The 122,719-nt window shown below is 34.2% G+C and overlaps 7 protein-coding genes and 5 long non-coding RNA genes across 13 annotated transcripts; 10 read left to right on the top strand and 2 right to left on the bottom strand.

The window, feature by feature from the left end:
• Positions 1-10,358: 10,358 nt before the first annotated feature.
• Positions 10,359-38,998, bottom strand: LOC124457469 (mutS protein homolog 4-like). The gene is made up of 29 exons (XM_047007713.1): positions 38,939-38,998; positions 36,289-36,351; positions 35,353-35,476; positions 35,170-35,236; positions 34,738-34,762; positions 34,037-34,133; positions 33,366-33,470; positions 33,015-33,053; positions 32,332-32,387; positions 29,445-29,469; positions 28,673-28,863; positions 27,860-27,979; positions 27,223-27,235; positions 26,793-26,846; positions 26,279-26,463; positions 24,845-24,857; positions 24,582-24,627; positions 24,221-24,345; positions 21,928-22,022; positions 18,918-18,965; positions 17,594-17,761; positions 17,312-17,338; positions 16,847-16,892; positions 16,430-16,494; positions 14,492-14,562; positions 13,796-13,814; positions 13,541-13,625; positions 12,901-12,989; positions 10,359-10,928 (listed from the first exon to the last, which is right to left on the bottom strand). The coding sequence occupies exons 1-29, from the start codon at positions 38,981-38,983 to the stop codon at positions 10,758-10,760; spliced, it is 2,277 nt and encodes a 758-aa protein (XP_046863669.1). The 5' UTR covers positions 38,984-38,998; the 3' UTR covers positions 10,359-10,757.
• A 7,101-nt stretch (positions 38,999-46,099) lies between these two features.
• LOC124457468 (ruvB-like 2) lies at positions 46,100-57,776 on the bottom strand. The gene is made up of 15 exons (XM_047007711.1): positions 57,725-57,776; positions 57,437-57,491; positions 55,819-55,874; positions 55,239-55,307; positions 54,385-54,457; positions 52,985-53,114; positions 51,764-51,830; positions 51,220-51,326; positions 50,791-50,884; positions 50,253-50,376; positions 49,674-49,768; positions 48,816-48,934; positions 47,863-47,982; positions 47,079-47,208; positions 46,100-46,410 (listed from the first exon to the last, which is right to left on the bottom strand). The coding sequence occupies exons 1-15, from the start codon at positions 57,731-57,733 to the stop codon at positions 46,237-46,239; spliced, it is 1,422 nt and encodes a 473-aa protein (XP_046863667.1). The 5' UTR covers positions 57,734-57,776; the 3' UTR covers positions 46,100-46,236.
• Positions 57,776-72,005, top strand: LOC124457470 (COMM domain-containing protein 9-like). Its single transcript, XM_047007714.1, has 7 exons — positions 57,776-57,970; positions 58,636-58,699; positions 59,510-59,659; positions 65,847-65,901; positions 65,980-66,014; positions 69,591-69,694; positions 71,560-72,005. The coding sequence occupies exons 1-7, from the start codon at positions 57,920-57,922 to the stop codon at positions 71,707-71,709; spliced, it is 609 nt and encodes a 202-aa protein (XP_046863670.1). The 5' UTR covers positions 57,776-57,919; the 3' UTR covers positions 71,710-72,005.
• LOC124457471 lies at positions 62,873-63,737 on the top strand. The gene is made up of 2 exons (XR_006952613.1): positions 62,873-63,218; positions 63,256-63,737. It is a non-coding gene; the product is annotated as an uncharacterized LOC124457471 (long non-coding RNA).
• LOC124457472 lies at positions 67,290-67,780 on the top strand. The gene is made up of 2 exons (XR_006952614.1): positions 67,290-67,323; positions 67,452-67,780. It is a non-coding gene; the product is annotated as an uncharacterized LOC124457472 (long non-coding RNA).
• Positions 72,006-96,293: 24,288 nt separating the features above from the next.
• Positions 96,294-97,207, top strand: LOC124457402. The gene is made up of 3 exons (XR_006952561.1): positions 96,294-96,476; positions 96,852-96,879; positions 97,121-97,207. It is a non-coding gene; the product is annotated as an uncharacterized LOC124457402 (long non-coding RNA).
• A 695-nt stretch (positions 97,208-97,902) lies between these two features.
• Positions 97,903-98,568, top strand: LOC124457401. The gene is made up of 3 exons (XR_006952560.1): positions 97,903-97,928; positions 98,064-98,174; positions 98,479-98,568. It is a non-coding gene; the product is annotated as an uncharacterized LOC124457401 (long non-coding RNA).
• Positions 98,569-99,494: 926 nt separating this feature from the next.
• LOC124457400 lies at positions 99,495-100,088 on the top strand. The gene is made up of 3 exons (XR_006952559.1): positions 99,495-99,667; positions 99,872-99,965; positions 100,031-100,088. It is a non-coding gene; the product is annotated as an uncharacterized LOC124457400 (long non-coding RNA).
• A 1,226-nt stretch (positions 100,089-101,314) lies between these two features.
• Positions 101,315-104,277, top strand: LOC124457398. 2 transcript variants are annotated; one of them, XM_047007663.1, is made up of 6 exons: positions 101,315-101,456; positions 101,654-102,736; positions 102,865-103,117; positions 103,251-103,384; positions 103,470-103,747; positions 103,820-104,277. In XM_047007663.1, the coding sequence occupies exons 1-3, from the start codon at positions 101,372-101,374 to the stop codon at positions 102,933-102,935; spliced, it is 1,239 nt and encodes a 412-aa protein (XP_046863619.1). In that variant the 5' UTR covers positions 101,315-101,371; the 3' UTR covers positions 102,936-103,117; positions 103,251-103,384; positions 103,470-103,747; positions 103,820-104,277. The 2 variants fall into 2 exon arrangements, with proteins under 2 accessions (XP_046863619.1, XP_046863618.1); XM_047007662.1 differs by having other exon boundaries at positions 102,865-103,384.
• Positions 104,278-106,147: 1,870 nt separating this feature from the next.
• Positions 106,148-107,112, top strand: LOC124458397 (52 kDa repressor of the inhibitor of the protein kinase-like). Its single transcript, XM_047008421.1, has 2 exons — positions 106,148-106,504; positions 106,573-107,112. The coding sequence occupies exons 1-2, from the start codon at positions 106,148-106,150 to the stop codon at positions 107,110-107,112; spliced, it is 897 nt and encodes a 298-aa protein (XP_046864377.1).
• Positions 107,113-111,875: 4,763 nt separating this feature from the next.
• On the top strand, positions 111,876-113,050 carry LOC124458395. Its single transcript, XM_047008418.1, has 3 exons — positions 111,876-112,020; positions 112,289-112,654; positions 112,971-113,050. The coding sequence occupies exons 1-3, from the start codon at positions 111,876-111,878 to the stop codon at positions 113,048-113,050; spliced, it is 591 nt and encodes a 196-aa protein (XP_046864374.1).
• Positions 113,051-115,733: 2,683 nt separating this feature from the next.
• LOC124457399 lies at positions 115,734-117,498 on the top strand. The gene is made up of 2 exons (XM_047007664.1): positions 115,734-115,788; positions 116,746-117,498. Exons 1-2 carry the CDS (start codon positions 115,780-115,782, stop codon positions 117,229-117,231), a joined length of 495 nt encoding a protein of 164 aa, XP_046863620.1. The 5' UTR covers positions 115,734-115,779; the 3' UTR covers positions 117,232-117,498.
• The last annotated feature ends 5,221 nt before the right edge of the window (positions 117,499-122,719 follow it).

The raw sequence follows: 122,719 nt of genomic DNA, 5'->3' as shown, positions 1-122,719 counted from the left end.
CCAAACGCAACTTCATCAAACACATAAGGAGCTCCTGCTGTGGTGATAGTTTGCGAGCTGGACCAGACCTATAACCTCTACCAGCAAACAGTTGAAATGGTGTTTTTGGAGTCGCGGTTGTTTCATTTTGTGTCTGTGTGGGTCCACGCCAGTATTGCATATTACTAGCTTTTGGCAGCAAGTATTCAAATACACACTTAAAACTGTTAGTCGATGGCAGGCCGGTGTGAAACCTTACATCATACTCTCTCGTCAACTGTTCAAATTCTAAAGGGACAGGGAGTAAAGATGCCTCAGATTTTGCTGGATTTCCATCAAAACTTGAATGAGAATCCTCGGTTTTATAGGCTTGATGAGGACGCTTTGATGTCGTCCATGTTTCTCTTCCTTTACGTTTAAGCGGAGTCCTCGATTGCTCGTACTCTGATAGCGTAATAAAAACCGAAGGATAATCCGTTTCGCGGTTATTTGGGGTTCTTCTTCCCAAGGGAAAATGATTTGAGCAAACGAAAGTACCTTGTGCACCAGGCTTTGGGTTAAAGTCATCGGCTCAGCTGTTTTCAATTTGTTTTCGCCAAATTTCAGCAGGTGCTTGATCTTTGGGCCACTTATGAAAAACTAACTTTTCTACGTGAGACCTCTTAACTTGATAATCAGGCTAGCGTTTATCATTATCGCAATATCCAACTGCACAACGCGCATTTTTTACCATTTCCGCTATGACTGCTCATGGCTACTCGGCAAGTTTAGGGTTTAGTTCGTTTGACTTGGCTTATGAGTTCCGCACATTTGCGAACTCAAGAACATCGCTCAAACGATGGTCAAGTTGTTCAAAGAAAACAAATGTTTTCTTTAACTTTCCGCTTTTTGATTACCACAAAATTTGACTCACATGTATAAAAAATCGCAAATAATAATGCTACTATTAAAATGGACGAGTTTGAGAAATATTTTTGGAAGAAATGGCCAATATGTAAAAGGGTAATTTTTTGCGCATTTATTAGTAATTTATATGGACTCCATGCGTGACCGCGCGCTCGGCCCAATGTTTTTGCACCCCCTGCAATATGGCTACGATAACCTTGAAAAGGTCTATTACGTTTCGTCTTTAACTTAAGACATCTTCAGATTAATTGAAATAATATATATACACGAGGTTTTAAATACAAGCCTATAATATGGGGTGTTAAATTACATGTGAGAGGAGTAGGAAGTTTAGATGATGGAATAAGTGAGAATGGCGGTATATTAAAGAAGGTGAAGGGGGATTGAGTTGCCTTGGGTGTTAAGAGAGGGTTTAAGTTTGGATATAAGAAGGCTTTCATGAATCATAAGGTCATAATTGTCGGAGGAGGAAGAGAGAATTGAGAAATCATTAAAATCGGCAAGGTGAGATGTATTTCTTATATCAGAAAGAACTGCAAATGGTGGTGGACATAAGGAAGGCTTCCCTGTTAAGGGAGAGATTCCCAAGTGTTCTGATATTCTGGTGTGTAAATGACGCGTGGTTTGACCCACATACGATGCAGAGCAGCATCGACACTTAAATGAGTATACAACACCAGATCTCAGGAGCTTGGGAACCCTTTCCTTAAAAGGAAAGAAAGAGGAGAGACGCCTGGAAGAACGAAAAACAAAGCGAACGTTGATATGAGGAAAGGCAGCATTGCAGAGTCGAGTGATTTGAGTGCGAATCTGAAGACAGTGTAGGCCAGTGAAAGGGAGACAGAAGTACATGATTTTCTTAGGAGCAATCTGAATAAGATCTTTGGGTTCAAATGTATTGTTGAGGAAGCGGTGAACATGATTGTCAAATATGTATGAAGGGAAGTTGTTTAAGGTGAACAATTTTTCTAACGACTTCTAGTTCGGTATGAAAGTGTTCATAGCTGGAGCAGAGGTTGAAAATTCTGTGAAGTAAAGAGGAGATCAAGGAGCGTTTGTATTGAATGGGAATGAAACTATGGAAATTGGTGAAGAGACCAGTGAAAGTGGGTTTACGATACCCACTACACCTCCGTGTATGGAAATACATCTCACCTTGCCGATTTTAATGATTTCTCAATTCTCTCTTCCTCCTCCGACAATTATGACCTTATGATTCATGAAAGCCTTCTTATATCCAAACTTACACCCTCTCTTAACACCCAAGGCAACTCAATCCCCCTTCACCTTCTTTAATATACCGCCATTCTCACTTATTCCATCATCTAAACTTCCTACTCCTCTCACATGTAATTTAACACCCCATATTATATGCTTGTATTTAAAACCTCGTGTTTATATATTAATTCAATTAATCTGAAGATGTCTTAAGTTAAAGACGAAACGTAATTAATAAATCCTTCTCTATTTGATTATTGTGATGGCTTTTTTAAAAGTATTATGTTGGGCTATTATGTTCATATTGAAAAGTATTTATATTTATCTCAAGTTCAACCACCCGGTTAGATGACAAATAATTATACTTGGTGAGGAGAGGTTCTAGAGTTTCGTTTGTATAATTTTTTATTTGTTGCTGGGTTGCGTTAATATGTGTGAACTAAGAAGTATTTAATGTGCGACGTTTGAACAGTCGAAGTTAACAAAATACCGTCCAAATTACAATTTGCCTAACCTTTTGAAGTTAATAAAGATAAATTCTTTGATAAATATTTAGTCTTAAAATAATACCGGAAAGAACTGTCTAAATGAGCTTGAAAGGTTTGGAAAAATGTAAATAAACATTCTCATTAAACTGAGGTCATATTTATAAACATAATATTAACATTGAAAATATACCTAAATGTGCCTGTAACTTGGTTAGCAGTTAGATCATTTTAATGCAAAATTTTCAATATACAATGTTTGATTTTGAATTACCTGTATATTTTGCAATCATTTGCATGGGTAAAGGATGAATGTATATTAATGGTCATCTTTGCAAATTAAGTGTCAGTGTCACGAGTTATATATGTACGGTAGCACATTATAATGAATATTACTGAAATAAATTGAATGAGTACTTGCATGTAATTGCATTGATTATTCAGTTTGAAATGCAAATGGTTTTCCAGCTTTGCCATGTCATAAAAGGACCTAAGTGTTTTTACTATGGCCAATACCACTGATTATATGAATGTGAATACCAATAGCAGAGTCGTAACTAGAACGTTAATCGGGGGGGTGTATATTCATATATTCAGTTGTGCTATACTGATTTCTCTTGAAATTCAATTCACTTTCAACAAAAATCAGTAGGGCACAACGGAAAATATGAATATGCACCCCCCAATTAACGTTCTAGTTACGCCTCTGACCAGTAGGCGTAACTCATACTGTTGTATGAAGCTCGATATCAATAACAATATAAATGTCCATACCAATAACTATATTATGTCAATGCCAATTGCATTATACATAGTAAATGCAAATACCAATGCACAACTATACAAATTACAATATTATGACTATATGAGTGTCAAAGTCAAAGAATTACATGAATGTTACAATGACTGTATGAATGCCAATATCAATCACCATGAATGTCAATACCCAGTTATTACGTGAATGTGAAATTGCTTCATATTCAACCCAACAGCTAGAGACACTGTAAGCTAAAATTGATACACTATAATGACGGTGGCAAGACAAAGTTGCAACTAGTTTTCATATTTTTTGCAAGGAGAGTGTTAGCTGTTGCATGATATTATCTATAGAAAACAGTTTATTTCAAAAGAAGTTAACAGTGTAGAATATGTGTTTGTATCAATATCCCCCCAGGCATCCACTGGGCTATTGTCACAATATAGTGGAATACTGTATTTCATAACAAAGCTACAATTATCAATATGACTTGCAGATGTGCCTTTTGTATTTTCTGTAGCCTGTAAAGTAGGATAGCCAGCAATCTAGACACGAAATTGATACTGAGATATATGTACTCTGCTATATTTTCTCACACGATTTTGTACCCAGAGTTAACGATAGATCTGGCGTCTTGTTTTTTATTTTCTTTCGATGTCGTAAATTGACCACTGTAGCCCGCTCCTAGCACATAATTACAGCTCAAACGCGCGTGATTGTTAGAAGATGTCGTCATTATTTTTTGACAACCAATCATGCTGAAAATTTGGAAGTGCAAAATTCACAGTGCAAAATTAACTGTGAGTTATCGAAATTTTAACAATAATTCACTAAATTTTTTCAAAGTTTACGATTATTTTTCACCAGAATGATTATGAACTACTGTAATATCACAAAACAATGTATATTCTGTTATGCAGGCTGCACTGCACCACACTACTAATAAACTCGCCAGCTACAGTCAAAGCGCGAGGGTTATATTAATCCGAAAAAGAGTATGAGTATTTACTCAATTTCAACCACTTATTTAAGGTGACAAATAATTATATTTGGTAAAAAGAGGTTCTAGAGTTTCGTTTGTATAATTTTTGATATGATGTTGCGTCGCGTTAATGTGTAAGTTAAGAAATATTTAATACGCGACTTGTTGTTTATTATTTTAGCAACGAATCAACCTTAGTCACGGTTGTTGTGCGTCAACTTCACCTGACGACAGCCACTTGCTGAATAACATGGGATTTGTTTGCGCATTACAATGAGGCTATCACCTGTGCACGTGAATCACACTATGTGCATCTGATCAAAATGCAAATAATTGTAGCAAACAGCCTGTTCGCTCTTGCAGCGTCCGCAATTAACCTTGAACTTCATAACCTTAGCACGCGGACTGTTTTGAGTAAATAAACTAAATAGTAATAAACTTCCCCAGTGCTTTTGTATATGTTAAGAGTGTGTCCCACCCTCTCTTCGTTTCTCCCTGATTAACATATCTCCTATTTAGAATTTAAACTATAAAATAACGCGCGGAAGCAATAAATTATTATTCGCTTATGCAAATAACTCGTTTATCGCTTCCGCTTAATCATAGCAAAATCAAAATGTAAAGGAGGTTCTGAGGCTGATGAGCTCTGTTTTCTGTGCGCATGACATTAAAGAGTACTCTTTTGGATAAAAATTGGCAATGTGTGAAAGCACATGCCGGTTTAATAAAATAGAAATAACGAATATAAAATAATTTAAAGTAATTATTTTACACAATTTAAACAAAAATCTTTAGGAATAAAGTTTTTCTGTTTAGCACAGAAAAGGTGGGGTGATAAAAACGCCATAAGCCTCCTGAGCTAAGGAGGCCACCCCATCTCATCAGCCGTAGAAACGCCTGTGCAATATCCATGAACGTACCACAACTGTTAATATATGAGTGAGATAAAGATATATCAATTCCACATGCTTTACTGTCAATTGTGAACGTAGCCCCTGCATCCGAACACAGAATGAACACAATGCAAAAGGAAATCATACAGCCGCTAGCCAGCCGCTAGCCGGCTGCTGCATCAGTTAAATAACAGCAATTAAGATCATCTTGCCTAACCACAACTACAACAGAATTTGTACTACAGTCATTGGTCTTGCCAAACAAGAATGCAGCCACCGTAAGTCCCAAGCCATTACAAGGAAGAAACATTTAAACTTGTAGCTCTAATGTATTTGTGAAATGCATCCGATCGCCAACGACCCATCGCACGTATCTGGGCATCAGAAAAACCCCGCTCTGCTGCAAACGTAGCTGCTCCGATCCGAAAACTATGCCCTTTGTATTTGGATGGATCCAGGCCACACGCTCTAAGCACTGAAGCTGAGAAATTGGTAAATAAAGTGCGTGGAACAGGGTAGCCTGAACTTAGTTGAAACAACGTTCCATTAGAAAAATCTCGAATAGAAAAGAAATCCAGCAAGCTTTGAACTGGACAGATATCTGAGCGACGTGATAACGTCAGAACGGCAGGTCGTACGTTATACGCATGCTTGAAGTCATTTAATGTTATCTTACTTTCGATTGTTTTATTAGTTTCATCGACCACGTCAACTACCTGGTTAATATTGATAACTGAAGGTGATTTATGGCAAGTTGCAATCTCACCTATACGTAAAAAGGCAAAAAATGCAGTGGTGCACAATGCTTAAAAAAGCCTCTTGTCGTAGACAGTGGAAGTTATTGTTGCTATATTCTGCAGAATACTGCTAAGTAAGGGCAAAGTAATTGGCAACCGAGAATCAATTTGAGTTCCTATCTTTTTATGGCCTTTTAAAATTTGAACAATCCAAAAAGCTTTACTAGGGTCAGGGTAATCCTCCAGTCAATGACAGTACCCCAGGGCGTACACATATGCAGGCACCAAAGAAGGCGCATATTTACGTTGGAACAGGAAAGCAATAAATAAACTCAGATCCGTCGATGAAATGGGAAGTGAAACTAAAGCTCTTTGAAGAGCCTCGTGCGAAAATTGTTGGTATAACTTCCAAGCACGACGATAAGTGGGGACTGACGATGGCTGCAAACTAGATTGTTGTAAAATAGAAGTTACAGCTTCCAATTGTGTGGTAGTAGTTGTTCGGGAACAACCGACGGTAAAGTGTGAACGTTCACGGGAATTTTGAAACGTGTAAACGCGACAAGGCATCAGTTAGATGGTTATAAACATATAAAGATGTAAGTAGACACAACAACGCGCTACAAGCTAACCACAAAAGCGCAACCACAAAGCATGAAAGCACTAAAACGCGCTTAGAAGGAACAGAGTTATCCCACTATTACGGGCAGGACATGACCGCGAACACTCACTTTAGTTAGTATATAAATGCACGACAAAATATAGAATAGCCGACAGACAGATAAGATGAAAATATAGATGAACAAATAGAACATTATCGTAAGAATGTTGTAAACTCCCTATGCTTAAATATATATACTATAATAATAATACGCGGAATGTGTTTGATTTTGTTGCACTAGTGCATAAACTGAGGGACATGACGATCCGAATCTAACCATTCTGCAACCCAACGTTACATTATAAAATAGACTCAAAGTAATCAAAATACCGTCCGAATTACGTACAATTTGCCTAACCTTTTGAAGCTCGTACAGATAAACTCTTCGATTAAATATCGTGTCTTAAAATAACACAAGATAGAATTGTCCAAATGAGCTTTAAAGCACAAAATAGATATCTTAAGAGAAGGTCTACTGGTGTTGGAACATTTGATGTTAGTGTTCCCTACTTTTTTGAAGCAAATTCTAAAGAGACATGCCTTCCAGCAAGATACTTTCGCTAGATCGCAATAGAAAATATAAATGTTTTTACAAATAAATCGCTAAGCACGACAGAAGCTTGGAACCTTATCGTCTTCGCAAGATGACAACATTTTGTAAAAATTTTGGCAAACTTTTGCTTTAAACGTGAATTATTAGTAAAATAGCATTCTCGTGCAAAACTATTCCATATCGATTTTGTGAAAGTATCTTGCTGAGAAGTCGCGCATGCGTAGTGAAAAATACGCCGCGATTTTAGCCCAGATCGTGAACAAAGTTCACCGATTTGTGAACTTTTTGCTCTCTTCATGAACATTTCATGAATATTAAAAGTTTGTGGACTTTTTGCGAACTATTTAAAATTTTATGAATTTTGTATCCTTATCATATTCGTAAAGAAAGTATACATAAATTATGTTCAATGAAAGGATAATCTTCATAGCTCGACAATTCTTTCAAAACAACGACAATTTTCAAGATAATCTCATTTTTTCTGATAATTTCTGAATAATTCCGAGATTTTTTGACAGTTTCCGAGGTTTTCCTTGAATTTCAGATTTAAAATTAGATGTACTATGAATTTTTGCCATTTTTGTGAACTTTTGCGCAAGCGAACAAGAATATTTTAAAATTACATCTGGCAACACTGCGAGTGGGCTTTCTGTTAGATGTCTAATTCTGTGTTAAAGGTTCGAAAGATGTAAATAAACGTGTCATTAAACTAAGGTCAAATTTATAAGTATAATACTACCAAAGTTTATCTAAATGTACCTCAGTAAATCTTTCATTGCGTTGTATCGTATTAAAACACGAAGTATGTAAAACAACGAAGCAAAATGGTTGATTTTTGTGACCGAGTAACTATGTAGGCTTTATTCTTACTTGTTCGTTTGTTTCTATTGTAAATGTCATCATGGTATTTACAAAGTAAGAACAAAGGTTATATGCATGAAAAATATGAATATGAATGAGTCAAATATCTAAACACGAAGCTAGTATATTTAACGGTAAAATCAAAGTCCCATAACAATGTCCACTACTCTTATCGGATGTTTGTAAATAGCTAACAAAATTATATGATAGTGATTACCTTTGTCCATATCAATATACTTGACGGTTTTGTTTGTACATACATCATTGTGAATGTACCACTTGATTCAGATATCATTCCCTTTTTGAAATGATTTTGAATTTGAGCTATAGATTAGCAATCATTTAGGTGAAGAATGAATGTGTATTGATGTTCGCCTCTACAAATTAAGTGTCTTGTTACATACATATGGTAGCACATTACACTGAATATTACTAAAATAAATTGAATTAGTGCATGACTATGCATGTAACTGCATTGAATAATTAGTTTGAAATGCAAATGGTTCCCAGCTTTGCCATGTCGTCAATAAAACTAAGTGTTTTTACTCTGACCGATGCCAATGATTATATGAACACTTACCAATAGTCATATGAATGCGAATAGCAATGATTATACAAATGACAATACCAAAGACCGGATGAATGTCAATACCGATGTCTAAATGAATTTAATACCAATGACTGTATGAATGTTAATGTCAGTTATTACATAAATGCCAAATCGCTTCACATTCTACCCAATAGTTTGAGACACAGTTATATGAAATTGCTACACCACGATGACTGTGGCAAGACAGAGTTACAGCTAGTTTTGATCATTTTTGGGAGGGGCTTTTGTATGATAGTGCTAATATCTGTGGAAAACAATTTATTTTAAAGGAAGTTAATACTGTAGGATATGCACATAAATGAAAATCCCCCCTCGCCTTCCTACTTTTGCTACGCCACGGCAGCAAAAAATAATGGTTTACTTTATTTCAGAATTAAGGTACACTTGTCAAAATGACTTGCAGATGTGCCTTCAGTATTTGCTGTATCCCTTAAAGTAGGATAGCAATTTTGTCACGAAATTGATACTGGGATATATTTACTGTACTGGAATTTCTCAGTTAACGCTAGAGCTGGCGTCTTTTTAAGCTTTATTACTTCAGTAACTCTCGGAAGATTTATCTTAAATATTTCCGTTGTCTTTGTTTCATTCAATAAATCTTCGAGATTTTGGTCAATATGCAATTTTCTGCGAAATCCGATAAGGTGAAATTGTTCATTGTTGTCTCGTTCTAAAACGTATCAAATTAAAGTTTGAACCATGATGTTGCAGAAAAATTCATCCACACTATTTAGCTTTATGTGGCAAATGGCAAAGTTGTTCTATTTTTTGTCAATTTTTCTGCAGCATGTCTACAGAGCGCTATTTATTAGACTATTAGCTCTCTTGGACATAAAATTCAACATCTGGATTTTGCAATTATTGCTAATTATAAATATGATGTCGAATGCACTAATTAATGTAGTGCATTCGACATCATATTTATAATTAGCAATAATTCTCATAAATTTGAAGTCAGCATTTACATTCTAATAAAGAAATAGTACAATCGCTTATTCATTTACATATAATTACACTATTTTTGATATACGTTTTTTTCTATGTTGGGACACTGATTGTCTGAAAACTCAGTACTCCCTTCAAACAGTCTAGTTCACTTTGCATAACAACTGTTGTCAAACGCACACGTGGTATTTGTTTCACTCGATGATAAAAGCATAATCAAAGCATAATTTGAGGCCTGTTGTAGCTAAATACAAACCTCAACTCAAAACTACTTTTTACAATAAAATTACAAAAATTATAGTGGAAAAGTATATTCAAAAGTTCAACAAAGCAATTGACTCTTATGATTAAAGCTAACTATGCTTTGTATTAAAACGAACTAAAACTGCAACTGTGAAACGCCAAAATGTTAAGTTAAAAACATCAAGATAATTGCACAATAAGTCCAAAACATTTGCTCTTCCGTCAACTGTTTTCAAAGTGTTACGCATTTTAACAGTTTTAAACTTTAAAGTAAATGGTTTGAACCCGGGAGTATCGTTACATGTTTTTAAATGTAGATCGTCCAGGTTGGTATAGTCCTGAGAAGGACTGTTTTTGTCATTTGACTCTGAAGATGACTACCCCTAAGGTTGTCGAAACGTCAGTCAACACCAACAAAAACTGTCCTTCTCAGGACTATACCAACCTGGACGATCTACATTTGCAAAAAAATTTAGTTTTACACTTTCTTAGCTACACCACATTAGCGCGTTAAAGTCACATCAATAGTCGAATTCTAAACGTTTAATTATTTATTCAGTTTATCTTTACATTTAAAATGTATACTCTTTAAGAAAACACACGAACAAAATTCAGTAATACTTTATCATACAAGTGATCTACAATAAGTATTTATAAGAGATAGCCAATAATATAAGAGAAATCGCGAGGGTGACATCAATAAAAAGCATAAATTCTTTCTTCAATTATTTCTGCATTCCTCACAACTATAGCCTATTCGAAGTACAATTTTTGCAATTAAATAAGTAGATATATAATTATAGTTAGTTCCAAAAAGTTTGCAGAGTGGAGATATTGGCTATACAATAACGAGAATGTCTTTCAAATTTTAGCAAATGTTTACTATAAAAAACAATGCGTTCACCCTAAAACTAGTTCATCGAGAAGCTATTCCTCACTGGCATCAACGCCTCTATAATATTGTACTCCAAGACCTTTAAAATATGCATATAGCGTTTTTTTGTCTAAGCATGAATTCCTTGCAGCTTGTTTTAGCTTGCTGGCGAGGCGGAACACGGCTCTGTCTTTCTTTGCAGCTAATGAAGATTCCGACAGTGACTGAAAACATATTACATTTCTCTTATATGTCATATTACTCTTATATATATTCATCACATACATAATACACTTTATACTGAAGATGGCATCATGAGATGTTGAAACATGTTTATTTTAAAAAAACTTGTCGTTTTTATTAAATGCGCATTATCAATAGTGCTTTTACGCAGTTACGGAAACAAGAAATGGCTCATCAATTTTGTTGAAACTGTGTTATCTAAGACGAAGTACAAATCAACGTTTGAAAACCTTTTTTTTCTTTGTGCCCGAATATGTCAACTGCTTCAATTAGATATTCTTAATGTCTTCATTTCCCCATTCAGGGAAAAATTCAGGTAAATATTCAAATAACTTCGCCGTTCGTATGTAATTGAAAACAATATATTTCTGTTACATTAAATCGTTGCGTTTGTCCTCTTATAGATCATAGGTGTCGACTAATGAAATTGCTAAAATCTTATGATTAATTTTTAAACAGTTTTATTGATTAGACTAAGTTATACTTAATATCATTGTAACATACCTTTTTCAAAATTGTTTTAAAAAGAGCAAATACCATGGTAAATGGTCAAAATAATAACGTAATATTTAAAGAACTGTTTAAAATCAGAACAGTGACCCAACCATTCTAAAAGAGCTGTTCTTAAAGCTAAAGGACACTGCTCATTTCGGCAGACTACTCCTCAGATGTCAACGTGTGCTAATTGAGAACTTCAAAGTCATGCGATACTTTTAATGTTAAAAAAAGTTAACTTGAAAAAGAGTTAAATTAAACACGTAAGCGTTTTAACTAAGCTGATAGTCTGATTCATTAATGAAAGAGATAAACCTATTGGGCAGACCAGTGCCCTGCATTTCTCAAATTTCCCTGAAATGGGTTATGCCTCAAATGACATCGAGAGGGAAACTAAGAATATTACTGATAGTTTTCTTGCAAGTAACGTTGTCTTTATATTTTTGAAAAATTATTCTACCATCCACCCGAAAAAATCTATGCTAGGGCAAATGTCAAGCAATGTAGTCTAGGAGAAGGATGCCCGCAATGTGGATAAACCTTCTCGAAGGTTAAGCGATACAATAAAGCAACATGTACCAGCTTCTATCAGAAAAAAAACTGTTCCTTTACAACAACAACAACTGAAACGTGATTGTAAGGGTGAAAATTTCATTTCATGTGACTCAATGATTGGGAAACATCTCTGGAGTAACACTCACTGTAACAATACATATAACGACCATAATTTTAGAGTTTCCATAATTTCTTTAAAGCACTATATATATTAGGCATTCCATGTGTACGACAATTTTCTTTAAAGTAAACATGTTTTGGCATGCTAATGCCATCTTCAATAAACAAATACATCACATCAGCACGATATTCAACTTGTAAATAATTCCATCATCTAGTAATTCGATACACTCTTACTTAACTTTTATAAATATAACTGTATATAGAAATCATATTTATTGCTTGTACTGAAGATGGTATAAGCATGCCGAAACATGTTTACTTTAAAGAAAATTGTCGTACACTTGAAATGCCTAATTTTAGAGTTATTAAAAAATATCACTCGTCATTTCAGTTACGCGTCATTGAGTCAGTAATAATTAAGTTGACTAATTCCGTCCTCTTCAGATAAAAGGAAAACGTATTTAATTTATCTTTGTTTTAAGCTTCATCTCCCAAATTAGAGTTGACGTTGACTTTTTCTTACCATTGTAATTATTGCATGATTTTGACGTTCTCATTTAGCATACGTTGACACGTGATGAATGGTCTGCATTGTGTCTTTCAACTTTAAAAACTGTTCTCTTAGAATTGTTGAGTTAGTGTTCTTGTTTTAAACAGTTTTTTAAGAACTATTACGTTAGAATTTTGAACATTCACCATTGCATTTGCTCTTTTTAAAACAATTTTTAAGTGTGTTACCACAATAAAGTTTTTATTTTAATATTTAAGAGACTGTTATACCTTTTTCCTTGCTGAAAAGTGAATTGACAAAAATTCTGCATACTCCAATATCTCTGCAGGCAGTGACGACACTTTGGCCAATTCCAATCCTGTGTAAAAGGAAAATTAAAGGCAGTTGTGTTATTCGCACCAGTTTCAAGCAATTATGTTTTATTGCAGGTTTTTGTCGTTTTTATAAAAAGGATTAATTGTCCATATTCTTCGAAAGAAAAATAGAACAGAACAGCCTGTTCAGGTATGAACAAATAAACACATTCTATGAACTGAATTAAGTGTATGGAGTATAAAAAGTACAAGACGTCATTGAATATTGGTAAAGTATTTTTCCTTTTATTTTGTAAATAATATAAACACAAAATTTTCCTAGTTTTTATAGATAAACACGTGGGGAAGTTTGGGATAAACGAAAAATTATGTGGCAAACACGAGCACGAAATGCGAGTATTTCAACAAATGTTTCTATAACTCAATTGATCTTTAATGAATTAGCAAGGTAACGGATCTTTTGTTTCAGAAAAGCCCAAAAAAATTTTTTTACCATAAAATATATTGTGCGGGACACCATGCATTTAATAATTTTGCATAAGCTTTCACCAGTGATATGTTCAAGTTGATTGACTGTCTTGCGAAGTAATCTTACCGTAATGTTTTTCCATGGTGCTTCCTTTGTTTATACTGTGAGTATAGGATATTTTCTCGGCACCAGTCTTATTTTTCATCGCCCTCTACGAAAACAACAATTCGTTGTTAAATGTTTTTCATCACATGTAAAGTTTACTGAGCCAGATTTAATCAATATTCGGGCTACTAAAACTGCAAGTCGGCATGCTCGAAATAAATAAAACATTGTTTATTGTTATCATTTTATTCTAACAAGAAAAAAACTGATCAATACCTTTATTTCCATGTGATAGCTTAAAAAAAAGGGCACACAAAAAATATCAGTGCACGAGTAATTTAGCTACAAAATTAATTGAACCAGAATGATAACTGCATATTACTTTAAATCAATTATAAATTATTTTTTCAACAATATTTTCATTAATCGAAAAGAAGACAAAGACAATATGAGCAATATATTTTGGGGGTAACACAAATTGGGCAATTAATTAATCATTCTTTACAAACGATCCATTAAATCACAATGCATCCATCTAAAGGCGGTTCTAGCGAAAGGCAAAATAACTTACAATTACAAAATAATTTATAATTAAGTTAGACATTAGAAGCTATTGGATGCAATCATAGTATAAGTACTGAAAAATGACGAATTTCTTTTTTCTGGATGCCATCATTTTAGATTGCACATGTCGATGAAATGTCGATCAATGAAATTTTTTGATATTCATAAAAAAAGATTGATGTAACATCACAACCAACGACTGAACTCCAAAATCAACAGATTGCACGGGGGCAATTAAAAGTTTACAAAAGGTGAAATTTTTTGAAAAAACATAATTTGTAATGACAGACATTGAAAATTTTCTTGCTTAGTCAGTAAAGATTAAGTCAGATAATTGTATATGGTCACCCGCACTGTTTAAAGACATAAGGTATTAATGTATTATCTATGTATGAATGGTAGCCTTACTTTTCAATGTTTGGGTACATTCCATCCATTGTAGTCAATTCCAAGAAATGGGTTGCAAAAAATGTGAATGCCTGAAGAAAGAACGAGCAAGAATTTGTAAACATTCAATAAGAAGGAAAATACCTAACTGCTACATAAGTAAATATGAAAATAAATAGGAGAAGATTATTCAGAGAGTCTCGACAGTTGTTTATTTACATGATTATGGTACATACAATGCTTACAATAAATATTAAAATAACTGTAGAATCACATATATAATATATTATTACGTTCAGGCAAGCAGTGCAAGCAAGTAAAGTGGTGTAGAATTGCGTCCCCCCCCCCAAAAAAAAATATTAGCTAGCACTTTCACATGTATTGCTTGTTTTTCTAAATCGTGTGTCTCACACAATTATAATTGACACACAAAGTTATTGGCGTACCAGCTAGTTTTCTTTTAAGGGAGAAAGGCGATGTCGGCACATTTTCAATTATCCTAGCTAACTGACTTTCCAAGAAACATGACACTACTGATTTTGTCTGCCAGATACAGTTTCACCTACGACCACCCCTCTCCACCTTTCCCCCCCTCCACACACAAAAATGCATCCAAGCATGACAATAATGCATAATTTATATTTCGTGTGTATTTGATTTAAGTGACACCAATACAATGGTGCAATTTTAAGTTTCTTTTACTACTATTTACGCCGTTGGAGTATAATATTCACAATACAATCAATGTTGTGTTAAAATTGCACCAAATTCGACTGCATTTATTTTTTTAATTCGCTTCTTTACTCTTATTTAAAGTAAGTATTCACATTGCAAGAAATTCATGAACTTTTTGGTGTGCATGTAGCTAGTTCATGAACTTTTTGGTGTGCATGTAGCAGTTCAACTAAAAGATCAGGAATGTAAGTTGATTTTTTCAATCAGTGTAATAATGACAAAGTAGTAGTAAAAAATTGAAATTAGAAGCAGTATATAGCAGCAATTTTAGATTAAGATAAACCTGTTTAATGGCGTGAAGATTTTCATGTGTCAACTTTCAAATGAGTTGCACTTTTACAAAAACTAAACAAGATGTAATTATTCAATTAGTGATATTTTGACTCCATTTCAGAATTATTTTGATTCTATGGCGTAATCAACTAGAAAAAAACAAAATATATAGAGGGTGTTGCAGATGTTTGATATATATTAACTTGTATATATTTTAGCCTGGTTTTACAATAATGCTAAAATAGGGTAAAATTTGACCAATTAAATTATTGCATCGTGTTGCAAGAGTTACATGGAAGGTTTTTCAATTTTTTTACTTTTACTAAACTTGTTTTGCATGTTAAAATATCACTATAATGTACAAACATTGCTGTACATTTTATTTCTGGGCGCATTTTAGTTTAACAATTAATAAAATTATTATGTTTGATTTATATATATATAAAATCATGATTCAGAACAAATGACTATAGTCTATACAAATAGTTCAAGTGTGTTCAAATACATAGAAAGTTCCATACTTTATATTTTCATTACCTTTATATAAGCTGCATATATGAATTCAAATTTCAAGGTTGTAACGCTATCGAGATATTTGAAAGAAATCTTACACTTTCAACGAATTTAAGGTTTACATCGGCGTTTCAAGATCAGAGTTAAAAACATCAGGAGAAAATGAAGTTTGCTCGAATTAAGTGAGTTAGAGTGAACTTAACACGACTCTATGTTATTTTGACTGTTGCCAGTGGCGTATGTTGGTATCGCAAACAACGATTATTACAATTAAATTATTAAAATATTCCAATTTTATAACTATTGGGCTGTCTATTGTAATTATTCGAAATTCCTTTTCTGAAATGCTATGTTCTTGTGGAGAGTGTAAAATTTGAGGAAATGTAGAAAAAATTTAAATGGATACTTCCAGAGGTATAGAAAAGCACCAGGGTTTACCTTCTTGGTGAGAAGCTCTTCGCAAATGGCAAAGCATATGGCAAGTCCTTCTTCACTGCTCGTACCTTAAAATGATGCCAAATTTACGTTTCTTTTTAATAAATTACAATTCGACAAAATTTTCATAATACATAATTTTTTGAAGGATAATTTTTTCAACAGTTAAAATTGCCACAATAAGATAAGGATAACGATAACATAGCAATAATATATTGTATAATTCAAAGAATATACGTTTGGACAAGGTAAATAAATTTAATATATTTTTCTTTGGACTATAACTATTTTGATAACTATTCGTAGCAAATTTTTTCAAGTTTGATCTCCTGAAACATTCAAAGTACACTCTATCAAATTAAACGGAGTTAAATACAAAACACACTTGTTTCACTACCAAAAATACGGAGAAAATTTTACCTCTACCCAGTTCGTCAATTATGATTAATGAATCAGGTGTTACGTTCTGTGAGAAATAGTAAAAGGGAGAATATTAAATCTTTTTCAACCTGAAATTATTCAGTAAAATATGAGCACAAATTTGCCTGTTCGCAAGCTTGGCATAGTTTTTTTTGATAATTGCAAATGTCACTTATCATGATTTCATTATTTCAAATATTACCCATACGACAATGTAAACGATATCATTTTGTAAAAAAAGGTACAGTTTTCGTAATGTGCAGCCACTGTTCAAACAATGTCTGTATTTTTAAACCATTAATCTGCCTGCTATCAAAAGTCATAATAAACGTACTCTTTACAACAGGGTTATACCAACATTTTTTTATCAACCATGCTATTCTGAGCTGAAAAACTTTGTTGAAACTAGTTTCAAAGAAGAACATTAAATTTTATGAGAAACTTACCAAGCAATTTTTCACTTACTTGTAGAATATAATTAATTTCTTTCATCTGCAAAATTAAACAACATAAAAGATATAATGACGGCAAATGCATTCTATAGATGAATATTTGTATCTGTCTTTTTACTCGTGTCGAAAGAAATTCAATTAAATGAGGCTTTCCAACTCGAAGTTACGAAAAAATACAAAGTACGCAAGTCTGCACTTTGGGATTCACTAAGTTTTCCGTATTGGTCTTAGCTCAAGATACTACGTCAAAGGACCTCTATTTCCCCTTTTATTGTACGTATCAAATGTGCCCTACTTCCAACATAAATGTTGACGAGTTTGTTTCAATGTCATCATCACTTCCGATTCTTGTGAACAATTGATTAGTTATTCGGAATGATGCATATTCAGCAGGGACATAACAGCCAATCTGGGCCATAATTTGTAGTAGTGCAATTTGCTTCATATATGTTGATTTTCCACTCTAAAAAAGGGGCAAGTTTAATTCCATTATTACAATAACATAAAACACTTGTCGTTCAACTGAGTGAAAGTTAAAAATACTCCAAAAAACATCATCTTGTACGCACAAGACTTGATTTATTCTGACAAGAGACAAAATGTGCAAAGCTTAATCTTAAATCTTGTCTCTTGCAGTTGCGTAAAACAACCATTCACTCAATCAGCCAATGGTAGGCTCCCTTGCCTTTGCTCAACTAGAAATTAGTTGAATGATCGTATTTATTAATTTAGTTTTCCTGTTATTAAAATAACTTAGAACTTCTGTTTACAAAAAGTAATTTTCATTTACACGTTTGATTATATAATGTTCTAAACACCACACAAAAAGAAAATTTCCGTTTAGATAAATTTTTAGAAGTGCTAATTTGAGACTCAAATAAATGGATGTCAGCCAGTAGTTAAAATGCCAAGTTGCTCAGTTTTGATACGATGATCTGGGCATTCTTCAAACTGCTTAAAGGACTCAATTCTTTTGAAACGGTATTTAGCGAGTTACCAAAAGTTTAGTTAGTGCTTTGTTCACAATTAATTATCTGAGATTCATTCAATTACAATTCAAAACAATATGGGAAACATTGTTTCTCTTTGCTGCATGTATTAATTACTTAAGCCAGATAATACTTTTTAACACAGAAAATATTTCTGTTTTATGGACAATAACTAAAGTCGCAAAGTTTTATTATTAAAGTATTGATAATCTGTGGTTCGAAATTTGATTTCCCATAAATAAGTTTTAGTTATCATAAAATATTAATCATATAAGTTGTGCTGAGGCTTCTACAGTCCCCTTTGATACCCAGAGGCAAAACTAGAGCATGAGTGTTTGAGGGGTAAATATTCCTTTGACTTTAATTAACTTTTTCTTCAAATACAAATTCAAGTAAACAAACGTGTTTTGCTCCCACATACGAAGCAGCATCTCTCACCAATGTTGGCCCCAAAATATAGCATTTGAATAAATGAAATATTTTATTAGTACTATGATTGGAATATCTGAATTGCAAGTCAAAGACATGAATTTCAATGATCTCTTGAAATCAGATTTGTGTAAAATTTCTGAAATAAACCATGGATACTTTAATTAACAAACTGTCACTCGAGTTTTACTTCATGCTTACCATATTAGGACCAGTTATAATAAGAAAATTGTTGCCATCGGCGGCGTACTACAAATGTAAGATATATTGAGTCTAATAAAAATTCAAAGAAAACACATTTTAACTATTGCTATAAAAAATCAAGAGTAGAATCCATCATTAACACGTCTCAAATTGTAGAATTCGATCGAATGTTAGAAGATTTTGAAACAAAAAATGATATCTACTCAGCTTCGCAAATTTATTCAAATTTGCTAATTCCTTTTTGCATTTTGAATAATAAAATTAAATCGTGTAGCTAAACGTAAATATTTCAGACTATTTATTCAAATTTGCTCATACCCGTAATAACAGTGGTAGCGGAAGATGCTTTGCATTAGAAGGGGGGGCTGAATAAAAAAAATCTTTGTAATGGCGTGGCATTTTGACCTTTGTAGTTGTAGTTGTCGAACTCACAAATAATACCATTTTTTGCTTTTTTTAATTCAGTCCCAGACCAGTGAAAAAGCTATTTATTATTTTAGACTATGCCATATTTCTATTGCATTTACGCCATGTTCTAATGACAAATTTGACGTGATTTTCTTCCTATCATCAACTCCAAGTACTTAAAGTAAATGAAAGTCTATAGGATTTAAAAGTCCATCTATGCCAATAATTTCCCCTTGTCAAACATAAAAATATATGACGGGAAAAATATTGATGAATTTAGCTCATTAATTGGGGGGCTTAGCCTCCCATCTAAATTATTGAGGGGCTAGAGCCCCCTACCTGAATTATTGGCGGCTGTAGCCCCCTTAGCTCCCCCCTTCCGCCGCCAATGCATTAAAATAAGCAGTTTTTGTAAATGTAGAAATCTATCTATTTTAAGTGAAAATTTCGTGGACAAAAATTAAGTTCTTACTTGATCGACACTTTATGCTTGTGGTTCACATAAGTGAAATAAGCATAAGCGAAGACATCAAATAAACAACACAAACAACAAAACATATGGCACAATCATAGAGCTAAGGAAAGGAGACAAAAGAGCTGTTGAATTTTCTGTCTTCAAAAGTCGTTAAATCAAATTCTAAAGGCATTTCTTAGTAAAAGTTGGTAACGAGTAGTTTCTGTTGTGTTTTTATCGGCTAAACACGAAAATACTTGTTACCAAAGCCAATATTGTCATCTTCGCTTAAAAAATGACGTTATAAGAAATAAAGTCATCAAAATTAGGAATGCAAAAAAATACATAATTTTGCTAATGTTATACATCAAATTTTGAAGTTGTGACTATCGCTGATACGTATTTTGTCCACCAGTTTTAACAGCTTGGGTGCGATTGAACCTGTTATACATAAGTGAAACCACAATGATGTCATTGGTTGCTAAATTACCACAAGTGGAGAATTTTGTTAAAAATTACATAGTTTTGATTGTTTCATAGAACAATTAAAATTTTGGCAATACATTGCTGATAGTTTCAATTATTCATTATATCACTATCACAGAAACCGTTTTCTTATTGTTTTTTGTATTCATAGTACGTTGAATAACTGATGTTTTCAAACTTTTCTTTCCAAGATTAAACTTTTTGTACTTAAAGTTAAATATCAACATGTGGAAAAGATGTTTGTTATACAAGTCTTTCATGGTTTACCCTATACTTGATCAGTCGTTTTATTTACTGTTAGTGCTCGTGTTAGTTGTGTTTCTGTACCCACAAATACTGGTGCCGAAGAAGTTATACTTTTCACAACTACATCAAGAAATTTTTACAGCCAGTGCATGATCGAGAGATTATTTTATTGCAAGCTTTTGGGGTCAGATGCTGGGGCTTTAGCATTTTCATAGGAATATCAATACTTGGAGGGAGACTCATATTGATATGTCACATGTTGTAAGCCGTAGAATACAATGGGAACTTCACAATTAATAACATATCTATATTAATATGAGCAAAAAGAAGCTTGTATTTATGCAAGCGTTCTGTAGCCGCGGAGCTTGAATGTTGCAAAATAGTGAGTAATTGAGAGTGTCACAATGATCAACTCCCTGCACAGAACTGGGTAACATCTAAGATGTAGGACAGCATATTTGTACACATACAACAGGCAGATCTTGATAGCTGCAAGCAAATAAAGAAATCACGTCTCACTGCTTAACATATGGGGTGCAGCCAAAAGTTTGCAAAGATGGTGGAGAAGGCAATTTTAATGACAAGACACAGTGTGTTATTAAAAAATAAAGATGGAAGAGTTTATGTAAGGAGAATGACATTCACGACAATGGAAAAAGCGTAACATCTTACAAATGTTAAAGAATTTTGGGATGCATTAAATGTTGCTTGTCATGCTGTCCAAAAACATCTGAATAATTTCATAAACACATGTGCGATGATTTAACGACACGATAAATCTAAAGGAGACACACTAATTATCTATTTATTTCAATACAACTTTAAATAAACATACTATTTATTTAAATATAAAAACATGAAACTAACTGTGTTTGTAATGTTTTAGAGTGAAGCATAAACAAGATGCTATTTCGAATTCCCAGCTAATTTTGAGAATTCGAAATAATTTAGGGACATCATGATGAGGTCACTAACATAAGAAAAGATTAAGCTCACGTTCATTGCTGAAATTTTGTGACACAAACAATTAATAATGTTCATTGTTCAGGGATCAAAATTTGTTGCAAATCGTTAAGAAAAATATTTATTCTTCTGTATTGGGTTATTTTAATGACACTAATGTGACCTCATTTTCTCACCTAAAATCAAAGTTTCCGCTCTGGTAACAACCATTTTCATGTTCAACACAAAAAATTACTAAACAAAATGTTTTTTTATCAACTTTTACTAAAAAATGCCCCGGTATGGTTGATTTTCCCAAAAGTCGACTCGTTTAAAAGCAAAAGCTATAGAAGGACAACAGAAAATAAACTCCCGCTGTTTAAATCTGAGTAAAGGAGAACTACAAAAGAAACAAAAGTCTAGTGGCGTTAATGCTTATTTAGCTCACGTGAACCAAGCATTATAACTTACTGTGCTGTTTGAGACAGGAGGTTTCGACAAAATCTTTTCAAGAATAGGATGTCTCCCTTGAGAGATCGCAAGGGTGTCTGTGAATTCCGGTCGAACTAAATGAATATGTAGATAAATGTTAGGATGGAGATAAATTTTAAACGCTTTTTCATTCTAGGGGTGAGAAGTATATTCAGCACCACAATATAAATAACAGAAATTTTAATTAATGTTTTTTTCTTTCAAAGGGAAGACAACAAACGACGTGTGTATGCAGCAAATTATTTGAATTTATCGTACTGTACTTATGAAATAATCTTCCAGATCGATCAGTAAGGGAAAATCAATGAACTGACAATTGAAAAGAAAATTGAACCTTAACGAAGAAAACACATAATACACAGTATTTTTAAAACGTGTAACAGAGTGGGATTAAATATTCGTCGAAACTGTATGCCTGTAAGGTACTTAAACTGCCAAACTTATACATCATTGTTTAGAATAAAGTTTTTTGCATTTTGAGTACTCACAAAGAATTAACGTATTTATTTTTTAACTTTCAAAGCCTTTACGCGTAACCCTATCTATATACCCATTGTTAATTTGAGGGGTGAGAAAAACTTTCTTAAAATATTATCAAGTTTCTCATATACAGTGACACGCAAAAGTATTCAATACACTGGATAATTGTTAATATCTCACGTTCTAATCATTATTTTTTCATGCAAAGTTTATGAAATATTCATGTTAGTGTAAGAAACAAAATCCCTGAAGGATATTGAAAAGCAATCAGTATGTTATTGTTTACTCAAAAAAAACATCAAAATAAGTAACGCAAAAGTATTCAACACATTATGTTATCATAATGTTGTTAACATATTACTATAGTTTTTTATTGCGAACATCTCATCATGGTTCATTTCCATATTAATATGACAATATTTGACCAATCACCAGTGTCCCCGTCGTTATTTTGAAGTCAGTATGGCCGGTGATACCTCTGTAACCATTCGTGAACTCAGTTTCCCTTAGTGTTTTCTATTTAGCCATGGTTAAAGCAAAGGAATTGTGTAACGACATGCGTGAACGTATCGTAGAACTGTACCAAAAAGGGAATGAGTACAGGAAGATATCACAGGCTTTAAATGTGAATGTAAACACAGTGGGATGCATCATCAGAAAGTGGAGGAAGTGTGACTCTGTTTTAAATGGTCCCAGAACAGGCCGTCCAAGAAAGATTACTGGTGCAAGTGAAAGGTTGGTCATTTAAAAAGTGAAACAGAACCCATTTGTAACCCGTTCAGAGATACAAGAGCAGTTAAAAGGTGCTGAAGTAAATGTTAGCAAAGATACCATCAGTCGGACTATTTATTGAGCCGGTATTCACTCCAGGTCCCCCAGAAAAACGCCTCTTCTGAAGAAGAAACATGTTGTTGACCGATTGAAGTTTGCCAACGAATATCTAGTGAAGCCAGATACGTATTGGGACACTGTTGTATGGTCAGATGAGACAAAAATAGAACTTTTTGGTCATAATGGTGCTAACAAGGTTTGGAGAAAAAGCGGAGAATCTCATGCTCCAAAAAACACTATCCCAACAGTTAAATTCGGTGGGGGTAGTATGATGATTTGGGCTTGTTTTTGTTCGAATGGAGTCGGAGAGTGGAAGATCATAGAAGGAAGCATGAATGCCCTTATGTATCGAGACATTTTGACGGAAAAACTTAAGAAATCGGTTGATTCCTTCCAGTTTGAAAGTGGTTTTGTGTTTCAACAAGACAATGACCCAAAGCACACCTCGAAGCTAATGAAAAAATGGTTTACGGATAACAAAATTGATGTGATGAAATGGCCCAGCCAATCACCTGACCTAGACCCAATCGAAAATTTGTGGAGGATTCTCAAAATCAATGTCCACAAGCGGAATCCTAAAAATATGGAAGATTTGAAAACTTTCTGCTTCGAAGAATTGAATCGAATAACGCCTGAGACATGCAAGAAGTTCACTGAGAACTATGCTAAGAGACTTCTTGCTGTAAAACAGAATAAAGGATTTGCAACTAAATACTAAATTGACGTGTTGAATACTTTTGCGTTACTTATTTTGATGTTTTTTTGAATAAACAATAAAATACTGATTGCTTTTCAATATCCTTCAGAGATTTTGTTTCTTACACTAACATGAATATTTCATGCAATTTTCATCAAAAAATAATGATTAGAACGTGAGATATTAACAATCATCCAGTGTATTGAATACTTTTGCGTGTCACTGTATATAATATGCCTGCAAACAGTCACCCGATTCACTTACCATGCTCTGCAGCAGTACAAAGAAAACCAAACGAAACAAGTAGATCCAGAGTAGCAACGCAATCACTCAACTTGTAAATGCAACCAATTTTATCACGTATTTCTACCAAAAGTTCCGTCACCACTCTAAAATGTGACAACAATAATGTGACAACAATAATGTCATAGATCTAAAATCTATGCATGAAATGGAGACAATTTTCTAAAGAGACGAATAATTACTTTGCTCAAATATTTCGATTGTGGGAGAAAAAGATAGGGCTACTTTCGGTACTGCATAGAATAAAAAATTTAAATCAAATAACCACTAATACTATTAGTTAGTTTACACATAGAATTTTGAAGTGTTTTATAAGCCTCACATGTTTGTCATTAGATAGATTTCGTTCATGGACTCTTGAATACGATCTGAAATAATTGAAAGTGAATCTTCAAACCGTGAAAAATTTTTACCTTAAAATACTTTGACAAACTTCTGCAAAAATCGACTGTATATTTGGAGAAGGCCAGTCAATAGGGGTGGGTGGGTAGTAGATTAAAGTGCTCACCACAATTTTTTCTGAACTCAAACAATCCTAAACCAAATCTTTATTACTTAATTGAAATTTATTGAATATTGACTTACCGTTTAATTTAACCTACAGTAAATTAAAATGACACATTAGGAAGATATTGATAGTTTTCTTTCCTTACTATTTATTTCATTAATTAACACAAAAAATAATAGAACTAACACGAGCATTAAATTATTGCACCATTAATCCTAAGAATTTTAAATTAAAATTTCAAAGAAACTTTTTGACATGTTGTTTTGCAACAACACCATTTGATGATTTTGAATACATACGGAATGAATAATAAGGGTGGGCATGTTTGAGAAATTATGAGTACCACTCTACAACATGTTGCTAGGTAAACGCTATTTTGAAATTGAACAACGCCCGTCGCCTAATGGGGCATGCAATAAACTAACGAAATAAAAAGAATAGCAAAAGGTTCCAACGTGATTCTTTGCACTGTAGTACATAAGTTTTATAATCAAAACAGTGCTTCCGTTATAAGAAAAATGAGGGAGGCTTAGCTCCCTGCCTCCTCACTTCCGACGCCTTGAATACATATATGATACACAAAAGTTTTTCTTAAATACATATAGCAGCTAGACCAATTTATCTCATATATTACAATGTAAACAAGGCTAAATGACAACTATAGCAATGCAGAAATTGTAAGAATTTTTGTAACAAGAAACCGCAAAATTTTTGAAACTTTTCATGGCATTAAATTCATGCTTATGCATGTAAATAGTTCATAAATATATTAAATACATTTAGGTAGTAGATTTACTTCTATTATGGTCAGGCATTATAAAAATACAAAACAGATACATTGTCACGCACGCATTGACAATAGTAGTAATAAGTATAACTGGTTTAGAATTTATGATGAAGCTTGATCAAGCCAGATTATGGTAGCAATATGAAAGATAAGAAGCCATATAAAAGTCATGCCCTGGTTCATGATTGAACTGTGCAATACACAAAAATTTACAACATAGAACAAGATCCTTAATCACGATATCTGTATTACAACTTATAAATTTTCATGATCATGACAAGGACATTCCAAGACTATAGTACATAATAAAAGATAAAAGGTAATTAGGAAATACTACGATAGTTCTTCATCTTGAAGATGTTATTACGATTTTAACAGTATATTTTTACTTAGTAGAATCACACTGGTATTTTATTGTAATTACTTTAATTCGATTTTCTACTCTACTAGCTAATTTTCAATAGATAGCGACTAGGAAAGCAAAAGACAGCACGTATCTATAAACATAGCATGTCTGCTGACTCCGACGTTTTTCTCAGGTTTCTCATGACTAACTTGATTGTTTACTTTACACGATTGTTTACTGCAACATTCACAAATTTAAAGGTAAAATAAACAAAAACTCTATAAAAATAACAAAAAAGGCATTGACCATGACTAGATATGTTATGAAATAGAAATTATAAGCGTTCTTAATACTTACAGCGAATTCATTTCAACTCACCAAATCAACGGTGGTAAAGGCGACAATATTCTTTGTTTTTACGACTTTAATAAATTCACTTGATAAATCTTCAATGGCTACGCTATCTGGATGATTTAAACTCATCTGTGCATGAAAACCTCTAGTAGTGTTGAAAGCAGACTTCACAGGCAGGTCATATTCCTCACCCAGCTGCTGTACAAGTGCTGAAAAAAAAGGATAGTTAAATGCCTTAACAAAGACTGGCTATATTTTCTTTACCCAGGAACTAAAAAACTGTGATCTTCTACCCAAGTTAAGCAAAATAAGAAAACAGAGTTTCAAGAAAATATGTAGCAAGAACGAAGCAAAAATTCAATATTAGTGTTTATCATCAAAAACATGCACAAACATAAACAGGTAAAAGAAAACTAAAATAAAACTATGTGTAACTTACAGGAAAAGTATCAAAAAATATATTCAATAACAAAATTACCATCTTACGAGTTACTCCTACGATGCAATGCTAAGACACAAGAAACAATAAAAATTATACCCAGGGCATCGTCAACAATCTCTGTATATGTTCTTCTGGCTACGTCAAGCAATCCTGAAAGTATAGGGTTTGCAGCATGTTGATTGCAATTATAGATGAGTGATTATAAAAACAGTGTATTAATAATAACAGTGCACTCGTCTAAAAAAGTCTAATTTACATTGCTCATGAGATTTGTTAAAGCGCATTAAAGAGACCAAAGCTTAAAAAACTAAAAATTAACTGGCACCTATCGAGTGTCTTTGATGTAAACGACGCTAATTTGCTATATAGCATTTGAACTGTTGTTTTTTGTTTACAAGACAAACAATGCTCATGTTCACGTGTAGAATATTCAAGAGAAACCACTTAGAAATGTGACGTTCCAGACGCTTCACATTTAATTCATTTTTTTGACAATGAACTTGCTTACCCCGTGAACTGTACTTACCGTTAATGTGTGGCTGAAAAAAAAACAAAATAAAAGTTAAAGGTTTGCTATGGTGTGCAGAAAAGGAAAATATAATGAAAACACTTTTCTCTTTCGATTGTAAAGAATGTGACAATGTAAAGAGTGAATATTATTGCCTGCTTCTCATATAATCGTTCGTCTAGTTAACTTCGTTTTGATTGAGTCGTTACAGTGGTTTTGAATAGAGTTCTGTCCAATCGGCCTAAGTTCTAGAGACGACGGAAACAACTCTGCTAACAAACGTTTCATTTATTTTAACACGGCTAATACCTGCTAAACAACACCTTAAACAGAAGACCTAACTCTAATCTAAACTTTTTGTTAAAAGGAATTTTCACGTATTTTGATAAATTAGAATAAAATAAAAAAAAATTGCAAATTGGTTACTTTCTATTTGAAAAGTTCAATGTATTTATAGAATTCCTTTGTCGAAAACAAGGCACCAAAGTTTTTCTAACAGCAACTCAGATGTTTTGGTACTTTCAGTGTTTTGCTAATTTTGTGTTTGTGAAAACTTACACAATTCAAACTTACATAATTTAATCTTAACTTGGATTTAATGTATAAAAATTTCATCAACTGCAATACAGCTGTTAAAGTACAAAGCTGTACATACCTTTATAGCGAAGCATTTTTGTGTCCTCATGTTCATAGCACCCTTTTGATAGTGAGTGTCTTCGTGAATTACTTTTTCAATTGCTTCCATGACTTGTGTATAACGTGAATCGCTTAACATCTAAACAGTTACAGTATTATGGTAATGATTAGTTACTTTTTGCTGCTGAGAAATACGCTATCTTAATTTTTAATTTCTGAGAAATACGCTATCTTAATTAATAATCCTATTCTTAATTTTTAAAAATCAAAGGTCTCTCTCTTATATGCATCTGAAATGTTTTTAATATTTTATCTATGGCAAAAAGCCAACACAGATTTAACTCAGCAAAATGGATTTTTATTTGAATACATCCCTTTTTTAGCTACATAAGGTAGAATATGAACACAAATCATCTTTTCCCTGAAAACGAACATTATAGTAATTATGGAGATAGTTAAAGAGAGTAGTGCATAATGAGGCCAATCAAGAGCTTTTTGCGAAAGACAATTTTCTTGTGTACACATGTATATCTTTAATCATTAAAAGATTTCCTGTTTTTGCATACGTAAGTTTGAGAAAAAAAATTCAGCACTCGTATACTACATGGCCAACACAAACAGTTTGTTGCAAAGATGTGAAACGAATGGGTGTGCTCTTTCATTAGAAATCACCAGCTATATTTATCATCACGTAAAATTTTCATCATTTTACGTAGCATTAGTTTCTTTCACTTTGAAAACTTAAACATTATGAAATAAAAGCGAAAAAGCATTCTGAATATGCACAAAAAACTAAATAAAATTAAAAACACAGAATCAATAGAATTCTTACCTCATAATAAGTTTTAAAGAGAGGGTGTTTGAAATTCTTCAAGCACGCCTTAAGAGGATTGATAAGCTCCAGGGTATGTTTGAGATAGATAATGTTGGTAATATTTGACTCGGCGTTTCTTATATTTTCTGTCTTTGATACTTGAACACACATTGACGTTACATGGTCAATATCAATAAATCGTCCTAGAACTAAAAAGTTGCATGTGAAATACAGCTATTGCCCTCAAAAAGAGAAATTATTGCCATTTTAAGTGATGGACAATCACGACAAAGCCAACAACATTTGAAATTTTTTGGTGTGAATTCCGGCAAATGGAAATTGTTACCCATAACAACGAATTATCAACAATTTTTTGTCGCCATTATGAATTTTTTCCGCAGTATTTATTTACTGTTATCATAAACACAGAATGCTGCTAAGAACTATTCATTCTAATCTTTATAAAAAAATACGAGTAAATACTTTACTGACATGTAATATTAAAGGCAGGAAAAACTGCCACAAAACTCCCCCAAATTAGAAATATCTACGGCAAAATTTTGCCTACAAGAATTCATCACGATAGAGAGGGCTGAGTCAAGTATTTTTTTAAATCCAAAAATTTCAATCCTTGCATATTTGTGGCAGGTGAAAACAAATGTACACAGAAATTGACAAGCTCGTTCTCATGCACTAACTGGAATTGGTTGACATGATTTGATAGAGAGTAGCGTGTATATTAAGTTAATGGATAGTAAAGTTTTAGTAGATGTGAATTTCAACCACGTACCTGACTGCATTTGATAAAAATTTTCCTACAAAAAAAGAGGGCGTAATCATAAATTTGAATAATTGCACACAAAGTAATTTAAACGAAAATTGGCATGAGTTAGCTACGATAATTATAAAGTTCACTCATGCCATATAATTAGAAAATACGCATTTTTTGGTGAAGACAAAAATTCCTTTTGGTCCAAAGTTACTCCAATTGCTGTTTCTCAAGTGGTTCGCCAAAATTGTAAAATGCCCATTGTTTTACTAGATTTAACTTATCAATTATCACTAAAATACCACTCCAACGCGAGTATACAACAGCATTGCCAATCTAATTTCAATTATCACCATGTTTTTCAAGTCAAAGTGACTATATTTTGACGCTAGTCCGCTTGATTCCTTCTTCAATATTTTTGCATTTCTCAGTTCTGGTGTGAATGACGTGAATTTCGCAGGTACAACAAGCCCAACTTCTCTCCTTCTTTTTCCTGTTTCTCTTACAACTAGCGTATTTTCCGTGTTTGCTGGTAAGAAGTAGCTAAACAACTGCAATAGTTCTATATAGGTACATGGGCTATGGCCTGAGATAATATTTTCACCGCACTCTAAAAATGAATAGATTTGGGGGTCCACGTAGACTTATAAACATGATGTCCTCTGATAACTGTTTCAAAGCTTACTCTGTAATACATCTTGTATTCAATTTGTGAAGTTCTTGCAATGGTAGTTGGTATTCTGCTAGAATTGATAAAAGTTTTAAAGACTGCTGTCAATTTAGACACGCTGCGTCACTGCTTCTGCCAAGAAACTTGACACCGAAGATGGGGCATGAATATATGACTTACTGTTGTCAATGCTCTCAAATTGATAAAAATAGCGTGCCTTTTTTAAGAATGGCAGATTTGAACAAAGACCCATTTCTCACAAGGGAAAGTTCCGTCTTTTGTTCATGAAACAAGTGATTTCCTATATTGAAATTAGAAAGAATGGACCCGCTTCCAGGAAATTCTCAGATGCAAAATGGTTTGCCATTGAGACGTAAGACATCCATCGCTCAAAACAGTCCTAAAAGAACGGTGGAAAAACTTGTATCGTACGTGATAAAGGCGAGGAGAGGAGACAACAGGAGAAACACAAATACACATCTTCTGATATAATTGCCATGGATGAATTGAAACACCAGTTTGGTTCGACATGATATCAGAAAGAACTGTTGACAAAACTGAAAAGAAAATTATTACATTGAAATCTACCGGACACAAAGTATCAGTCTGTCTTGCTGTCAAGGCCAATGGAACTAAGCTGAAACCCATAGTGGAATTAAAGGTGCAAAGCAAGAAGTTGCTAAGTTGCATCAAGAATTCCATCATCGAGAAATTATTGCAACTTCTGCGAACGAATGGATGATAATTGAGTTAACCAAGGTCTGGGTTGATTCTGTCGTTGGAGCATTTGCATTTAATCGAAGGTTATTGGCCTGTGATTCATACGAGTGTCTTATAAAGGATACCATCACCGAGTCACTGAAGTTTAAGAACATTGATTCCATAATTGTACCTTGCGGGTGCATGAAGTACATTCAGGAACAAGATGTCAAGTGGAATAAGCCGTTCAAGGTCTCTTGCACTGAAAAATGCGATGAATGGCTGGCAGCAGTCAGAATTCACGAAGAAATTGCTGCTGGAGATTAGAAAACTCCCCCAAGGAGAGATATTCTGCAGTGAATTTTGAATGCATGGGCCAACCTACTAAAAGACGTTTTAAAAATTCTTTCCGAAGTTGCGCTTTGAACTTTACCGCAGATGGTTCTAAGGACGAGATTATTCATTTTTTTAAAGAATTCCAGGCATGAAGCACAGAGAAATGCTTCGTATGCAGTTATAAATTTTGAGGGAATCTGAAATAGCCAATCCTTTTGACTGCAGACTCCAATATAGAAGTCGCATACTCTCACGTGATGGTGCTTGTAGACACAGAAAAAGAGAGGGACAGTGATATTGAAATAGATTGAAGAATACTGTAGCAGTGGGCAATAACTTTATTCTATAGATCTGGGAGCCGTTTGAAATAGATCTGTTTGCTTTGTCAAGGGAACCGCATTTGAAAAATAAAACTTAATGTGAAAAATTTAAAAATATTTTAAAAAAATGAAAAACTTAATGTTATAGTAAAAAGTTGCAGACAGAAAAAAAAAGCACTTGAATGGAATATGTGACAATTATGTCTCTTTTCAACAAACGCCGCCCCCGAAGAAACGCCTTGATCGTTTAAGCACCGCACGTGGTGAAAAAGTAAATTAGCGCCGCGGCGCTTGTTCGAAAAAGTATGCTACGTTGTATTTACTGTTCTAATAAAAGCAGAACCTCTTGTGCCATGTATAGACATGCTTTCTAAGAAAGTTTAATTAAAGCCACCTGATAAATGCTATATTAATATTAAATGTGGCCAGACGAATATTTTATTTTGTATCATTACTTTCAACATCACATGTTTGTAAATGTAGATCGTCCAGGTTGGTTTAGTCCTGAGAAGAACTGTTTTTGTTGTTGTTGACTGACGTTTCGACAGCCTTAGCGGTAGTCATCTTCAAAGTCAAATGAGGAGTAAACGCCAGGTTAGCCGTATTTTTTATCTGGTTCTTACGTCATTGTATTGTGTGTACAGGAAATGTGTATTGTCATTGTGAATTAGTGTGAAGTGAAATGTTTTTGGTTGTGAAGTGTGATTTAGGTGTGATGTTTTTAGTTGTAATTTGTAGGTGTCAATTATTTAAAGTAGCGTTTTAATTACCCTAATATCTTTCAAGGCTACGGAAAAGAGTAATACAGAGACATGATATAGCTATGATTCATTCTTCTAAAAAATCATACATGTGAACATCTTTTTTCAGCTTATACACTAACCTCCTTCTCAAGTAATTCTCCGACACAATCAAGTCTTGTTTTAATTGTTCCAATATCTGCCAATATCATTGAATAAATCTTATATACTAGTGTCATTATGAAGTAAGAATTTAATGAAATTTAAATAAACAAAAAGTCGTAAGAATAATTTTATGGCAAACACAATAAATGGTTGATCTTATAATAATTCTCAGCATGCAGTAATATAAGAAGCATAATAGCAAGAAACGTATTTATTTAGGGTTGAAAATGATTAAAAAATGAGGAATTTTTCACAAAATCCAACTGAATGAACCTTAATTGAATCTGAAAAATTTCTCATATGATATTAGCACAGCAACAAAAAGCTGTTTTTTGTTTGAACTATGTTCCCACAAGTGTACATTCTATACAATTTAGCAATGGTAATGAGAGAATAATCTAAAATTTCCCTTCTACACCAAATAAAACAGGACTATTACCAAATAGGTAAATGCAGTGAAGAATGAAGAATAGATCACTTTTTCTAAAATGCCAGGTCCATAAAAATAAAATTGTAACCACTATTGAACAATGTCTTGAAAATTACACGAACAAGGAAAAACAAAAAAAAGGAAAATTACGATTATTACACAACTCTAGACGTTGTTCAACTGCTAGGAAAACCTCTTGCGGTGGCTATTAAAGATTAATATAAGACTTACCAGATGATGGTTGAAGTATATTGGATCTCAACAAACGAGCTAAAAAAACAAACAGAAAAATTATACCAATCATGTTTTTTTCATGAGAACATTTTAATTTTGAATACTTTCATGTTTATAAAAGTTTCTTTACTACATGCAGGATGCTTTCAAATGCTTAAAAAACTTGCTATTGTTGCTTTGAAAGATTTTTATGACAGTAAAGCAAGAATAAATCGAAAGTTTCAAGACATTCTGAAAAATCTTACGAGACACATAGATCAAACGTAACATAATAAGGAGCTCTATTTAAAACCCATTCCATTGATTATGAGTAAATTTGATTTAAGTAGCCTCATATCAACGTCATACCTCCTAGTGGTGTCTTGGTGTGGTTTATTGCACCATAAAGACAGTGATCACTACCAGGATTACGAGCATTCAATACCAGTTCCAAATGTTTTGCAGTTGCAGCGTCTAAAAATCAATAAGTTTCCATAGAAATAAGTTTGAAAGAAACTAAAAATTATAAAAGGCTATACAAAAATCACGAAGTACGTAAGTACACAGTTATTCAGAACTTCGAATTATCATGCAGCAGTCTACCCATTCGACTTTAAAATTGTTGCACAGCAGTAGCAACTATTTAGATACAAAAAAATAGGCAAATAAGTCAATTTTGCTTTTAGAAATTTTTTTGCTATTCTTGCAATGCCCCACCCGTCCAATTAACCTTCCACTCCTCTTCCTAGCTGATTAATCAACTGATTAATCAACTGATTAATCTACCTTTCACCTTTTAACTCTGCTATACCGGTCACAAGCCCGGGACTTGTAGCGTACAAGGCTCTCTGCTTTTGAGTAGACTTGTATCGTTTACAAGGAAGAGGAGTGGAAGATTAATTTCTCAAATGTTGTTAGATAAGGTCGTTATTGTTTGTAGTTGTTGGTTATAGCGTTGTGCTATCATTCTTTTTGTTTAATAACATTCCAACTATTTAACCTTGTGTTATACACATATATATTGCATTAAAAGTACCAACCTATCATCATTGTCTGTTCACTTCCTTTAAATACGATTTTTAAAGAAGCAGGAGCATAAATTATGTTTTGCATGAATTCCACATATTTTAAAAGAGCCTAGAAACACAAAATATTTTATAATTAAAGCATTAAGTAGGTCATAGAAAGTTTCTTTCTTAATGCTGTGGAAATCTGTTTTTGTGACTCTAACATTTTCAATAGGCATAATGTAAACACTAAAACATTTGCATGGTGTTCAAATTCAAAAGTCTTAATCCGATTTTTAAGTAATATTGTTGTCAGCCCACAATATTCATACTACATTATTATGGTAAATAATTCTTTAGAAATCTATATAGTTAGCATGGCATAAACTGCATGTTCACATAAATCATCGCTACATATAATAATTTAGTTACATCAGATTTTAGAAGTTTCTATGAATATGGCCACTAAATTTATTGGATAAATCGTTTTCTGTAAGTTTTATATAAATGAAATTTGAACAGTTCAGGATGAACGCTGCTGTTCCATATGCATATGTCAAGAACCTTAAAATTTTGGAGTTTTTGTCAACCGATGGTCATCACATTTTATGACATGGAACAACAGTTCTGCGAAATTTTAAGAAAAAGTGTACAAAACAAGTGATATGTGCTTAAAATAAATTAAGTATTGTACCATAATGAAATATATTCAGCATACAAAGCGTTCAACTTACCGACGCAGTAGCGAGGCAGTAATACCTAAAGGAAACATGAAATGAGCAGAATACAAATGGTTGACACTTTAAGAATTTGTAATACACTTCGGGAGCATTTACTACAACGAGGAATTTCGGGGTAGTCAGGAAAGACCTACGTAGCTTTTTCATAGCAAAAATCTCAGTAAAAAAGACGAAATTTTAGAAAGAATTTTTTCTCATGTCCAATATATATAAATACAAATAAAAACAGACATAGAGAAGTCAGCTAGGGCTTTCATTTTATCACAAAGAGCCAATGATCGAATGAAATAATATGCAATATGTTTAGTTCAATAAGAGTTGGATGAAATAATGAGGTTTTCATGGCTGGAACTTATGTAAGCATGTGTTTTAAAGCAGAAACACACCAAACATATCTTTGCAAACTGTTATTTTAACATTTCCTACTTTGAGGCTACTTCCATTTGAACAGCACTGAATTCAGGGACACATAGTTGTTTGATGTATTGAACACCTACAATGAAAATTTTCGAATTACCAATCGCCTATTTCTATTTATCAATCTAACGTTGTACGTTTGGTGTGTTCATAGAAATACTCAATCGATATTCCGTACGTACGCTGGCATACCTTGAGATTCATTGAAATACTTTCTCTGAACAGTTGTGAGACTGACGTTGGAAAATTGATCTGCTATTACTTCACAAAGTTTGGTCATATTACCCGCGTCATATGCAGTACTTGGAATGATTATCTATTCATAAAATAGTATCCAATGTAGATTTTCCATCACTAATAAATATCTTCAAGTTCTCTTTCATGTAAAACATTTTCATGGCGATATCGAGTCTTTGAAAAACTGCGTGCGCTAATTTTTGATAACTGTGTAAAGTTTTTTAAGATTTTAAAATAAGCTTGGACGTAATTTTAGATAGTTAGTAAATAAGTACTGCATGAATGGTAAACACTTCTGTGAAATACTAAAGCACAAATACTAAGGTCAAAAAAAAGAACAGAACTTAAGCCACAACAAGCAAAACCAGGTCAATTGAAGCGCACGTTTTGTATAATGTAGCTAAAGCGAAACTGATCTTGAACAGAACATTTAATGATTTGTTATTTATGTTGAAACTAATGTGAAATGCTTTATGCAAATTAAAATGTTGCAATATTAAATAACTATGAAGTTTAGATATAGTGATTTTATCATCAATTATTCAACCTCGTTTCTTCTTTTCTATTGTTATTAAATTTGTGCAGTACATGTCAGTTGTACGTATTTTACATGTAAATACGTCAGATGCCGAATCTCTCTGAATCTATCGTGTAACTGTAAATGTGATAATTGAAAGAATCATAATGAAATTGCAAGAAAGCCAATAGCTAATGCAGACAGTGACAAGAATGACTAAAATTTCTCAAATGACAGCAAGAGCAAATCTTATCTGTAATTATTGCAACGTACGTTCGCTCAGCACAATACTAACAAATCAGTGATGCTCTTAAACTCAAAGTTTATCATTTTGAGAAGATGTAAGGAGTGTCACTTATCAGCTAATCATATACCTCAACTGGCTGCACAACTTGAAGTTTCGTCAATACCTTCACATATGTTTGACTGTCCGAAAACTAAGTATAGAAAAATCAAGCAAACCAATTTGAGAGTTAGTCACTACAATCACTAGATATACCCTTCATGATGGAAATCAAAAATTGTAACGTTGTTCATGGTCAGCTGTGGCTACCTTAAAGTCGCAATTTCTAACTGCAAGTGTTGCCAACTGGTATAGACAAAGTCAGTTATTTTTTTGTAATTAAAATCAATTTGACAATATACAGCGCCTTAATTTTGAGAAAAGCATGACGATGGTTCTTCTTTTTTTAACTATTCTGGAATTCTATGACCATGTTCATGTTTTTCACTTCAGCTAACATGTTGCATGTCTGATACAAAAGAATATTTTATCAATTTATGGACTTCAGCTGGCGTAGGCAAATTTTAATGTTTGTGGAATCCCAAAAGATTTGTTGCAAATCAAGAATTAATGATCAAGGATTATAGTTTACGAGTTTAAATGAGAGCGTGGTGCTCCCTCCTAAAAGTTTCAGTGATAGGATAAAGCAGCAAAAACCAGCTTCTATTACGAAATAAACTATTGCTTTAAAACAGCAACCAAAGCGTGATTGTATAGCAGTGAAAATTTGATTTCATGTGACTCAGCAATTGAAAAACATCTTTTAAGTAACACTCACTGTGCCGATTCCTATTGCGACAAAATTTTAGAATTATTAAAAAATGTCGCTCGAATTTCAGTTACGTATTTCAGCCTGTATTAATTAAGTTTACTAATCCCATCCTCTTTCGACTAATGGATTACGCCTCTAATATTTTTGTTTTAAGCCCCCTCTTCCCTCGTCATAGGGATGACGCTAACCTTTCTTACTATTATAAATATTGAATTAAGTTAAAATTTAAGATAAAAACTTTAAGTTCTCATTTGCTAGTCTGCTGAAATGCAGAGTGTCGTTTAGTTTTTGAAGTAGCTTTTTAAAAATATTGGGCTGCTATTTTTGGTTCTTAAACTAATTTTTAGAACTCTTAGGTTATATGGTAATCCACAACGGCAATTGCTATCTTCAAAACAATTTTTAGAATTGTCATAAAGTCTCTATTTTACTATTTAACAATTTCATTCTTTTCTTAAGATTTCGAAGAAGCATCAATGTTTTTTACCAATGAATAACTATTTGTGGAATATACAGCATGTGAATATGCGACATACAATGATATAGGTATGCATGGTTGCAATGATTCTACTTCAAATTGTATGTAATAAAAACCGACAGTTGGCGATTGTTTTACTTGAAGTAAGCCAACTACTTCATAAATCTGGCGTTTATAGCTACTTTGAAAAAGTCAATGCAAACAAAATGCAAGCAATATTTGAAAAAACTGTGATTAAAATTACGATTAATTTATCTCAAAAAATAATACTAAGCTTTCAGACAAAAGCAGGTCTTAACACCTGTTGAAAAAATACATAAACACATATTCAGACACTTACACTCGTCACCACAATGCAAGACCAATTACACACAATCCTGCTTTCGTATCCTAGACACCGCTCACACTCTTTTCGCCCTTAAACTTAAAGAAGCTGTCTATATCAAGAAACGCAAACATGACCTAAACAAGCAAATACAACATCTTAACGGGTTGGGGGAAAAGCAGAAACGGAATGGCGGAATGACGGAAGCAGAATGGCAGAAATGGAATGGCGGAAGCGGAATGGCAAAAGCGGATAGAGAGTAAAACCCGGAATAAAAAAATGCTGTATAAAAGCTGTATATGATAAAGTAATTATAAGTATTTGCCCTAATAAACATGTGGATTGTTCAACTTTAGACAATGAGCGCATGTGAAAGTTAACAAAAATGAAAATTAACTATTTATACTTATTAAATCGTGCGTATTTGCTAATTGCAATTGACTCGCGAATCATCGGAGTCATAGTCTTCACAAAACCCTGCAATTATATCATGAAAATAGTCGTAACTAAACAGTTTAGGATATTAGACAAATTCAGGCTTGATTTGCAGGCGATCCCCAATATCTATTATATCTCGTTCATGCGTTTGGTACGAAAAACTTTGTTTTAGTAGGAGCAGTATACTTGTATTTAACAAGTTTAGTGCATTTACTGTAGGTTATTTATTGCTTGGTTCATTTCGCTCGCAGTACGTTTTGGAGAGTTTAATGAAAGGCATAAAGCAAATGAACATATTCCGCTCTCTAGTCTTTCACAATTTACAAATATTTTTTGTGCGAATTTACATGATCTCAAATGACAGCAAATATTTGTTAAATAAATAAAAGTTAATGTGGAGGTGTTTGTAAATGTGTTTGTTTTTGTCAGGATGTTTCTGAATCAAAGAGCACACACATTCTGACAAAAACTCACACATTTACAAACATCTTCACAATTCAGTTCACCAGACTCAGTGCTTCGAGCCTTCACGGACTCGAAAGCTCAATAAAATAATTTTTTACATTCCGGAGTAACTTTCATTTTTATACATTATTTCTATCCATGTAAATTTCCTATTCACTTCGCACTAAAGTTGGCATAAATTATACGTAAACATGTTTGCTTTGAAAAAATTTGTCTTGTATTTTAAAGGTTATCTTTTCTAAGAAAACAATAAATTGTTATACCTGTGACAACATTAGCTCTGCTCTCTTTAAATCCAAGCTTGCCATGCCGATTTCCCCTTTGGCTAAACCACGACCTTCTACAATAGCTATGAAAATAACAAGACCTCGAACAATGAAATTTAACGAAACAATCAAATAATTATTGCCAGATGTATCTTAAAATATACCAAGGACAAAGGGTTTTAAATACTTGAATTGCAAAGATTAATTATTGTATAAAAACTGTAAATGTATACAATTTTAAGGAACGTTAAATTTTAAGGCGTAACTGGAAGGTTAGTTAATTATGGAAAGGGGGTGTATTTTAATATATTCAATTGTGCCCACTGATTTCTTTTGATGGCGATAACCACGTTATTACAAAACAAATCAGAGCTGAAGATATAAGTATCCCCATACACCCCGCCAAATATCGTTCTACATTCCCCTACGGTGATGTGAACATTTAAAAATGTTAAAGACTTTTTAAAACACATCCTAACCCAAAGCTCGTATTTTCATACTTTGCTGTGTAAACGTGCAATTAGAAGATCTGTGTGTAAATACAAGGTCGAATAATACATGTGTTAGTGAATAAAGGTTCTTCAAATCAAGCTAGTCTATTTAGCATGCCAGATTTTTACCTTTTTATAAATGTTGCAGGGTGGAATTTGACAAGTGCATGAGTATTTGGCAAATTTTAATCTCAACTTTTCGCCATCTATTTTTATTTACTACACATTAAACAAAAAGGTTGGCACTTATACTGGTCACAACATTCCCTACAATAACGTCATGACTCACCAACAATAACAGATGATCTAGTAGGACCTGGTGTAGTACTACTGGTGTAACTAGAAGACTTTCGAGATACTGCAGGTTTAATAGGAGTACGAGACATTAATTTCTTAATTGTGGCAGCACTTAGCATCGAGCCAGAACTTGTCAATACGGCTGAGCTTGTGGAACTGAGAAAGAAAATGTCGAGAAATTTCAGATACGTAAAAAGAGGGATAGGTTTTGCAGAGTGATTGAATCACAGATCGCCTTGTGATTTTCTATGTTACGAGTTACGAACCAGATTCCATGCAGTTGACAATGCATGACAGGGATAGATTTAGTAGAAGATGGGAGGGAGTTCCTTGCCAAATATACTACAACAAAAGGCTTAAGCAAAAGCAATTGTACTATCTTCCAATAATTCTTTCCAAATCATAGTATAAAAGTAACTAAAAATAGTAATTTATTGCCAAAAATAGTAGCCTCCCCAAAGTAGCCACTAAAGTCTTATCATCACTAAAGCACCCATTTTACAAAATCATCATGAATTCTTAATGCTTAATAATGTCAGAAGCAAAACCATTATAGCATAAAGAAGGGAGAAAAAGCCCCTGTTTCCAGTGTGGCCATAAATACAAATTGTTTTTAAAAGATTTGGTCTGAGAATAAAATCTCTCACCTTTTTTATATAGTTCAAAAGTTCTCAAACAGGGAGTGTTTGAGTTCATCAAACCAAATCTGGTAAAAAACTGCATATATTGCTACACTGCTTGTTTTTCTACCCACAAATAAAGTAAATTAATCCCAATTTCAACAATCAAAATCTGTCTTAACTATGTCCTCACCAAGGAGTTTGGTACATTTGGTATTAAGAATGAAAGAAATTTGATACTACACAAAGGAATTTGAGGAGAAAGAAACTCTTTCGACAAAAGCAGTACCTAAATCTTGCAACCAACTGTGAAGACAAACTTGCCAATCTTCGCTGTTTCCATGGAGGATAATTCGACATCCTAGTCATACTTAAAAATGAACTGGACGTAGTAGAAAATCCTGGAATATTTCTTAGTCCAATTGGAGTATTGTAATTATATCCTGCGAAAGAAAAAACATTTTAGACTGATTTAAAAAGATATGCTATTGAACTTTCGTTCACAGTGTTAGGTCTGCATAAACAGTAATCATATACTTCACTAACAGAAATAAAATATAACTACAAACATAAGGAAAAAATGATATAGCCACAAAAGCCCATGACCATACGTGTAAATTCATTTTACTTATAGCAACACTGGATTTCTCATTCCTATTGTAATTATTGTTTTTGACACGCTAGCTCATGCCATTTGCAGAAAAAAAAACGAAAAAGCAACTACTTACTCTTTCGAGATCGTTGTAAAGAAAACATTTCTCACTTTCTTTGCTAAATTTTTTTCAAAACTTAGAGTTATTTCTGAACATCATTTTCTTCAATACTTTTCTTTCAAACTTCCTGAGAAAAGACACAAATTTATTAAAACAGTTTACTTGGTAATAAACAAAAACATTTTCTTACTTGTTTACAAACATATATCTTTTTTGATTTTATGTTTTCAACTTTTTATTTTCTTTTTTATGTTAATGTTTTGGCGGGAAAACTCAAACTTCGACTGTTGAGCTCTATAAGACCTGGACAAGTCAATGAATTCCACCTGCATTAAACATAAATTGGTCTGGAACCAAAAGTCAAGGGGGGATTTGAAGCACGTTTCTTCTTATATTTGCTGGTGGACTTAGACTCACTTAGTCCTTTTATAAAATAGTGAAAAATAACGTTTTATAATTTATTCATTTTTACAATGTTAACCTACTGGCCTTCGTTTGTGGCTCTAGTCCACATTAATGACCTCAATTTTTCTACGGTTCACTGAAACAGAATTTTCATGAAAAACAGTTTGATGAAACATCATATTTAATGAAACTATGATATAAAATAGAGCTCTCTGTTAAAAAAGACCTGACAACCAAGCGAGCAGTATCGTAGCCTTTTTACTTTTGCTATGCAAATATTTTTAGGTTCACTGACCGTGACAATAACAGTTTTTTGCATAAAGTGAACAATTACATAAAATGGCTACACTATTGCAAACTAGATATAGAATTTTTGCAAAGTAGGTTGACCTACCATCCAATACACCACTGGTCAACAAAAATAATTTGTACAAAGAGACTAAAACTATACTGCTGCCTCAGGCTGGGCCATCTTGAAATTAATGTTATCTCTATTTTCTGCAGTTAAAAACTACTATCTGTTGATGACTTCAAATTTAAGGAGCAAAACCATTCATCGTGGTCATTTTCTTCAATCTTGACCATCATCGGTAGAACTAGAGGCTGATGTTACATATCAGAAAAATTACATGCCTCACAAACGAACAAATACAAGTGATTAAATCTAAATCATCCGCAATTTTTTTCTCTTCTTCAACAGAACATGCAGTGACGTATATAACATACGTATAATATTTTGTCGAGAATAATGTATTGAAATCAAAGGAAATAGCCTATCCTAGTTTTACACATAATGTAAACTTACGCACTTGACCTTTTAACTGCGTAAAACTACTCAAATTTCAAGTACTTTATCCGTCTCGTATTAACTGCACCTAGTTAAAGAAAACTATAAAAGCCTGTAAATAAATTGTACATAACAGAATACTCACAAATGGTGTAAATAACTTCTTCGCTAATGAATAAAATAATCACAGAAACTTAATAGCGTTCTAGTACATTGGCTCACGCTCGAAGCTCGTACGAAAGACTTATATAACGCTAACTTGGTGACCCCCGTAAATATTCATAACTGTCGAAATGGCTACACCCGACGAACAAAGCACTTCATCAACGAAAGCTTTTGATGTGTCGCACCAATCGCTTCAACAATCAGCATAAAACTACCACCATACTGTCCCAATGATCCAGAACTGTGGTTTTCCCAAATTGAGGCTCAATTTTCGACGTGCAATATCACCTCACAGAAGACCAAATACGCATACGTGGTTGGTTTCCTTCAGCCAGACATTGCTCAGAAGGTTCGCGATATCGCCCATAATCCATCTGCTCTTGATCGCTATGATTCCCTGCGACGCGAATTAATTCTTCGTACCTTAACGTCCGATCAAAAGCGACTTCATCAGCTGATCGATGGCGAAGAACTTGGTGATCGCAAATTTTCTCAACTCTTTCGCAAGATGGAGCAGCTACTAGGTTTACAGCAATTACCATTATCCATAATTAAACAACTATTCTTTCAACGATTTCCACCACTGTTCAGGCAATCCTGGCACCTACTCAGAAGACTCTTGATATCCGAAATCTGGCCAAGTTGGCAGATAAAATAATAGAAGTCAACCCCATTCTACCAACCACATGTATTCTTTCCACTGTTGTAAAAGAAAATGCTGTTGACACTTCTGCCAAGTCCAGTGAGCTGCACCAACTTCGCCAGACCGTTTCTGATCTTACTGCAACGGTACAGGCTCTAAATTTGCGTTTTCCTTTATCTTCTCACATCAATAACCGTCCACATCGCTCTCATGATCGGCAACCGAATGATCCCAATCACAGACTTTCCAACAATGGCCATTGCTGGTATCACCAATTCGATGCCGCTGCACGAAAATGTGTTGAACCTTGCACTTTCTTTGCGTCACAAAAACAATGTCAGACAATAGACGCAGCAACATCGTCTGGCGCTTCAACACAAACCCGCTTATTCTACATCACTGATCAGACTACCAAAAGGCGATTTCTTATCGATGCGGGTGCCGAAGTAAGCGTCATCTCACCACTTCCAGCAGATCGACGACAGCGCCAAGATTATAACTTCCATGTAGCCAATTCCTCAAAAATTGCTACCTACGGGAAGAGGTCTGTCACCCTCAACCCTGGACTCCGCTGACGCCATTTTCAATGGATCTTCACCATTGCTGACGTCCTCCAGGCAATCATTGGAGCTGACTTATTACGCCATTTCAACCTCCTCGTCGACCTTCGCTCAGGAAGTCTCTTTGATGCAGAAACACACATTCGAGTCAATGGAATCCCTACATCAATTCCCTTTCTCTCGTTCATGCTACACAATCCTCCACACCTTTTGCATCAGTATTACACGACTTTCCGGAGATCACTCGACCCACCAAAGAAACACCAGTGAAAGATCAAGTGGTAAATCACATCATTACCAAAGGTCCACCATGCTCTGCACGTCCACGCCGTCTCCCACCTGATCGTTTAAAAATTACCAAAAAGGAATTCCAACAAATGCTTGATCTTGGAATCATCCGCCCTTCCAGCAGTCAGTATGCCTCTCCTCTTCACATGGTTCCCGAGCCACAATCCGGTGACTGGCTCGGACCGCCCTGTAGTGACTACCGTGCGCTTAATCGAATGACTGTACCGGATCAGTATCCAGTTCCACATCGTCAGGATTTCTCTCCAAATCTCTATGGTACTACTCTTTTCTCAAAGATTCATTTGGTCCGTGCTTACCACCAAATTCCGGTCGCAAAGGAAGACATCTGCAAAACAGTTGTGACGACACCATTTGATCTTTTCGAATATATCCATATGCCTTTTGGTCTCCGTAATGCAGCTCAAATATTTCAACGTTTCATGGACGAAGTCACTCGTGGCCTTGAATTTGTATTTGTTTACATTGATGTAAACAAATACAAAACACGAGCAACATCTCCGCCTTCTCTTCACTCGTCTTCGTCAGTATGGTGTTATCATCAATCCCCAAAAATCCGATTTTGGAGCCACATCTCTCGACTCTCTTGTTCACATGGTTAGTGCTAACGGCATCCAACCTCTTCCCTCAAAAGTCGAAGCTATCCGCAATTATCCTCAACCGGACTCTCTCCGCAAGCTCCGCGAATTTCTAGGTCTCGTAAATTTCTACCGACGTTTTATTCCGAACTGCTCTGGTATTGTTCAGCCTCTCACCTACATGCTGGGCATATCGGATTCTCCTAAGAAATCCCAACCTTCTAAGCTTGACTGGTCTGATTCTGCTACATCAGCATTCAAGAAGATCAAAACAGCATTGGCAGATACGGCACTCTTGGCTCATCCACAACCCAGCGTCACACTTTGCCTTATGACGGATGCTTCAGACGTCGCTGAAGGAGCTGTTTTACAACAAAAAGTGAACAACATGTGGCAACCACTCGGTTTCTTTTCTAAACGTTTACAACCAGCAGAAACTCGCTACAGTGCTTTTGGTCGAGAGCTTCTTGTCATCTATCTTCCCATGCGCCATTTTTGTCACCACCTTGAAGGACGACCTTTTTATGTTCTCACTGACCACAAACCTCTGTGCTATGCCTTGCATAACATTACCAAACGCCACTCTTCCAGAGAAATTCGTCAGCTCGATTTCATCTCCCAATTTATCGCAGACCTCCGCAGTGTCCAAGGTGAGCAGAATTCGGTGGCCGATGCCCTTTCCCGCGTCTCCTCTGTCCCTCTTCCTGAACAGATCAAAATAGAAGATATCGCCGTGGTTGAACAAGACAATGCTGAGCTTACACAGTATCGAAGCAAAACTTCTTTGTTGGTATTCGAAAGTTGTCCGACAAAACTATCATTTGCGAAGTTTCCACCTGCAGGCTACGCCCTTTTACTCGTTCGCCGTTTCGACAATATTAAAATTTTAAATGAGTGAACCATTGAGAGGTGAACGAATCGGATTTACGATTCAATTTATGAGCCCGCGCTTGTGCTTTTTGACATGGCAAGCAATATTTGCCATATATGGTGTGATTTGATTAACAGCAGACGCTAGCCATGTTTTGGGCAACAAACTGCGTTAATGGTATAATGTAATTTGGATGACCTGTCACTGTGGTTTCGTTCCAGGTCTAATTTATTTCTTAGGGCTCGCATGTTGCTTTCTGCTAACCTACATATTACAACAACATTAAACTTCTTCTTAGTTCATTGTAAAGCCAAAAATAGTATGTTGTAAACTGATCTAATTGTCAACACTTGAATATAAATTGTCAACACTAATGATATCATAAATTGTATTGTTGAAATTACTTTTGTGGAGAAAGAGGACACCTCAATAAACCATAAGATTGAGGCGATCCTTGCTTGAATAAATAATCAAACCAAATTCTTTTTGCAATTCTCTAATCGTTTGCTTTATTCTATAGGTAGCCATTTTAACATTTCTTACACTACTTCAAAAATGACCCGCTCACATTGCTGTGGAAGGGTTTCCAGAGCGTTGTCACTTGACAGCTAATTGAGCAAACGATGTAGAGAATGTATGTTGATCTTCGAAAAGCTGACAAAAAACTCGACCAAAAAAGACACTAGGTCTTTCGTCTGTCGCCAGTAAACGTCTACTCGTTGTATAAAAACCACTTTCTATTTCTATTTCGTTGTATAAAAACCAAGATCTATTTCTTAACAAGAAAAAATCAACCATGAAAAAACTCGACATGAAGATAATAATCGTTAAGTTACTATGGTAAAGACATAACACTTGATCATGCTGCAGTCTCTGTTTCCATCGAGTCATTAGGAGTTTGCTCTTCAGGTGGCGGGGCTTCTTCACTAAATAAGAACTCCTGTTGATACTCTTTGAGGAATTGGGACGAGCGACACTCATCAAGAAATAAAGAGTATACACGCTTGATGTCGTCTACTTGAACTTCGGTACCCTGAAAATTTCAAAGTAGTTGATGAACTGCCACCTTACGTAGGTGTACCTGATACCTATTATAAAACAATCAGAAAAAATTTACTTTATTTACACAGAACAGGCAGACACATTCAATCAAATCTGACATCAAACAAAATTCAAATCTTAAGTTAAGGAGAAACAAGAAATTTAGAGTCAAGCACGAAGTGCGAGTGTTTCCAAGCATTTTCGAGTTCCTCCAAAACTTTCACAAGTGTTTCTAACTTTATATTTGCGTTATCTTTATAGAATAGCCTTGTAAAACAATATTCAAAAGATAATATCATTAATTCTATATTATTACTTATTGTATATATTTTTGCCTTAACCAGGCAACCTGCAAGACTGAAATTCGCTTGTTTATGTAGAGTTATAATAACACAGATTTATCGAGCATTTGACCAATCAGCGCCCGCTCTTAAGAGGCTATAAATAAATAATAATGGTTGGTAAAATCTATTCACAAGAAATTTCAGAAGCACAATGCAATCAAAACTCATGTCGTACTTTATTTGAGGAAGACAGGTGAAACGAAAAAAAACCGGTTTCAACAAATCTCGAAATTTTGAATCGAAGCCATCCAAATTTTCAAATATAAATAATAATGGATATGTAATCAACAAGGGAAAATTTTATGAGACCAAATACCTTACGTTTCCGACAAACAAGACTGGAGGCAGTAATAAGCTGAATAGCATATCTTAAAGATGTTTCTTGTCCAATTTTCGTTAATACGCCCATTGCATCATCAGACATCTCAACATCTTCTTCTTCGCATCTATTAACAAGTTCAGACCATGATCTCAATATTGTGAACTGGCTGGTATAAGGCTCGATCGTGTTGCCGCTTTTTAATTCGATATTCCGTTTTCTTACCAATTTTGCCACTTACATAATCATCCATGCATGGTTATGTGTGACAGAAGTTAAACTAACATTTTAAAAACCACCAACTTTGAGTGTGAACTCTAAAACACCATCATTAACGTTACACAAGGTTTAGAACAGTTATTTAAATTAGAGGAAGGACAATCTTGTAATCAAGGCCTTGCAAATTACCTGATACAACAATGGAATTTTTGATTCAAATCAAGTTTAAAGGAAAATTTTGACACTAAAATTACACACACTTTATTTGAAAAGAATTGACTTTTAAAGTCACTGTAAACAGTTTATGCAGTTATTGTATTATTCAGATATTGAACTTTTTAATGTACGATGCAAACGGTCGTCACTGGTTATTGACAATAATACGAGAATGAAAAGAGATGTGACTATATTGTACATATATAAACTGTTTCAATAGAATCTGTTCTGAGAGTAAAAGTTCTTTTCAACAAAAGTAATCAATTTTCGTGTTTCATAAGCACTCGTGTTAGCCGTAAAATACAGCACGAACTGCCGCTCCACAAGGATAATATTAAAAAAATACCTGATGGCTAAGATTTGTTTTAACTCCCTTTCATCATATGGTGTAGTTGTTATGATGAGAAGACGATCGAGAAGATCAAGAGGAATGCCGTGGGGACTGTTGTAGTTGGTACCACGAATTCTGCAAAAGAATCAACAAATTACATACTTAAAGCGAATGGGGGAAATTAATAAGCATTTAGTCCTTCAGGCAGCAAATGAGGAATAAGATAGATTTAACGATTGCAAAAATACAAAGTTACTAAGGCCATAAAACATTGTTGTAAAGTTCACGACGGCTTTGAAAAGATACAAATATCTTTGATGACATGGCGTAGAAAAGATTCAATCTTAAACTTGCATGTTGTTCATTTGAAATAATCTAATAGAACTTGGTTTGAAATGCATAAGCGAAAAATATATATGTTTTCAGGATCTTGCATTTACAACACAGTCCATATTTTGACTCAGGGCGCTTAAATTGTTTTTGAGCGCAAGGCCTGTTTGAAGGACCTATAACACCTCTCAATGGTCAAAAATCTATTTTTTCAAAAAATACATTGGCAGATGAGAGAAAAGTACTTGGAATCAGCGAAAGTTTTTGCTTATTCCTCGCGCGTCTTGTTTCCAAGAGTCAACTTTTTCAATAAACCTTGAACAATTTTTTAAGAAAATTTCGTTCGTTTTTCTCAAGCAAATGAACAGAAATATATCTGCACCCCGCGTATTCACTCATTTGTTTCGACGTAATTTTCGTGACAAAAGTCTCATTTACACAATAACTACGTTGACAATTATTTTCGTTAGAGCTATATGTTTGTTTTCGATTAGATCACAACTTCAGCAGCAAAAAATTAACGTAAATAGGATAAAAAATTCATTGCATTAAAATATAAAAAAAAGTAAAGCCAAAACGATCAAAAGGTAGCGTTCCAGTTATACTTATTTTGGTAAATGCAGTGAAACACTCCTTACTTTGTAATTCCTCTATTGGTAGCCATGATAAGAATAGGAGACATGTCACTTTCAAGAGCTCGATTGAGAAATGAGAAACATTCAATATCCAACATGTGAACTTCATCAACGAACAAAACCTGTCACACAATAAATTTTGTAAAGTATTATATGAAAAATAAAAGATGTTTACTGTGTTTGCACAGGCTTATGCAAACCGAGGGAGAACTCGAGAGCAAATCAGTTTAAACCCGAGACCGAAGGTCAAGGGTTGCACATGCTCGAGAGTTCTCGCAAACGTCTCCGAGATTTGCATAAGCCAGTGCAAACACGAGAAACATTTTGTACTTTTGTTACAAAATAACAGTAATGCGAAACAGATGAACTTAAAACAAACGCTTAAATTTTTCGTCTAACATGTATTCATGAATGACTCGCAAATTCTCTTTGATTGATTTAATTGAGTGGGCTCGGATGGATTTGCAAAATGAGCTACGTGTAGACCAATCAGCGCATGTGTTGTATTATTGACATAAACAGTCATCACCAGTAGTTTTTGGGATAGTGCTATACGTCAGAGATTCAACACTTAGCCAAGTCAAGAAACAGGAGGTAATCGCTCCTCCCCCCGGATACTTTTGAACCTGTGGCGAATCTACAGCATATAGCGCTAAAACGATATCAACTTCTACATGATAGTGTTAGGAAATATAAATTAATAATATACAGTGACAACAGTCGTTCAGGGCCGATAGCTCAAAGGTAGATAATGTTAATAATTGGTTGGCAATTGGCATATCTTCCAAACTCTAAAAGAATTAGCCAATCATAAACCAGTAACGTGCATCAGCGAATCGAAGTAACAGATATGGAACATACCCCTGGAACTATTTCAGCTTTTCCTTCCTCCCTCCATTCAGCGACTTTGGCATTTATCTGTTCCCGTACTTCCCCTTTAATCTCGCCAGTATCACCTCAAAACAAGAAATAAATAAAGAAACCACAATCGCGGTGTTAATCGTTGGAACCAAATAAAACCTGGCCTTCGTTTGCAAAATAAAAAACAAAAAAGTGACCATTTTACAAATGGAACAACGACTTCTGACGAAGAAGACAAGCACGCAACAATCCTTATGGATGTGAAACAAATGCCAGTGAACTCTCAAAAAAGACTGAAATGATAATTCCTGTACTAAAGTCATGTAATTAAAACAGAAATAAAGCAAAAATGGCGGATATAGAGCGATTTTCTGTAGATAAAGAACCACCCATGTTGTGCACAGACTGTCACAAAAAGAGAAAACCTAGCCTGTATGTCACATATCCTTCATTCCCCATCGTTTCGTCATTATTACTAGTATAATGTACAAATAAATTATTTAAGCTCAATTGTGATTGGTAATTCTATGTTGTCATAACTTTTCGCCAAAGAATACCAGAGAAACGTTTCCTACAAACCTGAAAAAAGCGCAAGAAATCCCTGGGTTCTACTATTGATGACGTCAATCTCGTGCAGCGTCACAGTGTGGACAACTTCTTTTCTTTTCTGCAGTTCGCCTTCAGGACACTGGACGAATTTGGTCTGATAAAAAGAAAGACACATAACTAGCAAGCGTTTGAAAAAGACGTCTTTGGTAAATGGCATCCGTACTCAGTCTTTGATAAGTTTGAAAAAGTATTTGAACGGTTCAAGTAAGGTCAAGGATTAAAACTAAAAAAAATATAAGAAATCTAAACGAGTCACAGCTAAATCCACTGCAGGCTGAATTTTTTAAAGTCGCACCTTCATGCTTACTATTTAATAATTAAGGTCGGTTTGCACTTGCATCGCACAACACTACTGTACAAAAGATAATTTCCAGTGATTTTTGTGCAACTGGGAGTTGGGTGTCTGTTTGCTGCACTTGCTAAGTATGTGGGAACTAATGAGAAAGCCTTTAAAATAAAATCAATGATGATGATTTTCTGTATTAAAGTACTTTTGTATTTTAACTACCTCTGCTCCCATAGCGTCGTAATCGCGGGCTCGAGTGAACGATCGTCCTAGTTTGGCAATCTTGCCTGTAGCCTTGTCGATGGTAATTATATCTCTAAAAATAAAGATGTGATTAGCATTTCTTTTTAAATAAAACATGAAGGAGATTATGGATACTTTTAGATGTATATGGTAACTTTTATAAACAGAAGACAACCCATTTGTCTATTACTCTACTATACCGGGGCAATTAACATTCATGCGAATAAAATTCGAATATCTAAATTATATAAATTATCATTTTGACATAAATTCAATTTGAATGTACAATTTTGTCAAACAAAGGAAAGATATTGTATATGACAGAACCTAACACTCAAAGATTTTCAGAAATCCTTTTCGTGCAACAACATTGACTATTCACATTATTTCTCAAAAATAATGTCTTACCCCGCTTGCACTTTTTCCTTCGTAATGGACTCAATCATTTTCGTTCCAAGATCATAAATCGTTTCCATTTCGGTCGTTTTTAATGTAAGTTTACCAAGTTTCGCACCCTGTCAATACGCAAATAGTAAAACATAAGCCGTATATAAAAAATTATCATCGACACAAGTAAAGACAGAAGATAAGTGGCCAATGATACACCGCCATTATGTGACTATATATATGCGTAGTTTGAGGAATAATTTCCACCCGTCCAACCTTTCATGTAAAAGCCTTCAACCCTTTACTGCCTACTTAAGCAAATCTGCAACAACCACTGAACCAAAGGAACTGCTATTGAAAAAAGATGTGGTCGATGAAGAGTTAGTCAGTGTCCGAACCCAATTTCTATCGCTCGTCACAATTTTTAATTAAGCAATCATTGTCTCATTTTTAAAGAAACTATCGTTTAGTATTTGTCGACAAAATTTCAATTTTTATTTTGACAGCCAACATTGTTAAAACTATTTGTCATGTGCAATCTCATATGAAATGCTCATATACGTACCGTTCCTGTTGCTGGTCTGTCAATCTGTATTTCTACTACCTCTCCTTCGATAATTTCCGTCTCCTCTCTAATAGAAAAAGAAACACTCACACACAACTTGGAGATGCTGCTGCCAATCTGCCGCAGAAACAAAATGTGCTCGAATAACCTACGTACATCACGTGCCACACTAATTGAATCGGGATCATAGGAGAGTGCTGGAGAAATTTTTTGCCTTTTTCAGTCGGCGGAAAATAAGACAAAGTCAAGTTGAAAGAAAATACCTTTACTAATTACATTTTTTTCAGTTTTTGGCTATATTCTTTGGCAAATGTCAAAATTTCTGGATATTTAATCGAATCAGAATAATTCACGTCAATACAAACTGCACGTATTCAATGCAAACAGCGACAGCCGTTTTTTGGCATTGCGTTTAGACTAGATGTTTGTAGTTTGCAGCTAGATGTAGATCGTACTGAGATGGAATGTTCATGTTGTAATAGAGAAAAATATGTCCATCAATGGTATGAAGTACAGTCAAACCTGTATTAAACGACTCTGCACTTAGCGGACACCTTGCATTAAACAGACGCTTTGTAAAGTCTCGAATTAAATCTCGTATAATTTGTAGAAATGAAACCTCTATCAAGCGGGCACCTCTATTAAGCAGACACGGACACCAAAATGTCGAATAATAACACAAAAACCTATGCTTCACAGACAAATTCTTCAAAATATTTCATGTTATTTACAGACATAATATTTGTCACAAACAAATTGTCACAACATTTATGAAGATATTTGTCATAATGCAAGTGCGTTGAAGATAAAATGCTTATACCAAACATGAAATTGTTTACAAATTATTAATAAACATCACTTGTCAATGTCAAATCTAGCATGTCGTTGTCTAAAAGACTTACACGAGACCACATTACCCCAACATCTTCATTGAACAACATATTACTTACTATATGTTACCATATCAAACTAAAAATATTTTTCAGTTTTGTTGTTTTTCATTAAAGTCATTTCTAAATACATCTGTACCGTTTAGTAGTTGATTTTATTTTTTTAACCGATAGGGCCTGGTGATGAAAACCTCGGTTAAACGAATACCTCCATTAAGTGTGTACGCTTAATACAGATTTGACTGCAGTTTCAAACTATTTAAGTCTCTCATAACAACCGAGACTAAAGCGGAGGTTGCATCAATCAATACAGATATAATCAAAGACTTACTTTATCCTTACGCCAATGGATCGCCTAAAGGCTTGCGTTAGAGCTTCAGTTTTACTCATTTCCAAGGAAAATATTTCACTACCAGCAATACTAGTGAATGGTGTATCAGGACCGAGTGATTGAGCCATTCCTATAAAACAAACACGACACATTTCACAACAACCAAAACTTGTGACGAGACAATTTATCGACACATCAGAAAAATAGTCACGACAAGTTTATACTTTCGGATAAAGATTCGTATGTCTTCGGGCGATTGTTTAGAATGACAACAGTGCTTTGTTAAGAAATTTTTTCATCATGCAAATTTCACTTTACTGCAAGACAGGGCAGTTCAATTCTTAGTAAGGCCCGTTCACACGACTTTTTTCATCCCACTCTTTCGGTTCGGACGACTTTTGGTTGCTTGTTCAGACGGTCGAATATTTTTGTTGACATTTCTATTCGTTTAGATATTTATAGTCTTGAAAGCAGCCATTTGTGTTATCCAATACATTTAACGATATATTTGCGTATTTTTATACTTGTTTTCAAGTCTTTTTCAAATCTAATTTCTCGCTTTAGCTCAAATTTGGGAAGTATTGAGAATGAAAACTTAAGCCTAGTCGGCTTTCTTTGATGTAGTCGGATGAAAATGGAGCAAGATCTATTTCCATCAGATTTTTGAGACTTACGGACCGACCGTCGGATGCTCATTCATGTGTTCACACGACCCGTTTTTTGAGAAACGACAAAATCGGCCTTTAGACAGGAAGGGTGCAGATTTTACAAGGGGGTGCATCGTTATCCTAGCTCAAGTCGCAAGGGCCTCGGGCTGTTGTTAAGTAAACCTTCATCAAAGTGTTACTAGCTTTTCAAACAAATTTATATGCTTTTTGTTAATAAATACGTGTTTAATAATGTATTTCAATTTTAATGCTTCGATGAAAACGCGTATGGTAATATTCAATTGCAAATGGTGGTGCTATAAAATATGTAATACCTTTGAAATGAGAAACTCTACTTTTACTTAGTCTTACTGTACAATTTCATAGCCTGTAATACTTTTATATTTATCGTCAATAATAGATAATACCATTTTAGAATTTTTCTCGAGGGGTGCCAAAGAATTTTGGGGGCTGGGTTGTTAGTACACCATACACACCCAAGAAAATCCGCCCCTGCTGAAAGAATGAAGACTAGCGCAAATATTTAGTTTTCTTCTCTGCCTCTACAACAGCCAGTAGCGTAGCCAGCCCGCGAATTTGGTAGTGATATGTAAGGTACTCATCACTTGCATTATTTACGTATTTTTTTAGAAATCTTTTGCCATTCCATTTGACCAGACTTGCGGGTTGCTTACGCTACACAAAGCGAACGAGAATTTTCTAAGAAAAGTTCTCTAATTGTAAACGTCTTACCCATAGCTAATGCCGTTTTTCCAGTGCCAGGTTGACCAGCAATAAGAACAGCTCTTCCAGCAATTTTTCCCTCCTAAATAAGTGATAAAGTTAACACACACCACTCTCAATTTTTATGTTCTGATGGTTTTTGGTCATGCTTTTCTTCCATCATCACTTCTTGAAAATTTACACCTTGTATAATATTTATCAAAAATAATCAGAGTCGGCAAAATATACTCCAATATTGTTTTATTTAAAATTTCTCAGAATTCATAAAAATTAATGGTGAACTGTATAGTGAAAACCCAGTTTTATTCTTATTAATAGATATATTATAAATTGAAATTATTCAAACTACTGTAGTACAAAGTGAAATTTGAAGTGAAGTGTCATTGAAATAATTCTATAACAATCCAAATTTACCAAGTAAATCTTTCCCCTCCCTATAAAATATATGTTTACTCCTAATAATGATTAATGTGTTATTATTGAGTAAATAAAGGTTGTCATTTCCTGCTCAATTGGGGCTGGTTGCACAACCCTAGGATAACGCTATCCATTAGATGCGTGGAGAGTCATTTATTTAAACTTGTGAAAAAAGTGATGATACATATTTTTTTTGCGATAATGAAACTTTTTCATTCTGGAAACAATGTTTTATTTCATTTATTGCCCAGTTGCAATAGTTGATTTTTCATATTAAGAATTTTTGAAGCGTTTAAAAATATTGCTATCCAGTGAATAGCGCTATTTCGCCTTCGTACAACTGGCCCATGATGGAGATTGGATAATAATGTTGTAAAATTATTCCAAACCATGAAAGGCGTTTGCTTCTACAAAACTGTCAAACTACATATTTCTTTCATAAAAACCTTGATCATTTCCAAGATCACTCCAGCAGCTCTTCGAGCAGATACCTGACCAACCATTCCTTGAGACACCTGGAAACAAAAAATGTCAAACAAAGCTGATGAAGTTGATGATTACAAAAACAGCCATTGAAGTTTCAAATTACAGTAAATCCCAGTATTTGCAAGCATGCAACAATGAATTGACGGTCTCTCAGTGAGAGAATGACTTGCTAAATGCATATCTTTTGAAATTTTATATTCTACCATCAAAAGAATTAGAATCAGATACGATTTCCATAATCATAAAATAAAATATTCACTTATTCAAACATCAAGCAACAGAAAAAATGCAGATTTCTGATGTCTGTCACATATTGTGAAGAAAAGTACATAAAATGAATATATACAAAATACAGGTAGATGTATAGTCACACCAATTGTTCAGACAAAAATCTTTGCTCTTAAATGCATACTGGTACCAGCATCAAAAACTGGATGTATTAACATGCAGAAAATTCTAAAATACATGTGTTCATGTATTCAACTTAACTCAAGAAAAATGATTTCAAGTTTACACAATATAATTAAAAGTAAGTGATACCTTCCTGGCTTCCAAAACATCATCTAAACCAAGACCACGAATGTGGGAATGAGCTCCTAAAAAATGTTTCAATATTTAATATAATATCCACTAAATAATAACTGCAACAATTGAGCTAAATTATCATATCATACTTTCAAAGAATGCTTTATAACACATCTCTTTAAATAAATGTCATATTTTTTGGCATGTCAAGAATGCTTTATTTCAAGAATTAATAAAAACTAAATTGAAAATAAATCTCTTCACCCTCATTTTCTTAATGATTGTCAACAATTAAACTCCATCATTAAATGTAATCATGTATTAATAAACTAAGATTGATACAAAATACATTTCAGATCATGAACATTTTGTAGGTAGAGGATAACATACATAGTTATTTTAACTGATACGTTGTTGATGTAAATATGATAGTACAATGAGTAATACAGATTGTACAAAAAGACAGAGGTCCGATGTTTCTCAGTGAAGACCAAGAAAACGAGGTTATTAAAAGGTTTATTATATGGCATTATTTGACTTGAAACGAATTGAAAAATGCTCCATTTAAAGTACTGTACAATCTGGAACATTAGGATAGTTCTTGTCTTTTATACTGCTTATCATGTGTTTAATGTTGGAAGCAAGCTCAAACTTAAACTTGGCTGGAAAATTTATTTAAATCAGTTAGAGATGAGCTCTGGAGGTTGAAATTGAATAGTGCAAGGAAGCTACTCAAGTGCACACATCCATACTGCTTACTTTACGATTGAATTTGCTTAATTTTCTCTGTAATTACCAGCACACACCATCAAAAGCAAAACAATGAGCAATCATGAACAATGAAGAAGAGAAAAGTGTTGTATTCTGTGATGTTGGCAGCCAAGCAAGTTTGGCACATTTAGAATTTTTTTTTTCACATTGAGAAAAAGAGAAAGATTAGCACATAAAACAGTGACATAACCATCCAAATTTTTTCTGAGTTTGTCTGTTGTGAGAAGAATACTTTTCAAAGAATTGAATAGCCATGTTTCAAAACTTGAATAGTGGAACTAACAAAATATGGAGTAATATGCCTCTATGCTCAAATAATACAGCACTTCTTAAGCTACATTCAACATCTTAAGCTCTTCAAGACCCAATAGTAATAGCATTTTCATCAAAACTTATCTGTCAATACACTTAAGTTATTCTACTAAATAAAATTTTTATGATCAACATGTATTTCATACAATCAACCAATTAACGTAATCACGTCTTTAAGAGAGAAATGAGGGGGAATGGAGCAGATTGGAAAGTTTGTGTTGTGTCAAGATCTTGGGTGCGCAACTTGAGAAAAATTATTCCACTCAATAACACCATGAGAAAATTTAAGTAAATTTCCCAAATTGTTACCAAAATCAATAAGAAAATTATCATTGTGGTAAAACATATGAAAAGACATCGCAAACTACATTCATGAGGGAAAGAGTGTCTTTTTCAATTGTAGTCTAACCCTAATAGTATTAATAAGATGTTCTTTTGTGTCAGTCCATCAACATGATTTACTAGCAAATGAAGATTACAGGAACACCTTAACCTTAAACATCTTTGACTATTTAATGATGTGAAAAACTAAGTAGTATTCATTACTAACCAATTCGCTCTATTCGTGTAATGTCTCGAACCTCCTGGACTTTTGCTGCTGCGACCTACACAAGCACAACATTAACAAAATTAAAAGTTAAAGCTTCACCTGAGTAAGCTTATAAACCATAAACAGATATAAATTTGAGAGGAGTTAGAAGACACAAAGTTCGAGCGTTTAGAGGCATTGTAAAGCAAATTTCGGAAAAATAAAATACTCTGCACTACTAAAATTTAGGCTCTTTTAAAATAAGTTGTGAAGAACAGTAAGCACGTGGTTTAATAAATATTCACTCACCGTCGCCATTTTGAAATCTTCCCGGGAAACAAAACAATCAAACCGTGAATGTTGATAGTAAACAGTAAACCCACCACTGTCAACCACCCGTGAGCGAAAGTCACGTGGTGTGTTCTACTACACATTGGTTCTGCTGCAATCATTACGAACTTTAGTTTTCCTCGTACCGTGAAATCAGAAAATAAATATTTTATCATGGTAGTTCTTGGTCAAATAGATTTCGACGCTCTAAATTTGTTGTTAAAGGTAAATGAATGTCTTTTTTACTGTACATTGTACTGCTTTGTTTTGCATTTCTTGTCTGTGATCTGTTTCAATCTTTCTCAGAATATTAATTAAATGAAAAGATTGAAAACTACTGACCTTCATTGAGATTGTAGTAATGACTGTCTAGTGAAATACCTTTTTATATAACTATTAAATTTGATATCATTTTTGGTTGTTTGCTAAGCATTGATAATGCAAACACTAATTGGACACCATTATCTTTACATCAAAATATATAACAATTGAACAATCTTAAGCTAGACATCAAGAGGAAGGAATTGACTCCTAGTCTCTTACTCTTTATTTACTGCTTTTTCTCAACAAAATGTTATATCTAACCTTTGATAAGTTTAATTTACGATTTACTTTCAAAAAAATTGGTTTCTTCATGGATTTAGTTTAGTGCAAGTTTTGATTGGTTCAGCTGCTACTCACTTGCCAGTTTGAGAATAATGAAATGATTTTTTTACGAACTTGGGCAATCATTTTATTCACCTACTCTTCACATGGTTATGTTTTACATTTTCCTTTGTGTTATATCATATATGTATAGTTCATCTTTGACCCTCAAAATACAGCATAAAATGTGTCCATTACTTTAAACATCATAAGATTCATTTACTTACTTACATCTATTTCTTTAGGCAAAATCGAAAGATGTTGTTGCAAAACTTGTCTCTGATGCCTTTGACAAAAGAAATAGAAAAGGTTCGTTGTTATTCATTCTAATATATGTCATGTAAAGTATATCTTATTATTTTGCATGTCATTACTATTGTGGCAGCCAGTTAGGTGCATTTTCTAAATACTATAAATTGTGATGTGTTAAATGACAGCCAGTTATTTTACTAAAATATACAGATCATGTTGCACAGTGCTTAAATGATCTTACTGTTTGTTTATGCTGTGATAGTTAAGTGTCGATATACTTGTCATGTAATTTATACAGCTTAAGTATATCCAGAGTAAGGTCTTTAGCCAAAGAACTTTTTAACTTTCATTTCTTTAATTTCCAGTTAAATACTTACATAAGGACATTATATTACATTTTCAGTAATTTTAAAAATTGCCTTAATGATAAGTACAAGTTGTACTTTACAACTTTATAAATGTTATGTAAAACTTGGATTTATGTATTAAAACTATAATTTCAAATCGAAGAACACCAAAACAACTCAAGCATGTACAAGATGTTAAAGTGTCTGTGAATTTATAGCCTTATGGGTCAATCATTGACACTTGTTTGATTTGTCTATAGTTTTTAGGGCAGACGGATGGTGACATGTATTGAAGTATAATTCTAAAAAAGTCTTTAAGAGCAACCAAATTTTGTTGGCCATGCATTACTAATATTAGCGATAATTTTCTGGAAATTGCAAAGCTTCTTGCTAATTCTATTCATGACCCTAAAATTTTTCTTATTGCAAAATAATTTCCTCAAATGTGGGAAAAAAGTGAATTTACCTGTTATTAAATAAAGTCATGGGTTTATACAATTTTCATTTTCTTATGTTTTAGTCAATGCTGAAACTTTTATTTCAATCACGGATGTACTAGATTGTGATTCAACAGAGGCTGGTCAGTTGTTTTCAAGCTTGATAATGCTAGTCAAGAATTGTTTATATGAAGGCCTAGGTGATCGACAATCTATCGCTTCAATATTTCCAGGTGATTTTTTTTTGCTCAAATTTAGTAGCACTGAATCTTAAAATTGTTGAACACACACGTTGACAAATGCCATATAATGGAGCTTTTTGTCATTGGTTAATTTTTCGCGGATCTAGGGGACGTCAAATCAGTCATGCGACTAACGCACAAAATGCAGATGTGCTTTAAATTTTGGTACTTAAATACTGTCCAATCATTTATTCATACTGAGACAATTTCTACCGTTCATTTCTACAGTGAACACTAGCTGCGATAAAAATGTTCAAAAACAAAACGCAACTGCGCAAAGTTTAAATTTTTTTTGTCTCTTGTACACAATTTTGGAATCATTAAATATGTTTTATCATAGGTCTTCACTTGTTTTCAACCACTAACATGACGTCATTTCTTACGTTCAAATATTCACTGCTTTCCGTTGGCTTCACTTCATTATTTTTCCGAAAAACTCAATTACTTTATCTTTGAATGAAGATGAATAATTAATTGTTGTTGAGATACAAAACATTACAGTTATTTACATTACATTACAGAACATACAGAATATTACTAGATAGGATTATGCTTAGAGCTTAAAAGTTAAAGATTACACTACCTGGTATCAAGTATTTGAATAGTCTATAATTTCCGGTTATCTATGGGCGTAGATCTAAACAATGGGTCAACTGTCATCAATGTCAGCGTAAAACGTTTTACCTTGGAAGCCTAACCCTAACACTATTTTGTAGTAATGTTGAGTCAAGATACAGTATATTCTATCTAGAGTTTATTAATGCAAAACCACAAATTATTTTAAGTGTTTGTAGGATGTATGATGAAGTGAATCCGATAAAAAGCGAGGGTATGGCGTCATTAATGCGTGAACCATACAGCTGAAATTAGAAAACCATATTGGGAAAATCAGGCGCGGATCTAGGGAACGTCAAATCAGTCATGCGACTAACGTACAAAATGCAGATGTGCTTTAAATTTTGGTACTTAAATACTGTCCAATCATTTATTCGTACTGAGACAATGTCTACCGTTCATTTCTATAGTCCATTCATTGTCACGTATTTTACTTTGGCTAAGTCAAGCGAAACGAAACAAACTGAATCCATGAGCCTGAGAGCTAAGCCAGTTTTTAAGGTCGGCTATGTTTACCTCAAAAATGGCCAGCCTACAGATCCATCAAAAAATCAATTCATAGCATTCTGATTGGTCAATTCCTAAATTGCCAAGGAAACTTTAAGTTCTGATGGATCTTTGGGGAGGCCTGATGGATTGACGATTTAGTCAGGGGACCTGCAGTCATATTATTGCATTCAGGGTTGCCAGATGAGCATAAATATGGCCAAAAAACACAAAAAGTGGCGTAAAATTTTTTAGTGGCGAAATTTTTTTCACCAATCGACCATGGCTGAAAATTGGCTTTTTACATTGTTTTCTCAAACATGCTAAACACATTTCACAATGGCTTATGCATTGGCTTACTATAGCTCCTTTCAAAAAATAGTTGTTTTTTCTGAATTTAAGTATAAATAATTAAGTTTTGTTGACTTGGTGCTCTTCATGGCTTACAGTGCCATTTATTTTGTTTGTTATATTAAAACATTGCCATTTGTTGTCTATGTCAACAGCAATGGCCAGGTTTCTGTTTTTGTGGGTTTTTGTACCTTATGAGTTTTTGAGATGAAATGTTGCTTTGTTTTGTTGTAATATGTACGAAGCTAAAAATTGTTTCTTTGGTTTGGTACGTCTGACAATAGTTTAGCAAATGCTTGATTTTTTGAATGGATAACCAATATAATTATGATGGAACATGGTTCATGTCAGTTATTAAGTGACGTCCAGATTACTTTGGTATAACCATTAACAAACCATGTTCATGTGGAATGTTTACATTCTGTTGCAGCATTGCTGCTGAGGACAATTAAATAAAGTCGTATGATATATCAAAATGTAATGACAATAGTTGGGCAGTTTTTTTGGTATTTTTTCTTTAATTTCAAATATGAAAGTCAATTCAAATTTGATTTGATGATTACTTAATTGTATGGTCAAAAATGGTTAATTTTGGTGGGTAATTGAAAATTAATACTACATGTACATGTTCTGTCCTGCTGTGATGGTAATATTCTTAAATGCTGTTAAATCATTTTTCAACTAAAGTAAAAATAATAGCTTGTTGTTTAATGTTTTTCTCTGTTTAATGGGGCTTAACTTTTTTTTAAATGAGGACAATTTTATTACTGAAGAATCTGTGTGAGAATTATAACACCATAACAAGATTGAAAATTCTTTTTATGGAATGTGTAAATTGGGTTATGTTTTATCATATTTTTAATATATTTGATAAATTAAAGACTTAAAATACTGCTGAACCTTAAATGTAAACAAAAACAGTCTATTTTTGTTATCTGTTATCCCCTAAAACTGCAAATTGCCACCTTGATGTACTTACAAGTTTTAATGAGTACATTTTGACGTATGACGTCATATTATATTTTGTATGACGTCATAATTTTTTGACATACGCATGAAAAATCCTGGATCCTCCTCTGAGGAAAATCAAATCCAAAATTCGTTTTTCGTTTTTCATTCAAATCAAAAAACGATTTCAAATTTTCTTTTTCTTTTTTGGTGTTTGATGAAACTCGAAAATTTAATTCAATTTTCGTTTTTTGTTTCTCAAGTTATAGTTCATAAACAGACGCTGAAATGTAACACCACAATTGTTTTTACTTTGAACAAAACAATCGGGGGGAGTAAGCGTAAAATTAAGGTTTGTATAAAGAAATAACTAATCAGGAGAAAATCAAATTATTGTATTATGAAGGATATTGTATTAAGGAATTTCTTTCAAATGGAAACAACACAGTGCGTGACCTCTTATATTTTCTGAAAGAGCATTATCCTGATGTAGGAGAATTTAGTGCTCGCACTATCGAGCGTTTCTGCCGACAGAAAGCATAGCATAAAAGATGGATCATTCACAACGCGTAATGGTTGAACAAGCAGTGCATAAGGTATGAAATTTTGATTTTAAAGTTTTGTCCACGAAAAAAATTGGAAATCTTACTCAAATGTTATTTCTCAAATGGACCTACATTTGTTGATGATTGTCTGTCGTGGTATGATACCCGGAGAAAACCTGCTGTTTCATTTGCTTTCGTTTGAAATGACGGTGAAAATCTTTTGATATGCTGTACAAAGAAAAACATGCCTCTTTTTTGCTAAAAATCCCCCACATTTCATTTAGATTTCCAACACTTTTCGTGAATGAAACTTTTAAGATCTAAATTTCATGCCTTATGCACTGCTTATTGAACCATTACGTTTAGAGATGCGTCTTTCGTGCCATATTTTCGGTCGGCTGTAACGCTTGATACAAATAATAATTTAATTTGCTGCTGATTTGTTATTTAATTTTGATGACAGTGTTTACACAAGAATCGCAATCTAAGGTCTCTGTGATTTACTAATCATCTTTCGACTTAGTTCTTGAAAGAAGGTTGAGGGAAGTTGTTCGGATGGGGGAAGAGCAGTATGGATTCATACCGGGGAGAGGAACGACGGATGCGTGTTTTGTGTTGAGGCAGCTGCAGGAGAAATTTTAGAGAAAGACAGAGAATTGTATATGGTGTTTGTAGATTTGGAGAAGGCGTTTGATAGAGTTCCGAGAAAGGTGATCGAGTACGCGCTGCGTAAGAAAGGTGTGACAGAGAATATAGTTCGGGCAGTTATGGAGACTTATGAAGGTGTAGAGGCGGTGGTTACGGAGGAAGGTGTTAGATCTGGTGTTTTTGAGGTAAAAGTTGGTGTTCATCAAGGTTGAGTCTTGTCGCCGTTACTGTTTGCTTGTGTGATGGATGTACTGACAGAGGAAGTGAGAAGAAAAGAAGGATGCTGGTGTTTGTTGTATGCAGATGACATTGTCTTGGTGGCGGAGTCGAAGCACAAAGTCATGGAATGGTACCGAGAATGGAAAACGGCAATAGAAGTCAAGGGACTGAAAGTGAATGAGGCAAAGACGAAGGGCATGAGATGCTCGAGGCAGGTGGAGGTGAAGGACAGTGATAAATGGCCATGTGGTGTGTGTGGAAAAGAGTTGGAGTGAATTCGATAATGTGGGAAATGCAGTAAGTGGGTTCATGGAAGATGTTCAGGTGTCCGTGGTGCATTGACAAGAGTAACTGATTTTGAGTGCGGGACGTGTCGAAGTGGTGGGCGAGTCGCGATTGAACGGTTTGAACTGGGTGACGTGAGTTTGGAAGGTGTATCGGAGTTTAAATATCTGGGCGATGTGTTAAATGATGGTGGAGGGTGCGAGCAAGCGGTGAGGAACAGAGTTCAAGCAGCGTGGTGGAGTTTTAGAGAGTTGTCGGGAATGTTGTGCGGAAAGTCGACTTCGTTGAAGCAGAAGGGAGAATTGTACAAGGCATGTGTTAGAAGTGTTTTGGGATGTGGAGCAGAGTGTTTGGCGCCGAAAGCAGAGGACCTGAGAAGATTGGCGTCGACGGAAAGGAGAATGCTTAGGATGATGTGTGGTGTAACGTTGATGGATAGGATTCGAAGTGAAGAGATTAGAGAGAGAGTTGGTGTTGAGTGTATCGAGAATTGGGTAAGGCGCCAGTGTTTGAGGTGGTTTGGGCATGTGGAAAGGAGGGAAGAAAGTGCTGAAATTCGTAGAACGTTGCATATGAATGTTGATGGAGTCCGCAAACGAGGTAGACCGAGAAAGAGATGGATGGATGCTGTGAACAGTGATATGAAGGCGATGGGTATAACGAGTGATATGGCGAGAGATAGAGACGCTTGGCGTAGAAAAGTTCATGGACCGGTCAACCCCCCTGGCGGGGATTAATACTGGCCGGTATACAAATGTTGTTTGTTTGTTTTGTTTGTTTCGACTTAGTTCTTCATGTTAAACTAAAAAGCTTTCTAGATATATCTACATCGCTTAATTATTGAACTTTCATAATTAGTAAAGCAGAGACTTTGCAAAATTTTGTTTCGAATGAATATCTGGCAAAATTTCTAGACAAACTTTTCTTATCAACTTTGAATGAACGAGATAAACCTTTTGAACCGGCCAAGTGCCCTGTATTACTTTAAACTTTCCTGGATGAGTAAGGCCTCAAATGACATGGTGGGGGAAACTAAAATTATTACTGAGAGTTGTTTTTCGCCTGCAGCGTTGTCTTCATATTTTCGAAAAAACTATTCTGCCCCCTTTAGAAGTCTCTGCCTTGTCAAGCAATGTAGTGTATAAGTTTAAATGTAAGTGTGATGCTCGCTATTTAGGAAGAACTTCTCAAAGTTTGAGTGATAAAATAAAACAACATGTACAGCTTCTATTAGGAATGAAACTGTTCCTGTATGAACAAAACGCGACTGTAAGAGTAAAAATTTGATTTTATGTGATTCAGCGATTGGAAAACATCTTTTGAACAATACTCACTGTGCCAATTCATATTCTGATCATAACTTTAGAGTTATTTAAAAATGTCGCTCATTATTTCAGTTAAGCGTCATGGAAAGAGTCTTAATTAAGTTGACTAATCCCGTCCTCAGCCGAAGAAAGATTACGTGTTTCATTTATCTCTGTTTTAAGTGTCAACTCTCAATTAAGAGATGACGTTGATTTTTTGTAATATCATAAATATCGCATGATGCTGATGCTCTCATTTACCTGACGTTGACACCTGACGAGTAGTCTGACGAAATGCATAGTGTCTTTTTAGCTTAAAAAACCGTTCGTTTAGAATTGTTGGTTTAGTATTCTGGCTAAAACAGTTCTTTTAAGAACTATTTCGTTAGAATTTGACCATTCACCATTGTACAAGGTATTTGTTTTTTTTAAGACACTTTCATAATTCTCTATTTACTAAGTGGGGCCTAGTGACGAGATAATGTGTCAAACCGACACCTCTAAAAACGGCATAAAATATTCTAGTGAAAATTTAAAATTTAATTTTGTAGTGTTTTGGTCGGTTATTTACAACAATGGAGAAAATTACTGCAATGAAATTTCATAGATTTTTTTAATAATTATCATTTACTGTTATGTTTTTGTTTGATTAGTGCCGTTTGTGTCGCCAGTAAAACGTATTCGCTTCTTTTTATTATTGTTCGAAATCATGAAATGCTTATTGTGGATTTATGATGCGAAATGTTTCATTTTGATCTTACAAATGATTTTTTTCAGGAACTTTTCACAAAAATTTAAAAGATCTCCTTTCCAAAATCATTGTTGAGAACCTGTAAGTAGACTCGTGCGTAATCACATAAAAATTCCTCTTTGCGTACTTGTTTAAATATTTCTGTGTTTTATTTTCTAGGACTGGGTGGAAAGAGCAAGCAATGACCACTCAAGGTGAACATTTATATTTACGACTAAACGGACAATGCAATAGAATGTGTGTACCATTCCGCCATTCGTTTTCCGCTCTCATTAAAAACCATTTTGGGAAAATTCAAATCGAAAAACGAATTCAAATTTTGTTTTTCTTTTTTTGGTTTTTGATAAAACTCGAAATTTGAATCCACCTTTTTGTTTTTTGTTTCTCAAGTTATAGTTCATAAACAGACGCTGAAATATAACACCAAAGTTGTCTTTACTTTGAACAAAACAATCAGGGGGGGGAGTACTATGAAATTTTTATCTTAAAAGTTTCATCTACGAAAAGTGTTGGAAAGATCAAATGTGAGGGATTTTTAGCAAAAAGAAGCATGTTTTTCTTTGTACAGCGTGTCAAAAGAAAGTCTATTGAACTTTAGTATGCTCTCGTGCATTTGATATTGTGTTTTATGTTTATCAATTTTGTATAGCAAGAAATTTTTGAATGGTCAAACGCATTGCAGATTGGCCAAAGTTTTTTTATTGTTTTCACAAAAATTCAGCCAATCTGCAATGCGTTTGAGCATTGAAAAATATTACGAATGTTCAGATAAGTGTCCCCAGCATAGGTTTTGATGAATATTTGTTAAAAACCATAAAAACATTCGCATTTTTCAAACGCAAGGAAATACATTTCAATGTTAAAAAACCTGCAAAAATACAGTAAAATTGTTCGTGATTAGAGAGATTTGTTTGTTTTTTTTCTGTTTTTCCATGTAGTTATAAGATATTTACGGTTTTGTAAAAGTGTTTGTGTTAACGGTCGTTAATTTACTGTTGAGAGTTGCCAACCTTGTCAAAATATAAGACCTATAAGACCATACATACCTGTAACTCACTACATAACTACATAAATCCATAACTACATAACATACATAACTACATAACATACATAACTACATAACTACATGTACTACATAAATCGATTGCATCAAAAACCTAAACAGATTTCTGCGCCGCCTATGATCATACACTTGAAAAGCCATAATATCCGTAATGAAGTCTGAAGATCGTATTTTTTAAAACTGACTTGAACGCCAAATATACAGATGTGTTCCTGTTTTTGTTTAAAAAACTCAGTATACTTTTCTGTTATTTGTTAAATGTACGAAATGGTGAATTTGCCAATCTATTTGCAAAAAGTTTCCCTGACGCAAAAAGAGACTCTGCACATATTTTGCTCTGTGGGCAAATATCAAAAAGAAATGATCAACTCAAACAGTAACCATGATTTGGAGCAGAGCTTGTTATGTTCTATTTGCTGACAACATGCAGTGAAGATCAGGTAGCAAAGATGACTGGAAGATGTTAATGACCAGAGTCTTACAAAAAAATAATAAGACTGAAAAGATAAATGATTTATTGCCTTTACTAACCAGAATTATTTAATGTGATCATGGTCAAATTCTATAGATGTAAACGATTGATTCACTAAGGATGCTTTGAATGTCTTGAAATTAAGATTCAAGAACCAAAGAAAGACAGCAAGAAGGTTGTGTGTGTTTTGATGCTTGATGAAATGTCAATTCACAAACATGTGAAATGGGATGGCCATAAAGTGTGTGTTTATGTAAACATTGGCATTGAGATTTTTGATGACTCAATGCAGATGTGAAGCTACAAATTGTATAATCAATTGGGTTTTATGTAACTTAATGATCAAATCATGTCATGATCCTATCATTTAGTAGAGTTTTGTTTGAATGCTACTAATATTTATTACATGTGATAAAACCTTTGAAGTTACTGTGGTATATTTTTCTTCCTTATTTCAGTTTTTGCTTTAAGAAACAGTATGACCTGATTTACCAATTAGAGTACAGAATGAAGATTTGCCATTTGCCTTATTTGCTGCTTTTTAAAGAAAATTTTTTTAACTTTCAAAGTTTTTCTTCAATTTTTTGCTTCTTGATTCTTTTTATGAGATGGATGGTATAGAGGTAGATTAATTTATGAAATTTATAATTTCTGAAAAGCTTTGAAGCTTCTAGCATTTAAGTACACAAAAGTTAATTCATTTGGTTTTATTCCCTTTTCTATAACATATCTACTTGCACTTCATCATTCTTGGATGAACACAACACCAGATGTGGATACTCAGAGAACAAAATCCACTAGCAACTGCTTGTAAAATTTATTATTGAGGTGAAAACTTTATTAATCATTCAAATTGTGCACTTACATTGCAGGTATAGGAAAGACAAAACAAAGAGAAAAAGAAGGGTAGAGGTACTAAAAACACAATTGAATTACAAACACCATTGCAGACAGACGTTTTTTAATGATTATTTGCATTTTGCCCATATCAATACAACAAAATCAAATTGTGCTACAACTTTACAAGTATTTAATGCAGTTGCACTTTAGAACACCGCAAAAAGCTTACTGAGGGATTTCTGTACAATATTGTTTGTTTTCATTTATCAAACTTATGCAAACTTGAGTCTTTGAAATTTAGGATGAAATTCAATAGCAGAAAATCTTATAAATATTAATCTTTACAAAGCAACAAGTACAAATCCTACAATTGTGGCGAAAAAAGCCATTGTCCATTGCACGAAAAGAAAAAAAAAGTAATGATAACTAATAAGCTAACTTTTCTCTCGTAAACCTTGGAGATAGTTGTTTATACACACATAGTTCTTCCTCGCTCTTTCTTCTAGGGGAGTGAAAAATTGTGAAATTTTTGGAAAGGCAGTCATTTTCGGTAAATCTTAGCGGAAATATGTCCATTCCGCTATTTTTTACATAGTAGAAACGTTCGATAGTGCAAGGCATCAGGATAAAATTCTTACAAAAAATCTGAGAGGTCACGCACAGTGTTGTTTCCATTTGACAGGAATTCCTTTATAAAATATCCTTTAAAGTGGCCATAATAGTAATTTGATTTGCTGCGGATGCATTATGTTGATCAGTGGTTATTTCTTTACACAAAACCTTAATTTTACGCTTACTCCCCCCTGATTGTTTTGTTAAAAGTAAAGACAACTATTGTGTTATATTTCAAACAAAAAACGAAAATTAGATTCAACTTTAAAGTTTCGTCAAACACAAAAAAAATGAAAAACAAAATTTGAATTCGATTTTTGATTTGAATGAAAAACTAATTTTGGATTTGATTTTCCCAAAATGGTTTTTAATGTGAGCGGAAAACGAATGGCGGAATGGTACACACATTCAATAGACTTGACAATCTTTCTACACTACAAATAGTACATTTAATAATCTTAATTTCAACTGAAACCATCATTAACATTATATAACACATCATACAGATAGCTTTTTGCTAAATGTTTTAAGCAGCTTTTAATTTCGGAAATTGCTCCTCAGATGTATCTTCTAAACACATAAACGTCTCCTTTTCTTTCTACGTACTTAGATATTACGACCTCTGTGTATAAATATTTCTTACCTTTGCTAAACTGTTGATTAAACATATAAACCAGGCAATTCACATGATCTTTGACCATCCGACCCTTCATATAATGTATGTATGTTATAATGCGTGGCTTTGTGGGATTTATATAAACTAAAGAATATCTTGTATTTTAGTTTCATTGCCCAAACTTGCTGATTTTGACTGGAGAGTCGATGTGAAAACATCTTCAGATGCCATAACAAGAATGTCAGTACCAACATGTCTACTGCAGCTCAAGGTAATTTCTATTGAAACATTTGTATTAATGATTAATGCAGTGTTAAACAAGTTCATAACGATTCACACGAGAACGATCGTTTTGTTCTCAGAGACTGGGCATAGTTAAAGATTATATTACGTTCACACAATACTGCCTGGTTGGAGTCATTTATGCATGGACGTTGGAAAATTGATGATCGAAGGGCTATATTCATACTTGCATGTTCTTCCTTATTTTTTGTTGAAATCAAATTTTACGTATTACCGATTACGTATAACATGAATGTGTGAATACAAGCCCTCCCTCGTTTTGCTCCGAATAATTCCTGATATCATGCTCAGTCTCATGTGACAATTGTTTTATTATTCACTTTAACTAACAGAAATTGTAAAACATTTCCGTGTAAAATGTTTTCAAAACCTCAGCTGATTTGTTCTATTCAGACGGTTATGCAATTTTTTTCACATTTGAATATGTTGTAAATATATTCAATGCCTTTGTCGCTTTTTTAGTGTTGTCCGCACAAATATTAATTAATATGGACATAGTTTTATTCATTACGTGGAAGACTGCGAGTAAACGAGTTCCGTATTTTAGACCTTCAAACAAAGTCGTCAGAATTTTGTTTCCTTTTGGTGTTGTCTCACCATGTTTATCCCACTGATCTCGAAATAAGACTGCATCCACTGGATCAAGCAACTCTATATTTGCAGTAAGCAAATTTTGAAGCCACTGCTACGTAAAACAACAGTTGTGGCAATAGTATATGGAGTCAGGAATAGAAATCGACCGTCAACGACAGCTCGCATGTACTTTTCACTCGTAAGAAAAGTTTGTAAGTTCAAATGTCGTCGGTTTATTTTATTTCATTAGCTAGAACTTCTTTAACGACAGGTCATGCGATTTAAGATATTTCCATGCAGTTGTGGGTCGTTTACCATAGTTTCACTTTACCACATTTGAGTTATTAAGAACAAAATTGCGGATTTTTGATCATATTTCATCATATTTTATAAACTGATTAGTTCCTTAGTTATGTTTATGTAGTTAAATGTTGGAAATTCAGGATATTCTCTTATATGTTAATCCACAATACATTTGTCGTGTATTCATAATTCTGTGCATTCATAATTTGGCTTCGACTTTTTTCATAGATGCTCAGTCCAGTTTTGTTTCGAGATCAGCGTGTTTATCGATTTTTTTTTACCTAGGCATTTTTGGCGGAGACGAACGTTAGCGTTCTTACGGTTAGGCTTTCATACGTACTGCAGCAGAAACATTATAAATTTGTTGCGTTTTTAAACGTTGAACATAGCGTTTCGGTTTTACACTTTTTCATAGCGCCATCTTATGTCAACACGACTTCAGACAGTTTTTCTTTTGCATTGTTTTCTAAGTGTCAGATGAAGACGTAATGTTTGCTTGATTTCTATAATATCCATGCTTTTGCTGCATAATATGTATTGAACAAATGTTTTTTTCATGCTCGTTATAACAGTTATTAGCCACTACGTTATTTTGCTAATGAGATTTATCACAGTATTTTCTCGGCAACATCATTGTAGTGCCCAGAGTTTTTGTTTGCATCAGACTTGAACTCAAACACATTAATTTCAGTTTTCATTTCGCTTGTAACTAGGACCATTCTTGTCATGTATCTCAACTGGCCCTAAGTCTGTAGAGAAAACATTATTAGCAAAGATTTGGATTGTCTCGTCAATAGTCAATACGTTTCACAAGGAGACTTATCAGCTAGTTTTTTTGTTACAACGGACACATTTTGAACCCCTGTGCTACAGTATGGAAAGAAAATGCAGCTTTGCCTTTGAAGTTTATGTTCTATTTTTTATAATTCTAACATTTATATTATCAACTTTAAACAGATCCAAGAAAATGCTTGTAAAGACAACTTGTTGCCTGAATTAAAATGTCTGAATGTGGAACTGAGCAAAAAGACATTAGACACCATGTTGGATGGTTTAGGAAGAATTCGTGATCAACTCTCCTCGGTTGCAAGAAGTTCAGCTTCCTGATTTTTTTTCTCTCAGTTTGATTTGGGCTTTTCATATAAATTCATAATTTCTATTCGACCAATGATTCCAGCTAACTTGAACTTGCTTATAGACAAGAGAAATTAGTCTGGATACTGCAACGTATAATCGTTTAACTTTTGATTAAAAGTTGTCATGATTTGAAACATTGACGTAGCCATTCCCCTTATTTAGTCGTGCTCTATGTAACAATTGCAGTGTTCACGCAATGCAAAAAAAATAGATTTATAAAGAAATGAATAATTATAATGTCCGAAATTTACACTGCAGAATTAAAACACCGCTTCTTTGAAACCGAGGAAAACTTGTGCGCATTAACATTGTACGGTTTTGCAGCTTTACTGTATTCTTCGAGAGAATTGGGGTTTTCTTTTCTTTTCCTCTGAGCACTGAAAACAATATGGAAACACGACAGTGTCGTGCAACATGCATTCTTATTAATAAGAAAGTATGGTGAACTAGACAAAATCTTTTTAGTCTCTTTGTACAAATGTTTGCTAAACTTCATTTGTATGACACATTACACAAAGCCGGATTTTTACATTTAATGAACAATAATATTTATATAACTTGCCAAATGTTTTATCTGACAATACTGTCTAAATTTTTCGTTCATACAGCAATAAACACTATTTAGTCAGAGAAACCTATACACTTTAATTTCAAACATGGTAATTTCAATAAAATATAATTTAGTGCCGTTCAGAAGTTTCTCCAGAGTAGCAATTTCATACTTTCTCCCGGTACTTCAAAGGTTCAACCAAGGTTCGAATGACCGTAAAAATTATCTTCAAAAAAGGATGAACAAAGTTTTCTATTTGAGAGAGCATTTCGGAGGACGGATTATTTTGGTTGATGTTGCTCCTATGTGGTGACATTTTGAATTATCTAAGCATAAGTCTTTATTCCGAAGCCATCATCAGAGAATACATATAATATATTAATCCTAACACGGTTTTAATATGCACATGAAAAACATGTGATTTGGACGAGATTTGAACTCGCACCTTCGGGATTCTAGTCCGCCGCTCTACCTGTTGAGCTACCGAGCCCACAGGGATTGGAGACGAGTCAAATCTATTAAATCTGCGTATCGACGAGAGATTCTCTAGCTCAACAGATAGAGCGGCGGACTAGTATCCCGAAGGTGCAAGTTCAAATCTCGTCCAAGTCACATGTTTTTCATGTGCATATTAAAACTGTGTTAGGATTAATATATTATAATCATGAGTCTATAAACAAAACAAAGTAAATCTAAAATATATCAAATCGGTTGTCTACGACTGATTCAATTACACGTCTTTACCCTATTACAATAAGTTATTGCAGCGTTGCTGTCATGGCGTCAAGCCAGGTGCATTATTCCAGACAAAATTTGTACAATAACCAACAAGAAAAACCAAGGAGTGGGGTCTAAGCTTAGCTGGCCTGGCAAGGCCTGGCCACTATGCCACACAATAAATCTCATCCAACATGGCGAGACACACACACAAAAAAGGGAAGTTGTGGTACAGTTTGTAGTGCAATATGATTTCAAAACAAACAATTTATTAAAATTGAAGCATGGAAAAGGGAGATATTCTTGTATAGAAGACAAAGAAAAAGCAAGCAGTTGGAGGGTGAACCGGGTGACTTGATAGCTCACTGAGCTGAGCTTATAGATGACTTTAATACTCAGATTAAGCTTGTTTACAATTTTCTGGCAGACAGATTTATCCCAGAAAAGGTTAACCATTGTTTCCAGTGTTGTCTAAAGGCACTCGATTAGACCTGCCTCCTAGCAAAACGTAAACAAGTCACGTGATCAATCAAATAATGTTAGTATCATTTACACACAGATATATCTGTTTCTATGACCCTGATTTGCTAGAAATTTATTTATAATGGCCAGTAGAAAAGGATGTTTTTCCACAGCACTGTCATTGTTATACTAAAATATGTTAAATCTTGTGTCTCTTGTCTATTTTAAATTTTTGCTTTCACCCTGTTGCAGTTTCAAAAAAGTGATTATCTCAGTTTTGATAAAGGATAAGTTGCATAGTTAAAGTAGTTAATGTAATAATACATCTGTCCTGGTAATGAAATTGATTATTCAGCAGAATCAAGAGTTTTTCAAACTTGACTATCACTTTCTTACAAGCATAGCTCTGTTGCAGGTTGGCTTCACCAGCCAACCCACTTGAAGTTAATTAAAACTTTTTACATAGAAGACAGATCTACTCCATGACTCCTCCCCCACACACACACGTATAAAAAAATAGTAATGTTATTAACTCTTATGTTTCTGGCAAATACTCTTAAGTTGAAAAGTGATCACTCATCAGATTGGTTTAAAGTGCTTAACCTGCAGCAGAACATGATACTCATGTGATGAGAACACTTGGAAAAGATGACGAGTCTTATTCTAATGCAAACTCTCTAATGACAGACAAGTTTCTTTGTGGATAACTAAATTTTGTACATATTTAACCAGCACTTATTTTAATCGAAAAAACATGGTAGAAATTGTACATGATACATGTTTTTGCATGTTAAACTCAGTTTTTCTGGACAAAAAAACATGTGCCAATTTCCATGATTACTTTGAAATAAATAACAAAAATTTGTCATACAAGAAACATGGGATCTCTCATAAGAATTCCAAAAGTCAAATTAGATTTTGCTAGACAATCTTTTTACTTTCAAGGTACAAAACTTTATAACAATATGCCCTTTGAAATAAGTAATGAGAAAAACTATAATAAATTTCTCAATCTATTAAATGAATTTTATAAATGATAACTTTCATATTCTTTTTATTTTATATTCTCTTATTATCTATATTTACTTTTATATGTATGTACTTTAATAATCTTTTTATATATTTTATTGTTTATATTCATGTAAGTAGAGGTCACATTTTGACAACAGTGTTCTTGACACTGAAATGTTTTTAACCTCTGTAAAGATTGATAATAATAATAATAATTATAATAGTAGTCATCTTTAGAGTCAAATGAGGAGTAAACGTCAGGTTAGCCGTATTTGTTATCTGGTTCTTACGTCATTTTATTGTGTGTACAGGAAATGTGTGGGTGTCAATTGTGTATTGTCATTGTGAATTAGTGTGAGGTGTAATGTTTTTATTGATCGTTTGTTTGTATTGTGAATAAGTCGTTTGCAAGATGCCGGTAATTGCTGTGATCTGTTCAGGGGGGTTTGTTCCAAGTTGGTATACCAACTTTCTAATGTAAGTCGCTGTCTATAGTCAGTACTGCAAGTAATGCATTTTCCGAGTCCCAGTCAATGTTGTGCTCTGTGATTCGGTGATTTTCGGCAATGTGATTAGTTTTGTCTTGTTTCTTTGTAGCTCGTTTGTATTGAGTAAGTCTTATATTTAAGTTCCTGCCAGTTTCCAATATAGGAGGCGTGGCAGTCGGAGCAGTTTATTTTGTAAACTGCACCTTGTCGTTCGTTGGGTTGTTCTTAGTCGTTTATGTTCGTTAGTACTTGTCGTAACGTTGTGATTGGTTTATGTGCGACACGTTTGTTATATGGTCGTAAGATACGCGAGATAATCTCAGACGTACCTTTGATGTAAGGTATCGTTGCTGTTGTCACTGAGTTGTTCGTTTCGTTGGGTTCGTTGGGTTTGTAAGTGTTGCGTTTGATAAAGTCAGAGTCTCTTTAATTACAAAACAACGCAAAAATATTGCATGATACATGTTTTTGCATGTTAAACTCAGTTTTTTTTTCACTAAAAGGGCGTTGCTTAAAATAAGACAAATTTTTGTACATATTTAACCAACTTTCTTTTTAATCGCAAAAACAACGCAAAAATGGTGCATGATACATGTTTTTGCTATCGAAGACGAAGTAAAAATCAACGTTCGAAAACCGGGTTTTTTCTTTTCTTTTTGCCCAAATATGTCAACTGATTCAACTCTGTCTTTTTAAAGTCTTCATTTTCCCATTCAGAGAAAAATTCGGATATATATTCTCATAATTTTGCCGTTTGTCGAAAAGAAATTTCTGTGACGTTAATTCCTGCGTGTCCTCTAATACATCACAAATCTCGACCAATGAAATTGCTTCATTTCTTCTGTTTATTACACACTTTTATTTTTTCGTTTTTTCTTCAATTAAGAAATAAAAGATGTTGACTGTGTTTGCCTATGCAAACCGAGGAGACCTTTGGGAGAACTCGTGAACAAATCAGTGCAATCCCGAGACCGAATGTCGAGGGTTGCACATGCTCGAGAGTTCTCACAAACGTCTCCGATGTTTGCATAAGCCAGTGCAAACACGAAAAACATCCTTTATTTCTTTTATAAAATAACAATAATGCGAAAAGGAAAAAACATTTCAATTTTTCCAGCTGAATTTTAGAAGAATTTTACAGGCTGTACTACTAGTAGATGCTACCAATGCTTTTTAACACTATCAATCGGCAAGCAGCACTACATAACATTGCAATAATTTGTCCCTCAATATCAACTGTACTAAATAATACCTATCAAGTGCCAGTTAGGCTGTTTGTTACTGGAGGAGGAGAAATTCAGTCAGCAGAAGGGATTACACAAGGGGATCCGCTTGCAATGGGAATGCATGCACTTGCAGTTACACCTTTCATTCGTAGGCTTAGATCAGAAGAACCAACAGTCAAGCAAGTGTGGTTTGCTGATGATGCTACATGTGGTGGGAAAATAAAGTCTTTAAGAAGACGGTGGCAAAACATATCTGACATTGGGCCAATGATGGGTTATTTTCCAAAGGGAAGTAAAACGTATCTTGTGGTTAAGTCACAGCACTTGGAAGAAGCGATAAACCATTTTGGAGGAACAGAAATTAATATAACAACTGAAGGCCATGGAATGTTGGGATCAGCAATTGGCTCCAATTTGTTCGTCCATGAGTATATGGCAAGAAAGATTAGGGTATTTGTGGAAGAAATGGAAAGTCTTTCAAAGATTGCAGAACGTTATCCCCAATCAGCGTTTGCGCCATTTTCTCATTGTATAATGGGAAAGTGGCGCTATATAATGCGAACAGTTGAGAACATCAGTGAGTTATTTCAACCTCTGGAAGATGCAATTTCGCAGACATTTATACCATCACTCACTGGAAGAAACCAATGCAATCCAGATGATCGAACACTCCTTTCACTTCCTATACGATTTGGTGGTCTAAATATTATCAATCCAGTTAAAAGTGCAAATGAAGAATATCTTGCTTCCAAAAAGATCAGCCAATGCCTGAAAGAGATGATTGTTCAACAGAAAGAGATACTTCATAAACCTCAGTTACAGTCAATCAAAATGACTTTACGAGAGAAAAGAAGAAGAAAGTGGATGATATGATCCAGGAAATAAGAGATAGTTCTACGCCAACAATGCAAAGGAAGCTAGATATACTGAGCGAAAAAGGATCGTCATCATGGTTAAGTGTACTTCCATTACAAGATCAAGGCTTTAATTTTAGCAAAGGGGAATTTCGAGATGCATTAAGTTTACGTTATGGATGGCAATTGGAAAATACCCCTCTGCACTGCATTTGTGGAAAGGCTTTTGCAACCGATCACGCGATGATATGTACTCATGGTGGTTTACCAATAGTGAGACATAATGAAGTTCGAGACATAACAGCACAGTGGATGGCAGAAGTTTGCTCGACAGTTGTGAAAGAGCCACAATTACAACCTCTTTCTGGGGAAGTGATATTACCTCGTACAGCCAATAGACAAGAAGAAGAGAGACTAGATATTCGTGCTAAAGGTTTTTGGTCTAGACAGCAAGATGCATTTTTTGATGTAAGGGTATTTCACCCAAACGCGTCGAGCTACCAAAACACCAATCTACCTGCACTCTATCGTCAGCATGAGATGGCTTAGAAAAGGGAATATGGTGATCGAGTAAGAGAGATTGAATATGCTGCTTTTACACCACTGGTCTTTTCAACATCAGGTGGTATGGGGAAAGAGACGGCAATTGCTTATAAACGGCTAGCTGATCTGCTGGCACGAAAGAGAAAGCTGCAATATGCCATCACGCTAGCGTGGATGCGTTGTAAACTGCTTTCCCACTGACTAGGTCAGCAATTACTGCGATACGAGGAAGTCGATCTGCCTCAACTCGCGAACATACTTTAAATATTGACCTAGGTTATTGGGAAAGTTGTCTTTACATTTGACTGTCCCTTTATCATGGATATTTTTAAACACTGATTTAGTCATATTTGATTTAGTTTTTTAACATTTATATTTGTAATAGATAATAATGATCATAATAAAATACGTTTTCATACAACATTTTTCCTCTAAAATGTATTCGTGATTAATTTGCAAATTCTCTTTGACTGTTTGATTGTTTTGATTGATTTGATTGGTTAAGCTCATATGTGTTTTGCTTAGGCTGATGCAATTATGCAAACACGGCTCTAGACCAATCAGCGCACGCATTTCTTTGTGTTCATTTTATAAATGTAAATAGCATCCTGACATGTACCAAGAAAGAACAAAGATTTAGGATGTCTGGAAATATTTAATTTAATGAGTGAACAATCTACACATGAAGCTAGTACATTGAAATCAAAGTCCCATAACAATGCTAACAGCTAATAAAATTATCTGATTGTGACTACCTTAGTCCATATCAATAAACCTATTGGTACATAATTGTTCTATGAATGTCCAACCTATTCCGGATTATCATTTTTTTAGTATGTCTCTGTTCCCAGGTAAACTATTCTGCTTACCCATTTCCTAAAATCTTCTTGTATCTAGGTTAGAAGTTAGCTCATTTTAATGTAGACTTTTTAACATAAATGTTTAAATTATATATTTAATCATTTGGGTGAATGATGGACTTCTATAAATGCTTATCTCTGCAAATTAAGTGTTTAGATACATACGTATAGTTACATATGGTGTGTATTGGAGGGAGGTGTCTATTTTGGAATCAAGTTCACAAGCAAGGCTTGACATGTAAAAACAAGGCGAATTCAAAATCATTTTAAGCACAGGAACACGTTCAATGACATTTAGGGCTTTCAAAGTACGAAATTCCAGTACTGTATAGAGATATATACAACACATGAAAGATAACACATGAAAGATAACGAAAGATAACGAAAATACACACAATACAATGACGTAAGAACCAGATAACAAATACGACTAACCTGACGTTTACTCCTCATTTGACTCTGATGATGGCTACCGCTAAGTTTGTCGAAACGTCAGTCAACAACAACAAAAACAGTCCTTTTCAGGACTATACCAACATGGACGATCGACATTTACAAACATGTAACGATACTCCCGGGCTCAAACCATTTACTTTAAAAAGGAAATAAGATAAATTAATGGAGAGCGTACGAGCGTATTATAAACTAAATATTGTATTAAATTTAAAAACTTAAACATTGAGGTCAGGGTTAGTTTTGTTAATGTGAAGTGCCTCTTTGATTTTAAGGGAGAATGAGGTGTCGGCAGTGTCGATGATTTTGAAGCAAGAGGGTGAATATTTGGTTTTACATGAGTGAGATTTAAGGTGTCGTTAGATATGAGAGTTTTTGTCTGTTGTGGTATGTTCTCTGATTCTGGTGGGTAAATGGCGCAAAGTTTCGCCAATGTATCGGGAATTACATCCCGCGCAATTGAATTCATATACCAACATAGATTTAATTGAATCAGGGATTGGGTCTTTGAAGGAGAAAATGTTTTTGATTTTGAATGATGTGGAAATTAGTCGAATGTCAACATCTGTACAGAGCGTTACATAATGTTTGTAATTCTGCGTTGTGTGTGTCGTGAGTAATGTCCGATGTATGATAGTTTGAAATATAGAGTTGTTATTTTGGAATTTTCATTTGTGTTGGTTGTGATCGTCGTGTCAGGAGTTTCGGTGTCTAGTTTGAGGTCGTTGCTTTGTTTGTTGTCGAGATATCGTTTTACGGTTCTATTAATAAAGTGTAGTGGAAAAGAGTTTCGTAAAAGAGTGGATGTGATGTTTTTTATGTCTCGTTGAAAGCCATTGTTCGTATTGTTAATTTGTGTGCTCTGTCGATTAGTGTGCGTATAAGTCCGGCTTTGTATGAAAGTGGTTTGAAACTAAAATAGTTCGTCAGAAGTCCTGTGTATGTTGGTTTGTGGTATGTAGATGTTGTACAGCTGTCGTGAGATTTTGTTAGTAAAATGTGAAGAAATGGCAGTTGATCTTGTTGTTCAGTTGTGCGTCTGTGCTGTTGCTATTAAAAACAGTTGTGTGAGGTCTGTCCTGTTTATATTGAACCTGGAGATGTGAGTGAATATTAAGTCGATTGCTAGGTTGATGGTTTCAATAAGTAGTATATTGGTAAATAGGCTTTCAACGTCGTAGGAGATGAAGAATTTGTGACAAGAAGTTGATGAGTTGAAAGATGAGAAGTCGTCGAGGAAAGTGAAAGAATCTTTAGTGGAGTGGTCATCTGGTATGAGTGGTGTCAGTAGAGAACTAAGATACTTAGCTAAATTATAATTGTATGCGTTGATTGATGAAACTATCGGTCGTAGTGGAGGCGATTGTTCTGGTTCTCGTTTCTTGTGAAGTTTCGGTAAGCCATAGAAGACATAGAATGCCATTTCTTGACATTTTACTAACAAAATCACACGACAGCTGTACAACATCTACATACCACAAACCAACATACACAGGACTTCTGACGAACTATTTTAGTTTCACACCACTTTCATACAAAACCGGACTTATACGCACACTAATCGACAGAGCATACAAACTTAACAATACGAACAATGCCTTTCAACGAGACATAAAAAACATCACATCCACTCTTTTACGAAACTCTTTCCCACTACACTTTATTAACAGAGCCGCAAAACGATATCTCGACAACAAACATAGCAACGACCTCAAACTAGACACCGAAACTCCTGACACGACGATCACAACCAACACAAATGAAAATTCCAAAATAACAATTCTATACTTCAAACTACCGTACATCGGACATTACTCACGACACACACAACGCAGAATTACAAACATTATGTAACGCTTCTGTACAGATAATGACATTCGACTAATTTTCACATCATTCAAAATCAAAAACCTTTTCTCCTTCAAAGACCCAATCCTTGATTCAATTAAATCTATGGTGGTATATGAATTCAATTGCGCGGGATGTAATTCCCGATACATTGGCGAAACTTCGCGCCATTTATCCACCAGAATCAGAGAACATACCACAACAGACAAAAACTCTCATATCTACCGACACCTTCTTAAATCTCCCTCATGTAAAACCAACTATTCACCCTCTTGCTTCAAAATCATCGACACTGCCGACACCTCATTCACCCTTAAAATCAAAGAAACACTCCAGATTAACAAAACTAACCCTGACCTCAATGTTCAAGTTTTTAAATTCAATACAACATTTAGTTTATAATACGTTCGGACGCTCCCCATTAATTTATCTTATTTCCTTTTTATTGTTGTAATTTATGTATCATATTACTTTTATATAAACCTTGTATCACCAATTATTTCACTCATACTGAAGATGGCATCATGGGATGTCGAAACATGTCTACTTTCAAAAAAGTTGTCTTTTATATTAAATGTAAATTGAATTTTGTTCAATACAATGATTGATTACTTTTCCAATTTAATTTGGACTAAATAAGTCATTACATGTGTTGGTGTTTATTTAAAGTAACATTCTTAATAAATATATTAGCCGCTGGCAATGAATAAAACACAAACATTGAGACAAACATTGCGCAACTTGGTATGGAGACCTACCAAGAGTATCAAACTTAGTTTGTAAGAGACGTGCTCAGTTCGCAGGCCATTGTGCACGTGCAACTGATGAACTAGTGTCATCATTTGTACTTTGGAGACACCCATCATCTGAGAATAGATCACGCAAGTTAACCTTTCCAGATAGGATAAGACGAGACACAACAATTCCTAAGGAAAATCTGTTAGCAGCTATGAAAGATAGAGAATACTGGAAAGATGTGGTGAGTTCAATCTCGGCTGAGGCCGCAAGATAATGATGATGATTAGCCGCTGACCATATACCAAATATGGTGATATGAAGAAAAAAACGTTCGTTATACGTATTTCTAGTAAGGCTAAATTTCTTGAGCTATCTTATGTAAAACTCGTATTTTCTTAAATAAAATAAATCATTCTGAACTATTCGTGATCCGTCGACATATTCAACAGGTTATGGGCCCAGGCAGCGTTAGCGAAGTTTGTTAAATAAAGAATAAGTTGGTATAATTTCTTCGATTAACAAAATGGCGGGCGAATGGAAAACGGCAACAATAGTTCCTTTGAATGGATCAAATTATATAACCTGGAAAGTTCAGTGTCGAATGGCTTTCATAAAGGATGGGCTTTGGAGTATTGTCTCCGATGAAGAAACGTTTCCTGATGACGAAGAATCAGAAGCATATGCGAAATTTAGGAGTCGAAGAGACAAAGCTCTTGCGATCATTGTTCTCTCGGTTGACCCATCACTTTTATATCTGCTAAGAGATCCAAATGATCCTGTGGCTGTTTAGAAGAAACTATCTGATTAATTTTAAAAACGTACTAGGGCGAACAAGCTAGCGTTGAGGCGACGATTGAATAATCTGACGCTGAACGACGGAAATTTGTTGTCATATCATATTAAAGAAATGACGGAGATATTCAATGAGTTAGCAGTAATTGGAGCGCCGATGGACGATGAAGACAAAGTTGTTACATTACTTGCAAGTCTTTCAGAGAGCTACAATATGCTAGTAACAGCACTAGAAGCAAGCAATGAAGTACCTGCAATAGAAGTTGTTCTTGAACGATTGCTGCACGAAGAGAGAAAGAAAAATGATAAAAATAAGCAGTCTAACACTTCCGAGAAAGTTATGATGATGTCAAAGGAGGACAACAAACCACTAGAAAAGAAGAAAGCGCCAAAATGTTATCACTGTGGAAAGATTGGGCACATTCGACGTCTTCGTAAGGATTATTCCAAGGAAAAGGAAAAGGAAAGAAAGCATGACAAACAAGGCAATCAGAGAACTTGGAAAGGTAAATCTCGTCAAACTGAGAGTTTGGGTCTTGTTGTGCAAAGTCTTGTAGTTAGGAAGGGGAGTTTTCCTGGTGGGACATGGATAGTCGACTCAGGGCCTACCAGTCAAATGTGCAACACCAAACGTCTATTAGAAGACTTTCAAAGTATGGAAGATCATGTGCATGTAATGCTCGGAGATGGAAAACTGGAATCGGAATTGGTACTGTAATTTTAAACACAAATGTTCAAAATGGAAAGGTACAAGAATGTAAGTTGTATAATGTACCGTATGTACTACAACTCAGCTATAACTTGATAAGTGTTGCAAAAGTCACTGATGCGTAATTTTAATCATACAACATGTAAGATTTTTCTCAAATATGGAACAGTGATTGGTATTGCAAAGAAAGCTGAAAGTTTGTATGTATTGGATTGCAAGTGCACGTTTGAACACGTAAAAGTCATGAATGAAGAAATTGGAACATCTGATGAGATGCTGTGGCAACGACGTCTGGATCATCTTGAAAATTGCAGTTGCATCAAATGGATATCACAGCAGCATTCCTGAAGGAAAGTTAAATGAAGACAAGTATATGAAGCAACCGCAAGGTTTTGAAGACAATAATAGAAAGGTGTACAAGCTAAAGAAGAGCTTGTATGGGCTCAAACAATCGTCTAGATGCTGGAATTCTGTTCTGCATGAACACTTGAAGTCTATGGGATTTTGTCAAACGGCTGGTGATCCTTGTATCTACATCAGAGATGACAATGGAGACATTTATTATTGCAGTTCATGTTGATGATTTAATTATGGCTGGCTCGACCAAGGAAAGATTGCAGAGGTCAAAAATAAGATCGCATCTAAGTTTAAAGCAAAAGACATGGGTCCACTAAGCTATATCCTTGGATTGCAAGTCATCCAGAAGAATGGAAGCGTTTGGTTGGGACAAACTACCAACACTAAAACCATTTTAAACAAGTTTGGAATGGAGAATTGCAAACAAGTAGGAACACCTGTTGAATCGTGTTCGAAGCTTATGAAATGCACAGAGGACAGTGAAATGTTTGATAAACACAAATATTAGTCAGCAATTGGTAGTTTACTCTATTTACCTTCGGCTACACGTCCTGATATAACGTTAGCAGTAAACAACGTCGCAAAATTCAGTTCCAATCCTACACAAAAGCATTGGACAGCAGTAAAGAGAATTTTCCGATATCTGAAAGGAACATTCGATTATGTCTTACATTACACACGCGAAACAAGTTTGGACTGCGTTGGATTTTCTGATGCAGATTGGGGTGGAGATATTAACGATAGAAAATCAACGTTCGCATATATTTTTCTAATGAACGGTGCTGCAGTCAGTTGGAAAAGCAAGAAACAAAGCTGTGTAGCATTGTCGACTACAGAAGCTGAATATATAGCGTTGGGATCAGCTGTTCAAGAAGTAATTTGGATTCGTCAATTACTTAAAGATCTCGATACTGATAAGAAAGATCCTTTGAAAATCTACGGAGATAATCAATCAGCCATCTCCATGGGAAAGAATCCTCAATTTCATGGAAGATCAAAACATATAGAAATAAAGTATCATTTTCTTCGAGACCATATAGAAAAGAAATCCGTGAACATTCAATATTGTGCTTCAAACGAGATGTTAGCAGATTTGTTGACAAAAGGGATAAGTAACAGTTTGGTAACAGATAGGGAACAGTTTGAAAAACTACGGCAAAAGATTGGGGTCGTATCAGAAAAACGATTAGATATTTAACTGCGAATGAGAAGGAGTGTTGGTGTTTATTTAAAGTAACATTCTTGTTAAATATATTAGCCGCTGACCATATACCAAATATGGTGACATGAACAAAAAACGTTCGTTATAAGTATTTCTATTGAGGTTAATTTTGTTGAGCTATCTTACGTAAAACTCGTATTTTCTTAAATAAAATAAATTGTTCTGAACTATTCGCGACATATTCGACAACATGCATGTAAAGAATACAAGGTTTCTTAAAGAGACACTATATATTTCCTTTATGTTAACTCTTAACTGCAGTTTGCATACATAGAATTTCATAATTAAGTACAGTGAGATGATTTCTATTGTGTCAGATAAAAGCAGGTGTTAGTTTACTTCTTCATTCAACACTTTTTTGGTAATAATAATTAAGATCACGCATATAAACATGGGAGGTGGTATACAGGCAGTTTTATATGAGTTTGGTGCATCTTGCAAACTTTTAAAAAAATGTGAACAGTTGCTGTTATCCAATTCATGCCCTAATCCTGTTGTTAAAATCTAATTCATGCCTGATGTTCCATTCTTGTTGAAGAATCGTTAACCCGCGAATAAGTTAGTTGCCCCACAGATTATGTGGTTTGTGATGACAACTTACCCAGGGATGTTGCTAAAATGTGCAATGTATAAAGCGCTGTTAGATAATGATGCAATTCATGACCTGACAGTAAAACAACACTTGGATTGTAAAGTAATAGAAATCCAGAGTGAATTTTAATAAAATAAAAGAAAGTTTAGCCAGGAATCTATTGTCATGAAAACCATGAGCAGCAATCCAATGTCTGATTCATGAGATAATCATCGGTGAAGAAGCATCAGCAACAGTTTGGTTTTTTATTAAACTAGTTTTTGGTATGACTTGATATCTACATCTGCTGGTTTCATTCAACTGGTCAATCATTACGTTCACAAAATAAAAGTAATGCTGCCAAGTGAACCAAATTTCATCAGGTGCACAAAGGGGTTCAGGTTACGTATAAGTTGCCATAAGACATTAGTGAAATGGTTGATTAGATTAAATGTAATATTTACTATGGCAAAGCCACGCACTCGACCATATGCACAGGAAAGTGAGGAGACAGTTGACGATGAGATTTATCTCTTTGTACATTACGGCAATCCACTAAATGAATGCTTTTGCATCATTTTGTTATTCATAATAGTATAAGCAACTAAAATCCAAAAGTAGCAATCTTTGTTTGTTCCTAAAAAAGCAAAAAAGCCAAAAATTTGTCTTGTCTCCATATCACGCCATATTTAATTTGCGGGCTTTTGGAACAAAACTGACGGACGCTAGGCAATTTTACTTCCGGTGTTTCAACTCTTACAAATAGAAGGCTCTGTCTGTGCCTTGTAAAACTTGTAAATTGTAAACATATGTAACGTTTAATGAATTATTAATTGCTTGCATAAATATCCTGCCATACAATTGTGCAGTGGTTAATTGTGGCCATACCTCTAAACGCGATAAAAATCAGTTTAGTTTTTATCGTATTCGTGCCGTAATTAAACATCAAGGCGAGCAGACGCTTCGTTTAAGGGAAGAAAGGCGACAAAAATGGCTGAACAAAATTAATAGAGATCCCAAAGACCTCACAAGTAAAAAAATTGAATACACTCGTGTTTTCAGAGACCATTTTATTCAGGCAAGTAAATAATCAAGTGATATTTTAATTTTCTTTGCACTCCAATTGGGTAATGAAGTCACACAGTGGTGAGCAGGTCAATTTTGTTGGGTTCATGTTTTCTCGTGAAAGGAATGTCATACGAAGGAATGTTTTATGCAGTGCGGTGTTTATACATTCCTTATCAACCCAAAAATTACGCCAGTAATGAATGTAACTTTGGCCCATAATATTGCAAAAGAAAGGGTACATATAATCATCCAGTTGACAATCCCTACAAATACCAACTGCACAACACATGATTATTTTGTAATATAATTTTATTTTATTGTTTTAATTGTTTTTTTATTTTCAAAATGTTTTCTTTTAACAAACTTTCTTCATTAAAATTCATTTCATTTTCACTTCATCTTAAAAATGGTAGGTATGATTTGTACTCTATATTCTTAAAAATTAATGTAAAAAAATCTTATTTTATGTCTTTCTTAATTTTTAAACCTTTTTCTATTTTTTCATACATTTCTTTTACATTAAACACAAATTCCATTCTCAATTTTATAAATTCCTCAATTTTCTCTGCATTTTCCTTTTCCATTTTTTTTATTTTTCCATTTATTAATGGTATTATTTTGTTAAAATCATTAAAAACTCTTGATTCTACAGAATATTCAATTTTACAATAGATACATTTTGTACACGATAATTGTTTACATTTTTTAGAGGAGAAAGACCATGTAAATTTAATCCAACAAAAGGCACCTTTCCAAATAATCCACCTTTATCTTTGGAAAGACCATGCACATCGTTCATATAATATTTTTCTAATTTAAATATTTGATTTTCCATGTTTCTTTATTCAATGCCAATATGCTTATCTTCCTCTAAAAGAATATTAAGGATTTATATATTACATTTTAGTAAATAAATAGAAAAAATTCACATTTCTTATCTTTTTTATTTCTTTAAAAAAATTCATCTGGATGTAAAATTTTGAAAAATTGAAAGGCTTCAACTTCTTTTTAATTTTTCTTTCTTTTTCATTATCTTTATCTGTTGGCAGTATGCCTTCCCAAGGATTAGAAGAAACAAGTGGTCTTTTTTCCATTGAAAATGCTGAGATCTTCAATGAATGATTTAGATGTGCTTTGGATGTCTTGGTGTCTAATTGATGATGGGAAAATCTTCAAATCAATGTATTACTTTCATCTTTGAGTGCAACAATGAAAAAGATTTAAGTAAAATTATTATGAAATCAGAGTATATATCTTATTTCAATCATAATGGTGGGATGATTATTTTCAATAATAAAATTAAAGATAAAAGAGAGTTTAATTTAAAATTATGGGATGAAGGGATGATAATCAGGAAAAAGATATAATATACATTTACACAATTGGATTTAATACACACAATTTATAAAAATATTATTGAAAAAATTGTAATAGTAACCATATGATATGTATATAAGAATAAAGATTTACTACGTATTATGTATCAACTTTGAAGTCTGGGTGATATTTGAGTGTTAATTGCACACTATCATTTCTTGCTGGTAATAATGGCAGATTGCTGCAGTAGAATTATTGTATTCATAGCTGAAATTTTGGGAAAACTGTTGCAGTCTTCATATGTAATTTTAGGATGGAAAACGTATTGTAGAGTTTTTGAAAATAAACAAGGAAATAAAAATAAAATATATTAAAATCTCATATTGAAGCACGCATTGAAATATTAAAAAAATATTTGGATGAAAATGATGATAAACATAAACATTTTGAACTAATGAAATTCCTTGTGAACAGTAGGGTTGAAAAAATAATTTTTTATGTACCTGAATAAGTTGAACATGTATATATATATGTATATATATATATATAGCTTACCTTTTTCATGTAAAAATAGATTGATGGAAAAAATGTCTAGGATACAGAAGTATCAATGTACGTTTAAAAAATGTATACACTATAAAAATATTGTGCTTTATATTTTAAATGTTGTGAAAAGTATTATCCGTGTCATTTTTGTTAAAATAAAAATCATTTTTGCACTAAAAAAGTCAATCCAAAAGATATTTCCTGGATAATATGTAATTTTTGTGGATTTTAGCAAGGAATTCATCAATATTGTATCAAGTGTAAGAAAAGCTGGCTGACTATGTTTGTGTGGATTTTGTTTAGATCATTTCGTTGTCATATTTGTGGTTTGTGTATCGAACAGAATGTCATTATCATATATGCAAAAACGATAGTGCCCACGATGATTGTATGATATGTTTGGAAGTTACATTTAACGCACATTTATTGTTTAAATGTGGACATAAAATACATCATGCTTGCTTGAAACAATTTTAAAAGGATTTTTTTATTGTCAGATATGTAAAGCTGATTTATTTCCAAATATTAAAATATATATTTCGGAAAAGTAAGGAAAAGATTTAAGTGATGCCTGTGTTGCTTTATGCTAGTGTTAATGAGGACGATGGTACAATAACGAAAGCATTTTTAATAGAAATTCCAGACAATATTACTGAAAAGACAAGTTTTTTCAAAAAATATATCAAAGAAAACGCTATAGAGATATAATCATAAAGAAAGATGTTGAAAAGAGTTATTCTAAAAAAAACTAGAGGAACATGAATATAAACAAGGATATTTGAATGAGGATGATGGGAAAAACCATTTTATTACTATCTCTTATATGAAAGACGTTGAAAGACATATTAAGTATTTATAAATAGTTATATAAACGTATGTTCACTTTTTTCTAAAATACTCCATTTTGTTGTTTAAATTAATTTCTTCATTGAGTTGTTTCATATGAAAGATATATTAAGTATTTACAAATGGTTACATAAACATATGTTCACTTTTTTTCTGAAATAATACTCCATTTTGTTGTTTAAATTAATTTCTTTGTTGAGTTGCTTTATTGATCAAGTAAATTTTTTCTTTTTTCAAACAGTTCTGTTAAAAAATTTACTTAATCCTCATTATTACACATAATATTTCCTTTTACAAGTGAATAAAACCGCCTACTAACACAATTTTCTTCGCTGTAAAAATATAACATATTGCAAGAGAATTCAGGATTTGTATTGATTTCTCTGTTGTATTCTTCAAGTTTTTGTTCTTTCTTAGGTCGTCCTCTCTTTTTTTATACTATCAGTAACATCCATCACTTTCCTTTTTTTCCTATCCAATCAGTATTATTCTTAGGAAGACTTGTAAATACTTGATCTTGAACCAATTGTTCAGGCTGATTAAATTCACCGCTTTCTAATTCTCTTATAATAGTACCTGGTGTGGGTACATCGCTAAAATATAAGAGAGTTATACGTGCTTGGTGACATAATACTTCTGTTTGTAATTGGAGACATAATATTCATAAGGTTCATAGACGTATGGTTTTTATGAGAAATTTTGGATAAATATACATTCTGAATTATGCTTACAGGGGTTGATTTTTGTATATTATGATGATAAGTATTCAAAGGAGAATGATTTTGAATAAACTTTAGTAATTTGCGATCGTTCAGAATTTATTTTACTATCGCTTTCCTATAATAAATCTTGATCTATAGGCTGTGGAGACTTTAGTGATGGTGATGTACGACTTTGGTTTTCATAGTAATTTGTCTCAGTATTATTTTGCCACTTCGATAATGGTGTTTGTAGAGATACTTGCGCGTTTCCTCTTTCTTCTTCTTGAATTTCATTTTCTTTCCAATTTGATGATTCAATTTGTAGTGATAGTTGTGAATATTTTTTTCCTTTTTGAATTTTTTTTATTTTTCCTATAAATATTTCAAAACTTTTTTGTTTCTTACATCTTTCAAAAATATAATAAAAGATTTTTGTATAATTCGGCTGATCCATTTTCTTGATAATAAGGAAATTTTTAACAAGTATGCTCTTATATACTACTCGAATTTAATGTAAAAAATTGCATATTTTTTCATTTTTCCCATTTATGGTATGATTGCCTTTGGTTGTATTTGGTACAAGCTAATACTAATTTTTGGTTAAGTTAAGAACACAACATTGACTTTTCAATTTGTTTGACTTTAGTGACTGTCGAGAAGTTACTAATTAGGATGCTTTGCATTTTTTGACGTCAATGAAGAACTACTACATGTTTTTATTACCACATATGGCTACTATTTGCCTAATAACCTTTGAACGTTTTATATTTGAATGGTTAAATGTTTTTGGTTTTTTTTACATTTTTGTATAATGGAATCAGAAGAATCAACTCCAAACACATCAGAAAAAAAAATCAAGTCCAAACACAAGTCCAAATCAAATTGGCGGAAAAGAAATTTTTTATGTGTGAAGATAATGTAAGCGCTGAACTTGAAAAAAATCAAACAGAAATTCAGGAGTTAAAAAGAAACTATTTGATTTGCAAAATAAACATGAAGAATTTAAAGAGAAAGTATTCCAAAATGAAATAAATCGGGTTGCCGAAATAAAAGATGAATGCTATGAATTAATTTATAAGTTAAAAAAAAGATGTATGATTTGCAAAATGAATATAAAGAATTTAAAGTGATAGCAGCCCAAAATGAATCAAAACAAACTGCAGCTTTGAAAAATTTTCAAGCTTTGGAAGATGAGTGCAATGAATTAAGACATTCATTAATAGATTATGAAAAAACAAAAGAAAAACCCCTAGTGAAATTAATATTAGCACAAGCTAATTTGGATGAACTCCAAAATTATTATTCAAGTCAGAGTGTGATATCAGAGAGTATCAGAGTGTGATATCAAGACGATGACAGACTAATTAAACGCTGCTGAAGAGAAAGTAAAATATTTTCTAAATACAATGTCTAATACATCTAACTATTTTACTAAAACGTTCAATATGTAACCTTTCTCATCTTCGTTAATATTATATGATAAAACAAAATCAAAATATCTATTACATTGCTTGATTAAATTCTTCTTTTCCTTCCTTCTTTTTGCTCTCGTTTTTTTTTGCCGAATCCTTTCTAATTCTTTGCTTCTTGTTGTCTTTGTTTAGCTTCTTTTTCCAGTTCAATTGTTGCACGATCAATCCTTTCTAACATATAGTCTCTTACATCTTTGGAAATTTGTTGGTAAATTTTTACTTCTTTCTTACTTTGTTTATTTTTGCTGCCCGCTTTTTGTATCGCAATATTCGATTCTTTTGGCATTTATCCATTTTCTCTGATTGAACAATCCTTTTGCGATAAATGTCTGCTTAAAATTGGTTGAAATGAAATAAATGCTTGAATTTGTAGACCAAATTTTGCACAAATATAACCTTGTGACCCTACAAGCATACTGTTTTGTCGTTTACTTGTTTCAGATACTTTAATACATGTATTTTTTGTCGTAACACAAACCGCATCCTGTATTATATACATCAAAACGATGAAAAAAATTTTATAGCTAAGTTTTGACAAAAAATTCATGTTTTTGTATTTTGTTGAAGACAGTATCAGATTGTACCAACCACGGGTATTGAAGATAATTGTTTAATAGATGTGATGACAGAAAGTGGATTTTGTTTGAGTTATTATTAATGTGCAAATATAATCTCTCAAAATTACACAATTTCGGTTTGACTTTAGCTGTGATTATATACCTTAAAAACTCGCGATTTTTGTCCTAACACAAACCACATCAAGTATTTAATACATTAAAGTGGTGAAAAATTTTTTTACAGTTACGTTTTTACACAAAATTCATATTTTAGATTTTGTTTAAGTCAGTGTCCCATTGTATCCAGACACGTATATTTAAGGTAGAAATCTGGATTTAATCAAATTAGTATTAAAATGTGTCAAGCTCAAATGTTCAAGGGCAAGGAGCAAACAAAGTACACTGTATTAGGATGTAGATACGAATGTTCAAAGTGAATGGGAAACAAAGGTATTTTGTTGTAACAAGAGTTTAAAGAACGTGTAAATATAACAATTGCATCAAAATATCTTAAGCTGCATTAAAGTTTTTTTGTTGGAAAAATTCGTTGGATACATCAATGTTTTGGATAAAATCAGTAGCAATTTCTGTTTGCAAATACCGTTAAGAAAAAACGCATACAGGTAAGAATTTAATACTGTTTGTATTTCATTTACGAAGTAAATTTCAAATATGACAGAAAGTCGTTTGCCTCAAAACTATTAATCCCTCAGTATATTGAATTTTTTTGAGGAATGACCACATAAATTATATTTTAAATTATAATTTCATTTTTGTGATCTTTCTTCTAGTATTAATTTCATGGAAAAAATTTACAGATGTTTGTGTAAATGGATTGAAAGGGAAGAAAGTTACGCATACACTTCACTTGTCCTTTACTAACGATTTTGGATGTAAATTTCTGCTGATAAAAGTCAAAACAATGTTGGCTTTCTTTTGAACATCAATGACTGAAATGTCGCTCGCGAGATCGTCTTTGCCAAGCATTTACAATTCATCCATAAATTTTTCACCCTCTTGAAAAAATTCACAGTTTCGACAGCAGCATTCATGTCAATATATGAATTTGTAAAAGATTTCCATAAATTCCATCTGATTGTAGTTTCATTTCTATCATGTTTATAAAAATTACTATGAAACGATCAAACATTCAATTCAGACAGTGAGCTTGACTATGTTAGTTCAGTTGGCTATCAGTCGAAATCCATCAAACCAATCACAATAAAACAAAAATTCAAATGAACCAATTGTAAGATAGCAATTGGACTCCCTTATACGTCCGGCCACCCCTATTATCAGTCGAGACCATTCCAGACTGTCCACTGATCTGGCCATTGACCAATAAAATAAGCGTTTTTGGCGTTCATAGACTCCTTTATCCGTCAAACCAGTCAAGCCACCCCGCTTATCAGTCGGTTATTCCAGGTCACCAACTGATCTGGTTACCAACGAGATATTCATTGGATTAGTCATTAGTTTTCAATAATAAATAAAGCTGGATTTTTATCACGAAGTAAATGCGATAATAAAGTAAGAATAATTAATGTTTTTAATCAATATGAATAGGTAATTTTTGAATTTCAAACATCAGTCGCGCGACGGATTTGACATACTCTAGTAGATCCGCCACTGGCCATTAGAAATCAAATGTTTCATTTTTAAAATTAATACCATTGTCACATTATGAAGTTAAATTTATGTTATAAACTAACGCCTCTTTATTTTTATTGTTTTTCTTTCTCTTTTGTGTAATGATTTTATTAACATGGTAATACTTAAATATTTAATTTTATGAAAAAATATTTCATTTTTTTAATTCGATGATGGATTTCTCTATTTTGGCAATTTATGCATTTGCTATTTTATTGAATGAATATCCTGGACACCTTTTACATTTCAATTGCATTTTGTATGCAGCCATTTGTTTAAATTAAGAAGAAAACCAAGCAAAATGAAATTATGGAAAATTAAACCAAATGCAAAAGATTTGGAACATTCCAATTATTTTTTTTGTTCATAAGAAGAAAAATGCTAACAATACGATTTTATTGAAAAGTTATAGGGATCATTGGGGGTTATACGTTGCTGGGATTACGAAAACACGGAACATATTTAATTTGTTCTTATTGGGCTGGTAAAATTTATACGCAATATAAAAAGTTATTATTTGATTAAGATTTTTGTTGTAGAAATAGTTTGTTTGGGTTTAAAAATAATAAGTATCTTTGACTACTTATTTTAAAATTTATTTGCATGATACGCATTTTGTAAAAAAGACAAATATAATTTAGGGATAGCATGTAATGAGGGATGTTGGGGAAGTTTAAATTTACTCGTAATTTTAGAATTATTGTTTTTTGTAAAGAATTTTTTGATAAATTGTTATCATTTCATGCAAATAAAAGAAAAATAATTTATAGGTTTATGATGGAAAATTTTGCATATGTTGAAATTTCAAGACACATATTATCTTGTAAATGCTGTAATAAATTTTTAGTTAATTTATTAGATGTAGTTAATTCAAATTGTAAAAAAAACAAGTAATAAAATAGTAGAATTAGAAATTTGTACAAGCAAAGAATTATATTTAATAATTAAACCAGACAGAGACTATACGTATCATACTGCAAAATGTACAGATACATTAACGTTATTGAATAAAAAAAGAATTACTTTTAATTATTAAATAGAAATTTTCTATTTTTCCTATTTTCATTCATCATTGTCTTTAAATACCCACAATCCTTTTGTTTGATTTTTTTTATTGATCTTCTTATACAATAATTTTTTCTTTTTCTTTTTCTATTAGTCATTTTATTTCATTTGAGAGTTTTTTTAAACTCGTATCTGCTACACCAGAAATTATTCCCTTATTGCTTTATTATTAAACTATTTTATTGATAATTCCACTGGTTATAGCTAGAAGTATTCCTTTCAATGCCAACGTCGCTAGTGTAGCAACTCCTTATTAAACATTCACCCACCGAGCAAACGAAAGCGATATATGTTGAAACGTTTAATGAACAAAAATACAAAAGTAAAATATATGTGCTTCTTCATCTATAAATCAACAATGTCAATGTGTTTATATCACCTCTAAAATAATTAACATAATTAAATTACATCGTCACCCAATCAACGACCTGTTAGTAAACTTTACGCGGGAAAGTTATCACTCGTTAACACTCCTCCCTTTTGAGTTTTTTTTATATAATTTTTTCTAATTCTTTCTTTTTTTCTTTTATATATTTTTTTTCATTTTATAATAAAGAATAAATAAATAAGTAGTAAGCAAATTCAATAAATGTATGCATGAAAAGCAATATCTGTTTATTTATGCAGAAGTATTACAATTGTCTTAATATATACATAGAGAGAGAGCTAGATTTTTTGAAAAAAAGAGTTTTTAATATAAAAAAATAGTATTTTTTTATATTAAAAACTATTTCCAAAAAATGGGAAGACGACAAAGAGGAGGAAGACAACAATATGGAGGGTTTATTAAGTTTTCTAAAATTAAAAATATGCTTAAATCTGAATTTTTCTAAATTTCGCTTTGTCAAAAATCTTCACCGCTGCACTCTTTAACTCTCTCACCTGCTCGGTGGTAGATGCTACGGAAATCAAATCGTCCACGTATAAGCGCTAGCGAATCTCCTCGACGACCTCAGGATAACAGTTTTCCAAGATGTTAAGGTCTTCCTAGAGCACTCTGTTGAGAAGGAAAGGCGATGGTGTTAGCCCAAACACCACTCAAGTAAATCAAAGCACTTCTATTTAACTACTGTTAATGTTCTTCATCCAGTGAAAACGTAAGGCATCTCGTTCACTTTCACGCACTCGAACCTGTGGAAAGGCCTTTTTCAGATCTCCAGTGATAGCTACTGGATGAAATTGATTACGGACAATGATGCACCAGAGCTGATTATGTAATAGTGGTTCAGTTAGCAAACAGTCGTTAAGAAAAGGGGAATTACTCTACTCACTTGGCGACGCATCGTACACAATTCGTAGTTTCGTATTTTTAGCGTCCTTCCTTACGACTGCTTTGTGTGGCAGATAAAATTCCTTACCCTTCGCTTTATGATTCACCTTCTCAACAACTCCTTGCTGTAGTTGTTCTCGTATCACTGCGTCGTACCCAATAAACATATTTTCACGTTTCAGTTTGCATAAAAGAGAATTAAGGCATCTTAGGCTTCTCTTGCTCATCGTTTCCAGGTGACATTACTGCCCAACCAAACCGAGTACGTTCTGCTACCGGTTCCCCCAATACGTCCTACTCTGAGTTTCTCAGGTGTGCAAATTTTGACATAATCATTAGCACCTAAAATTAGATGAATGGACAACAGCCTTTTCTCGACAACGTAGTCCATATGTACTCCAGACTGGAAAGTTTGTCTTGCGCAACCTAGATCTAGCTTGCGCAATTTCGGGAGAAATGCGCGTCCTGACGCGCAGATTTTAAAAAATTTCTTGTTCGCCGCGCATTTGTGAAATTTGCCGCGCAGCGCGAGAAATTATTGCGCAATATCAGCACATGTGCGTTGCAGCGCTGTTGTTTCCGTTGAAAAAAATTGTTGCCTGTTGAATGTCAATCTTACAAGCTGTTTTGACAGGCAAGTTCCGTTAATTTTTTTGGTAAGCCAATAAGCGTTTGATGACTAGAAATATGATATCTGAGCAGATTAACTACACATTCTTTGCTTTCGTTTTTCGAGCTTTCTCTTTTTAAGTGACTTCAAGGCAAACCATATCGATTCTTCGGTGTATTCTACGGTGATACGTGATATTTAATTAAACCAACTTGGGGTGTTCAAATTTGTAAGGTGAGTACACGTAATGGTTTAGTAAAATCAAAAGTACTGATACAAAATTACAAATGATAAAAATTCTGAAAGCATTAACGCTTCTAACACTAAACGCCCGGGAAACAAGTTATTATTTAACAGTTATGTTTTTTGTGTAACCTAAAAGTAGTGGTACGAAAGGATTTCTTGTATTACAAACTACAAAGCATGTTTTAATACATTTAAGGCAAATAAAATTCACAATCCTTACATAAAACATATTGATAAATGAAGCAATTTATAATTAAAACCGGTTTGCTAACGAACTAACAGGGCTTAGCTCGCTATTGTTTGGTGATAAAGCGAGATTTTTTGACAAACTTTTTTATCTAATTGTTTATTTATTTTTACTAGATGGCTGAGATTCAAGCAGTTAAATCAGGTAAATTCACGCGTTACAATAGCCGAAAATTTTCCGAACAACAATATACACAATATATATCAGCCATTGGTTGATTGCAGGAGCTGATTCGGTGATTCCTCGACAATATTCACTTCTCACTAAGAGTACCAAACCAACATTTGTGTGTTGCTAAAAACTAGTGCTGCTTGCCTTTGATACCAAAAAAACGTTCATTACATTATCTTAACTTATGTTTTCATTGTTGTTGCCTAATTACTAGTTTGCGTTTCATGCAAGAAGGAATGTGGAAGCCATTTTTGCAAAGTTTGCAAAAAAACGTGCCACGCAATTCCGCCTTGCTCAACATCAGCAGATGATGATGAAGGTTTTGGTGCCCAGGTCTTGTGTAGTGGCTGTGCAAAAACTGAGACAGCAGCAGTGGCTAAAAATAAGCAGCAAACACTGTCTAAGGAAGGTAACAGAACAATTATCTAGTGTTAGAATGTTAGTCGTGTGTAAGAGTGATCGTGTTTGCGTCACAAAGAAAAGTGGCATGACACTGTCAGTGGGTTTTATAAAAACAATAATAAACAACCAAGATTGGCTATCGACACATTTGTAACCATAAAAATTGTGTGTTATAGAGTTTTAGTTTGCCAACATGTTTAAAAGACATAGCAAGCAGCAGAAAACAGGACCAGAAGCAAAGCGAGCAAAGAGTGGACACGAGAAAACCCCAATGGGCTTTTGCTTACTTTGTTTTAGGCAAGGCAAACGAATTTTGGCTTGCTAGAGGGAACAAGTCCTCTAGCAAACCATTTAAAACTCACAGCGACAAGGGCGAAAAGACCTTAGCAAATGACGCTATTAGAGAAGATTCCCTCTTGCTAAATCTGCGCTACAGGCGTACAAAATGCTTAAATCGGCTAGGTAAATGAAAATCAAGTTCCCAATTCCCAAATTGAGAACTGCACTTACATTGTGTATGTTTTCTATGTTAATTGTATTTTCAGTACAAGCCAAGTGCAACAAAAATGTGGTGGCGACGGAATGGGAGAACGAATAGAAATTATGGAAGTCGATGAAAGGTAGCTAAATTGCTCATTCCCCTGCGTGAACCATAAAATAACCGAATATCACAAACTGCATACATGTTATATAATACATTTCTTTTACATATACAGTGATAGCTTTTTAAAATTATGAATATTAAATTGTATCAGAGAGCTTGGTAAGGATACGGCTGGACATGCAACTGACGAACTTTCGTGCAAAATCGTTTCTGGTGTCAGTGAATCTGAAAGTTGGGAGGAAACCGATGAAAAAGATGAGAGGTTTGTTAGTGAAATACGGCATTTTTCTTGCATTATAGTATCAGATTTTACGACATTTTGTCACGATATTTTGTGAAATTTATGCCATAGTGGTTGAAAGTGTTGACTTTTAGTTCAAGGCTTCCAATAATTCACTTGTTCGGATAAGTAATTTCTACATTACAAATTTCTTAAGTCGTTTAATATTAACGATGAAATCATTAAGTATTTCAACGTCTTCTGTTGAATTTCTTAGTACATATACTTTTCACACAGTTTGCAAGAAAATTTTAATGTTGGCTTTTTAACACTTTCGTTGTTACAGCGAAGAGATTGTGAGAGTTAATGCAGTAAGTAAGACGAGTAAGGCTGCCTCTATTTCAAACACCAGCCGTCTTAGCTATCAAAGCTCGCTTGTGATTATGATCAACAGCTCTCTTGTGATTATGATCACTTGTGAAGGTGAAAATGTCCTTATGCAATTTTTTTACAGAATCCAAATAACAATTTTTGATATATGGATGTACATATGATGCATCTTATTAAAATCGGATTTGTTAGGGGCTCATTATCTTAGTCACATTTAGAAAAGTACATAGGCAGCAGGTTGGATAATCACTAATTCATAGACTTTAGATTGAAACTAAAAACTTCAAATCATTGATGAAGTTGCTGGCTTCTTATGAAAGCCCAGGATTTGATTTCTTTGAAGCGCATATTTTCAGCACTGTACTGGTTATTTTTGATTATATTTTGTCTTCAACAGGACAATTTGATCTTAATTGGTTCACTGTACATTGCTCATCTTGTCAATGGAAGTGGTCACCAATTTCTGTTGACAGTATAATTGAGAGTGGCTGGTGGCCTGGTAGCCCTGAAAATTTTCATTACATAGTTAGTCAAGATGTCTTTAATTTGTAAGATGCATTTAGAAAGAGGATGCCTGGGTCATCACAATCTGTTTTTGTAAGAAGTTTGGAAGATATTTCCAGCTCTAGAGGAAGGGTGATTATTTTTTATGCTATCTACATATCTTTGTTAGTGTGCTTTTTACTTTGTGTGTATTTTTTGTCTTGCAAACCAAAAGCTACAAGAAATAAATCTTGATTTCAAAATAATCCTTTATGATCATTTCTTTCTGTGAATTTTGGTAAATTCTGGGAAGTCAAGGAAAGTTTGTTTAAAATTTGTAACAAGCACATGTCAATTTTTGTAGGCTTCATATAATGTGTATGTTTGAAGTATGAGAACTATATTATAGTATAGTGGGGTTTTGCATAATCAACAAATAGTATATAATTGTGCTATGTTTTGATTTGGAACTGGTTTCACTAGGAAAATGTTATCAATTCAGTCCCATTCAGAAAATCATTTGCTGAATGGAGCTATTGCCAACATGAAATTGACCTTCTTCATGAGCAGACATGGAAAAATTGCCCTCCTTGTAGTATTGATCAACATTCATGTCATATTGATGGAAATCAAAAAGTGTACAGATTCAGCAAAGTACCAAGGTTTGTGATATTGGATGGCGAATTCTCAAACTTGTAAAAATGGAATTACCCTTTGTAAACGATTCAGATACTTTTATGTTTTAATAAATTGAACCGATTTAACAAATCCAAGAAAAAGACCTACTGCTCATGTTTGATTCTTTACCTGCATTGTTGGGTTTATGAGTGCTTGTGTTCTAAATTGATAACTTACTTTTACCACAGGGGTCCAGTCCAATGTTATTATCGTGATGTATTGATTGCAAACAATAGTTTTGTGGACTCTCATTTAAAAAGTCTTGGTTCAAAGTCAATTCAGGTAATGTGTTATGAGGTAGGATTGAAAGGTAGTAATCTATTATTAGGTTAAAGCATTTTTTATAGAATGAAGATAATTCTTGTGGCGACACCCATTGGAAAGCTGCAAAAATGGTCTCCAAATTAAAGAAAAACCAAGATGAGACTGGACTTGAAGTTGCTGGATGCAGGCACTCGATTGCTCAAGCTACTTTGAACATGTTCAGAGGAGAAATTTATGGCTATGCTCACTACTTGCATATGAACTTTTTACAACCACATAAAGTTAAATATAAGTGGGAAGATATTATATGCAAATATTGGCCTTGGGCTCTACGTGTTACATCGGAAGAAAATCAAAATGCGCTAAAAAATATTGCACCAGCACTGTCTATAATGCATGGGAAATCACACAGTTGGTCATGTCAGGTACGTTACATACGTAAGTTATGATTGTTTACCCAATAACTCGTAAGCTAAATACCACTTACGCCGACGATAATGCTCTATTAAAGATTTTATGAGACAAAGCGTGCTTTTTCAAACTGTAATAATACTGTATTTCACGTAACTAAACCATGGTTACATAAATCTGAAATGGGTTGTCTTGAGTAGATGATTCTTTTCACACTTTTTAGGTTATTTGGAGCGGAAGATGGCAAAGTAGTGCGGCAGCAACTGCTGGCGAAGAAGTTGAGCAAATAAATTCGTATTTGTCAAGACTTGGCTCGACTACTAAAAATATGACGGCCTCCGGTGAGTATTATTTTCTTATCTGTATATCCACTCAGGTTTTTTGGTCGATTAAGTCCACGAACTAATGTGCGCATTAATGGTTGTACGTATTAAGGACGAGAATGCATTACTGAACACCTTCTGAGTTGGAACAAGCGAAAAATTTTAAACTTGGCAAAATCACTTATTATTCGAATGAAAAAGGTTACACGTTGTATATGTCTTCAGTTAATTGTCAAAATTATACGGTGGCCCACAGGTGTCACGGCACAAACAAAATCTCACGGCACACACAAAACTACGGTGGCCCATAAGGGACACAATACTTCCATGCAAAATACTATGTTTTTCATTGAACATTTAATATTTCCACGCAAAATACTATGTTTTCCAAGGAACATTTAATATTTCCGTGCAAAATACTATGTTTTCCAAGGAACATTTAATATTTCCGTGCAAAATACTATGTTTTCCATGGACCATTTAATATTTCCGTGCAAAATACTATGTTTTCCATGGAACATTGTTGCTTCGCCGTACAATATTGCTTGTTTTCCGTGCAACGTTCAAATTTGTGCGCGCGCATGAATTGAATATAATGCAGTTACTTGAAGTTTCGAGGAAATCTATTTGGTAAATCTAATCATTGAATCTCATAAAACACGAGTCTGAAAGTGGAATTTTTATAGCAAAATGTTCTGCCAAAGTTGTGGAACAAAGCTTTTGGATAAAGCCAAATTTTGCCACAACTGTGGATTTTGTGCATTATCAGATGTCGGTAAGTACACAACCCTATAGTTTATAAAATACAAGTGCACGAACGTTCGTTCAATTGTAAAATGGAAGTTGTTCATTCTACTTTTTATTTATTTAAAATCTTCTTGTCTATCCCTATTCTTCTCATATGTTTTCTCATATTTTTGGCTGTTGTATTATTTTCTTAAACAATATATTTCAAACTGTTTTTGAACATAGAAATAGGCTCAAAACCTCCAAGCAAGACCATTGGAGTAAAGCCCCTTTCATTTGAAGAGTTTCGTAAGAAGAAAGAGGAAGACAGATCATCAAAATTTAAGCCAAAACCTGGTGGAAAAAAAGCAAAGTTGTCAAAAGAGGTGAAGGTGCAGGTTGGCATTGTAAAAGACAAAAATGGAGATGGTGTATTGGTAAGGGTGAAGTCAAGGACAATAACAATTGCAGTTGATGAAGATGTTGATGGAAATGCTCTTCTTGAAAAAGCAATTGATAAACATTCCAGACATCATAAACAATTTAACAAGTATAACAAATATGTTCTTTTGTATAATGACATGTCAATTGTGAGGTATTTACCCCAGACCAACATACCATTTGTGCTTTCAAAATATAAAGAAGATTTGTTGCTGCCATACTCCAAAATGTATTTCTGGCTATGTACAGAAGATGATTTTGAAAATTCAATTTCTGATGAAAGTTCTGACAAGGAACTTGAAGAGATTTCGATGAAGTATCATGAGTCTCAACCTTCAACATCAAAGTCATTGGCCACAACAGGTTGTGGGGATTTCAATGAAGATGCAAGTAATAAAATCCTCCAATCCTCTTCTTTGTCTTCTCAAAGTTCATTTACCTCAACGTCTCAAGTTTGTAGTATGTCACAAGGACAATTGTCTCAGCATGGAATAGAAAAATATCTATTGCAACATCAATGCCCTACATGTCTTGGATATTATTCACGTGCAGACATAGAGGCTCATGCAGACATGTGTGCAGAAAGGTGGATAGACCCAATTGGCAAGTTATCAGATGACGATCAAAATAACCTGGAAAACACACTCATTGCTGAAGAGGAAATTGGACAGCCAACTGTTGCCACTATGCAAGAAGTGGTTCATCTAATTCAGGACAATGTTAACAGATTGTCGACCAACAGAGTTACTATTCGTAGGCGATTAGCTTTTGCAGATTATGTGGATGCACGGAAACGAAAATGGTTTGCTGAAGGAGGAAATCTTAAAATTTGTTTTGCTGGTGAACCTTCTATTGATGGTGGTGGCCCAAGGAGGGAGTTTTTCACAGGTGAGAAAATCAGTGAAGATTTTTTTCAATTCATACTGTACAACTGTGCAAAGAAACTAATATGTAGTAATTTGAATATTTGTTTTTATACCTTGTTTAATGCTAAGTCTGTTTCATTGTATTGACAGATGTCCTACAACACATTAAGTCAACTTTGATGATGCAAATGGTTATCCACTGTTTAGTGCACGAGCACTAGCAAATGAAGACTTCATGGTTGCTGGTGAGTTAATATCATCCTCTCTGGCACAGGGAGGACCAGCCCCATGCTTCTTGGCAAAGAATGTATTTAATTATGTGGCTGAAGGGGTAAATAGCATACAGGCCAACAGCTGGTTGGAGTTGGTTCATGATGCTAATTTCAAAGATGAAATTGATAAGGTAAAAAATATGCACTCATTGAGAAAAGCAAGCAAATTTCACTTTAAAATATCTCAAAGCTGTGCTTAAAGAATAGAAAAAATTAACTCTCATTTGTTCTACTTATTACCATAGCATTCTTAATTGCATTCAGTTAGTTAAATGTGAGAGTGATGAGGAGCTGAGGACATTGCTTTGCTCAGATGACATGATGAACATTCTGCAATCAATCGGCTACAGGGGTGTTCCCTCCAAGGAGAAATTGGCCTCACGAGACAACATTATTCGGTATAAAACCATGGTCATGTTTTCATACATACAGTTCAATCTACATTGTTCATCTTTTTTGACACATCAATATCTTTTGTTGTAGGTCGATTGTAATTGCAGGAATTGGCCATATGTTGGCAATGATGGACCAATTAAAAACTGGTCTTACACTTTTTGGGGTTCTGCAGCAAATTCAACATCACCGGGAGATAATGGCATCAATGCTTACACTGGATGGTGTTGCTAATTTTTGCTTGACTGCAGACATTGTTCTTGAAAATATGACTGTAGAGTTTAGCCTGGAGGGAAGCAACAAAAAGCAATTGGAAATAAATGTCCACAAATTTTTTTGTGACTATATTCAAGAATTGGACACAAAAGGTGAATGAGAGATAAATGCAATTGTACCTACTTTAATGGCTTTTGACTATCTTAAACACTTTTCCTTTATAGACACTAGCACATCATTAAAAACGCTGTACAGATTCATCACTGGAAGCCACTCTGTAACACCACTGGGAGCAGAAAAGCACATCACTGTCAAATTTAAGCATGGCTGCCCTGCGAATTGTAAATGCCGTCCAACTGCTGCTACATGTGACCCAAGTATCTGCTTTCCAATTCACTTTGATAATACTAATGATTTTGACTTAGCGATGGACAATGCCTTACTGGAGTATTCGGGATTTGGTTTTATATGAACTTGAAAACAAAGTCCTTCAATGTACATATGATATTGTTCTGTTGTCAAAAGAATACTTTTTGCAAACTATTAAGTACTGCATATTAACTACACATAACTCATCAAATTATCAAAAATATTTGTAGCATCATTATAGTCTTCTGGAAACTCTAGTTGTTGAATGTCCACTAAGTAATTAAAATAGTCTTGGAATATTTTCCCATTTTCAGTTTCTTGCTGTGCAATTCTCATTTCAACTTCCTGCAGCTTCTCATCAGGGACTTGGACTAGACAATCAAAGCCTCCATATTGCTCTGGGATGGAAAACAATATATCAGGTACTCCAGAGACAGTTTCATGTCTTGACGGTCTTATATGATGTGTATTCCAATATAATTGCACTTCATCAAGAGAACTTTGAACAACTCCATTAAAGGCAAACCATAAACATTGTTTAACATTGTCATCACACAAGTTCAGCTGCCTTTGCTGAACAAAGTCTTTAAAAAACTGGATCCACCAACTTGTACATGACTTTTTAAGATGTGACCACCAGTTTTCAATTCTCTGATTATGGGTAGATGTCCCTAATGTATGAGCTTGTTCTCCTTCCATTGGCCAACTATCATTGGCTCGAAAATAGCATTGAGCAGCAGCAATCACACCATTTTCAGTACCACAATCAGATCTTATTTGAAGTGGACAACCTCTGTATCTTCTGACAGCATCCAAGTAGAGCTGTGCAACTGATTCAGGAGCATTGTTTGACTTTACCACTTCCAACCATAAAACCTTCCTGAAGCCATCAACAGCACCATGGATAGGAAAACCAAATGGCTTCAATTTATCATATCCTGTTGGTAGTCAATTATAATTCATATGCTAAATTTTGTCACTGAAGTAGATATATAAACAAATTTTACATGAAAAAACATACCATCAATATGCCAGCATTGATTTGGACCTTGAGAAATATACTGACGCCTTTGAAGCCTTTTCCTTCTTCTTCTAATACTTGCCTCTGGGTCAAGTTGTCTTAGAATTGTCGCAACAAGTTTCCGGGGAACATGCACATGATGTTTAATTCGAAGAATGTGCCACATCTTCCGATAACCGGCTAATGAACCTCCAGCAGCTTGCATTTCTTGCCTGAGAAGGGTTCTCACATTGTCCTCAGATATGTTTTCATTTCGACGAGACAAATGATATGATTTCAAACGTCTTTTGAGAGTACGAACAGTCATTTCAATACCATGTTTCTTCATCAGCAAACAAACAATGAGGTCGTATTTATATCCAGCATGAAAATAATTTTCAATAATTTCTCGTTCATTCTCTGTTGTTAACAACATTATATCGCATTTAAGGCCTCATGTGAATAATAAACAGAATTTAGTATTTGAGAAATATCTTACCCGTTTGTGTAATTCCACATGAAGCACAAAACGTAATGTGAACTTGACAAGGAAACTCTACTAAACAATGCTTACAAGCTGCCATATTGGTTCGATTGGGTTCGATTCTTCGATTCGATGGATTCGATGGTTTCGATCACAATGTTTTTGATCCATTTCTAGATCTTAATATGCGCGCGCACAAGTTTGAACGTTGCACGGAAAACAAGCAATATTGTACGGCGAAGCAACAATGTTCCATGGAAAACATAGTATTTTGCAAGGAAATATTAAATGTTCCATGGAAAACATAGTATTTTGCACGGAAATATTAAATGTTCCTTGGAAAACATAGTATTTTGCGTGGAAATATTAAATGTTCAATGAAAAACATAATATTTTGCATGGAAGTATTGTGTCCCTTATGGCCACCGTACAAAACTCCTCACGGCACACACAAAACTTCTCACGGCACGCACAACACTTCTCACGGCACACACAAAATCTCACGGCACGCGCACAAAACTTCTCACGGCACAAGAGCAGTATTCAAAGAGACTGGGACTGATAAACATAAATAAAATATGGCGGAAAACGAGGGCGAAAGTTCTTTTGAAAGTGCGAGATTTTGTTGTATGTGTGGCACAGAGCACAAAAGCTTTGTGGCACAGAGCCGGTAAATATTCTGGTGCAGCAGCCCGAATAATGGCTATTCAAGAGAAAGCAGTGTATGTGCATTGTAATTCGCATATTCTTAATCGTTGTATTGCATCATCTTGTAAAGAACAGTTCGTACGAAATATGATGGATGCAGTTCGTGTGACGTCCGAGTTCTTTCGATTTTCCCCAAAACGTTTTGATTTGCTAAAGAAGATAATTAAGAAAGAACTGCCCAACTGCCGTCACAAAGTTATTATCGACGTTTGTAAGACCAGGTGGGTGGCAAGGATTGACGGTTTATTAAATTTTATCGAAGCTTTCCCGGCTATTGTTCAATGTTTAGACGAAATCAAGGATAATGTTGACGGGCACTGGAATGACGGATCAACTGAAAAGCTAACGGTCTCTATCACAGCATCGTCAATTTTCAGTTTATTTTGGTCCTTGTAATTGTTTCCGGCTTTCTGGAGATAACCAGACCACTTACTGTTCAGTTACAAGATTCTAGTCTAGATGCAAATGCAGCTCGTGAAAAGGTTTCTCTTTTGTTCGTTATGTTGGAGAGGTTCCGATCTGATATTGAAAGAAAGCATGAAACGTGGTTCAAGAATGCTGCTGACCTTGCTGAAGCTGTTGGTACTCTTCCTTCTAAGCCACGAACAACTCGTTTACAGAGTCACAGACCCAATACTTCAGCAGAGTCCATTTTGGAGTATTATCGTAGGGTTGTGTCCATTCCTTTCCTGGATCATCTTATTTCGGAAATTAAAAAGCGCTTTTCTGAAAGAAACTTAAACATTTTGGATGCCACATATGGAATGCCAAAAAATGTTTTGTCGAATCCAGAGGGATGGAAAGAAAGATTTTCTCAGTTTCTTAACAAATATAAAGACGACCTGCCCCAGCCTCGTCTTCTTCCCACCGAGCTTGAAATGTGGTTTGAAAAATGTCGTTTATCTAAAGATAGCTTGCCGTCTAACCTCGGCGATGTGACGAGGCACTTTTTTTAACATATTAACTGGTTTTCTAATATTCGCAACAATTCCAGTAACTACTTGTACATGTGAACGATCCGTTTCTACCCTAAGACGACTTAAAACATATTTGCGAAATTCCATGTCAGAAAGTCGATTAAGTGCTTTAGCTATGTTAAATGTCCATCGCGAAATCCCGCTTGATATTGACGAGGTTATCGATTTATTTGCAAAAAAACATCCAAGGAGAATTATCTTATGATGTTATAAATGATGATTGATAACTTTGGCTTTTCTTATCCAGTCATCGGCTAATCTTGGTGGTTGCCAAAGCTTGCTCACTTTTGCCAGTAAAAAACATGTTGGGTTTCGCAGTATCTTAGCGAAAAAATGATCGAATATGGCTTAAAATTCAAAAAGTTGAAGTCACCATCCACAACTTGTTAGGTAGAGGGAATAAAATCTCTTGACAGAATTCTTGATGCCTATGCTGTGATTTACAATGCATTGGATTATAGGAGTGGTATTACCAACGAAAAAAAAAGAATAACATTTATTATTACTTGTTGCCTGCCTTTAATACGATGATTACATCTTGAACATTTCTTTGCTATATCTACGTATCTTTTTCTGTTGTTGTTGGAGGAGTGATATTGTCAATGAAAGAAGAAGAATAACATTTATCATTACTTGTTGCCTGCCTTTGGTACGATGATTACATCTTGAACATTTCTTTGCTATATCTACGTATCTTTTTCTGTTGTTGTTGGAGGAGTGATATTATCAATGAAAGAAGAAGAATAACATTTATCATTACTTGTTGCCTGCCTTTGGTACGATGATTACATCTTGAACATTTCTTTGCTATATCTACGTATCTTTTTCTGTTGTTGTTGGAGGAGTGATATTATCAACGAAATAAGAAGAATAACATTTATTATTACTTGTTGCCTGCCTTTAGTACGACGATTACATCGTGAACATTTCTATGCTATATCTACGTTCCTTTTCCTGCTGCTGTTGGAGGAGTGGTATTATGAAATATCAATGCAAATAGGAGAATAACGTCATTAGTTGTCCTTGCCTTCTTTTCACATCACTTTTACGACTGTTAGAAGAATGTGGTCAAAAACGTTTGCTTCATTTGTTTGATATAAGAAGGCGGCTCATGATTATTTTTGTGCTGTGAAATAGTTTCTTTGCTTTTCACAAAAAAATATGCCATGCTTCTCCCTTTTTAAAATCACTTGTGTATTGGAATGATACCCTCGTGATTGAAAGTTGTTGAGAAGGTATGAAACTTGAGAAAGCTGATAATAAAGATGAAATTGTTTAATAGTGAAAATTTTCATTTTAAATTATTGAAATTTACGAAAACTTAATTAACTAAGTAAAGCCAAGGTTTTTGCAAATTTTAACGTCAAAATGCGGGAAATCACATTTCCGAGGGTCTAAAATTCAAAACTTTCCGGGGGAGCATGCCCCCGGACCCCCCTAGAGGACTCGCGCCTTCGGCGCTCGCAGTACTGCATCAGTCACGAAAATTGCTGGATCCGCCCCTGCTGATAGTCTAGTAATGACTAATGTTAACTGAAAATACACGAGATACAAAAGCATTCCATTGATTCCAAAGTAATTTCAGAGCACTTAGTTGATTTAAAGTATATTCAGTGCTTTTCAATGACATGAATGCAGTAAATTAGCTACAAAACATCTTTTTTTCACCAGTGATGTTTTTAAAGAGAAAAAGTCCTAAGAACCGAGTGATGGTGCATCTTGCAGGAGAGGAGGGCATTGATAATGGAGCTATGGCAAAGGAATATTTTACAAATATCATGAACGAAATTGGAAAGAATGTGTTTCCAGATGGAAGCCCCCAAAATTCAATGCTCAGTGTCCACAACGGTACATTTTATTCATGTGGCAAATTGTTGCAAATAGCATCGCCAAAGGAGGTCCTCCGCCATGTTTCCTAGAGGATTGTGTTTATGATATGCTTGTTCTAGGAAATTTCAACATGAATGCACTTATTCCTGAAAACCATTTAACGTCTCATGAGCAAACACTGATAAAAAGCATCAAAGATAACCCGACTTTGATGCAAGATGTCATTTTGGAGCACGAGTACACTGGCAAGATCGATAAAGAGCATGTTGATGATATCATTGGTACTGTTATGGTTAGCATCGTCAGCAAACGTCTCCTCTATCTAAACGAGTTTCGTAGAGGTTTGGATCTCTATGGATTTTCGGCCTTATTGCAGGCTGAGCGTGATTTGTGCAAGCAGCTTTTTGTCAAAGGACGGTCTGGACAACCAGCTGATGCTAACTATTTAGTATCATGTTTCATGCCATATTATTCAGAAAAAGGAAGCTCGCGGCGTGTGATTGAACAGGAAATGATTGACTTCTTTCAAGATGTGTTAATGAGTATGGAAGACCAGAATGTAACAGGCTATATAGAAGATCTGACATGGAATGATGGAGAAGATAGTCTTGGTAACATGCAAGACAACATGGAAAGGATCACTTCCCTGTCTGCAGATCTAACACCATCAGGAGTTCTGGGGTGGCTCACCGGACAAAAACATGTCCCTATTAATGGAGAAAAGTTAAGAATCGGAGTTCATTTTGATCATGATTGTATGGCACGTAATACCATGCATAAAATCTGTTTCCCAATCGTAGGATCATGTGGCAGAGACATTACATTACCAGTTGAGCATATGAAAACAAGTGAAGATTTCAAGCACGTTTTCATGATTGCCTACTGTAAGGGTCAGAGTTTTGGGAAAAAATGAAACTTGTCATTCTAAATCAGTAACACCTTATCAGTGTTATCAGATTATTATGGAATGGTTACTTTTTTGTTTGATTCACCCCAATGGCAACTTTTAATTTTACTTCTTTCAAAATTATGTACTTACCAAATGCTTGTTAGTGAGGAAACATTTACTATACACTTTGTTAATTTTTACGTTAGCAGATAAATGTGATTGCTACCTACAGAAGATACTACCTACATTTTTTGTATAAACAAAATATATTAGATTAATTTGTCTTATGGCCAAAATAGAATTAAGAGAGGGGGTGAATATTCATATATTTACCTCTGCTTTGCTGATTTGCTTTGTTAGTGATTATAATTTCAAAACAAATCAGCAGGGCAGAGTTGAATATTTGAATATTCACCCCCCTCCCCACTTAACGTTCTAGCTTCGTGCCTGCCTATAGCTACATGAAGTCTGTTGAAATTGAATGTCGGCAATTATATTTACTTTGCATAGTACTGAAGAATATTGTAAAGCTCAGTTGCCTGTTTCCAATCTTTTGGCTTGTCGAGATCACAAGATTGTAACACGTAGTTGAAATATTCTTGGAATATGTTTTGCGTTTATATATCAAGCATAATGAATTTCTGTAGAAGTAACTGACAGTAAAAAGTGATTGCCACCATCACATAGCTCAGGTAAATAATACAATGAGTCAGGTCTGCCTTTTACAGTATCATGACGTGATTTTCTGATATAATGGGTGTTCCATTGCTCTTTCACTTCGTCTAAAACCTTTTGTATCACATCCGAAAAGCAAAACCAAAGACACTCCATATCTAACTCTGATGAGAGATCAACTATCCTTTGATCCACTAGATCTTTAAAATAGTTTATCCACCAAGATGAGCACGACTTTCTGAATAGTCCCCACCACGACTCGATTCTTTGATTTCTAGGAGACGGGACATAACGATGGCTGTCAGCATCATCCCGAAAAATGATTGAATGGCTGCCATTATTCCATTTTCAGTGCCTAAATCTGTTACCAGATCAACAGGACATCCACCAAAATGTTCGACAGCATCTAAATAAAAACTGGCTATATCACCTGGGTGGTTGTTGGATCTAGTTACTTTTAGCCAGAGTATCTTTCTACTCCACCCATCAATGCAACCATGTATTGAAATCCGAAAGGCTTCATTTTATCATAGCCGTCAATGCCAAGCATAATTTGGGCCTGGATTTTGGTATTCCTTCTTTTCAAGCGATGCTGTCTTCGTTCAGTTCCTTCGGACATATTTCACGCAAAATCTCCTGAACAGCTACTGAGGTACTTGTATGCCATTAAGTCGTAGAGTGTGCCAAACTGACCTATAACCCTGAAGACTGGCATGACCATCAACAATAGTTCAGATTGACTCTCTTACAGTAGACGCGTATTCAACTTGCCTTCTTCCTAGACCATATTTCTTTATTCTTCTCTTTAAAGTGCTAATGCTTAATTCTATGTCGTGTTTCTGTAAAATCTTCTTATTTCTTCATAAGTAAAATCTCTATAAAATAGTATCGTATTATATCTTCATCGTCAAACTCTTCATTTTCCTCAGCATCTAAGTCATCCATGTTTGAGGTCGTGAAAACATTCGCATGTATTTGAAATAGCCTTTGAGAGTGATATTTTTGCCGCCGCCAGAAGAACTTTCGCCTTCGTTTTCCGCCATATTTCATTTATGTTTATCAGTCCCAGTCTCTTCGAATACTGCTCTTGTGCCGTGAGATTTTGTGTGTGCCTTGAGAAGTTTTGTGTGAAGTTTTGTGTGCCGTGCGATTTTGTGTGTGCCGTGAGAAGTTTTGTGTGTGCCGTGAGAAGTTTTGTGTGTGCCGTGACACCTGTGGGCCACCGTAAAATTATAGCTACGTACGTGTATAATATGAAATGAATTTACAGCTCATAGTTGTGTATAGGTCTTGTTTGAACCCAATACGTTTACTGCGCTAATATGATTATTTTTCACTGTTTTTCATTATGTGTACTAGTATTTCGAAGACCCGCGAAACTTTCATCTGCCAGGACGATTTTGTAAAGTTAAGAAGCGAACTTAATGTCCAGGATTCAGACTTGGACGACTCGATAATGCAGTGGAAAGAAGAAGTTCAACAATTTGCGAGAGGTATACCTCTGTTATAACATTGTTTACTTTCAAATATTTTTAGAAACATGGTTTAGTATTGAACAGTTCTGTACTTATGGTTGATTTTTGTTCAAACATTTAAAACGAAACTATATGAAATACTTCCTGGCCTGGCTCAAATTTTTATGTTTGGCAATTGTTATTTTTAACAATTCATTTTACCCCCGGAAAATATATAGCTATACAGTATTGTATGGAGTGCTTAGTAATTACGTAGATAAATTAATATTTTTTGTTGTTTCTCTAGAACAACAAATTGGAGTTTCTTCGTTGAAAGGTGCCGCCGAAGAGTTCTTCCTTTTGCATCAAACTGTTGAAAATGCTCAACATTTGGAGAATTTTGTAAGAGACAACGATGATCAAACGCAGACATTATTGGGTGATAGGCGTTTCGTTCATGACGCTCAAAACAAAGTGAAACAACTTGAACGAAATGCAACAAGATTTCTGGAATTGAAAAGACAGCTTTTAGATGGACATGTGACAGAGGAGCAGCTTCTTGAGCAAGGAAAGTCGCAGCTGGCAAAAATCACAGTAGCAAAGCTGCAGAAGAGATTAGAAATGTTGTATTTTTCAGTCACTAGATGCACAAAAGAAATAACTTCTCTTGCTGGTGAGTTTTGTTGGGGTTTTTTATGAGTAACTGTAAGCATTATTTTAAAGTTTGTTGCAAAATCTAAGTGAGTTAGATTTTAGATGTAGGCGACACAAAATGCAAAATATGGAACAGTTTTATTCGAGATAAATTGTGCTTTATCTAAAAGTAAACGGGTAAATACCATCTACACCATCCTCGTAGAAATATGTAGACTTATATTTATGGGCCACCCTACACTTATTTTGTGCGAATTATTTCAAAGCATTTTGCCAAATTGCTGTAAAATTGCGATTTGTCGTTGTTACGTATATTATACATGTACGTACTGTAGATTCTAGCAAACGAAGATCTTCCATGAGAAAGAAATGCGCTAAAGAGAAGTCCGAAATAAAATCCACCGAGAAGAGTTAAATTGCCTCAAGTCTGTGTGGTCTTCCACGACAAGCGCGAAGAAGTCATGTCTGGATATTTTGTTTGGTCGTTTAACCAGTGTGACATAGATAGTACGACTTCACCTGGTGTGTAAAGAATCTGCAAATATAGTTCTATGTATATTGTGACGCCCATGCTCGCTTTTAGTTTCAACTATTTTACTTAACAATATTTAGATATACCTGCGTTTCAAGGCACAAATTGTCGATAAGTACATGTTAGTTAAAAGATTGGAAGAGGAAAAGCACTTCTGAACATGGAGATGAAAAATTATATGATTTATTATTTGGAAAACGTTTTGCCTCTCCTTTGTGAAAGAAAGAGAAGATTAAAGATAGGATAGGTATACAGATAAATGTTCGTATTATGTTAAAACAAGCTTAAAGGTTATGATTTATATACTGTGGAATGTAATGTACATGCTTAACATATTTTGCAATTATTTTTAGTATTTACAAATAATGTTGATGAATCTGATGACTATTCTTTCCTTGAAACAGAGGTCAGATAAGTAGTGAAAATGACACCAATCTTTTAAAATACGAACATACTTATTGACATTATTATGTTTGTTTTATAGAGCTTTCTTCTAGATGAATATCAGGGGCGGATTTAGACTGTTGCAAACGTTGCAAAGGCAACAGTCAGAATTTTGCAAAAAATATCAGTCCCATAAAAATCGCATAAAACGATTAATCGGGTTCGCAATTTTGCATTCATGCGTAGTGCAAGTTGTACTTCGTTAAATTAAGGTTATACAAAGACACTAACATGAAGTATGTGCCTATAAATCATCTAAACGCGATCGCATCGTTCAAAATCACACTGAATGGATTATGATGAAATCGGCAACAGTTTGTTGCTTAATTTAGCGAGCTTTGGCTACAGCCAGACGTGCTAACCCAATCACATTGCTAATTGTGGCAACAGTTGAGCATTGCTTAACCAATCATATCACAAATCACAGCAACAGTGACAGTGGCAACAGTTCGATACAATTGCGTAATTTGCTTTTTATGACTTAATTTTGGTGTATGGACAACTTAATTGTGCTAATTTGGAAACATTCAAAATGTCATCTTACGATACGTTAAATAAATGCGCGGTTTGTTGAATAAACCGCCTTCCTATGACGAAAAGGCAAGAATGAGTGGGATTTCATCACTCGGCAAGAATGCGAGAATTTATTGCAGCCAAACTGAGTAAAACGAGTGGGCGACATACAGCATGTTCATATATGTCAATTTTCAAAACTGCAGTTCCCTCGAAGTCAGGAATTACGCTGCATAAATCACTTCCCAATAAAGTTAGTAAGTTAATAAGTATGCCACACTGGATTTCACTAGAAAAATTCGACAAATTTTATAATTGACTAGACTTTGTGATGTACTGTATGCAACTGTGCAAATAAATTGTTATTGTGTCAATTTTGCAAATAAATTTGCACAGTAGATCTGTAATCTGCAGACTCAAAGGCTCTATGACTTCTTAATGCACATGCCTTTAATGTTGTATTTAATATTATTTATATTGTGTGGTTTGTATCATTTGTATTTAAATACATTTGTTTGTCACTTCCCACATATGTGGTGGTGGTATGGACAAACCCAAGAGCATTTGAAATTTAAGTTTTAATGTGAAATGACTCATTCCTGGATTTGCTTATGTCTTTACGGCTTCTACTATATGGATAGGTTATTTAGATAAATGCTGATATTTTAATCTAAGTAATGATTGTGGTTATATTTATAATGCAGGCATAGATTTAAAGGACGTAATTTTGATGCAGATACATATCATGTGTCTTCCCTGTAAAAATAATTGCAGTTAATGTATTGCTGTCATAACTTATAAACTCTGTAAAACATAATGTTTTATTTCTATGTCATTTGATAGTTTGCACTTATTCCATTGTTATATCAAAATATAGGACTTCTGGTGATGGTAATTGTCTTTATAATTCATGCTCCATTGCAATGTGTGGTGATGAAACCTTAAGCCCGCCGCACACATGAGCTATTGGCTGAGCTAACAGCCACGCGTGAAATTTGCTTAGCTGTTTACTCGTGTGTGCGCATAGTTTTTCCAGCGTATTTTGACACGCGTGGCCAAGAGAAAAAAATTTGTCATGTTTGATAATTTTTAACATTCGTGCCAAGAAACGCAATGTTTGCGGCTGCTGTGAGTTAAGAGCTTAGCTGATAGCCAATGTAAGCCAATAAAATCACTTACTTTGTTCACGGATTTTACAATTATGTATGTATGTACTTACAACATGGAGGCAAATGAAATGATAGACGAGGTTGTTTCGAAGACAAATTAGTAGAATTATGGCCAGATTATCCATGCCTCTATAATGTTCGTTCATCTGAATTTAAAGACAGAGTGATGAGGCAGAAGGCTCTGGACGAAATTGCGAAAGCAGTCAATAAAAACGGTATTTTATGCAATTTCTTGTAGACTTGTTTTGCTGTGAATTGTGAGATGTGATATTACATGAAAAACTTCTACACTCAATGCTCGACATTGCTTTGTTTAATTTTAACAGTGGAATGGGTAAAGAACAAACTAACTTTAAGGAATTGCTATCGAAGGCAAAAGGCACCTCCTTCGAACTGCACGCGGAACCTTTCTAAGAGAACTTCTTGGGTTTTGATAAACTACAATTCCTTGAAGAGCATGTTGCCATCCGAGCAACAGCGTCTAACATGGATGATGTAAGTTTTTAGTCAATCATCAAAATAGTCATAGTTAACACATGTTCTCTTGCCATGGTACAGAACCTGCATCTGACACAAAATACTCAGTCAAATGCATACGTTGTTTCTTTGCACTATTTGTTGCATTTCTTGATGTACTGGGTTGTAACCCTAATAGTTGATAGTTCTCTCTCCATTGGCCTTGTATAAGTACCCGGTTTTCAGTGTCTTCATGATCCCGAAAATTGATATAATCATTCTTGTTCTTCTCTATCATAAAGTTATGCAAACAGCAAGCAGCAAGGATAATGTCAACAACCTTTTCTGGGTCAAGTTTGATAGTTGTCAGAAATACTCTAAACCTGTTGGCTAAAATGCCAAAGGCATTTTCAACTACACGTCTTGCTCGTGAGAGTCTGTAGTTAAAAATTTGTTTTGGTTTATCCAGATTTCGATGAGGATAAGGTTTCATGATATCTGTTCTCAATGGGAATGCATCATCACCAATGATATGATAACAGATCTTTGTTTGATTCCTTCAATTGCTTGTGCTTGTGGTAGTTGAAGGCTATTATCATCTAAAGCTTTTTAATAATGAATTTTAAACACACCGGCATCCCCAGCTCAGCCCTGTAGCCCCAACATCCACAAATAAGAATTTATAGTTTGCATCCACAAGGGCAAGAAGCAAGACACTAAAATAGTGTTTGTAATTAAAATACTCAGAGCCACTGTGTGGTGGTTGTTGTATGGCTATATGCTTTCCATCTATTGCTCCCACACAGCATGGATAGTTCCATTGTTTGTGAAAACCATCAGCAACTTTACCAGTCATTATCTGTCAACGGTATCTAAACATAAATAAAAAATTGATATTTCTCTTCAAAATTTACAATCTAATTAGGTTGTGTTGAGTATGAAATATTCTCCAGGCTATAGTTATAATACTTATAGTGATCATTTTCCTTTTTACAGACAAACTCTTTGGTGGCACGTGATAACAGTGATAATGAGAATGGTTCCATGCTTCAACATGCCATAGATTCTGATGAAGATTTAAACACGCTAGATCTTACTGACAATAACCAACAGGTTATCAAGTCAACCAAACTACCAACAAAGCCAAGGGGAAAGTCGTTGAAGAGAAAGTTGGAGGAAGAAGAATTAAGTGTTATGAGAAGCCTGACTTCTGCAATTGTTAATGATAGCAAAAAAGCACAAGAGGATAAAGAGCCAGGGGAATGTGAATCATTTGGAAAATTTTTAGTGGAGTCACTGAAAAAAATGGATCAACAATCTAGACATTATGCTCAGTATCAAATCAGTAATGTGTTATTTCAAGCACAAATAGGCATGTTAAATCCAGTTCAAAACAATTCAAATACACCACAGCAAGATAGATGCACTTCGCAGTATTCTGCACCACATTATATCCACTTTGGAAACAATCATGGAGTTTGATAAAGGAGTCTGAGTTGTTACATTTTATTGGAACTGTGACTTTTCATATAGCTATTTTAGCTGAGCCTGGTTGACTTTCTTTTGTTTTGATTAGCTTCTATACTTACTGTAAGAAATTTTGTTTCATTGATTTGTACAACGCCTGGCATGTTTCAAGTACAATATTAGATATCGTTCGTTCTCCCATACGATACTGGAAAGAGAGACTTCTGAACGATTCTCCTTCAAAAAAATAAATGATGAATAAACTTTCTGTTTTTTAATTCACATACTTGTTCACTTCGTGCCAAAACTCACCGGTTGCCAAATAGCGTAAAGTAACTGCGAGCCGCTCATGTGGACTAATGGTTGCTCTCATCCATGTCTCCTTTTTCTGAATTAATGGTCTAACCATGTTCAAAATAAAGTTAAATGAGTTGATATCTAATCGGTGATATTGCCGAAAAGATTCGGGATCTTCGCCCTTCAGTTCTTGGAGGAGATTTGCGTAAACACCACGGCCCTGGCGTTTAAGAATCCATGACTTGCTCCACGTTGTTCGCAAATTAGTCTTGCGGCGACGGCGTCGCCGTAGAAATATTAAAAGGACTGCCACTCGATGAAGATTTAAATGAGCCGCCATGTTTGAATTTCCCGCGAAAAGTATCGGCTGAGCGAATGTCGCGGCTGTTTGCGGCAAACACGTAATGTGAGCAAATTTCACGCGTGGCTGTTAGCTCTGCCAATAGCTCATGTGTGCGGCGGGCTTAAGCCACCACTCTTCGATGCCTTACAAGCATAGAATTGTTTATGAATATACCTTATTATTCTTCCCATCCTTTGATTGAACAGCAGCATAAGCAAGGTGCGTTTAGGTGTAAGGAAAATGCATTTGCTATGTGTCTATCTGATGCTGCACTTGAATGTTTTGATAAAAAAGATCAGAAAAAGGCTATTTTTGAAGAACTTTGTAGAAATGCTAATGATCAAGTTTATTCATCTTTCCTGTGTTTGATGTCATTGTCAAGCGTCATCAGACTTCCTATTGAGTCTTATTATCCCATTTCTTCTTCTGATGTTATGGATTCTCTTTCAATTATGTTTAATTGCACTATCCAACCAAGGGAGATGTTTGAATTGGCAAAAGAGACTGACAAAATACACATCTTTCGTTGTGCATTTCAACCAGTGGACTATTTAGAAAAGAAGAATGCCCCAAAAGCAAACAATCATTATGTACCTCTCTGTCGCAAAAAATCCAACATTTGCATTAGTGATGAAGCACTATTTTTTTACTCCTTATCTCCTAAATATGTATTTTCCTGAAATCTTGTCCACCAGTTTCATTAAAAACGCTAACGAGTCCCTGTCAGCTTTCCAAGATGTCTCACCACATAAGGAAACACAAATAAGTGTCAAACCAGCCAGTTCAAAAAAAAAGTTCAAGCAAACTTCTCTTGACCAAGTCATGACAAAAAGAAGAAAGATATTGGAGGAGCCCACCACTAAAACACTGTTCGAAAGGAGAATTGTGCCTTCTGTAGTGGAAATAGTATCCTCAAACACTTCCATGCTTCCATGCTTCAGATGTTGTTACTGGATATCGCTACGATATTTCAAACTTCGTGAATTTGTCTGCTCCTTTGACTGACCAAGATAAATACGCTTTGATTTGTAATCTCTGGAAACCCGAGTCAACTTACGATTTCCCTGTAACCATCATTAAAGGTAGTGGTCGAAGAAAGTTTCAATATGACTGGTTAAACATGACCGAATTTTCGTGGTTAGCATACTCTGCCAGAGTTGATGGTGCTTTCTGTTTAAATTGTGTTCTTTTTGGGGGCGAGTCCACTCACAATGCTTCTAAACTAAAACAACTATTTAAAGAACCTTTTAAAACATGGAACGTAGCTTTGCAGCGATTTCGTGATCATAATAAGAAATAGCAAGTACACAAAACAGCCACCATTCGTTTCTCTCATTTTAAAGAGGCAATGGAGCAAAGGTCTGTGCCCATCGATTGTCAGCTTAATTCAATTCGACATGATCAAATCAAGAAAAACAGGGAAAATTTTCATTTTAAATTATTGAAATTTACGAAAACTTAATTAACTAAGTAAAGCCAAGGTTTTTGCAAATTTTAACGTCAAAATGCGGGAAATCACATTTCCGAGGGTCTAAAATTCAAAATTTTCCGGGGGAGCGTGCCCCCCGGACCCCCCTAGAGGACTCGCGCCTTCGGCGCTCGCAGTACTGCATCAGTCACGAAAATTGCTGGATCCGCCCCTGAATATAAACATCGCTATTGTGTGCGAAAAGACACAACGAAGACTCTGCATGGTTGTCTCGCCATCACAAACTGGGGAATTGCATTTGCCAGAGTGCAGTTGAAAAAAGGTTTTCAATACTTTCATGACTTAGAACAGTCCATAGTCAACGTATACGGTAGTGACAGTGAATCAGACTGTAGCGATGAAGATGACGTTCGTGAAGATGACGTTTATGAAGATGTTGAAGAGGAAGATGCATATAATTCGTAGTATTTTGTTGCCGAAAGCTGTGCTATCATATTTTTGTGTGCAATTTTTATAAATAGAAAATTAATTGCATGTTGCTCTTTTTGTAAATAAAATGTATGCACATACACTTGCATGTATATACATCTAAGAAGATACACGCATTTGTAGTTGTTCAGTGCAAACGGCTTATTTTGCAACAATCTATGATCTACAAATTGCTCTTTTTCGCGACACAAATTGTCTTTTTTCTTGATATTTAGATTTCTGATTCCTCTGGGATAAATTTATTGATTTAACAGCCGCTCATTCTCACTCACGTAACTAAAAAAGCTATGAATGGCTACCAGCCACTAGCTGGTATACTGGTTCAATTCCAGTACATACTTCTCAAGAAAATGGTTACTACGTACATATCTATGTCTCAGACACCCTGGATGTAATGAAGCCATTCACCTTTTGCAGCTGTTATAAGTTGTTTGTTAACAAAAGTGATTGAAAACATGTTTCATCAAGATTGTAGACATTTCTGTTTTAAAATTGGTTAATAAATTGTGCAATTGGTACTTAACTCCATGAAAGCAGCCTTAACCGGTTTTTCTACGATGAATGACAAGTAATATGTCACCAATTGCTTTATAGAAAAGGCAAGGTATGATGTGGGAATGCTGTATGCAGAAAAAGTCGTTTGATGTATGTTATAAACTGTATATTAAACACAATATTCTTACTATACGTTATAATCTAACTTTTATGTTTCCATTGTTTCTTCTTTTGTGTTACACTCCGTCTATATAATAACGGACAGTAGAAACTTGTGACGTCGTTGTGACGTCGTTGTGACGTTGGTGAAAACACTTACTGTTTACAGCCTATGCATTGTGTACATAGTGTATATAGCCTATATAGTGTATATAGCCTATATAGCGTATATAGTGTATATAGCCTATATAGTCCATATAGTGTGTATAGCCTATATAGTGTATATAATGTATATAGCCTATATAGCGTATATAGCCTATATAGTGTATATAGTGTGCATAGCCTATACAGTGTATATAGTGTATATAGTATATGTGTATAGCCTATATAGTGTATATATAGCCTATAGCCTATATAGTGTATATAGCCTATATATGGGATGGGACGGGGGTGGCTGAATGGTTAATTCGTGGAGTTGCAAGCCAGACGGCGGGTTCAATCCAGGCTCGTGGCACATCTGGCAATGTGTCTGTAAACCTAGCCGGGTTGACCAAAGCCATGTGGGAAATTTGGTAGAGGAAACTATGTCCTCGGATGGACTGTATCTGCATCTGCAATGTTGCAACCTTGTCACAAATGTGTCACGCTGATATCAGCGTTGTAGTTGCATGAAAGGTACGAGTGATTGTAGTCTGGTCAGCTGCCTTCACTATAATTTAAGTAACTCAGGATGTTCCACTTCGTGGAACCCTCATATGTCGAAATCGACGGAGTCCATTATTATTATAGCCTATATAGTGTATATAATGTATATAGCCTATATAGCGTATATAGTGTATATAGCCTATATAGTGTATATAGTGTGCATAGCCTATATAGTGTATATAGTGTGTATAGCCTATATAGTATAAATATAGTGTATATAGCCTATATAGTGTATATAGTGTATATAGCCTATATAGTGTATATAGTGTACATAGTGTGTATAGCCTATATAGTGGATATAGTGTGTATAGCCTATATAGTGTATATAGTGTGTATAGCCTATATATATATATAGTGTATATAGCCTATATATAGTGTATATAGTGTATATAGCCTATATAGCAAAATAGTGTGTATAGCCTATACAGTGTATATAGCGTGTATAGTGTGTACAGTGTGCATAGCCTATATAACGTGTATTGCTTATATATCGTGTGTATAGTAAGAATGTATCAAAAAAGTATATTATGGTTAAAAGTTCTTCGTAACAAGAACGCGGCACAGGGTACAGCTGAAAAGAAAGTTTCAAAAAATGCAAAATGTTATAGCAGTGAAATATCTGCTGGTAAAAGTCCTTCAAAACAGGCCTTGCTCACGAAAAATTTTCATTGAAAAGACAATTTAATTATCTTGAGTCAAAATATGGAAGAGGTTGTGCAAGCTATCTTAATCGCAAGCAATTTGAGGGCAAGCTGGCCAACCAAGATCTTTAAAACACTTGAATTTTTTGCTTTTTCAAGATTTCACTTACCTTAGGAATTGGCTTCTTAATCTCATATTGTACTTTATTCAATTTGCAAATAAATCATTACCAGCTGTACCAGAGAACGTTAAAATACACATGCGTGCCTTATTTTAGAGAAACTTTTCCAAGAGTCTACTTTTTTAATACACCTGGAATATAGTTCGTTGGTTGTTGGCGTCTTAGTGTTTTTTTTTGACGCAACAGTTGACGCTTTTTTCTGAATTTATTATGCATCTCCATAGAAAAACTTTTAAATCATCTTATTTTTGGGATTAATAGGTGAACAACACTTGAATAAAATCGTCAACGTGTGTTACATAAATATTTTAGATAATAAACGAGCTCTAATTGTTCTAAGACATATCGCAAATTTTATTTTCAATCTATTTATTTTGGAATATTTTTAATGCAATTATGGAAGAATGAGTGAAGTAGAACATATATTTAGCATTTAATCCATTGTTGTATTTTCTCATGCTCTGTCATTAGGCTGCGACTACAGATATTTTTCATACGTCAATTTTTACGTGAGAAAGTGCATCTCATTTCATTTGGTTATAAACTATATATGTATGTTGCAACTAGCATTCAAGTTATTGTTTTTGGAAATTTAACGTAAAGTGTAACAGTGAAATCTGCACAATAATATCATCAGGCATTAAATATTTCACTATTGGCTGATTTCTAAAGAACATGACATAAGCATCCGCATAAACGCAAACTTAAAAAATATTTAACTCAAATAAGAACAAATGAAGAATCGAATAAAAATTCCACGATG

This window comes from Xenia sp. Carnegie-2017, unplaced genomic scaffold (assembly GCF_021976095.1).
Source record: "Xenia sp. Carnegie-2017 unplaced genomic scaffold, XeniaSp_v1 HiC_scaffold_6, whole genome shotgun sequence".
Lineage (NCBI taxonomy): Eukaryota > Metazoa > Cnidaria > Anthozoa > Malacalcyonacea > Xeniidae > Xenia > Xenia sp. Carnegie-2017.
The sequence above is the reverse complement of the archived record's forward strand: the minus strand, read 5'-3'. Positions and strand labels throughout refer to the sequence as shown.

What these genes read in the sequence shown, in the direction of transcription:
- LOC124457469 (XM_047007713.1), bottom strand. Translation starts at nt 38,983, where the DNA reads ATGGCAAGCTTGGATTTAAAGAGAGCAGAGCTAATGTTGTCACAG. An exon ending in GAGAATTACTTGAGAAGGAG is followed by an intron (nt 29,470 to 32,331) that starts GTTAGTGTATAA and finishes CTTTTTTTGTAG; the next exon opens with GAAAATTTTTATCAAATGCA. An exon ending in AAGAGCTTCTCACCAAGAAG is followed by an intron (nt 14,563 to 16,429) that starts GTAAACCCTGGT and finishes TTCTTTCTTCAG; the next exon opens with GCATTCACATTTTTTGCAAC.
- LOC124457468 (XM_047007711.1), bottom strand. An exon ending in AAAAACGGCATTAGCTATGG is followed by an intron (nt 53,115 to 54,384) that starts GTAAGACGTTTA and finishes TTTGTTTTATAG; the next exon opens with GAATGGCTCAATCACTCGGT. An exon ending in ATTTCTTGCGCTTTTTTCAG is followed by an intron (nt 49,769 to 50,252) that starts GTTTGTAGGAAA and finishes TCTTGTTTTGAG; the next exon opens with GTGATACTGGCGAGATTAAA.
- LOC124457470 (XM_047007714.1), top strand. Translation starts at nt 57,920, where the DNA reads ATGGTAGTTCTTGGTCAAATAGATTTCGACGCTCTAAATTTGTTGTTA. An exon ending in TATCGCTTCAATATTTCCAG is followed by an intron (nt 59,660 to 65,846) that starts GTGATTTTTTTT and finishes GATTTTTTTCAG; the next exon opens with GAACTTTTCACAAAAATTTA. An exon ending in CATGTCTACTGCAGCTCAAG is followed by an intron (nt 69,695 to 71,559) that starts GTAATTTCTATT and finishes AACTTTAAACAG; the next exon opens with ATCCAAGAAAATGCTTGTAA.
- LOC124458395 (XM_047008418.1), top strand. Translation starts at nt 111,876, where the DNA reads ATGTGTACTAGTATTTCGAAGACCCGCGAAACTTTCATCTGCCAGGAC. An exon ending in AGTTCAACAATTTGCGAGAG is followed by an intron (nt 112,021 to 112,288) that starts GTATACCTCTGT and finishes TTGTTTCTCTAG; the next exon opens with AACAACAAATTGGAGTTTCT. An exon ending in AGAAATAACTTCTCTTGCTG is followed by an intron (nt 112,655 to 112,970) that starts GTGAGTTTTGTT and finishes TACGTACTGTAG; the next exon opens with ATTCTAGCAAACGAAGATCT.
- LOC124457398 (XM_047007663.1), top strand. Translation starts at nt 101,372, where the DNA reads ATGTTCTGCCAAAGTTGTGGAACAAAGCTTTTGGATAAAGCCAAATTT. An exon ending in TTGTGCATTATCAGATGTCG is followed by an intron (nt 101,457 to 101,653) that starts GTAAGTACACAA and finishes TTTTGAACATAG; the next exon opens with AAATAGGCTCAAAACCTCCA. An exon ending in AAGGAGGGAGTTTTTCACAG is followed by an intron (nt 102,737 to 102,864) that starts GTGAGAAAATCA and finishes TTGTATTGACAG; the next exon opens with ATGTCCTACAACACATTAAG.
- LOC124458397 (XM_047008421.1), top strand. Translation starts at nt 106,148, where the DNA reads ATGGCTATTCAAGAGAAAGCAGTGTATGTGCATTGTAATTCGCATATT. An exon ending in GATCAACTGAAAAGCTAACG is followed by an intron (nt 106,505 to 106,572) that starts GTCTCTATCACA and finishes GGCTTTCTGGAG; the next exon opens with ATAACCAGACCACTTACTGT.